Source organism: Zalophus californianus, chromosome 5, assembly GCF_009762305.2.
Source record: "Zalophus californianus isolate mZalCal1 chromosome 5, mZalCal1.pri.v2, whole genome shotgun sequence".
Classification (NCBI taxonomy): Eukaryota; Metazoa; Chordata; class Mammalia; order Carnivora; family Otariidae; genus Zalophus; species Zalophus californianus.
The window spans coordinates 59821099-59948529 of NC_045599.1; the positions used below are offsets into that span (position 1 = coordinate 59821099).

Sequence of the window (127431 nt, forward strand, 5' to 3'; positions counted from 1 at the left end):
GTAAATAAAAATATTTCCTATATATTCTTTTAGTGCTCATTCTTGGTATTCAAAGTTATCTATAACGTATTAGAAGAAGACAGCTAGTAATCATGTCATCACTTTTTATCAGAAAAACTTTTAGTGGTAGCTTTTTAGCAGAAAATACAGGCAAGTTTTCCATAAGATATCGTTTGCTTAGGGGGCGGAGCAAGATGGCGGAGGAGTAGGAGACCTAGATTTCGTCTGGTCTCAGGAATTCAGCTGAATAGGGATCAAACCATTCTGAACACCTATGAACTCAACAGGAGATGGAAGAGGAGGGTAGCAACAACTCTCTGAACAGAGAAGCGACCACTGACTGGAAGGTAGGACGTGCGGAGAAGTGAATCCGAGGTGATATTCGGGAGGATAGACGGCGGGGGAGGGGGCCTCCGTCAGCCGCTTCTGGCAAGTGATAGAGCCGCGGAGCACAAAATCGGAACTTTTACAAGTTGGCTCCGCTGAGGGATGTCGCTGCAGTGGCTAAGCAGGGGGTGGAATCCTCCCGGGACAGTGTGGTCTCAGGACCCTCGGGGTCACAGAAAGACCGGGGGTGCCTGAGTGCGGCAGAGCTCAGGGGTACCAGAGCGGGGAAGCCAGCTGCAGAGACGGAGCCGAGGCGCGGGCTCTCAGCTCGGGGTTGCCATAAACTGTGATCCGCGGCCCAGTCGGGCCACTGCTCCTCCAGCAGGGACCCAACAAGCGGCAGAGCCGGGGAGACTCCCCTTTCTCCCCTGGGAGGAGTGGCGCGGTAGCGCACCGCAGGGATCTGCTGGGTTTGGAGACTCCACACGGGGTCGGGTGCCAGAGATAGAAACGCTCTGTCACAGGCCGGGTGAGCACGGAGTGTGGCTGGAGACCAGGGAGATGGGAGTGACTGCTTTTCTCTGGGGGCACACTGAGGAGTGGGACCCCGAGTTCTCAGCTCCTCCGGGTGGAGATTGGGAGGCCACCATTTTCACCCTGGTCCTCCAAAGCTGTACCGAGAGCTTGCAGGGAACAAAAGCTCCTGAGAGCAAACCCGAGCAGCTTGCTTAGCCCGGACCCACAAGGGCGGGGCAATTCAGCCTCCAGCAAAGACATTTGGAAACCACGGCAACAGGCCCCTCCCTCAGAAGATCAGCATGAACAGCCAGCAAGCCAAGACCAAGTTTACCAATCAAGAAGAATGGGAGAACTCCAGTGCTAGGGGAATACTGCACATAGAATTCATGGCTTTTTTTTTTACCATGATTCATTAGTTCATCAAAGTTAATTTTTTTAACTGTTTTTTTTAATTTTTCTTTTTCCCTTTTTCAACCAACATCTTATCAATCCCTTTTTAAAAAAAAAATTTATTTTTCATTTTTAGAGTCATATTTTATCCCTTCATAGTAGTTACCCTTATTTTTGGCATATATATATATAAGTTGTTCTCTCTTTAAAATTTTGAGATACAGTTTCTTCTAACAGATCAAAATATACCCTAAATCACTAGTGTATGGCTTTGTTCTAGTCTCCTGCCTGATCACATTCTCTCCCTTTTTTATTTTTTTTTTAAATCTTCTTCTTTCTTTTTACAAACTTATCAATTCCTTTTATAAAATCTTTTATAATTTTCATCTTTACAGTCACCTTCCATCCCTTCATTGTATCAACCCTTATTTTGGACATATATGTCTTTCTTCCTTTAAAATTTTAGGAGGCACTTTTTTCTAACAGACCAAAATACGCCCAAAATCTAGTGTGTGGCACTGATCCATGCACTAGCCTGATCATATTTGATCATATTCTGCTTTTTTTGTATTGTTCTGTTTTTGTTTTTATCTTTTTTTTTTCCTCTTTCTTTCCCTTTCTTTTCCCCTGGTTTCAGGTCTTTTCTGATTTGTATAGAGTATATTTGCTGGGGACATTGTTAACCTGTTAGCATTTTGTTCTCTCATTCATCTATTCTCCTCTGGACAAAATGAAAAGACAAAAAAAAACACCTCAGCAAAAAGAACAAGAGGTAGTACCGTCAGCCAGGGACCTACTCAATACGGACATTAGTACGATGTCGGACCTCGAGTTCAGAATCATGACTTTAAAGATACTAGCTGGGCTTGAAAAAAGCGTGGAAGTTATTAGAGAAACCCTTTCTGGAGAAATAAAATAACTAAAATCTAACCAAGTCGAAATCAAAAAGGCTATTGATGAGGTGCAATCAAAAATGGGGGCACTAACTGCTAGGATAAATGAGGCAGAAGACAGAATCAGTGATATAGAAGACCAAATGATGGAAAATAAAGAGGCTGAGAAAAAGGGAGATAAACAACTACAGGATCACGAGGGCAGAATTCGAGAGATAAGTGATACCATAAGACGAAACAACATTAGAATAATTGGGATCCCAGAAGAAGAAGAAAGAGAGAGAGGGGCAGAAGGTATTATTGGAGCAAATAATAGCAGAGAACTTCCCTAATGTGGGGAAGGAAACAGGCATCAAAACCCAGGAGGCACAGAGAACCCCTGTCAAAATCAATAAAAACAGGTCAACACCCCGACATCTAATAGTAAAACTTACGAGTCTCAGAGACAAAGAGAAAATCCTGAAAGCAGCTCGGGAGAAGAGATATGTAACCTACAAGGGTAGAAACATTAGATTGGCAACAGACCTATCCACAGAGACCTGGCAGGCCAGAAAGGACTGGCATGATATCTTCAGAGCACTAAACGAGAAAAATATGCAGCCAAGAATACTATATCCAGCTAGGCTGTCACGGAAAATTGAAGGAGAGAGAAAAAGCTTCCAGGACAAACAAAAACTAAAGGAATTTGCAAACACGAAAGCAGACCTCCAAGAAATATTGAAAGGGGTCCTCTAAGCAAAGAGAGAGCCTAAAAGCAGCATAGATCAGAAAGGAACACAGACAATATACAGTAACAGTCACCTTAAAGGCAATACAATGGCACTAAATTCATACCTTTCAATAGTTACCCTGAATGTAAATGGGCTCAATGCCCCAATCAAAAGACACAGGCTATCAGATTGGATTAAAAAACAAGACCCATTAATATGCTGTCTGCAAGAGACTCATTTTAGACCCAAAGACACCCCCAGATTGAAAATGAGGGGGTGGAAAACAATTTACCATGCTAATGGACACCAAAAGAAAGCTGGGGTGGCAATCCTTATATCAGAGAAATTAGATTTTAAAACAAAGACTGTAATAAGAGATGAGGAAGGACACTATATCCTACTTAAAGGGTCTATCCAACAAGAAGATCTAACAATTGTAAATATCTATGCCCCTAACATGGGAGCAGCCAATTATATATGGCAATTAATAACAAAAGCGAAGAAACACATCGACAACAATACAATAATAGTGGGGGACTTTAACACCCCCCTGACAGAAATGGACAGATCATCTAAGCAAAAGATCAACAAGGAAATAAAGACTTTAAATGACACACTGGACCAAATGGACTTCACAGACATATTCAGAACATTCCATCCCAAAGCAACGGAATACATATACTTCTCTAGTGCCCATGGAACATTCTCCAGAATTGATCACATCCTAGGTCACAAATCAGGTCTCAACCGGTACCAAAAGACTGGGATTATTCCCTGCATATTTTCAGACCACAGTGCTTTGAAACTAGAACTCAAACACAAGAGGAAAGTCGGAAAGAACTCAAATACATGGAGGCTAAAGAGCATCCTACTAAAGAATGAATGGATCAACCAGGAAATTAAAGAATAATTTAAAAAATTCATGGAAACCAATGAAAATGAAAACACAACTGTTCAAAATCTTTGGGATACAGCAAAGGCAGTCCTGAGAGGAAAGTATATAGCAATACAAGCCTTTCTCAAGAAACAAGAAAGGTCTCAAATACACAACCTAACTCTACACCTAAAGGAGCTGGAGAAAGAACAGCAAATAAAGCCTAAACCCAGCAGGAGAAGAGAAATCATAAAGATCAGAGCAGAAATCAATGAAATAGAAACCAAAATAACAGTAAAACAGATCAACGAAACTAGGAGCTGGTTCTTTGAAAGAATTAACAAGATTGATAAACCCCTGGCCAGACTTCTCAAAAAGAAAAGAAAAATGACCCAAATCAACAAAATCATGAATGAAAGAGGAGAGATCACAACCAACACCAAAGAAATACAAACAATTATAAGAACAAAGTATGAGCAACTCTATGCCAGCAAATTAGATAACCTGGAAGAAATGGGTGCATTCTTACAGATGTATCAACTACCAAAATTGAACCAGGAAGAAATAGAAAACCTGAACAGACCTATAGCCACTAAGGAAATTGAAGCAGTCATCAAAAATCTCCCAAGAAACAAAAGCCCAGGGCCAGATGGCTTCCCAGGGGAATTCTATCGGACATTTATTTATTTATTTTTAAAGATTTTATTTATTTATTTGAGAGAGAGAGAATGAGAGAGAGAGAGAGCACGAGAGGGAAGAGGGTCAGAGGGAGAAGCAGACCCCCTGCCTAGCAGGGAGCCCGATGCGGGACTCGATCCCGGGACTCCAGGATCATGACCTGAGCCGAAGGCAGTCGCTTAACCAACTGAGCCACCCAGGCGCGCTCCATCAGACATTTAAAGAAGAATTAATACCTATTCTCCTGAAACTGTTCCAAAAAATAGAAATGGAAGGAAAACTTCCAAACTCATTTTATGAGGCCAGCATTACCTTGATGCCAAAACCAGACACAGACCCCATCAAAAAGAAGAATTACAGACCAATATCCTTGAATGAACATGGATGCAAAAATTCTCACCAAAATACTAGCCAATAGGATCCAACAGTACATTAAAAGGATTATTCACCACGACCAAGTGGGATTTATCCCTGGGCTGCAAGGCTGGTTCAACATCTGCAAATCAATCAACGTGATACAATACATTAACAAAACAAAGAACAAGAATCATATGATCCTCTCAATAGATGCAGAAAAAGCATTTGACAAAGTACAGCATCCTTTCCTGATCAAAACTCTTCAGAGTATAGGGATAGAGGGTACATACCTCAATATCATAAAAGCCATCTATGAAAAACCTACAGCGAATATCATTCTCAATGGGGAAAAGCTGAGAGCTTTTCCCCTAAGGTCAGGAACGCGGCAGGGATGTCCACTCTCACCACTGCTATTCAACATAGTATTAGAAGTACTAGCCACAGCAATCAGACAACAAAAAGAAATCAAAGGCATCCAAATCGGCAAAGAGGAAGTCAAACTCTCACTCTTTGCAGATGATATGATACTGTATGTGGAAAATCCAAAAGACTCCACCCCAAAACTGCTAGAACTTATACAGGAATTCAGTAAAGTAGCAGGCTATAAAATCAATGCACAGAAATCAGTGGCATTCCTATACACCAACAACAAGACAGAAGAGAGACAAATCAAGGAGTCAATCCCATTTACAATTGCCCCCCAAACCATAAGATACCTAGGAATAAATTTATCCAAAGAGGCAAAGGATCTATACTCAGAAAACTATAAAATACTCATGAAAGAAATTGAAGAAGACACAAAGAAATGGAAAAACGTTCCATGCTCACGGATTGGGAGAACCAACATTGTGAAGATGTCAATGCTACCTAGAGCAATCTACACATTCAATGCAATCCCCATCAAAATACTATCCACTTTTTTCCAAGAAATGGAACAAATAATTCTAAAATTTGTATGGAACCAGAAGAGACCCCGAATAGCCAGAGAAATATTGAAAAAGAAAAGCAAAGCTGGCAGCATTACAATTCCGGACTTCCAGCTCTATTACAAAGCTGTCATCATCAAGACAGTATGGTACTGGCACAAAAACAGACACATAGATCAATGGAACAGAATAGAGAGCCCAGAAATGGACCAGAAATGGCAAAAAGACAGTCTCTTCAACAAATGGTGTTGGGATAATTGGACAGCCACATGCAGAAGAATGAAACTGGACCATTTCCTTATAGCACACACAAAAATAGACTCCAAATGGTTGAAAGACCTAAACGCAAGACAGGAGTTCATCAAAACCCTAAAGGAGAACACAGGTAGCAACCTCTTCGACCTCAGCCGCAGCCACTTCTTCCTAGAAACACCGCCAAAGGCAGGGAAGCAAGGGCAAAAATGAACTACTGGGATTTCATCAAGATAAAAAGCTTTTGCACAGCAAAAGAAACAGTCCACAAAACAAAAAGACAACCAACAGAATGGGAGAAGATATTTGCAAATAACATATCAGATAAAGGGCTAGTATCCAAAATCTATAAAGAACTTATCGAACTCAACACCCAAAGAACAAATAATCCAATCAAGAAATGGGCAGAAGACATGAACATTTTTCCAAAGAAGACATCCAAATGGCCAACAGACACATGAAAAAGTGCTCAACATCGCTCGGCATCAGGGAAATCCAAATCAAAACCTCCATGAGATACCACCTCACACCCGTCAGAATGGCTAAAATTAACAAGTCAGGAAACGACAGATGTTGGCGGGGATGTGGAGAAAGCGGAACTCTCCTCCACTGTTGGTGGGAATGCAAGCTGGTGCAACCCCTCTGGAAAACAGTATGGAGGTTCCTCAAACAGTTGAAAATAGAGCTACCATACGATCCAGCAATTGCACTACTGGGTATTTACCACAAAGATACAAATGTAGGGATCCGAAAGGGTAGGTGCTCCCCAATGTTTATAGCAGCAATGTGCACAATAGCCAAACTGTGGAAAGAGCCAAGATGTCCATCGACAGATGAATGGATAAAGAAGATGTGGTATATATAGACAATGGAATATTATGCAGCCATCAAAAGGAGTGAGATCTTGCCACTTGCAATGACGTGGCTGGAAGTGGAGGGTGTTATGCTGAGTGAAATAAGTCAATCAGAGAAAGACATGTATCATATGACCTCACTGATATGAGGAATTCTTAATCTCAGGAAACAAACTGAGGTTTGCTGGAGTGGTGGGGGGTGGGAGGGATGGGGTGGCTGGGTGATAGACATTGGGGAGGGTGTGAGCGCTGTGAATTGTGCAAGACTGTTGAATCACAGATCTGTACTTCTGAAACAAACAATGCAACATATGTTAAGAAAAAAGAAAAAAGAAGATAGCAGGAGGGGAAGAATGAAGGGGAATAAGTCAGAGGGGGAGATAAACCATGAGAGAGGATGGACTCTGAAAAACAAACTCAGGGTTCTAGAGGGGAGGAGAGTAGGGGGATGGGTTAGCCTGGTGATGGGTATTAAAGAGGGCATGTTCTGCATGGAGCACTGGGTGTTATGAACAAACAATGAATCATGGAACACTACATCAAAAACTAATGATGTAATATATGGTGATTAACATAACTAAAAAAAATTTAAAAAAAGATATTGTTTGCTTAGCTGGTGGTCCAGATTTTGAAAGTTATATCTCTGATTTGCATTTGAGAGTTGGCACAAGTTCAGTTATATGCTTTGAAAATTTGTGATTTCACATAAAGAATTGTAAAAAAAAAAAATTAAAAACCTGTCCTTTTACCTTTTTGCTCATCCTGCCCAAAGTAATTTATTTTTTTTCTGGTCCAAGCAGATCTACAGTCTACAATGTCCATCTGAGCGACAGGGCAAAAATTTTTGGCTGTTCATTCCGATGTCAGTGTACTCAAGTAAGTGTAGCTGACAATGCACCTTTAATCCAAATGGTTTTGCATAATTTGAGAAATATGGACAAAAGTAAAAGAATAGGGGCACCTGGGTGTCTCAGCTGGTTAAGCGACTGCCTTTGGCTCAGGTCATGATCCCGGAGTCCCACATCAGGCTCCCAACTCAGCAGGGAGTCTGCTTCTCCCTCTGACCCTCTCCTCTCTCATACTACCTCTTTCTCCCTCTCAAATAAATAAATAGGTAAAATCTTTAAAAAAAAAATCCCTAAAACTAAAAGAATAATTCCCATTGTACTCTACTGTGGATGCAGAATACCTGCACTGTGAATTGGGAGCTAATAGGAAAGAGAATGCCAATAATATAAACTAGATTATAGAGCAATTTAAAAAATGTGTTTCATTATAGTTCAGTATAAATAACAGAATTCTTCAAATTTACATGATTTTTTTTCTATGTGCATTCTGGGATCTCTGATAATTGAATACAACTTCAAAAGGGCTTAAGCCAGTGACCTCAAAACGAAGTTCCCAGAACAGTACACAATGATGAAACCTGAAGCAATAAAGCGCCGCTGAACTGAAATGTAAACATTCATATTATTAGGACATGACTGAATTTTCACTTGATTTAATTTTGTTTTGGAGCCCTATTGGGTTGTCTTCGGACACCTCCCTTTCATATCTTAAATTGTGTCTCAAGGGTGTTAGAGAATTCAACAGTCTGGGGCACCCCAATAACGTTTAGCATATAGTTCGTGTTATGTTACAGAGCACTTTCTGAATATAGGCGTTACCTATACTGACTCCCCCGGGGCGAAAGGAGGCACATTTACATTTCAGGGTCCCTTTGATTGGCTGGAGTTGGTAAAATCTCAATTCCTACACTTTTTTCCCCCAGGAGGCTCAGAGGCCACTAGTCCTGCAAGACACACGTACCATGCTCACCGTCTTCGGAACCAGCAGTCTCCGGAGAGCCTGCCCCAGCTGCTGGGAAAGGAGACTGCGCGGAAGGAAGGAGTCCGATTCGCGGCCGCTCGCGGGCGGGGGACGGGGAACGGGGGACGGGGGACGGGGAGGGGCGGTGCCGGCGCGCGCGCGGGCGGGGTGTGCGCGCCGCCGCCGCCGCCGCGTCACCAGCGTGCGGCACGTGCCCGTGTTTACGTCCCTCGTGGAGCAACCTACGTCAGCAGCCAAATGGCAACATTGTGGCGATACTGAGGGTTACAGTTTAGGAGACGCGTCTATCCGTCAGGCCGGCTCCGGGCGGTCGGGAAGAGGAGGAGAAGGAGGAGGGGCGGGGAGATCGGCCTGGACGAGCGGCGGAGACGCACATATCGCCGGCCCCTACCGCCTACCGGCCTGCCCGGCCCCGCAGGACCCGCTCCTCACCTTCCGAGAGCCGCAGACGCAGCACCGCGGCCTCGCGCTGGGGGCGGCCGGGACGGGCGCGAGGCGCTGCCGCAGCACTGGGCTTGTAAACAGATCCAGCCGCACGTGACCATGTGAACTACCTGCTCCGGGGACGCGTATTGTCTTTCCCGCGAGCCGCCACAAAGGAACGCGGCGGGTTCAAGTGAGGAGGGCCGGGCGAGTAAGCGGGGAGAGCCGGCTGGCGCGCTAAGATGGCCGAAGGCGCTCAGCGAGGGTGAGCGGGGGGCGCGGTGCAGCCAGCCGGTGAGTCTTCGAGCGGGCAGGGCCAGCGGCGCCTCCCCCGCGGCCTGGCACCGGAGCCACCATGTCGTTCGCGCTGGAGGAGACGCTCGAGTCGGACTGGGTGGCCGTGCGGCCCCATGTGTTCGACGAGCGCGAGAAGCACAAGTTCGTCTTCATTGTGGCCTGGAACGAGATTGAGGGCAAGTTTGCCATAACCTGCCACAACCGGACCGCCCAGAGGCAGAGGAGCGGCTCCCGGGAGCAGGCGGGGGCACCCGCGTCCGACGGGACCCGCGGGCCAGGCAGCCCAGCGGGCAAGGGCCGGCCCGAGGCCACTGTCTCTGCGACTCTGGGTAGGAGCCCGGGGCCCCGGAGGAGCCCGGCCTGGGGGGAGGGCGGCTCTCCGCGGAGCGCGCGCAGCCTTCGGGGGGACCCGCTGCTGCGGTGTCCCGCCGGCAAAGGGGCGGAGAGCCCCCTCAGGAGCCCAGTGCGGGCCAAGACCAGCCCGGTCCGAAGGAGATCTGAAGGCAAAGATGTGGCGGGGGCCGCTACAGCAGCACCCCCGCCGGCGTCCAGGGAGGCCCCGGTGTCCTCCGTGCGAGTAGTGAGCACTTGTGGGGTGGTTTCCGAGGAGATAGAGGTGCTGGAAATGTTGAGGGAAGACGAGGTGGCCCCGGCGGCCCTGGCGCTCTCAGACGCAGAGCAGCCGCCTTCCACTATCGAGCTGGAGTCCCCGGCCGAGGAGTGTAGCTGGGCCGGGCTCTTCTCCTTCCAGGATCTGCGTGCTGTGCACCAGCAGCTGTGTTCTGTGAACTCGCAGCTGGAACAGTGCCTGCCCGTATTCCCCGAGGAGCCCTCTGGCATGTGGACCGTGCTGTTCGGGGGCGCTCCAGAGATGACCGAGCAGGAGATCGACACTCTGTGTTATCAGCTCCAAGTCTACCTGGGCCATGGCCTGGACACCTGCGGCTGGAAGATCCTCTCCCAGGTACTTTTCACTGAGACCGACGATCCCGAGGAGTATTACGAAAGTCTTAGCGAGCTGCGGCAGAAGGGCTACGAAGAAGTGCTTCAGCGGGCCAGGAAGCGCATCCAGGAGGTAAGAACCTAGTCTGGGCTCCAGTCGTTGCTTTTGGGTACTCACTGCCGGAGGCTGGAGCCTCAGTCCGGGCTGTGATCATTTGGGAGACTTTTTCTTCTGGACCGGAAAAGCGGAAGAAGATGGGTTCCTTACCAGTCAGCCCCTTAATTCCTTTCAGTAGTGGGAGAACCGTGGATTTTCTTAATTGGCCCTCTGAAGGAACTTTAAGTTTTTAGATTTCCTCTTCCCATTCATCAAATAGGTTCTGTATAATCAGTGGTGTGTTTACTACTCAGTGCTGCAAGTAAGATTAAAGCCACTCGGAAAAAAGGCGACCCAGCATTTCGTTTCTCTTTTGCCTTTCTTTCCACCAATAACTGCCCAGATATTAACCCTACTTTTCTGATGTCCTGTTCATTTATTTAAAATATATTTGTCACAGGGAATACAGTTGGTCTTTTTAATCTCCGTTTGCAGTTTGGCAACTTAGGCAAATTTTAAATTCATTTTACTTCAAATGAGTGGATTGTCCAAATCAAAAAGCACCAAATGAATGTATTTTTTAAAGGCTTATGCATAGTCTCGAGTCTTTATAGCTTACTGATGTTCAACTCCTGTTTTAGGGAGAAAAAAAGGTCTTGGGCAGGAATCTTTATTATACTTTCGTACTTGTAAAAGTAGTACAAAGCATTTTCAAACTACCTTACACAAAATTACAGGAAATAATGGAAGAGGTCTGCATGGGTATATATGAGGAGGTCCATGGTTTGTAGGATATACATAATTTGAGGTCACGCCTACCGAACAGCTTCTGCTGAAAGAACTGTACAAAAAAAAAAAAGTATTTTAAAATATACTTTAGTTTTTGGGTCACCTGGCTGGTTCAGTCAATAACCCCTGCAACTCTTGATCTTGGGGTTGTGGATTTGAGCCCCATGTTGGGTGTAGAGATTACTTAAAAAAGTCTTTAAAAATATATACATACTTTAGTTTTCCCAATGGGCACAAACAGATACTTTCTCAAAGCAATTATTTTTAGTATTAGTACCAGTTGAGGTTAGAGGTGGCTCAGGAAATGCCCCCTTTTATGGTGTTTATAATCCTGACATTGTGTTGTCATCTGTTAACTTTGCCTGTGTTTATAAAAGACTCGAATCCTGCTATTAAGGCTAGGAAGCTCGTACCTCCTTGTTTCTGCATGGAATTGTCTGTATTTTTCATTGCTAGATTTGGGGCATAAGGAATTTTTTTTTTCTTATTTAACCCACAGTGCTCTCCTACAACTTCCTGAATCCAGGTTTTCATTCTTTCCTGTTAGTTTACTTTGTGCTAAGCATTACCCACCTGGTAATGCTATCCTAGAATCCTAAGGATGTTTTTATTTCCCTCTTTTTTTAATTTTTTTTTAAGATTTTATTTATTAGAGAGCTCACGTGTTCGTGCATGAGTGGGGGGTGAGGGACAGGGGGAGAGAGAGAAGCAGACTCCCTACTGAGCCGGAAGTCCCACACGGGCTCCCAGAACTCTGGGATCGTGACCTGAGCGGAAGGCATACGCTTAACCAACTGAGCCACCCAGGTGCCCCTAATTCCCTCTTTATCATCTACTTCTGGGATGTGTTCTACCTTAATTCTTTTTGGAAGGAAGTGGTAAATTTTAAATGGTCACATATATTCTTTTTAGAGTTTTGTTAACATTGACCTGTATTTCTTTTAAACTGTGGACAAAATTAATATTTCTTTCTTATACTTTTTTGTTAAACTTTATATATATATACTTTTAAGGTTTTTATTTATTAGCAAGAGAGTGCACATGAGCTGGCGGGCTGTGGGCAGAGGCAGAAGCAGACTCTGCTGAGCAGGGAGCCTGACCGGGCTCAATCCCAGGACCCCGAGCCAAAGTCAGATGCTTAACCGACTGAGCCACCCAGGCGCCCATAAACTTTGTATTTCTTATATCTCTAAATGATGTAGACTTGTTTAGTTTTAATTTTATTGGTACTCGAGAAAGTAATTTTGTCTGGTTTCATTCAAATAGGGTCAAAAATGAGAGTTGCCAAAAAATATAATTACAGTTTTCTGGAACTCTTTTCATGGGAGTGGAGGGTTACAGTTTTTAAAAGAATATTTTTTTCCTAATTAAGGTTATGTTGACCGTGATGTTGTGTTCTCTTTAACCGAGAAATTTAAAGTTTTAAAGAGTATTTTGTGTTCTGGAAGGCAACTCAAATGAAGTTTATTATAAATTCATTGCACATTAAATATATAAATTTTTGGTGCTTCATTTAGTTGATTTGAACAGTATTTGAAAAATAATTACCATGACAACAAATAGACTCAGTTACAATGCTCACCCTGATATCTACTGGAAGTTTATATTGAAAGAAATGAAGTTTAGTAGGGAGATAGGGTGGTGTGATTAATTAGTGACTTCTGTGCGCTTGATAACGGGAGTGTAAGAGCATGGCAGACATGTTTTTTTTGTTTTTTCTTAGCTGCTTAAAATAGTTTGCAGTAACTTTCTTCAGGGAAAATAATTATAGAGATTGTGTCATTTTTGTATTATTGATTTTGTTAAATTTAGTAATTACATCTAATTTAATGATTTTGTTCCCAGTTGTGTGGGAGTGGTTATAAAGGTGTTCAAGCCAGGTATATCTGGTAAATCAAACACATTCTTAGGTATATGTTATTTAGAAAATTTACACTTTTGGGTTTGTTTGGGTTTTTTTCTTCTTTAATTTCTCTGGATCTGTTTTCTGCTCCTCCCCCCCCCAGTATTCCATTTTCTATCTATTTAAAGCCTTCAGCTTAAAGGCCACACCTGTTTTTGTTCAAAATGGTCAGTCAATTGTGAAAAGGAGGTGTTTTGTTTTGTTTTTTTGGGTTTTTTTTTTTTTTACTAGAACAGACTGTGCAACTAGACTGTAAACTTCTCAAGGTCACTGGCCTTGACAGTATCTTGGAATTCTCTTTGCCATCCCTAGTTCAGGGCCACACATCTTGTGAGCACTCTTAATATTTGTGGACCAAGGACACAAGAGGTGTTCTTGTTTTTGTTGTTGTTGTTGCTTTTTAGTATTACAAGAATTCAAAGGATTTGGAAGAAGGGTCTTTTTGAGTTAAAGCTCTGGGTAAATTAAAATTTTTATATTGATAAATGTAAATTCTACATAAGGGACCATGCTATTTAGAAACAGAGTAAAATCTTTTAAAACTGTAAATAACTTTCTAAATAAGAGGTCTTTATCTGGGGTTCGTGAATTCCCTCTAAATTGAGGGGAGCTATAAAGTAGCATGCTAAGTTTTATATGATCTGCATTTTTGGAGAGAGGCTTTTATCAAATTCTTTAAGGTGTTCTTCAGAAAGAGCTTTAAAACCATAATTGTAAATCATTTGCTTTTTAAGCTTTGGGCATACTTCTATTGGAGTTAAAGTTTTAGAATACACTTAGGATTTAATATGGGGTTATAAGAAGTACTTCTATATCTTTGTTTTGTGAAATATTGAAGAATAAAATACTAAGTTGTCTGCTAAACGTTTTTGTTAATTCACAAATTTGGTCAATTGACTGGAAATGATAGTTTGTGAGAAGCTATAATTTATATAATACTAATGAGAAATGTTTGTTTAGTTTTAAAGATTTATTTATTTATTTTGAGAGAGGAGGGAGGGGCAGGAGAGAATCTTGTAAGCGGATTTCCTGCTGAGCCAGGAGCCTGACACGGGGCTGGATCCCACAACCCATGAGATAATGACCTGAGCTAAAACCAAGAGTGAGATGCATAACTGACTGAGCCACCCAGGTGCCCCACTAATGAAACATTTTCGGATAACATAGGAATTGTAAGGTTGTGTGCTACTTAAGGCCTTAATCTTAAATGAAATTTGAAATTTATTACATGGTAGGCTTGTTTTTGACTTTTACAAGGGTTTGCTGTGTAAGGAGTGCTATTTATATAGAAGGCACCCAGTCTGTGAATGAATCAAGTGCCAGCAAGGCTCCTTGGGATGGTTTCAGCAATAGTCAGTTGTTGGTCAGAGCTGAGGATCATATTATAGTGTATGTGCATGGGTGACCCATACCATGGCTTACTTAACTTTGATGACCTGGATTTTGTAAATAGTGGTTTCTGTATAAGGACAACTATTGTTGAAATAGTTGTGGTCCTTTAGATAGTGAACCTTAACTATGATGGTAGGCTTGATTAGGATCTAAAATAGTGTTCTCTTTGGAGAAGAGATTATGTGTATACAATTGTTCAGCTAACTTCTTCCCAGTTGATTTTAACTTACTGCCAGTAAAACAAACAAAAGAGCAGCATGTGTTTTTGTAAGTGGCCATGTAAGGCATGCTATAGACAGAGCCTGCCTAGTGCTTGGAGTCAGAAAGACCTGGCTTCCAAATAGAACTCAGTAGAACTTCTGTGACCTGCTTAGTTAACCTTTTTAAAACAGGGAAATAGGGAAGATACTTAAAGGATATCTTAAGATTTAATATCCTTTGTATCTTAAAATGACTCAGCTGTAAATAACTCCTGACTTCTGAGGTTATTTAATTAACATAAGGGGCAGAGCGCTCTAGAAAGAATGCTTATCATCTCTCCAACCAATTATGACTTTTGTAATTTTTCTGAAAAACTAAGATTATTTATAAAACCCTGGAGCCACACTGATATCCCAACCAATCCCAACCATATATGTTAGAGAAATCATAGTCTTTTTGGAGCCCGAGGATGCTGGCCTTTCATTGGGATAGTGTGCCTTGACCCGTGATTAGGTATAAATAGTAGAAGCAGACTCAGGAAGGACGTAATGTAGTTGCATCTGAGAGAGCTGTTAGGGCTGTGTATGCCCATAAAAATAGTGCAGAGTTAAGGAATAATGAAGCTGAGTGAATTTTGTAGGATTCTTGGAAGTTAGGATGAAAGACTTGTAGAGGCCATGGAAACAATCACTTATATACTAATCATTTTCTTCTTTCCTGTGCCCAAATAAACTTGGCCATTTTCACGTCACTGAAAAGAGAGAAGTATAGAAAAAAGATGAACATATCCTTTTCGGTTAGGGCATCTATAGTGCAGAAACATGGAGCCTGGTGGCAGGATAGCAGCAGCCTTCGTCGTAGCTGATCTACGTGCTGCTTTCTCTGCTTGCTGTTTAACATCACATGATGCCCCGTCCGCCAGATAGTTCACAGACTTGAAATCAGGCATGTTTCCTCCTTGCTAAAACAAGGCCAACTTGGACAAACACTTGACAAATGTGATTTGGGGGGCGTAGAACAGAGAAGGTGAGTGGGTGGTTTGGTTTGTTAAACATAACAATTGTTATGTTTGAATTAGCAATCTTCACTCCCCAGATCTTCACATGTTACTTTAATCAGTCTCTCACTGTTCTCCATTGCTGCTTTATTTGACCTTTCATTGACTGTGGAATATTGCTGGAAGTGGGAATTGAAAGCAAAAGGTAGCCTTCCCTTCCAATGATGGTTAAATGCCTATGTGCTTACTTTTTTGTAATGGAAAGTTTCCGTGGCTCTTTTCACTCTTGAATAGGCCAGATCTGCTCCCCTTTAATCTGCCCAGTTTCCTCAGTTGTTAATGGGAAAAAATTTAAGTTGCAATACTGAGAGAATGTAATGAAGACTAATAGTTCTTTGTGCTATTTGTTTTCTGATAGGGGTGATGAAGTTTATTTGGCCTTTCAAACCTCTTGTAGTGGACTGTTAATACTAAGTAGCCTTAACACAGAGTAAGTTATTAAAGCTCCACAAAGGCAGAGAAGGATTCATTCGGCAAAAAGCTGGAAAATGTAATGAGTTTTCTTAAATGTGGAAAATTGCCCTTTTATATTTGTCCTTGGAAATTTTATTTTTTTATCTTTATTTTTTATTTTTTTTAAGATTTAAAGAGAGGGAGAGTGTGGGGGAGGAGCAGGGGGAGAGGAGGAGAATCCCAAGCAGACTCTGCTGAGCAACCACGCTGGCTGTGGGACTCCATCCCATGACTAATGACGAGGAACTGAGCCAACCGACTGAGACACCCAGGTGCCCCTATGCTTGTCCTTGAATTTTAAATTTTATATGTTTATAATTGCATATGCTAGACTCTTTTCGTACTGTAGTGAAGGTTTTGTAGTATAGGCTGTTAAATAAAAATAGGCCTGATGGTCCAGAGGAGAATGGTTTTAAGGATAAATGTATGAAGTTCACTTAATGATGTGGGGTTTTTATTTTTTTTTAGGGTTTGAGGGCGATGGCTAGAGGCTTAGTTTATTCCACAAATTATTAGTGCATCCAGGTAACATAAGCATAGGGAGACTACAGTGATAAACAAAAACGCTCATTTGCTCCAGAAGAAGTTTTAAGATTTTATTTATTTGGCAGAGAGACAGTGAGAGAGGGAACACAAGCAGGGGGAGTGGGAGAGGGAGAAGCAGGCTTCCTGCTGAGCAGAAAGCTCGGATGTGGGGCTCAATCCCAGGACCCTGGGATCATGAGCTGAGCTGAAAGCAGATGCTTAACCACTGAGCCACCCAGGTGCCCCTGCTCCAGAAGAAGTTTTAAATACAATTGGTTATCAAATTGGCCTGCTGCTAGGAATTAGTTGAGGCTGGGTTTTTGTTTGTTTTTTGAGGCATGGTATTTTTTTTTTCTTTTTCAAGAAGCTCTACATTGTCTATGGTAAGTGCTTAGGGGAAGAAAATTTATTGAATGTGGCTCAGTAAAATCTATTTTTGTCCCAATTCTGATACTAGTAGCTTGACCTCAAGGCTGTCACTTAAGGTCCTTGGTCCAAGGTAAGACCAAGGTAGGACGTTAAGGATCCCCAGGGTAGTTTACAGGCGCAGTATGGCAAGTGTTGGAACCTGAGCCACTTGTTTTATGTGCTTGTATCCAGGTTTAGGTCTCCCTACTGTAAGCTGTTCAGACTGTTCAAGTTGCAGCACTTCTAATTTTGCTAGAGTTTTTTAAGGCTTTGAAAAAGCCCTAAATCATTTTTGGCTGCAAAGGGCATTAGAAGAGGGCAGAAGTGTTTCTTCCTGTTCTTATATTTGTTTTCTTGTCCTCACTTTGTTCATTACTTGTTCTGAAGGTGTTTCCCCCCTCCAATCCCCCCAGGCTTTGGTACATTTCCCTATGGTTTCTAGTATTAAAACTGCTTTTCCATTTGATAACTTGAAGTTACATTTACAAAGCAAATGTTTAGTTACTAAAATTATTTTTTTAAGCCTTTCTCTTCACCTTCCTATCTAGGTGAGTCGGTCTTCTCTTTATTGACACCAATGGGGACATGACTAGAGGGACCTGTGTGTAGTGAAATATTCAAGGTTTTAAATTTTCAGTCGTTAGAGTAACCTTTATTGAATGCTTCCTGTGGCTCTACCACTGTGCTGAGGTCTTTAAATTTAATCTCAAGTAGCGTGTAGATAGGAGTTAAGAGGTAGTTTTTGAGTTTTGAGTCTTGGCTCCTCTGATAGCTTTGTGAATATGGGCCTGCCTAATTGTCTTATTTCTTTAGCTGCAACTTCTGTAAAGTGAGAGAATATTGCTGCCTTTTTTTATGTCAGTACTTAGAACAGTGCTGTGTACCCAGCAAACACTTGGTAAATATGAACTCTTAATGTTAATTTTCATATCAAACTAAAAGGTAGGGATTTTACAGTAGAGGAAACAGGTTCAAAGAGATCAGATAAATTTGCATAAGATAACATATCTGGCATATAAGTGAACCGGACTCAAATCCAAGCCTGATTCTATCCTGCTTTTTTTTTTTTTTAAAGATTTTATTTATTTATTTGCTCGAGAGAGAGAGCATAGGGGAGAGAGAGTGAGCAAGAGCACAAGCAGGGGGAGCTGCAGGCAGAGGGAGAAGCAGGCTCCCCGCTGAGCAAGGAGCCCAATGTGGGACTCAATCCCAGGACCCTGGGATCATGACCCGAGCCGAAGGCAGCCGCCTAACCCACTGAGCCACCCAGGCGTCCCTCTATCCTGCTTTCTTAACCATTGGGCCATCTTCTTTCCTGTAGACAGGGAGAGAAGCAAACTGATAAAACATTGGCAAACAAATACTTGGTCAGTGTCTCATCACCAGACAAAAAACTTTATTAACAGTGTTTGGCTGCTGATTGTTTTTGGAAAACTTTGATTATGTACGTATACTGTATTTACATATACTGTAATTAACAATGTTGTATGTAATTAGAGAACATGGTAATCCTAAAGGACGCTCATTTAAATTTGTACATCTATGATACATGAGGCTCTAGTGAGACAGAATTTGAGAGAGAGAGAGAAAGAAGGAACAGGGGGAGGGGCAGAGGGAGAGGGAGCAGCAGAATCCCCACTGAGCAGGGAGCCTAACTGCTGAGCAGGGAGCCTGATGTGAGGCTTGATCCTAGGATCCAGGGATCATGATCTGAGCTGAAGGCGGATGCTTAACTGACTGAGGCATCCAGGCACCCCTGCAAATGGCTTTTTTTCTGGAGATACTCCTAAACCTCTTTTCTAGTACAGCAGGGTGGATATACTGCAATACCTTTAGAATCAAGTAGCCATCTTGGAAAGCACAATGGAATAAATTGGTAAAGGGAGGATTACAGAACATCATTGTTATGTCATACAGATCAGGGTTTTTGGAGATAAAGTTTTTGAGTGTTCAAAAATGATCGATTTTTGTCAGTTTTTCATGTAGTGTGTGAATAGGTTGTTTTTAAAACTGGTGTTTTGTGCATGTTTGGGTGTGTGCCCTTGGAGTCTGAAGATGTCTTAAGATGTTAAGAGTTTTACTCTCCTTCTGCCCTGTGGTCGTCTCTCATCCTAGAGTTCTAAGTCCAGGATTTCCAACTTTCAGTTGCATCTGGATGCTCTGCCGAACTTGTGTTCATTCCATTTATCCAGAGTGCATCCTCCCACCTGCCGTCCCTGACTTGGTGTGTGGATCTCTGTGCAGCAGTGCCTTTAATCCAGTCTTTGCTATATCCCTGAAAATGCCTCACTCCCCTCAATTCCCAGAACTGTTATTCATTTCTTCCAAATCTGGTGTTTGTTGGTTTTAAGAAGCCATTGATTATGACATGTTTGATTTTAAGACAGGTGTTCCTTAGTGTAGAAAAAGAAACACTGTTATATGTACACATTGATTTGTAAATGCATACCGATTCAGAAATATTAAATATTGATTTTAGAACTAAAGAACTAAACACACACGCAGAACAAACTGTACTCTTCCATTGCTTACCGTTGTCCTGTAGACAGAGGCCAGATTCCTGGCATTCAAAGCCATCCATATTTTGGTTAGCGTGCAGTCTTAACTCTTTCTTCTCTACATGAACCTTTCATTATTGTAGCCAAGCTCTTTTACCCATAATTTGCTGAACTCACAGTACCCATGTTCCACTATACAGGAGACCACCCTCTAATGTCTTCCCTTTTTTGTCTAACTACCCTTCTTTCCAGGGCCAGATTAAATGCCTCCTCATAGAAAGTTATTTCTGACCTTTGTCAGAGGAATTTCTCTCAGAAATCCAGAGATCAGAGAAGCCTTATGATACATATGGCTGACATCATCCATAACTGCTGCCCTGTGTTTTACTCTTTGTGAACAACTCCTGCCCTTTAAAATGCATTATAGATCCTAGGAGACAAAGATGTCCTTTTTTTTTTAAAGATTATTTGTTTATTTATTTGAAAGAGAGAGAATGAGAGAAAGAGAGAGAGCGAGCACATGAGAGGGGGGAGGGTCAGAGGGAGAAGCCGACTCCCCGCTGAACAGGGAGCCCGATGCGGGACTTGATCCTGGGACTCCAGGATCATGACCTGAGCTGAAGGCAGTCGCTTAACCAACTGAGCCACTCAGGTGCCCTGAAAGATGGATTTTCTTGCTACTGTTTTCTAATGCCTCAGATTCCCTAGTGCCTCTGTATACAGTTGGTGCTCAGTAGATAGGTGTTCTTTGATCTTCAAAAAGTTGACTTCTTTACATGACATGTATGCATGTAGCTAACATTTTGATTAGAGGTATGTGTTTCCCCAGGAGTAAAATGAAATAAAATGTACCACTTCTCTATGGAGAAAAGAATCTAAAAATCAATGTTTAAAATTTCAGAATGAGTTATTACTGTCAGTAGCCCTTATACTTTGTAAAATTGTGTTTCAGCATTAACCAGTATTAACAGATAATCAGTGATAAACATACAAAATAATATAGAAATGATACAGCAGTTTTACAGAACAAGAATAGAATTGAGCAGTGTGCTTTGTGAGTGTGGAAAACATGTTTGGCTTTAGTCCTTACTTTCAGCTGAAGAAACAGATCTGATAGACCTAAAGGGAGTTCCAAGAGCCATAGATCCTGTTTCATTGCTGGGTTAGGCCTCCCCCATCTGAGCACCCTAGTGCTAGTCCTGAGTCACTCCTTTTCACAAGCAGGTAATTATTTGAATGTCTTAACAGTAACTTAATAGTGAAGCTATTTGTGGATTTTATTACGTTGCTTCTTAAACATCTTTCTAAATACGTAAAAAATATAAGGCACTCTGTCTTGGGTTTGACAGATTAGAGTAGGGAAGAAAGTTAAGAAACTATACATAGGAGAGTTTAGCTTCTAAATTTTATATCTACGGCCTTAAAAATTATTCTGTGATCTTCAAGGATAGTAGCAGTCCTATAAGCCTGCAGTGAGAATTGAGCTTGAACTAACTTGAACTAATTCTGGTTGGGAAGGTACAGGATGGGAACTCCAGAATGAAGCACAGGTGTCTTCTTGTCTCCTCCACCGGAATGATCACTGGCATAGAAACCAAGTTGAAGAGGATTGGGGAAAGAAGTGGTGCAGGGTTGTTGTTTTGTAGTTTTCTCTGTTGCAGTGATTATAGGGAGTCTTTAAAAAAGATTTATTTTTTATTTTTTTTATTTTTTATTTATTTGACAGAGAGAGACACAGCGAGAGAGGGAACACAAGCAGGGGGAGTGGGAGAGGGAGAAGCAGACTCCCCGTGGAGCAGGGAGCCCGACGCGGGGCTCAATCCCAGGACTCCGGGACCATGACCCAAGCAGACACTCGGCAGACGCTCAACGACTGAGCCACTCAGGCGCCCCTAAAAAAATTTTTTTTAACTGTTGTCACTGACTCCTTTAAGAACGCGATAGAAAGTCTCTCAGTCCTTGCCCTAGAAAAATTTTGCAAAAAGCAGAGTTTTGTTTCAGATAAGTGAGACCTCAGAGGTTAAGAGCCTATTTCTTATCACGATTAGATCAAGGGAGGCAAAAAAAAAAATATCCATTAGGGAAGTTTAGAAAGAAGGGAAAGAGAAGTGTTCTTATTAGGCTAATATGTTTAATTGATGCTTTATGCAATTGTGCTTCATTTCTTTTAAGTGAATCAATAGAGCAAAATAACTTTCTAAAATTGCAAGAGATGTGTCAGGTCTTTTTTTTTTTTTAAGATTTTATTTTTTTATTTGACAGAGACACAGCAAGAGAGGGAACACAAGCAGGGGGAGGGGGAGAGGGAGAAGCAGGCCTCCCGCTGAGCAGGAAGCCCGATGTGGGGCCCGATCCCAGGACCCTGGGATCCTGACCTGAGCCAAAGGCAGATGCTCAACCGCTGAGCCACCCAGGCGCCCCAATGTGTCAGATCTTGAAGCAGAAATAATTCAATTCAACTTGCTATTTCTAGGCCCCTTTCCCTGCCTGTTCTTTTTTTCCCCTGCTGCATTCTGCTATGAGCGTCTCCATATTGTGTTAGCTGTACCTCAGCCCTTGCATTCTTCTGTCATTCTTGCATTCTTCTGTGTTGTAATTCTCATTCAGATCCATCTACATTCTGACTCAGTTTGTGTCCATCAGTGAATCTTTTCATTTAGCAAACCTGCATTTTCCATATTTTAAATTCAGACCTTCCCTATACATGGCAAACATCCTTAATCCTAAATAATCCAGTTCTTTCCAATTTCTTTGTACTCTTTTTTGTGTGTGTGTGTGTGTGATTTAGAGCACCTTGCACATTTTGCAGTTGATAACCTACAAATGTCTGCATCTCCGCTTATTCCCTGGGTTTTGTCAGTTTTGGTTAGCAAAATAGAAACCTGTTACAATAGGTTAGTGATTATATTCTTTTATCAGTTAAGTTCTTTTTTTTAAAGATTTTATTTATTTATTAGAGAGAGAATGAGAGACAGAGAGCATGAGAGGGAAGAGGGTTAGAGGGAGAAGCAGACTCCCTGCTGAGCAGGGAGCCCGATGCGGGACTAGATCCCGGGACTCCAGGATCAGGACCTGAGCCGAAGGCAGTCGCTTAACCAACTGAGCCACCCAGGCACACTAAATTCTTTTTTTTTAATAAAGATTTTATTTATTTGACAGAGACACAGTGAGAGAGGAACACAAGCAGGGGGAGTGGGAGCGGGAGAAGCAGGCGTCTTTCTGAGCCGGGAGCCCGATGGGGGGCTCGATCCCAGGACCTTGGGATCATGACCTGAGCCGAAGGCAGACACTTAACGACTGAGCCACCCAGACGCCCCTCAGTTAAATTCTTTTATCATAGATTATAGGAAGTGGTTTAGACTAAGAAGTCTAATGCTTATAGTAAATTGCATCTTTTGTGAAGGTTTAAAATGCATTTACTTTAATATTATTTTCAGATATTTAGATTAAAATAGATGGCCAGTTGAAGTTATAATTGGTTTTAAGGTAATCTAATGTTGGAAAAACATGAAACTTTATAGCAAAGTGGACAAATCAATAAATTAGCAGTGTTAGGTGAGATGCCTTGGGCTTCTCTGCAAGAGTATTAAGTTTAGTTGCTGCATGATACCTTTGTAAAGTACCGTTCTGTTTCAGGATAAAGCATGTGGGAAATAATATATAAATATATTAAAACGTGAATAGAATAACATTTTCTGTCTTGTCAGCTGCACATATCTGCATAGAGTGGTATTATGATTTAATTAATAAGCATATCGTGACCTGATGTTTTTGTGTTGGCAGAAAATAGTATCTGTTTGGTGCATTACATTTACTTTAGTGTCTCTGTAAGAAGAGCTCAAAGAAGCCTAGTGTCTGAGGATTGTCTTACTGTTGAATGGTGGCATTTGATCATTGGTAAATGACTCCAGGACTTTATTATTGAGAGATGTTCTACAGTTTTGTTTTCTCATTCTTTTAATAGTTTTACTTTCCTAAAACTCGGTAGAAAATCATTATCTCAAGGAAAATTTTCCATTTTCTTTTTTTTTTTAAAGAGACAGGAAGAGCATGCGCATGCATGTGCAAGCCAGAGGGAAGGGGCGGGGGGGGGGGGGTGGAGAGAGAGAGAGAGAGAGAGAGGGAGAGAATCTTAAGCAGGCTCCATGGCTGGGGTGGAGCATGACTCAGGGCTCAACCTCATGACCCTGAGATCATGACTTGAGCCAAAATCAAGAGTCAGATGCTTAACCGACTGAGGCACCAAGGCGCCCCGAAAATCTCCCATTTTCAAGTGGAATAAAAGATAAAGGGCTGTGAATATACATTTTCTGGCGAGGAGAGAATTACTGCCTTTAAAACTATAAAGGTAGTTTATTGGGGCGCCTGCGTGGTTCAGTCATTGGGCATCTGCCTTCGGCTCAGGTCATGATCCCAGGGTCCTGGGATCAAGCCCCGCATCAGGCTCCCTGCTCAGTGGGAAGCCTGCTTCTCCCTCTGCCGCTCCCCCTGCTTGTGTTCCCTCTCTCGCTTTCTCTCTCTGTAAAATAATTAAATAAAATCTTTAATAAATAAAGGTAGTTTATAATTCATTGTAAAGATTCATTTTAATTCATTGTTGCTATTACATATTCACTCTTTTTTCCCTAGTTATCTTATCCTATCCTTCTTTAATCTCGTTATTACTAATATGCCTGCAGCCTTGAGGTGGTTAAGCCATGATGGAGGTGAGCACCTTTGCCACCAATTAGAACTGATTTTTCTGTGATTAGAAATTGATTAGCTGCTGTTACTTTCATAATCCTACTTGAAATAGATGGTTCAACACAGGATTTAGCTACTTCTGGATAATAGGTAGGCACAAGAAGAGAAACATGTATCATTTTCATATTTCTTACACCTCATCTTTTGGAAAAGTTATGTGTGCACATATTTTGGATATTGTGCCAAAGGGGATAATTTACTTTTCCTTTTTTTATGTATAAGCCAGAATACTTTAGAGGTTGGGAAGTGGAGAAGGAATAGAATATAAAACCTTCCTTTAGGGGCGCCTGGGTGACTCAGTTTTTTGTTTTTTTTTTTTTTAAAGATTTATTTATTTGAGAGAGCGAGAATGAGAGAGAGAGTACATGAGAGGGGAGAGGGTCAGAGGGAGAAGTAGGCTCCTCGCCGAGCAGGGAGCCCGATGCGGGACTCGATCCCGGGACTCCAGGATCATGACCTGAGCCGAAGGCAGTCGCTTAACCAACTGAGCCACGCCTGGGTGGCTCAGTTGGTTAAGCGACTGCCTTCGGCTCAGGTCACGATCCCAGGACCTTGGGATCGAGCCCCGCATTGGGCTCCCTGCTCAGTGGGAAGCCTGCTTCTCCCTCTCCCACTCCTCCTGCTTGTGTTCCCTTTCTTGCTGTGTCTCTCTCTGTCAAATAAATAAATAAATAAAAATCTTTAAAAAAAAAGTATATGGGGGCGCCTGGGTGGCCTCAGTTGGTTAAGCATCTGCCTTCAGCTCAGGTCATGATCCCAGCGTCCTGGGATCAAGTCCCGCATTAGGCTCCCTGCTCAGCAGGGTAGACAGCTTCTCCCTCCCCCCTCCCCTCACTCTCTGTGTCTCAAATAAATAAATAAAATATTTAAATAAAAAAGCATATGTATTTACTTGATAGATCAGAATTGAAAAAAAGTGTAAGTGGAATGTAAATCTACTCCCCACTCACTGCTGTTTCCCTGTCTGTGGTTCTTATTCTCAGAGGCAACCACTCTTGAGTTTGTGTGTCTTTCAGATTCAGTCACATATACAAAGAAACATAGGACATAGATATTCTCCACTTTTTTAACAACTCAAATGGTAGCATATTATATATTCTGTTCTATGTCTTAGATATTTATTTTCTTTTTTTATTTCAATTCTATTTATATTTAGTTAACACATGGTAGAATTGGTTTCAGGTGTAGAATTTAGTGATTCATCACTTAACACAACACGAAGTGCTCATCAGAACAAGTGCCTTCCTTAATGCCCATCACCCATTTAGCCCATCCCCCCACCACCTCCCTCCATCAACCCTGTTTGTTCTCTATAGTTGAGTATCTTATGACTTGCTTATATCTTTTTTCCCCTTCCCCTATGTTCATCTGTTTTGTTTCCTAAATTCCTCATTTGAGTAAAGTTATATGCTCTTTGTCTTTCTCTGACTAACTTACCTTGCTTAGCATAATGCATTCCAGCTCCATTCACGTTGATGCAAATGGCAAGATTTCATTCTTTTTTATGGCTGAGTGATACTCCATTTGTGTGTGTGTGTGTGTGTGTGTACACACACACACACACACACACATCTTCTTTATCCACTCATCAGTCAGTGGACATTTGGGCTCTTTCCTTAATTTGGCTATTGTTGATGCTGTTCTGAACATCAGAGTGCATGTGCTCCTTCAAATTAGTATTTTTGTATCATTTGGGTAAATACCTAGTAGTGCACTTGCTGGGTGGTAGGGCAGTTCTATTTTTAACTTTCTGAGGAATCTCCATACTGTTTTCCAGAGTGGCTGCACCAGTTTGCATTCCCACCAATAGTGTAAGAGAGGTTTCCCCTATGTTGACATCCTCGCTAACTTCTTGTTTCCTGCATTATGTTAGCCATTCTGACAGATGTGAGTGAGGTGGTGGCTCATTGTGGTTTTGGTTTGCATTTCCCTGATGCTGAGTGTTGTTGAGCATCTTTTCATGTGTCTGTTAGCCGTCTGTATATCTTTGGAAAAATGTTCATGTCTTCTGCCCATTTCTTAACTGGATTATTTATTTTTTTGAGTGTTGAGTTTGATAAGTTCTTTATAGATTTTAGATACTAACCCTTTATCAGACATGTCATTTGCCAATATCTTTTCCCTTTCTGTAGGTTGTCATTTAGTTTTGTTGATTGTTTCATTTGCTGTGCAGAAGCTTTTTATCTTGATGAAGTCCAAATAGTTGTTTTGCTTTTGTTTCCCTTGTCTCCAGAGACGGGTCTAGTTGGGTTTTTTTTCTCATAACAGGCTGCATTTCTTTTAATGGCTAAATAATACTACATTGAACGGATTTGTTATGGTACATAGCTCCCCCCTCCCCCCGATCTTATGCTGTTCCTGTTAAAATTGCATATCTTTTCCCACATGTGCAAGTATATGTATAGGATAAACTTCTATAAGGGAATTTTTGGGTCAAAGAGAATGTGCATTTTAACACAGTTGTTTTTACTGGCTCTCAAACCCAAGGAGGTTGCCTTTTGTTTCTACATCCTTTTCAACCCTAGATGATCCCCCCCCTTTTTTAAGATTTTATTTATTCATTTTACAGAGAGAGCACAAAGTAGGGGGAGTGGCAGGGGGAAAGGGAGAAGCAGGCTCCCTGTGGGGGAGCAGTTAGCCCATGTGGGGCTCCATTCCAGGACCCTGGGATCATGATCTGAGCCAAAGGCAGAGGCTTAACCGATTGAGCCACCTAGGCGCCCCCACAAGACTGTATTTTCAAAACCTTTTTTGTATTTTTTACAATCTTACCTGTGAAAAGTTTTAGTTTGTAATTTATTTTGGTAATCTTTTATGAGTGAATCTTCATTTGTTCAGCAATCATTTCTTTGAACCCCTTATATTCTTCATCTATATTTTTACTGTATTTGTGGAAATCGTCTGTGTTGAAAGTACTTTTCACTTTATAATTAGCTTCTTGATATTATTTTGTATGCCTTTTGCAGCAAAATTTATTAGTCTGTTTTGAGGTGGCTCCCGTGGCGCAATGGATAGCGCATTGGACTTCTCTTAGTCTGTTTTGATAGTTTTGGATTTTGATTCATGCTTTAAAAAAGTATCCCATGATGAGATTATTTAAAGCAAAAACAAAACCTTCACATCTTCTACTTTTATGATTTTGTTATTTGCATTTTAAATTTCTTTAAAAAAATTTCTTGATGGAGCTGGAATTTATTTTGGTATAGGGAGTAAGGTAGGACTCCAACTTGTTTTATTTCCTGATGAAATGACAGTTACCACATGATTTCTTGATTGATTCATACTGTGCAGTAAACTTCCATGTATCTAAGCTCTTTAATAATACGTTGTAGTTGATGCTTTGATCAAATATTTGTAATACCTGGTAAGACCATTGCCCCTCTCCACAATTACTCTTTATAAAAGGTTTTCTTTTTCTATTTTTGTCCTCTTATTTTTCCATGTGGACTTTATTTTTATTTTTTAAGATTTATTTATTTGACAGAGAGAGAGAGACAGCGAGAGCAGGAACACAAGCAGGGGGAGTGGGAGAGGGAGAAGCAGGCTTCCCGCTGAGCAGGGAGCCCGATGTGGGACTCAATCCCAGGACCTTGGGATCATGACCTGAGCCGAAGGCAGATGCTTAACGACTGAGCCACCCAGGCACCCTCCATGTGAACTTTAAAATTAGCCTTTTCTTATGCCATAAAGATGTCAAGAAACTATTACCATGTGAAATTTATAGATTAATTTATTAAGAATTGATATTTTTATTATTAGTTTTCCGTTTATTTACTTCACCTTTGGTACTTTTTTTTTTTTTTAAGATTTTATTTATTTATTTGACAGAGAGATAGAGCCGGAGAGCACAAGCAGGGGGAATGGCAGAGAGAGAGGGAGAAGCAGGTTCCTTTTGAGCAGGGAGCCGGAGGCAGGGCTCAGTCCCAGGCCTCTGGGATTATAACCTGAGCTGAAGGCAGAGGTTTAACCGACTGAGCCACCCAGGCGCCCTCTTTTGGTACTTTTAAACATTTTAGTTAACATGGCTCTTAATAGATGTAAATTTAATACTAAGTATTTTTCTTTTTGTTGCTGTTGTAAATGGAATCCTTGCCAGTTGTTTTTACTATAACAGGGCTGTTGGTTTCTGCATATAAATTATAACTAAGCTTATTGAATTCTTTTTCTATTGCAATTTTATTTATTTAATTTTTTTATTTGACAGAGAGAGAGAGAGACAGCGAGAGAGGGAACACAAGCAGGGGGAGTGGGAGAGGGAGAAGCAGGCTTCCCGTTGAGCAGGGAGCCCGATGTGGGGCTTGATCCCAGGATTCTGGGATCATGACCTGAGCCAAAGGCAGATGCTTAACGACTGAGCCACCCAGGTGCCCCAGAACCAGAATATCTTTATGATCATTTTATTGTGTCTTTGTAGGAATAAAAAGGCCAAATTACAATTTTTTTTTAAAGTAAGCATCTCATCAGAACAAAAAGAGTTATTAATTTGATGATTTCAAATCAGTGGCCATTGCCTTTATTTTTTTTTATTTTTTTAAAGATTTATTTATTTGAGAGCACGAGCATGTGTGGGCACCACTGTGTGAGTCGGGGGAGGGACAGAGGGAGAAATCTTCAAGCACACTCCCCGCTGAGTGTGGGAGCTGGACATGGCTCAATCTCATGACCCATGAGATCATGACCGGAGCCAAAACCAAGAGTCAGATGCTCAACTTGACTGAGCCACCCAGGCACCTCAGCGGCCATTGCCTTTAAACATCCACTTTCATGGAATGGCTTACATACTGTAGATACCATCCTGGCAGGTGCTGGAGATAAGACGAGGTTGATTTTGTCACTCTGTACCTGTCTTACTAAAGATCAATCTGTGATTGACTTCAGTAATAACTATTTTTTTTCCTTAGAATAGCTAAAAATGTCCTTCCACCCCACCTCCATCCACTGAAAGTACTTTAATAGAGAACTGAACCATGAGAAATGGGAGGTTTGGCTCATTTTAGTTTAAACAGGGGCGTACTTTAGAGATATTGTGGGTTTGATTTCAGACCACCACAATAAAGCAAATGTCACAATAAAACAAGTTAAATGAATATTTTGGTTTTCCAGCACATATAAATGTTGTTTCCACTATACTGTAGTCTATTGGGTGTACAGTAGTGTTATATCTAAAAAACAAAAACAAAAACACAATGTACAGTACTTAATTTAAAAATAGTTTAAGGGTGTGGGGTGGCACAGTCAGTCAAGTGTCTGACTCTTGATTTCGGCTCAGGTCATGATCTCAGGGTTGTGAGATCGAGCCCCATGTCAGGCTCCGCACTCTGCGGACACTACTTAAGATTCTCTCTCCCTCTCTCTCTGCCCCCCCTCAAATAAATAACTAAATCTTTTTTTTTTTTAATAACTAAATCTTTAAAAAAAAACCTTACTGCTGAAAAATGGTAATCTTCTGAGCTTTCTGTGAGTTGTAATCTTCTTGAAGAGAAGGGTCTTACCTCAGTGCTGATGGCTGCAGATTGGTCAGGGTGACGGTTGCCTAAGGTTGAGGTGGCTGTGGCAATTTTTAAAAATGAGACAACAGTGAAGTTTGCTGCATTGATTGACTCTTCCTTTCATGAACAGTATCTCTGGAGCATGTGATGCTGATTGACAGCATTTTACCCACAGTAGAACTTCTAGCTTAATTGGGAGTCTGTCCTCTCAAACCCTGCCCCTACTTTATCAACTAAGTTTATGTGATATTCTGAATCTTCTGTTGTCATTTCAGTAGTCATCACAGCATCTTCAGGATTAAGTTCTGTCTCAAGAAACCACTTTATTTGCTCATCCATAAGAATCAACTCCTCATCTGTTCAAGTTTTATCATGAGATTGCCGCAGTTCAGTCACATCTTCAGGCTCCACTTCTCATTCTAGTTCTCTTGCTGTTTCTACCACATCTGCAGTTACTTCCTCCACTAAAGTCTTGAATCCCTCAGAATCATTCATGAGGTTCGGAATCAACTTCTTCGAAATTCCTGTGCATGTTGATATTTTGATATTTTCCCATGAATACTGAGTGTTCTTAATAGTGAATCCTTTCCAGAGGTTTTCAGTTGACTTTGCCCAGATCCATCAGAGGAATCACTACCTATGGCAGATATAGCCTTATGAAATATATTTCCTAAAGAATAAGACTTGAGAGTCAAAATTACTCCTTGATCCATGGGCTGTGGAATGGTTATAGTGTTAGCAGGCATGAAAAAACCACATTCATCTCACTGTTCATCTCTATGAGAGCTCTTGGGTGACTAGGTGCATTGTCAGTGTACAGTAATACTTTGATATGAATTGTTTTTTTCTGATCAGTAGGTATTTTAAGCAGTGAGGTTAAAATATTCAGTAAACCATATTGTAAAGAGATGTGCTGTCATCCAGGCTTTGCTTTGGCATTTGTAGAGCATAAGCAGAGTAGATTTAGCATAATTCTTAAGGGCCCTAGGATTTTGGGAATGGTAAATGAGCATTGGCTTCAGTTTAGTGACAACTGTATTAGCCCCTACCAAGGGTGTTAGTCTCTATTCTTTGAAGCTAGGCACTAGGTTCTCTTCTCTAGCTTGGAAAATCCTAGATGGCATCTTCTTCAGCTATAACAATGTAAGGCTGTTTTGTCTGCATTGGAAATCTGTTGTTTAGTGTAGCCACCTTCATGAATTGCTTGAGCTGGATCTTCTGGGCAACTTACTGTAGTTTCTACATCAGCACTTTCTGCTTCACCTTGCACTTCTGGAGACGTCTTCTCTCCTTAAACCTCTTGAACCAACCTCTCCTGGCTTCAGGCTTGTGTTCTGTAGCTTCTTCACCTCTTTCAGCCTTCATAGAATTGAAAAGAGTTAGGGCCTTGCTCTGGATTTAGGCCTTGGCTTAAGGGAATATTGCAGCTGGTTTGAACTATTCAGGCCACTAAAAACTTTCTGTGTATCAGCAGTAAGGCTCTGTCACTTTATCATTTGTGTGTTCATTGGAGTAGCACTTTTAATTACCTTTATGAAGTCTTCCTTTACATTTACAATTTGCCTAACTGGTGCAGGATTCCTCCCTCAGCTTTTGATATGCCTTCACCAAGCTTAATCATTTCTAGTATTTGATTTAAAGTTCACTTTAACTTAAACACTTTGAGGCCACTGTAGGGTTATTAATTAGGCTAATCTTCATATTGATGTGTTTCAGGGAGTGGGAAGGCCACAGGAGAGGCAGAGAGATGGGGGATTGGCCAGTTGGTTGAGCACTCAGAACATACAACATACAACATTTATCTGTTGAGTTCACCATCTTATATGGGCATGGTCCATGTGCCCCAAAACTATTAGAATAGCAACATCAGAGTACTGATCACAGATCACCTAACAAAGATAATAATGAAAAAGCTAGAAATACTGTGAAAATTACCAAAACGTGACACAGATATGGTGTGAGCAAATTCTGTTTTAAAAATGGCACTGATAGACTTGCTTGACACAGGATTTCCACAAACCTTCAATTTGTTAAAAACAAAAACAGTATCTGAAGTACAGTAAAGTGAAGCACAATAAAATGAGGTATGCCGGGAGCCTGGGTGGCTCAGTTGGTTAAGCGACTGCCTTCGGCTCAGGTCATGATCCTGGAGTCCCTGGATCGAGTCCCACATCAGGCTCCCTGCTCAGCGGGGAGTCTGCTTCTCCCTCTGACCCTCCCCCTTCTCATGCTCGCTCTCTCTCTCAAATAAATAAATAAATAAATAAATAAATAAATAAAATCTTAAAAAAAAAATAAAACGAGGTATGCCTATAGTGCTAATTAATAGTAAATGTAGTGAGAGAGTGAGAGGGAAAAATTGTTTTTGATTGAAGAAAAGTCACCTGCCATAATTTATATAACTTTAGAGAGACTTTTGCCTCACATCACTGTTAATATGGGTATATTAAGGAAGTATGGTTAGTTAATATGGGTATATTACATTATATGGGTATATTACATTATAATATGGTTAGTTAATATGGGTATATTAGTGAAGTAGAGTTTCTCAAACCTTGGCATGCATGCTTATCACATGGCAGTCTTAACTAAAATTCAGATTTTGATTCTGTGGGTCTGGAGTGGGCCCTCAGGTTCTATATTAATAACAGGTTCCCACATGATGCTGGTGTTGCTAGTCACAGACCATATTTTGAGTAACCAGGTACTAAATGACCATCTGTTTCATTTGGTTATTTAGCTGAGTTGAACACAGCCAACTACATTAAAGAGGGCAGGTTGATCACATACATCGTTATTTTTTCCTACTCCATAGGTGGTTTTACTGCTTATTAGAATGTGCTGCATTTACAGACTCAGTGTGATGCCCTGTTCCTAGTGTGAACCCTCCCGACTTCAGGGAACATGATACTTTGCTACCCCTCATCCCACCCAGATTCTTTATCCAAGATGCTTTTATTCATGTGATTTCTCAAGTCTGGCTTGCCCTCCTTTACCTACACAGCACTTCTCATCCTTCAAGTCCCAGTTCAAATCCTAGTTGTAGAATATTTTTTCCAACTGCATTAGCCTACTCTGATCCATCTTTTGTCTAACATTTTACTGTCTTTTATAATCAGTATTTTACTTTTATGTCTGTTAGCTTGCTTCCCTAGTTAGATTGTAGATCTCTTAAGGATAAGGTCTTTCTTGGACATTTTGTATCCCCTACATGACTCTCCTGTTGGGTATCTAAAAAGCAATTTAGACAGTGTCTCTGAATCTGTTAATCTTTGCCACTAAAAAGCAGTCTCTATTCCTTTGTTCTTTCTCTCAATTAGTGCCAGACCCCTAGTAGTCATCCTTAATTTCTCTGTGCTAAAATCTGGTCTTTCACCAAGTACCACTGATTTTATCTCCAGAGCATTTCTTGAATCTTTGTTCTTCTCTCCCCCAGTGTAAAAACTTCCAACTTTCATGGACTCACCCAGGAGCCTGTGAACTGATCTCTCTGCATGCACTCTGATGCCCCTTCCAAGGTTTTCTCACCACTGTAGCATATAACTCAGGGCCAGCAGTGTCTCTTAGTATCTCCAGAATTGTCTTTGTGCCTGCTGCTCCCCCTGCTTGTGTGCTCTCTCTGTCAAATACATAAATAAATTAAATAAAAAACAAAAAAAAACAAAAACCACTTGTTAACACAGCAGAAAGACATTGATCTGATCACCGGGCTTAGCAGAGACAAAAATCAGTGTTAATTGGTTATTATGAATTTATTTTTATCTTTTTTTGTTTTACTTTAAAAATAAGCATACATGGGACTCCTGGGTGACTCGGTCGGTTAAGCATCTGCCTTCGGCTCAGGTTATGATCCCAGGGTCCTGGGATCGAGCCCCTCATCGGGCTCCTGCTCCGCGGGAAACCTGCTTCTCCCTCTGCCTGCTTGCTCAGTGGGGAGCCTGCTTCTCCCTCCATCTGCCGCTACCCCTGTTGGTGCTCTCTGACAAATAAATCAGATCTTTAAAAAAATAAATTAAAAATAAGCACATGTACAGTGAAATACAATGTTGTCTTTAAGTAGGTTTGTATTATCATATAAAAATTAATTGACTTTGTTTTATTTATGCGTTCATTCATTCATTCATTCATTCAGTAGACTCCACGCCAGTGGGGAGCCCGGGGCCGGACTTGAACTCAGGACCCTGAGATCAAGACCTGAGCTGAGATCAAGAATCAGATGCTTGGGCGCCTGGGTGGCTCAGTTGGTTAAGCGACTGCCTTCGGCTCAGGTCATGATCCTGGAGTCCTGGGATCGAGTCCCGCATCGGGCTCCCTGCTCAGCAGGGAGTCTGCTTCTCCCTCTGACCCTCTTCCCTCTTGTGCTCTCTATCTCTCATTCTCTCTCTCTCTCTCTCTCAAATAAATAAATAAAATCTTAAAAAAAAAATCTGATGCTTAACTGACTGAGCTACCTAGGCACCCCAGTAGACTTTGTTTTATATGAATTTTAGGATTACAGAAAAATTGAGTAGAAAATACATAGAGTTCCCATTTATTCCCCTCTTTCCCACAGTCTCCCCTAATATTAAAGAGCATAGTTTACATTAGGGGTCATTCTTTGGGTTGTGCAGTTCTCTGACAGACAAATGGGGAATGTCTGTATCCATCATTACAGTATCATACAGAATAGTTTCACTGCTCTAAAAATCACGTTTCCTTTATTCATTGGAGTGTACCACCTTTCTCCAACTGCTGCCAACTAGTGATTTTTTTTTTTTAACCTGTCTTCATATTTTGCTTTTTCCAGAATCGGTATCATAAAATATGTAGCCTTTTCAGATTGGCTTCTTTTCACCTTTGAATATGTATCTAAGGTTCCTCCCTATGTTTTTTGGGTTTTTTTTTGTTGATTGACAGCTCTTTTTTTTTTTTTTTTTTTTTTTTTAGTGCTGAATGAATATTCTGTTGTGTGGATGTACCACAGTTTGTTTATTCATTATTGGATAATGAATATTATCCAATCCATTATTGGAGGACATCTCTGTTGCTTCCAAGTCTTGGCATTTATGAATAAAGCTCCTATAACTTTTATGTGTAGGTTTTGTTTGGATTTAGGTTTTCACCTCATTTGGGTAAATATCAAGGAACATGAATGCTGGATTATATGGTGACAATATATTTAGTTTTTTAAGAAAGAGATACCATGCTAACACTAATCAAAAGAAAGTTGGAGTAGCTATATTAATTTGAGATAAAGCAGACTTTAGACCAAGGGAAATTACCAAGGACAAAGGATAATAAAAGGGTTAATATAATAAAATAATATAATAAAAGGATTAATGCTCTAGGAAGACCTAATAATCCATGATGTGCATGTGCCTAACAACAGATCATAAGAATACATTACCACTGACAATGAATGGGAATTCTGGTTGTTCCATATCTTTGTCAGCATTTGGTATTGTCAAGTGTGTAGTGGCATCTCATTGTTTTAATTTGCAGTTCTCAGATGACAGTATGATGTTGAATATCTCATATGCTTACTTGGCATCTGTATATCTTATCTGATGGGTCTCTTCAGATCTTTTGCCCATTTTTAAATTGTGTTGTTTTCTTAATGTTGAGTGTTGGGAGGTTTTTGTATATTTTGCATAAGTCTTTTTTTTGGAAATGTATTTTCCAAGTGTTTTCTCTATAGCTTGTCTCTTCTTTTTTTTTGGAAGGTTTTATTTGAGAGAGAGAGCATGAGCGAGGGGAGAGGAGCAGAGGGAGAGCCAGACTCCACACTGAGCAGGGAGCCCAAATCAGGGCTCGATCCCAGGATGGATCGCGACCTGAGCCAAAGGCAGACACTTAACTGACTAAGCCACCCACCACCCTGTAGCCGTCTTTTCATTCTTTTGAGTGTCTTTTGTATAAGTTCTTAATTGTAACAAAATCCAGCTTATAAGTTTTTTTTCCCACGGATTGTGCTTTGGGTGTTGTGTCTAAAACATCTGTCAAACCCATGGTCATGAAGGTTTTCTCCTAGGTTATTTTCTAGGAGTTTTATAGTTTTGCATTTTATATGTGGGTCCATGATCAATTTTGAGTTAATTTTTGTGAAAGGTATATAATAACGTCTGTCTAGATAGATCCCTCCTCCCCTCCCCCCTCCCCCCTCCCCCCTCCCTCCCTCCCTTCCTGCATATGGATGCCCATTTGTTGAAAAGACTATTCATTGAATCACCTTTACTCCTATGTCAAAAGATTACTGGATTGTATTTGCGTGGGTTTGTTTTGGACTCTATTCTGTTGATCTGTTCTTTTATCAGTACCCCGCTGTCTTGACTACTGTAGTTTTCTAGTGACTAATGAAGTTGGATAGTGTCAATCCTCTGACTTCGTTTTTCAATATTGTGTTGGCTAATCTGAGACTTGCATTCCCATATAAACTTTATTTATTTTTTTTAAAAGATTTTATTCATTGATTTGTTAGAGAGAGAGAGGGAGAGAGCATAAGCAGGGAGGGTGGTAGAGGGAGAAGCAGACTCCCCACTGAGCAGGGAGCCCAGTGCGGGACTCGATCCCAGAACCCTGGGATCATGACCTGAGCCAAAGGCAGACGATTAACCGACTGAACCACCCAGGCGTCCCCCCATATAAACTTCAGAAGTGGTTTATTGATATCTACAAAATAACTTGCTGATACTTTGATTGGCATTGTGTTGAGTATCAAGACGTATCAAGATGGAGAGAACTGACATCTTGACAGTAGTTAAGTCTTCCAGTCCATATATATGGAGTATGTCTCCATTTGTTTATTAGATCTTTGATGTCTTTCATCAACAGTTGTGTAATTTCATTTAGATCTTGTGCATAGATTTATACCAAAGTATTTCAATTTTTGTGTGCTAACATAAGTTATATTTGGAGGGGTTTCTTCTCTCCCCTCCCCTCCCCTCCGTTCTCCTCCTTTGGATTTTGTACAGAGTGATGTCATCTGTGTAAAGACAGTTCTGTTTCTTCCTAGTCTGTATACCTTTTATTTATTTATTTTATTCTATTTTATTTTATTTTTTAAAAAGATTTTATTTATTTGAGAGAGAGAGATACAGTGAGAGAGGGAACACAAGCAGGGGGAGTGGGAGAGGGCAGAGAGCCCAACACAGGGCTTGATCCCAGGACCCCGGGACCATGACCTGAGCCAAAGGCAGATGCTTAACCAACTGAGCCACCCAGGCGCCTCACCTTTTATTTCTTAATTGCATTAGCTAAGACTTCCAGTATGATGTTAAATAGGAATGATGAGAGGGGACCTCCTTGTCTTGTCCCCTTGTCTTATGGGAAAGCATCTAATTTATCACAATTATATATGATGTCAGCTCTAGGTTTTTTGTTCTTTATCAAGTTGAGGAAATTTCCCTGTATTCCTAGTATGCTGATAGTTTTTTTTTTCATGAATGGCGTTGGGTTTTGTCAGATGCTTTTCTTGCATCTATTAATACCATGATTTTTCTTTAGACTGTAATGTGATAGATTACACTGATTTTTTTTTTTTTAATATTGAACCGGTCTTGCATACCTGGAATAAATCATATTTGGTCATAATATATGATTCTTTTTATACAGTGTTGGATGTACTTCCTAATATTTTGTTGAGAATTTTTGTGTCTACATTCATGAGAGATGTTGATCTGTAGTTTTCTTGTAATATCATTGTTTTTGGTATTAGGCACATGCTGACCTCTTAGAATAAGGAAGTATGCCCTCTATGTTTGTATTCTTTTTTTTTTTTTAATTTATTTATTTGAGAGAGAGAATGAGATAGAGCATGAGAGGGGGGAGGGTCAGAGGGAGAAGCAGACTCCCTGCTGAGCAAGGAGCCCGATGCGGGACTCGATCCTGGGACTCCAGGATCATGACCTGAGCCGAAGGCAGTCGCTTAACCAACTGAGCCACCCAGGCACCCTATGTTTGTATTCTTGAGAGATTGTAGAGAATTGGCAAAATTTCTTCCTTAAATTGTTGGTAGAGTTCACTAGTGAGCCCATCTGGGCTTGGTGTTCCCTGTGTTGCAAGGTTATTAATTATGAATTCAATTTCTTGAATAAAGGCCTGTTCAGATGATCTATTCTTGTGTTTCATTAGAGTGTGTCTTTTAAGGAATTCATTTCACCTAGTTTTTTGAATTTGTGGGCATAGAGATGTTCTTATTCCTCTTAATGTCCATGGGATCAGTAATGATGTCTTTTTGTCATTTCTGATATTAGTTATTTGTGTCTTCTCTTTTTCTTTGTTAACCTTGATAGAGGTTTATCAATTTTATTGATGTTTTCAAAGAACCACAGTTTTTTGTTCCAATGATTTTTCTCAGTTGATTCTTTTTCAATTTCATTGATTTATACTCTAAATTTTCTTTTTTTCCAGCAGTCTTTGAAATTAATTTGCTCTTTTCTAAGGTAAAGGTTTAGATTATTGATTTCAGACTTTTGTAATGTGCATTCAGTGCTGCAGATTTTCCTCTAAGCACTTTTACTGCAACCCCAAAATTTTGCTAAGTGTTTTTATTTTTCTTCAGTTGAAAATATTTTAAAATTTCTCTTGACTTTTTCTTTGACCCATGCACTATTTAAAATTGTGTTGTTTAATCTTCCAAGGATTTTGGGGATTTCCAGAAATATTTCTGTTACTGATTTCTAGTTTAATTCCATTGTAGTCTAAGAGCATACTTTGTATGATTTCTTTTCTTTTAAATTTATTATGATGTGTTTTAGGCCCAGAATGTGATCTGTCTTGGTGAATGTTCCATGTGAGCTCAAAAAGAATAATGTATTTCGCTGCAGTTGGGTGAAGTAGTTGAGATAGATGTCAATTATGTCCCATTGATGGTGCTGTTGAGTTCAGCTATATCTTTGTTGATTTTCTGCCTGTTGGATCTGTTACTGATAAGGGATCTTGATGTCCCCAACTGTCATAGTGGACTCCTTTTCTCCTTGTAGTTGTATCCATTTTTAACTTGGGTATTTTGGTGTTATGTTTTTGGGCATATACACATTAAGGATTATTATGTCTTGGAGAATTAACTATTTTATAATTTTCTCTGATAATTTTTGTTGTTCTGAAGTCTGCTTTTGAAAGTAATATAGCTACTGCAGCTTTCTTTTGATCTAGTGTTAGCATGGTATGTCTTTACCACTTTAACCCACTTTAACCCATCTGTGTCTGTATTTAAAGTGAGTTTCTTTTAGACAACATACAGTGGGATCTTGTTTTTATGTTCACCCTGACAGTCTCTTTTAATAGGTGTATTTCCGCCGTTGATGTCTAAAGTGATAATTGGTACAGTTGGAGTAATACCTACTATATCTGTTACTATTTTCTTTTGATTGTCCTCTTTGCTTTCCACTCTTTGGCCTTCTGGTATTAATTGAGCATCTTATATTCTGTTTTTTCTCAGTATAACATCCTCATTTAGCAAGTCTGTGATACTTTTAAAACTTTTTTTTAGTGGTTGCACTCAAGTTTGTGCTAACAGGTTTGCGATACTAACCAACCTTTCTTTCAAATCATGCTGTTCTACTTTACATGTAGTACAAGTACCTTATAACAAGGTATTCCCAGTACTTCCCTCCTGTCCCTTGTAACCTTGCTGTCATTTACTTTACTAATCTGTAAGGTGTAATCACTGGATGTATTGTGACTCCTATTTTGAGTAAACTAGTAGCTGTTAGATCTGTTAAGAATAATAGGAAAAGATGTTATTTTACTTTTATTCTTGTCTAACATTCCTCCTTTCTTTATCTAGATCCAAGTTTCTGACCTATATAATTTTCCTTCTTTCTGACAATCTTTTAATATTTCTTGCAAGACAGGTTCCCTCAATTTATGTTTGCTGAGGATCTCTTTTATTTCTCATTCAGTTTTCAAGGTAATTTCACTGAATACAGAATTCTAGGTATATGGATTTTTAACTTTTTTTTAAGGTTTTTTTTTTTTTTTTTTTTTTTTTTTTGGTAGTAATCTTTACACCCAGTGTGGGACTTGTACTCACAACTTCAAGATCACAACTTCTGACTTAGCCAACCAGGGACCCCTGAACTCTTAATTATTTCACTCTACTTCTCTTGTTTGCATGGTTCCTGAAGAGAAGTCTGATATAAATTATAAAATAATGATTTATAAATTTATAAAATACAAATTACAAATTTTTCCTTACACATTGTCCCATGCTTCTTGGATATCTTGTTTTTTTCAAGTATTTGTTTTGTTTTTGCCTTTCAGTTTTGGAAGTTTCTACTGACATTTCTTCAAGCTCATTTGCTGGTTTGTTTTGTTTTGTCCAGCCTAATAATAAGCCTATTGAAGGCATTTTTGCATTTTAGTGGTTTTGATTTATAGCATTTCCTTTTGACTCTGCTTATGTTATATACATTCGTTCTTGCATGTTGTCTGCTTTTTCCATTAGAGTCCTTAGCATAATTTAAAAAAGATTTATTTGTGTATTTGAGAGAGAGAGAGAGTGAGTGTGTGTGTGTGTGTGTGTGTGTGTGTGAGAGAGAGAGAGAGAGGTGCGAGCAGGAGTGGGGGGAGGGGCAGAGGGAGAGAGCCTTCATGCTGACTCCCCTGCTGAGCATGGAGCTTGATACCACCACCCATGAGATACCATGACCCATGAGATCATGGTATGAGCCAAAACCAAGAGTTGGTCACTCAACCTGTTGAGGCACCCAGGCACCCAAAGATCACTTACTGTATTAAATTCCTGGTCTGATAATTCCCATATCCCTGCTTTACCTGAGTATGGTTCTGATGCTTGCTGTCTCTTCAAACTGTGCTTTTAATATGCCTTGTAATTTTTTTTGAAAGCTGGACATGATGGTACTAGGCAAAAGGAGCTGAGAGAAATATGCCTTTAGACTGAGGTTGTTATCCACCTAGAGGAAACTCATCTGTGTTACTCTAGGCAATTGCTATAGGTGGCAGAGTCTGGGATTTCCTCTGGTGTCTTTGGTTTTGTCTCCCGTGGTGTTTTGGGTTTTCCTAGTTACTTCTTAAAATCTTAAAAAAATGAAGTTTTTTTCAGTTTCTTTTATACAGGAGCTCTACTGATGCAACAGCAAGGAAGTAGGGGAATCGGAAGTGCTAATCATAGACTTAAGATGACTTTTTAAATTTTTTAACCTCTTAGTGTGTCTGTGCCCTAGGACTATTTTAGACACTATATTTTTTAGTTCTAGAATGTCCTTTAGGGGTGCCTGGGTGGTTCAGTCGGTTAAGCAGCTGACTTTGGCTCCGGTCAAGATCTTGGGGCCATGGAATCAAGCCCCTAAGCACCCCCCTCATGCTCACTTGCTCTCTCTCAAATAAATAAAATATTTTTAAAAATTATTTCTCCTTTGAGATTTTTATTCTTCATGAGCAAATTGCATCCATTAGCATTTTATAATAATGGCTTTAAAATCTTCGCTAAATTGAGGGGCTCTTGGGTGGCTCAGTCAGTTGAGTGTCTGCCTTCAGCTCAGGTCATGATCCCACGGTCCTGGGATCGAGCCCCACAGCGGGCTCCCTGCTCAGCGAAGAGCCTGCTTCTCTTGCTCCCTCTGCTGCTCCCCCTGCTTGTGTGCTCGTTCTCTCTCTCTATCAAATAAATAAATAAAATCGTTAAAAAAATTTAGAATTAAAATAAAATCTGTGCTAAATCGAAAGTATCACATCTTACAGTTCTCCATTTAATTGCTTTTTGAGCATTGTTTTGTTTTCCTGTTTCTTTATAGGTCTGCTAAATTTGGATTGTATTCTGGACATTTTAAATGGTACCTTGCAGAGCCTCTGTTGTGTGTTATATTCCTCCAGAGAATGTTGATTTTTTTTTGTTAGTAGATTTGTTTTAGCAGATACTTAATTTAATTGGTTCAACTGCAAACTCTACTCATCTTTCAAAGAAGTGCAGCTAAAATATTGCATTTTTTTCTTTAGCTGCTTTGCCCACAGCCTATCTTGTACATACATAGTTCTGGTAATCAGCCTGAAATTTGAGTAGAGTTTATTTATTTATTTATTTTTAATATTTGAGAGAGAGAGTGAGCACACAAGTCTGGGGGGGGCGGAGCAGAGGGAGAGTCAGACTCCCTGCTGAGCATGGAGCCCAACTGGGGGCTCCATCCCAGGACCCTGACATCATGACCTGAGCCGAAGGCAGCTGCTTAAGACCAACTGAGCCACCCAGGTGCCCCTTGAGTAGAGTTTATATACCAATTTGGGATTTCCTCCTTTGGCTTTCTCCATTTCAGCATTTATCCCCCTTTTCTAGGTGCTATGGTTGTCTTGAACTCTGTCCTCTGATTCTTCAAGCACCAAAACTGTAGTTTTCTGTTTCAGCCAAACTTCTCTCCTCTGGCAGCCACTGGGGCCTCCCCTCAGGCCAAATGCTGTGAATAAAAACTCACTTAGGGTTTTCCTATCTTCTAAGTATTGATGTTCTCTCCAGTTTTTCTTTATTTCTGGTCACTTTACCGTGCCTTCAGGTAGTAGTGTTGTAATATTTTGCCCAGGGTTTATAGTCACCATCAATGGGAGAATTGGTCTAAGAGGAACTATTCAGCTGATACTGGATAGTGGAAATTCTCCATGTTAGCAGTGAAAGTTGGAATTACAATATTAGAATAACAAGTATTTATATAGTACTTCTTTGTCATAAAAACACTTTAGATTATCTGATCCATCATGATTGTTAATGGTATAGTAGGCAAAAGACTAATGCGTAGATGTTGCTACATTTAGTGGTAAGAATCTGGTCCGGAAGTGAATTTGGACTCTAAATTGAGTATAGTATGTATAGCGCAACGTGGTAACTAAAGCAAAAAGTTGGGGAGGAAGATAGTAGTGAAAACTTTAGGTATGGAATGAAAAGCAGAATTTTGTGCCTTTGAGATGAGACTGTCACAGTTTGTAATTTTTATTTTTTTATTTTTATTTTTTAAAGATTTTATTTATTTGAGAGAGAGAATGAGAGAGAGAGAGAGCATGAGAGGAGGGAGGGTCAGAGGGAGAAGCAGACCCCCTGTGAGCAGGGAGCCCGATGCGGGACTCGATCCTGGGACTCCAGGATCATGACCTGAGCTGAAGGCAGTCGCTGAACCAACTGAGCCACCCAGGTGCCCCAGTTTGTAATTTTTTAAAAACTTAATTAGTTTTAGTTATTTAGTTTGTTTATTTACTACACTGTAAGCTTCTGAAGAGAGCAACCATGTTTTTGTATGCCCAGCTTTTAGCCCAGTGTCCAACATGTGTTAGATGTCCATATTTGTTGAGGAATGAATGAAAACATACACGAGTACCAAGGAGTGCAAGTAATAGTTATAAAAATCTATTATAGTCAGTCTTAAACTCTTTAGTACAGTTGAGGTTTTTATTAACCTAGATTTTGAGGGATGTGATAAGTGGGAGTTGAAAGTTAATGTGGGAATGTTCCAAACTGGGAGGAGGAGGGGAGTGGCAAGAAGATTTGGGAAAATTAGTAAAATAATATTGGTAAGAGTTGTTAACTACTTTGTATATTAGCAATGAAAAAAATTTTTTATAAATACGGAGAAAGCTACAAGATACTTGGGAAAATATATTTAAGGACTTAAGTCTAGGCAGATAGATAGTATGGAGTCCCAGAAAATACACAGAAAAAGAATAATACGATGAGAGCAGTTTGAAAGGGATGATTCAAGCAGGTCTTGAATAGTAAGACATCTCAGCATGGAGGTGAATGATGAAAAGCATTCAGTGATTTTCATTCCTTCTGTGTTTCAGTATTCTAACATCCGAAGAGGATAAGGGAGGGAGTTAAAAGGAAGTATTTATAGGCTATTATAATCAGATTCTTTGTAATAAAATTTTCTTGTTCCATAGCTTTTGGATAAGCACAAGAATACAGAAAGCATGGTTGAGCTTCTGGACTTGTATCAGATGGAGGATGAAGCCTATAGCAGCCTTGCAGAAGCCACAACTGAACTGTATCAGTATTTACTACAGCCATTCCGAGACATGAGAGAACTTGCCATGCTACGGAGACAACAGATCAAGGTATTTTTTTTTTTTTTTAAACTTTTATAGTTCCCTGCCTGTTTCATAGTTCTCAGCCTGGCTGGCCGTAGAGGAGCTTTATGCCCATAGAGGAGCTTTTTAAAAATGCAGATACCTGGTCCTTTCTCCCCAAAGATTCTATTTTGGTCGATTAAGATTGCATAGAGCCTGAGCACCTCATTTTAGAGTATCTCAAAGGGGATTCTGTTGAGTAGGCAGGGATAGGAAGAGCCTAGAAAGGTAAGTTGTAGATGCATTGAGAAATCTACAGGCTGCAGGGAGCCTGATAACGGGGCTTGACCCCAGGGTCATGACCTGAACCAAAGGCAGACCCTTAACCACCTGAGCAACCCAAGTGCCCCTATCCTAAGGGATCTTAAAAAAACCTGTTGAAAATAATATGTGAATTAGGTACAAGGTTAATGTTAAAAATTCAGTTGCATTTTCTGTCTTTTAGAAATGAAAATTATAGAAACTTTAAAATACCATTATAAGTATCTCTGAACATGAACTGTTTAGAAATAAATTTTACAAAGTATATGAAAGTTCTGTGTACTGAAAATTATAAAACGTTGCTGAGAGACAGTAAGTGTACCTTAAGAAATGGGGAGATCATGATAATAGCTTGGAAGACTCAGTAATGTTTAGATGTCAGTTTTCAGTTGATCTGTAGATTCAAATTAAAACTCTAGTAGGTTTTTCCCCCCAGAAACTGACAAGCGAATTATAAATTTTTATGGAAAGGCAAAGGAGGGCTTTAACAATTTTGAAAAAGATAAAATTTGAAGTCAGGTAATAAGTCCTCCTTACTAAAAAACTAGAGAAATCCAGACATTGTACTATTGGCCTAGGATAGAATTGTAAATCAACAGAATAGATAGAATCCAGAAGTACATGAGTGGTTATATAAGTTTTTCACGAAGGTGACAGAACAGTTCAGTGGGAGAAAGAATTTCCAAGAAATGGTACCAGAACAACTGCAGACCCACATTAAAAAAATTGATCTCATATGTGCTTGGCTGAGGAGCCAATGGGACGAAGCTACCATCTGTGGGATTATGACTGAATGCCTCTAAGTCAGAATCCTGCCTAGGCAGACTGATAAGGCAGCGCCACAGAGCCTTGGTTGGCCTCGGATAGTGGGTCCCCTGCCTCCCTGCCGGCGGGCCTCCGTGTGTCGTGACTGGGGTCTGGTGTGGAGAGCCCCTGTCCCAGGAAAGGGGGCTGCCTCGTCGCCTGTGACGCAACACACGTTCATGGGGAACCTGGTGCCAAACCATTCGTAGACGACCTGCTTCTGGGTTGGGGTTTGTATGTAGCAGAGCAGCTCCCTTGCTGCAATCTATTGAAATTCAGCCTTCGACACAAGGGTTTGTTAAAAAACAAAGAATTTTTAAAAATTTTAAAAAAGGAAAATTAAGGGGGAAAAACACAACAAACCATGTACAAAAATTAACTTGAAATCCATCTTAGACCTCAACAGGATCTCATGTTCTAAAACGTGCATAAGAGGGGCGCCTGGGTGGCTCAGTAGGTTAAGCGTCAACCTCTTGATTTTGACTCGGGTCATGAGATCGAGCCCTGCATTGGCTCGGTGCTGGGTGTGGAGCTTGCTTAAGATCTTTCCCTCTCCCCACCACCACTCCCCCAGTTCCCTCTTAAAACAAAATGGAAAACTTATATAAGAAAACATAGGAAGTTTTCACAATTTTGGGAAAGAAAAGGTAAAGGCTTTTTAGGTAGGATGCAGAAAACTTGAGCCATAAACTTTAAAAAATTTTTTTGATAAGTTGGACTTGACCAAAATTAAACACTTAATTTTTGAAAGATTGTTAAGAAATAGAAGGCAAGCGCACAGACTGGGAAAAAAAATACTTCTAATACATCTGAAAAAGGAACTCTACATACAGCTCAGTAAGACAACCAAAAAAATTTAAAAATCAGCTAAATATTTATTTGTTTATTTACTTAAAGGATTTTATTTATTTGTCAGAGAGAGAGCGAGAGAGTGCACAAGCAGGGGGAGCAGCAGGCTGAGAGAGAAGCAGGTTCACTGCTGAGCAAGGAGCATGATGTGGGGCTCCATCCCAGGACCCTGAGATCATGACCTGAGCCGAAGGCAGATGCTTAACATGCTGAGCCACCCAGAAGTCCCTAAAAATCAGCTAAATATTTAAAAGACAAATAAATGGCTAATGAGCACACACAGAGAAGCTTAAAATTGTCATCATGGAAATTCAAATTAAAACTATAATGAGATACACACCCATTAGAGTGAATATAATTTAAATTTCTGGCACTTGGGCACCTGGGTAGATTAGTCGATTAAGTGGCTGCCTTTGTCTCAGGTCATGATCCCAGGGTCCTGGGATTGAGCCCTGCTCAGTGGGGAGCCCGTTTCTCCCCACCCCCCACCTGTGCTCTCTCTCCATCAAATGAATAAATAAAATCTTAAAAAAATATTGTGGTGCTCCCAAGGGCTGGTAAGGATATGGAGTAACTGGAATTCTCAGATATTCCTAGCATATTTTATAGTGGTGTAACCACTTTGGTAAACTGTTTGGCTGTTTCTTAAGGAGTTTTATATATTTACATACCTTACTACTCAGCTATTCAAATCCTAGTTATTTATAAAAGAGAAATGAAAACATCTACCCCTAAGACTGATACACTAATACTCATGCCACCTTTCTTCCCAGTAGCCCCTAACTGGAACAGCCCCAATAACCATCAATGGGTGAATGGATAAGCAAAATGTGGTAGTTCCATATTACAGAATAAATACTCAGTAGTGCAAAGGAATTTACTCTTGATAGGCACAACAACATGGATAAATTTGAAATCTTGCTAAGTCACAGAAGCCAAATACAAAAGTGTATATTCATGTGTGAAAGGATGGATGGCATGAGGAATCTTCTGGAGGTGATAAAAATGTTTTATGTCTTGATTGTAGTGGTTGTTGCTTGGGTGTATACAGCTGTTAAAACTCATCAAATTGAGCACTTTAAATGGATTAATTTATATATAAATTAAGCTTAATAAAACAGTTTACAAAAAAATATGCTGAACAAAAGGCAGCAGACACAGTGTAAACTGTATGAATCCACTTATGTGAAATTCTGGAGATGATGGTTCTGATCTATATTGACAGAAAGCTTAGCACTTGTTGCCTGCGGTTAGGCAATGGAGATTGACTAAGAGGGAACAGGTGTAACAGAATCCTTTGGGTGATTGATAGGCTCTAAATTTTTATTATAGTGGTTTTTACATGAATATATAAACTTGTCAAAATTCATCAAAATTTACACTTACATCGGGAACATTCTGTTGTATGTAAATTATAATTTAATAAGGATGATTTTTTTTAAAAAGGGAAAAAGTGTCATGTAAAAGTTGATGTAGAGGCACACAAATTGGAGTGATCAACACTGCCTAAAGATACATGGAAAAAGAGGGATTATTGAGCACTTCACCATTGAAAGAATCAGCAGTTCAGTAGGAAGTGGGTACCTATGTCTGCACTGGAGATTGGAATAGAGAATTGTCCAGATACAGATAAAAACAGGAATGGTACAGTGAATAGGCATGTATGTCCTTGTGCTTTTAGTCAAAATGAATTATTGAATAAATTACCAAATCTTCACTCCTGCCTGGCACCATTGGTCAATGCTGGTAAATAGCATGGCTAGGATTGAGACACATGTCTGTTGAACTGCAAAGCTTGCTGTTTTAGTTATCCTACCGGGTGTAAATTGTTTGGTATGTCTCGGGTCTAAGGATTTGTAGGAAATGAGAGGAAAGGTGGTCCAGGGCTAGAACTCTGTAGCATCCTGTGGAGTTTGACCTGTACTCTAGATTCTTTAGAAAGAACTTAATTTCCAGTGCTTTTAACCTAGATATCAAAGCATGATAGAAAAGACGTTAACTTGGTACCCTGAATGTATATTTGTATTATATATTATATAATATTTATAAAATATTCATATGCTTGTACTTAATATATTTTGATATTTTATAAAATATATTAACATTTTATAATATAGTTACTCTATATTTTATATTAAGTATACTTTAGTCTTTTTTTTTTTTTAAGATTTATTTTTTTTGACAGAGACACAGCAAGAGAGGGAACACAAGCAGGGGGAGTGGGAGAGGGAGAACAGGCTTCCTGAAGAGCAGGGAGCCTGATGCGGGGCTCGATCCCAGGACCCTGGGATCATGACCTGAGCCGAAGGCAGACACTTAACAAATGAACCACCCAGGAGCCCCCAGTATAGTCTTAATTATATTTATATAAATGGTATTTAAAGTTTTTGTTTATTTTGTATTCTTTTTTTTTAAGTTTTATTTTGTTAGTCACCATACGTTACCTCATTAGTCTTTGATGTAGTGTTCCATGATTCATTGTTTGCATATAACACTCAGTACTCCATTCAATACGTGCCCTCCTTAATACCCATCACCAGGCTAACCCATCCCCCCACCACCCTCCCCTCTAGAACCCCTCAGTTTGTTTCTCGGAGTCCATAGTCTCTCATGGTTCATCTTCCTCTCCGATTCCCCCCCTTCATTTTTCACTTCCTGCTCTTTATTTTGTATTCTTAAAAGCATTCTTTATTATTCATAGAAGGCCTTTGAGCATAAAACACCACTTTACTAATTGTTCAGATCTAGGAGCTTTATCTCAAGGCAGAAAGTAATATTTGGCTCTGTCTGCTAGTTCTATGCCTCACACAAGTATCTGGTTCTTTTTTTTTTTTTTAATTTTATTTATTTGCGAGAGAGGGGGGCAGAGGGAGAGGGAGAAGCAGACTCCCTGCTGAGCAGGAAGCCCGATGTGGGGCTCAACCCCAGAATCACCACCTTAACCACAGGCAGATGACTCTTAACCCACTGAGCCACCCAGGCACCCCTGTAAGTGGTAATTAATAAAGGTTTTTCACTAATCCTCTGTCTCATCTATAAGCATTAAGCATCTCCTCCCCAGAATTTTTGGCCTAAAAGTCGTTCTGAGACACACACCCCTTGACGGAGCTACCAGAGTCTATGTCTAATACATTGGCCCTCAAAAATGTAACCCCCGGACTAGTAGCATTAGTATCACCTGGAACCTTGTTACAAATACAGATTCCTGGTCCTTACCGCAGATCTCTACTGAAACTAGGGAGAGGGGCTCAGCAGTCTTTGTTTTAAAAAGCCTTCCAGGTGATTATGATACATACTTAAGTGTGAGAACCACAAGTTTAAAAAGAACTTGAAACTACTAAGGGATGGAACACACTGAACTCAAAGTTACAATCTGTCTGGGACTGTTTTTGCATCCACAGGATGAGATTCGAACTAGATGATTCTATCTAGATTTTTAAACCCAGCATATTAATGAGTCAGGGTTAGTACTGAGTTGGTCTGCTGATTTGTCTTTGTGTATTAGCTAAAAGCACTTCAAACACATTGGCCGACTTTTTTTAATACTTGCTGAAAGAAATAAGCTAGAATCTAGAAGGCATCCTCAGCTCTTTTCTCCCCTTTGTAGCCAGGCACGTCATTTTGCCAATTATCACCTCAGTGTATCTTAAATGTGCTCTTCCCCCCTTCCTCTCCCCCAAGACCAAGCAAATCTGTAGGTATCATTGTGTGAGATAGAAAGAGAGACACTACCTAGCCCCTATTCCAGTGGACACATTAGAAAAGGGCCTTCTTCTGGGCAGGTGCAGCAGTATCCATGGCTTGGCAAAAGATGGGCTGCTTTTTAGTCTCCACACTCTGCCCCCTTGATGGAGCACTTTTGTGCAGGGTGGTTTTTACACTGTTGGATTACTGTATACTATGGCATGCCAGCTGTGAAATATATAGTGCCATCAGTATACATTAAGGTACTTACCTCTTGGGGTGCCTGAGTGACTCAGTCGTTAAGTGTCTGCCTTCGGCTCAGGTCATGATCCCAGGGTCCTGGAATTGAGCCCCACGTCTGGCTTCCTGCTCGGCGGGAAGCCTGCTTCTCCCTCTCCCTCTCCCACTACCCCTGCTTGTGTTCCCTCTCTCTCTGTGTCTCTCTGTGTCAGATAAATAAATAAAATCTTTAAAAAAAAAACTTATTTCTTACCTGAGCTGTTTTTTCTTTGGTTTCCTTGCCTTTAGATTTCTCTCACCTTTTTTTTTTTTTTTTAAGATTTATTTATTTTTAGAGAGCATGCACAAGAGCAATGGGGAGGGGCAGAAGGTGAGAATCTCAAGCAGACTCCCTGGTGGAGCCTGACGCGGGGCTTGATTTTTCATGACCCTGAAATCATGACTGGAGCTGAAATCAAGAGTCAGACCCCCAACCCACTGAGCCACCCAGGCGCCCCAGATTTCTCTCATCTTTAAAAAAAATTTATCATTTCACACTTTTTCTCAAGAATATTGATTTACTCTGAATACAAAAAATGCATGAGTAGATACTTCCAAATCTGATCATGTCATTTTGTTAATCTTGGTCACCTTCAGGTGATTCCTGGGCCTGGAAAATTTACATTAAAGGCACTACTACATTAGTATATATACAGATTTATCTTGGCGTCTTTCACATGAGAATTGGAGGTTTTGTTTTGTTGTATTTTTCTCTTCTTCACCCACTAACCCAACAATAGACAGGAATAACACTTAAGTTTCTCATATAAAACCAGTATCCAAGGAAGTGATGTACTTCATAATAAGTAATTGATGCCAAGAAATTTGTATTTATAAATTGGTCTCACTATAGCTACCTAAACTGACACATAGTTTTTTCCATCCTAAAAACAGGCACTGTGTTCTTTCTAGCCCTGAAATTGAAAACAGAGATGTCATTGTTTTTAAGCACATGATCCAGCTGACCAATGCTGTACATTTTCAGACTTGCCAAGTTAGGAAAAGAACTTAGTATCCTGGCTTAATGTCTTAAGTACAGTAAACTATATTAACATTTTTTTAAAAAGTTGGCTGCAGTATTAACTCCTTTGTTTCAGAAGTCATTTAAATGACATTTAAAAAGCATGGAGAGATGTTTATATTTGAATATACCTGTACAGTGAAGGTAAAGATAATCCAACAACAAAGTACAAATTATCTTCAGATACCAGATTTTAAAAAATTTTTTTCTCTTTAAAAAGCCAGAATGTGGGGTGCCTGGGTGGCTCAGTCGGTTAAGAGTCTGCCTTTGGCTCAGGTCATGATCCCAGGGTCCTGGGATCGAGCCCCGCATCGGGCTCCCTGCTCAGCAGGGAGCCTGCTTCTCCCTCTTCCACTCCCCCTGCTTGTATTCCCTCTCTCACTGTGTCTCTCTCTGTCAAATAAATAAATAAAATCTTTTAAAAAAAAAATAAAAAGCCAGAATGTAAGTTTCCTCACTTCTGTACAGTGGTTAGCCATGCAAGTGAAAAAGATTTCTATTTAATGATCAGAGTTAAGATTTTTGAATTTTGAACACTGCTTGTTCTGTTTATTAAATTTCTGTTCCATAGTTGCCTGTAGGGATTTGATTGGAAAAATAAACTGGTTATTTCAGTAGGGGAGAATTTAATACAAAGAATTGTTAACTTGGCTTAAAGTTGTTAACCAGATAGTTAAGAAGGCAACTAAGATATCAGAGCTAACAATTGTAAAAACAGCCACCACTCCTGGATTGGTGGCACACAGGAAAGAGATGGTACTTGTTAATGCTTTACATGGAGAATGAACTGTGTGTGGAGCTGAAGTCTGGGGAAGGCAATATAGCTCGTCAAGGGCTGGTATGTCTCAGCTCAAAGGAGAGACCCAGATATCTGGGAATAGAGCAGGCTGGTGTTGGTTCCCCATGGGGGGAGGGTGGGCAGAAAGGCTAGTTCTAAGGCTGACAGATTGAAAACTGGATTCTGTGAACTGCTTCAGGTAGGAACTGCGGATGCTGGGAGGAAGAGGTGAATCTGTGATGATGCTCATAGGAACAGCAAACAGGAAAGTCAAGTGATATACAGAGGAAGAAGCAAATCTCTTCGTGGTTCACAGAGCCCCACCTCTAGCATCACAAAGCATAAGGATGAACCTGGGAACCGATGGACAAGAATTTACATAGCTTTATTCTTTCAAAGTTAGGAAAAAAACCTAGTTATCTAGCTTATGGTTTTAGGTACAACATACCAAGTCCTTGAAAGGGTATAAAGTTTAATCATGTCATCGAAAAGAAGTTCTATCATAACGTACTGAGTAAGAGTTTAATATTTGGCTGCAGTGTTAAATTTACTAAATCTTTGGTCCACACTTATGAATATTAATCTTATACCTTTTAACTTGAGTGTTTAAAAATCAACGGTAATCACAACAAAGCACAAACCTTGATGATTTTGTTAGATAGCAAACACATCTTCTGAGTCCTTCTATCTGAGCTGAAGTCTAAGTATGCCACTTTTTGCTAAGAATCCCACAGTGGTTTCCCGGTGCCTCTCAAGCTAAGTATGATTTCAGTCTGACATTTTAAGCTCTCCTAATAATGACCACAACCTCCTTTTCTAGTCTTATCTCCCATTGCCTTTATCTGTTTTACCTAAACTCTGCCATGCTGGACTGTTCTCTGTTAACACACTGAACCTAACTGCCTCTAGGCTAGCCTTTTGCTCAGGTCATTTCTTGCCTCCAGCAGGTCTTTTGAGTGGTTCTCTTTCCCCATATACCATATGTATCTGTCAAAATCATACCCTTCCTTTAGAGCCCTCTGCAGTATGAAACCTCAGTAAAGTATATCCTGATCTAAACAGCTAAATGAATTCTCTTCCTGCCAAACATTTCATTTACTTTAAGGGTCTTAAAATACCTTTTTTTTTTTTTTTAAAGATTTTATTTATTCATTTGAGATAGAGAGAGAGAGCATGAGCAGGGAGAGAGGCAGAGGGAGAGGGAGAAGCAGGCTCCCTGCTGAGCCAGGAGCCCGACGTGGGGCCCGATCCCAGGACCCTGGGATCATGACCTGAGCCGAAGGCAGACGCTTAACTATCTGAGCCACCCAGGCGCCCCTTAAAATACATTTATTCTTTTTTACACAGAGACACCCTTCACCATTTTTAATACCTGGATAAAGTTCTACTTGTTCTTTTTTTTTTCTAAAGGTTTTATTTATTTGAGAGAGAGCGAGCGAGCATGGGCGGGGTGGGCGAGCATGGGCGGGGTGGGGGGGAGGAAGTGGCAGAGGGAGAAGCAGACTCCCCCAAGGCCTGAGATCATGGCCTGAGCCAAAGGCAGACACTAAACCGATTGAGCCACCCAGGCGCCCCAAAATTCTACTTGTTCTTTCAGAATTTACTTACTCATCATTCCCATTAGAAATTTTCTTTCCAGACTTGGTACTGCAACCTCCATAGCTGGTGTTTCCCGTAGTATCTTAGGCATACTCTCTCTTTGATATATTTTCATACTCTTATTTTAATTCTTATTTTGTTGTCTGTGTCTTCCACTAGGCTGAGTATCTTTCTATGCCTACTGCCTAGTACTGTACTGATGCTGAGAAAATGCTGATAATACATCATCATTTTGAGTGAATAATCGAATGTTAAGTGATTGTGTCAAACAAAGCTCTCATAGTTACTGCGTAGCGCGGCCAGGTCTAGATTTCTGCAGCACAGATATCTTTGCTTACCCCACCCTCCAATTAGATTGTAAGTTTTTTAGAAGGAGAATGTGTATCTTATGTTACATCCCCTGAAGCACCCAGTACAATGGGCTCTTTGTTCAAAATATATAATTGAATGATTCCAAATATTAGCCATGGTAAAGTCTAAAAGGGAGAAAGAAAACAACCATATCCAGTAGCATCATGTAAGTTTGACTCCTGCAGTATGTGACTGGAGATATAGTAATTATCTTCTGAGAATTAAAAAATTCCAGTCTTGGTAAGTAGGGAATGTGATACCAAGAATCTAAGCTTCTACTGAGTTAATTGTCCTTACTTGGCACTATTTTTGTAGTCCCAGAAATGGAGCTCACATAATTCTGTTTTCCAACTATTAAGGAAGACATTTAGGTTCTGATCATATCTCCACTTCCCCTCCCTCCCACACACACTGGAAAAAAAAAAGTAAGTCTCATAATTTTGCCTCTTGCTGGTCCTCCTATATGGAAACAGGAGCTCATTGTTTGCTTAACTAGAAACAGGAAACCTCTGGGATAATGTGTCTTCATCTTGTCTGGTTGGTATGGTTTGTGAACCAAAGAAGAGATAAAACATTTTTTTTGTTCATGATTATAAAAGCAATACATACACAATAAAGAAGATTTGGAAAGTACAGATTTTAAACAGAAAAGAAAAATAGTCACCCATAATCTAATGACCTCAGTAATACATTCTACATATTTTTTCCTTTTTTCTGGACATTATGTAGTTGAAATTATGTCTATGATTTGATCTGTCTTTACTATTATAACAATCATTTTCCTTTCTTACTGGAAACCTCATAAACATTTTTGTATAGAATTGTATTTTATAGGTGTATCATCTATAATATTCTCTATTAGATATTTGTGAGACAGTTTTTCTTTTATTTCGAACAGCATTGTAGTGAACATCTTTGGTTATTTTTCTTAAATAAGTAAGAAAATAGGTATTTAAGAAAAGAATGTGGTATCATAAAATCATTGCCAGAAAAGGTTTTCATCAATTTGTAGTTCTAACAGCAGTATATGAGTTTGTGCCTGTTTTACCATGACCACAATAACCCTGGTTTCTTTTTAAAAAAATTTGCTTCATGAGTTTTTCTAAATGGTTTGTCATCCTACTATCTAAAAACAGCTATTTTGTGTCTTCTCCATTCTCCTGTACCAACCTTTTCTTATCTGGACTCTTTTTTTCACAGGGGAAAATGGAGATCATCAAAGAGAAATTCCCCTCATCCTTCTACAAATCCAAAACTTCACTTTCTTTATGCTCACGGAAGAACTTTCCCTACATTTACCAAGAGCAAATTCCCTATACCAGTACTCTGAATCCTGTTCCTTCCCATGTTGTTCTTAAGGACTTTTCTACTATAATTAGCCCCATTTTCCCCTGGCATCTTTATGTTTTCCCTTTGCTAGATACTGCTTATCACTTCTCAGCCTGTTGCATGATCTCCCATTAAAATAAAACCAAAAGCAAAAGGCTTACCCTTAAGCTTTGTCCTCTCCTAGCACCACCCTTTTTTCCTCTATTCACTCAGATCTCTCAAGAGAGTATTTATTTATACACATGTCTACATCTCTCTCCTCATTAAAAACAGGTGCAGAGTGAATTTTTAATTTACTTACTCATTTAGGAAATATTTTAGATTGCCTATTTCATGCCAGGCAGTATGCTAGTGAGAAGCAGAAAAATAAAAACCAAAAGAAAACAAGCAAACCACACACTCAAAAAAAGCCTATGCATTCTCTGCCCTCATAGAACTTTCAAAGGGAGAAGCAGTTAATAGTTAAAGGTCAGGAAATCTTATAAAGTATGATTATGGTAAGTGCTTTGAAGGAAAGTTACATGTGTTGCACTGAAGAGGTTATAATGGGAAGTTGGGAAGACTTTCATGATCTAGTAGTTGAACTGAGATCTGAAGTTGTCATGGGAGTTAATAGGCAAAGGAAATTTGCTTATACTCTAGAACTAAATTGTTGCTAAGTTCAGTGATGTTAATACTGTTAGATCTGTGGGTACTAGGTGTCATCCTACATCCAACAAGCAGTGTTGGACAGGGTCAATTTCTCCTCCTCTGAATCTTGCTCCTTATGTGATTCCACACTTGCCTGGTGTCCCCACTTCCTCTAGCTTTGTTTCTGTAGGCTGTTGACCCAGCTTCACAGTCAGAATTCCTTAGGGCTCGATCATGAGCCTTTTTCTCATGACTTCCTTAGATAACCTCTTTCACTGTGATGGCTGTAAATGTCATCTGTATGTCAAGGCTACCTAAATTTATATCTCTAGCCATGACCTTTGCAAAATCAAACTTAACGTATATAAAATGAAATCCTTGATCCTCGCCCCTTTGAAACCAGCAACTCCTTCATTGTTTACTTTTTGAGGAAATGGCAGTTCTATATACAGATTTTTTTTTTTTTTTGAAGATTTTGTATATTTTTTTAAGTAATCTCTACACCCGATGTGGGGCTTGAACTTCCAACCCGGAGATGAAGAGTCTCATGCTCCATCAACTGAGCCAGCCAGGCACCCCCCAATTTTTTCTAGTCATTCTTTTTTATTAGAAAGAGTGCACACACACACAAGCAGGGGGAGGGGGAGAGGGAGAAGCAGATTCCCCACTAAACGCGGAGCCCCATGTGAGACTCTATCCCAGGACCCTCAGGTCATGACCTGAGCTGAAGTCAGATGCTTAACCTGCTGAGCCACCCAGGTTCCCCTCTAGTCATTCTTGATCCCTCCTTATGCCTTGCTATTGTCCATTCATAACACTGCTTATTATAAATTGCTCATTGTGTGCTGGGTTCTGTACTAAGTGCTCTTGCATATATTTCCCCCTCTATCTGGAAGCCTCTTCATTTGCTTAAGGAGCAGTATATTGTTTTTTCAAGATTAAAACCAAATATTATCTTCCTTTAGGTTACATTTCCTGGTGATTAAATTTTTTTTAAATATGGTAATGCAGTATTTTATTTATTCTCTTAATAACTAATACTCAGGAACTTTTATAATATTAATATAACTTAATCTAAAAGAATCAACTTACTTGTTTACATTTCAATATTGGGTACGAGAGAGAGTCAAAATAATTATGGCCAAAATTATTATATAAAAAATTACAGTAAATGCTTGGTGTTAGTCTACATACAATTTAGTTTTTGGCATAAAGTTATTTAGTTTCCGGGAGAACATTTGGTTTACTTCACTAATAGGAATATCTCTTAATGCTGGAATGGCCTCTTCTTGGTATTTCTTTTGCTGTTGATTTTTAGCATAGTTATCTGTGATTGTATGAATGGAGTTGAGTGGAGAGGTACTCATTATGTTTATTCCAAGTAAGAGTACGTAACCAGTTACTCTAGTGATGAGGAAGTAGATGGGCAATGCAACTGCCCAGTATTTTTGAGGCCAGTAGGTTAATCCTAAGGAGTTTAGCCAAGATTCGGGAATAAATGCCCACACAAGATACAGGATGAAGCCAAATTGGGAGCTTGAGAAAAGAACAAAGCCATAAATCGCTCTTCCTGGCAATGGCGACGGTGAATTTTCCACCATTTTCCCTGTGGCTTTAGACAATCTTGGGTCCTCAAAGCGCCCACTCAGGCCCTTCCCGACAGCTTGGCCACTTCAGCGCCAAGTCCCCTGTGCAGGCCCCTTCTGGAAAGCCTCCGCGGGGGCAAGAAAGGGCTCCTGGTGATTAAAATTTTATTTTGGGTTCAGGCTGTTCTTTTAATTTGTTCATTGCACCATTTAGTGAATACAGCCTGTATTTCTAGTTCTGAAATTTGTTTTACAACTTTTTTGGTGGCTCATGATGGTCGATTAGTTTTTCAGAAATATGCCAGGGATGAGTTAATACCTTTCTCTGGTTTTTTTTTTCATCATTCGAATAAGATGTTAACTTCTCATTTAATTTTTAGGCAGTCTTTTCTCACTATATGATAAAGCAGGATAGAGTGCACAAAGGGTCCATTGCTAGTCTTGGTGGATTTCACCTTTCTTCCATGTTAAACATACCCGTGTAGTGATTTTATGTACTTTTATATTAATACTGTCACTTCTGTGAATTTTACTTTAGCATTCAGCTGGTACATCCCTGTCCATCATTTGATTTTTCAACTCTCTTTTGTTCTGTTTGTAACTCTTGCAAATAATATTTAATTTTTGTCTTTTACTTTTGTCCAGAGATCTTTAGTAAATAGACGGGCTGGTTTTTATAAATTATCAGTCCTAAAAATCTGAGTTTCAATTATTTATGTCCAGTTATAAAATAAGTATTTAGTGGCACAAATAATTCTTAACCTGAAAATATAATTATCATAAAGGAGGAAATATATTTCTTGTTATCTCAACACCCAAAAATAACATCTTAACATTTTGCTGTATGTCCTTTTTTATATGTGAAGGAGGGGAAGGGTGAAAAAGAAGAGAGGAATAGGGAACAGATTTCTGTGTCAGATGTCTTTAATGTTACTGTTAATTTGTTTTGTAAATTAATAGCTTGTACTCTAGTACAAGTTATTGTAGTTATTTAGTACAATAACTAAACATTCAGTAAATGTTTAAGGAATGAATAAAGAAGGAGAGAAATGGGCTTCTTAATTTTTCTTTTTTTCTGAAGATTTCCATGGAGAATGATTATCTGGGTCCCCGAAGAATTGAAAGTCTACAAAAAGAAGATGCTGATTGGCAGCGAAAAGCTCACATGGCTGTGCTGTCTATTCAGGATCTTACTGTCAAATACTTTGAAATAACAGCGAAAGCACAGAAAGGTAAGTTTCCTAGTAAAGTTATCCTTGTTAGATGTTTTTGAAAATGAGTGGTTTAAATATTTCATATTTGCAGGAGTTCTGGGGAATAATGTATAAAGACTACTCATAGTCTTAGTAGTTAAAAAAGATCACTATTTGCAAATTATAGTAGATCCTTTCAGTCTTTTCTGGGCATGTGTTTATACATACTCCACCTTTAAAAAATAGTAATTGGGTGTTAGTGTAGCATAATTCAGTTCTGACACTAACCTTTTACAGACCCCACAGCTTAAAGGCACGGTTCGCATTGAGACTGCCCACATTTAAGACACTACTTGGAAATTTAGAGGGTCCCCAGGCCTTCTGCACTTCTCACCAACTGATGATAAATTTGGGGGTTCACACAGCCTTTTTAGGTTTGATCATTTGCTACAATGATTCACAGAACTCAGGAAAGTACATACTTAGGATTATGGTTTATAAATGCTAAAAATCAAGACAAGCCAAATGAAGAGATTCATGGGCAAGGTTTCTGAAGGTCCATTCCTTCCGACTTCCTTCCATAGGTGACCATGGAAATCCTTCAGTTGCAGTTTAAAATCCCTGCTATTCATTATTTTCATTATCTACCTGGCATTAACACAGTTTAGCATTCAGGTTATTCCTTTAGGAAACCCTCATTTCCCTAAAAGTTGTACTTGAAGAAGTTTATTCCTTCAGAATGCCAGTGTGCTAAAGGAGAATGCTCCCTTTGATTCTTTAGCATCATTTGGCATCGTCATTAAAAAAAATAAAAACAGGAGTTTGATAGGTGAAAACTAGTATCGTGTTTTTAAATTTTGCATTTCCTTGGTTATTACGGAGTACTGTACTTTTTGTTTTTTATGTAATTGGTATTTGCATATCCTTTCTTTCCAGTTATAATACCTTTTGCCTATTTTTGTATGGTGGATTTTTTTCTGTTGATGAATAAAAGCTCCTTATATATGTTGATATTTTTATTATATTATAGTTATATTAACACTTGGACATCTTTTGCAAATACCCATTCCTAAATTTTAACTTTTACAAATTTTACTTGTAAAAACTATGAGCTTTTAAGAATGATTTTTAAAAAAATCTTTGAATTGTTACTTATATTTTCTAAAGTTAGTTTCTGTATTCCTCCGAATAGTTAAAACCTAGTAAAATTCTTTTATATACTTGGGTTTCTTTCCGGACTCTCTTTTCCAATGATAAGTCTTTTCTTATGCTTTGATTAATGATAATAGCTTCATAATGAAATTTATTACTTAGCTTATCAATTAACCCCTCCTCATTATTATTCAATAATTTTTTGGGTGTTTAGTCAATTATTCTTCTCGAAGATAGTACTATAATCCTTTTTAAGAAATTACTTCTCCTCAAACTAATGTAGTTTTTTTTTTTTTTTTTTTTTAAGATTTTATTTATTTAGGGGCATCTGGGTGGCCCAGTTGGTTAAGCGACTGCCTTCGGCTCAGGTCATGATCCTGGAGTCCCGGGATGGAGTCCCGCATCAGGCTCCCTGCTGAGCAGGAAGTCTGCTTCTCCCTCTGACCCTCCCCCCTCTCATGCTCTCTCTCAAATAAATAAAATCTTCAAAAAAAGATTTTATTTATTTAATTGACACAGAGAGAGAGACAGCGAGAGAGGGAACACAAGCAGGGGGAGTGGGCGAGGGAGAAACAGGCTTCTCGTGGAGCAGGGAGCCCAGTGCGGGGCTCGGTCCCAGGACCCTGGGATCATGACCTGAGCCGAAGGCAGACGCTTAAGGACTGAGTCACCCAGGCGCCCACAGCAGTGGTTTTTTACTAAAGGTGATTGTGCCACACAAAAGGACATTTAACAGTCTCTGGAGACATTTTGGTTGTTGCAACTACTGAGAGTGTTACTAGTATCAGTAGAGGCCATGGATTATGTTAAACATCCTGTGTTACATAGGACAATCCACCCTACGACGAAGAATTTTCTGGCTGATAATATCTAAAGTGCTGAGTCAGCTTTAGTCTTTAAAAAAAAAATGCATGGTCAATCATATCAGTAGATGCTGAAAAAGCATTTGATGAAATACAACATGCTGTGTGTGATGAAAACACTCAGGAAACTAGGAATAGAAAAGAACTTCTTTAAATTTGATAAAGGACATCTGCAAGAACTCTATAGCCAATATCACATTTAAAGGTGGAAGACTAAATGCTTCCCCCCGAGAATTAAGGTAAAAAGTCTAGGGTGTTTATTCTTAAGCCCTCTTATTCAACATAATAAAATAAATCTTAGTTGTAATAAGGCAAGAAAAAGAAAGAAAACTTACAGTTGGAAAGGAAGAAATAAATTGATTCCCATTTTAGATAATATTGTTTAGGTTGAAAATTGTATGTAATCTATTTTTTAAAAACTTAAACTACCAAGTGACTTTCTCAGGATAACAGGAAATATGGTCAGCACCCAAAAATGAATCCTCTTTATCTATATAAGCAATGAATAGTTGGAAATAGAAAAATTTTTTAAAATTCCATTTATAATAAGTCTGACAAAACATGTACAGGATTTGTAATGCTTACGATTAACAAGATGAAGAAACCACAAACCTAAGTAAATGGATAGACATGTTGTGTTCACGTATTGGAACGTCCAACATAGTAATGATGTCTGTTCTCTCCAAAGTGATCTATAGATTTAACACAGTACCTACCAAAAAGCAGGACTTTTTCCTATAAACGTAAACAGGCTGATTCTAATTTTACATGGAAGGGCAAAGGAACTAAGATACCTAAAAAACAGTTTAGAAAAAAAAACAATCACGTTACCTGACTTTACAAATTATAGAGCTATTGTGGCATGGTATTATGGAAGGGATAGACATGTGAACCAGTGGGATAGAATGGAGAATAAGAAACTCACAATACATGGCCATTTACTCTGAAATTAGCACTGTAAAAGATGTTCAAGACCATCGGTCATTAGTATGCACATTAAAACTACAATGAGTTAGCAATATATGCCTATTAGAATGGCTAAAAGAAAAAATACTAACAATATTAAGGGCAGACAAGGTTGTAGAGTAACTAGAACCCTCCCTGTATTGCTGGTGGTAATGCAAAATTGTACAGTCTCGTGAAAATGCAATTTCTTTTTTTTTTTTTTAAGATTTTATTTATTTGAGGGAGAGTGAGAGAGAGAGCACATGCAGAGGGCAGAGGGAGAGAGAGAGAAGCCAAATCTCTGAGCTGAGCAGGGAGCTTGACATGGGCCTTGATCCCAGGACTCTTGAGATCATGACCTGAGCCAAAGGCAGACACTTAACTGAGCCACCCATCCGCCCCTGAATGCCATTTCTTATGTAAGTTAAAGATGTGCTTACCGTCTGACCTAGCAGTCCTACTTGAGTGTGTTTGCCTTAGAGCATTATGACAATTTTAAAAAATAAATTAAAAAACAGTACATTGTTAGTAGTAGTTCCTTTTAACATTTAAAGATGTCTTTTCCTGGGCGCCTGGGTGGCTCAGTTGGTTAAGCGACTGCCTTCTGCTCAGGTCATGATCCTGGAGTCCCTGGATCGAGTCCCGCATCAGGCTCCCTGCTCGGCAGGGAGTCTGCTTCTCCCTCTGATCCTCCCCCGCCATGTGCTTTCTCTCTCTCATTCTCTCTGAAATAAATAAATAAAATCGTAAAAAAAAAAGTCTTTTCCTACTGTAAATTATTTTTATGAAATAGATTTCTGTAAATTATTTGGTTTAGAGTCTGCTTTCTGTGCTCTCTAGGTGCATTCTTTAATGTTTTAAAGTTTGTATTATGGTTAAAAATACATAACCATTATGGGGTGCCTGGGTGGTTCAGTCGGTTAAGCATCTGACTCTTAATTTGGGCCCAGGTCATGATCTCAGGTTCCTGGGATCGAGCCCCATGTTGGGCTCTTTGTTCAGTGGAAGTCTGTTTAAGATTCTCTCCCTCTCTTTCTGCCCCTCCCCTTGTTCTCTCTTTCTCAAATAAATAAATTTAGAAATACATAACCATTATAGAAAATTTAGAATATTAGAGGGGAGAACCCTACATACATCTATAATCCTACTGCCTATGCAACCACTTTGTGTTTCTATAAATTTTTTTCTATTTATGGCTTATTATAGAATTGCGGTGATTCTGTATATATTTTTATATATGGTTCATAATTCTGGCTCTATATAATTTTGATGATTGCTCTTTATACTTCTCCAATTTTAAGCAAAATATTTTTGTATATGATAGGCATCATTATAGGGTTCCAAATTCTTCATTAGAGTCACTGTAGACTTCTTTATATCTCACTTCTGGTGACTTTATCCCAGTAGGAAGCTTTTGAACCCAAACAGAGATATTTGCTTGGCCATTCAATTTTCCTTTTCTGAGTATGTTTCCTTCCTCCGACGTCAGGGAAACAGAATGAACTCTCTGTCGCTTTATGCTGCTGATAGTAATAGCTCTCCTTTATGTTTCCAGCTAGAAGGTAACTTTCTGATTTCTTTTTTTTAGAGGAAGAATAAAAGACGCCCTTCTATTTTTTTTTTTCATTTACTGAGCCAGATGTAACCTAATTTTGATATATTATTGCTTAGCTTTTATTTTAAAGATTTGATTATTTTAGAGAGAGATTGAGAGGGAGGGAGGGAGGAAGGAAGGGAGTGAGCGCATGAGCAGGAAGGGCAGAGGGAGAAGGAGAGAGAATCTCAAGCAGACTCTGTGCTGAGCACAGAGCTGGATGTGGGGCTGGATCTCAGGACCCTGAGATCACTACCTGGGCTGAAACCAAGAGTCAGATGCGTAACTGACTGTGCCACCCAGGCGCCCCTATTATTGCTTAGCTTTTTTTTTTTTTTTTTAAAGATTTTATTTATTTATTTGACAGAGAGAGCACAAACAGGGGAGCAGCAGGCAGAGAGAGAGGGAGAAGCAGGCTCCCCTCTGAGCAGGGAGCCCGACATGAGGTTCAATTGCAGGACCCCGGGACCATGACCTGAGCCGAAGGCAGACACTTAACTGACTGAACCACCCAGCCGCCCCTATTCCTTAACTTTAAAAAATCTTAAATAGGCTCATTTCTGAGAGGTATATATGTTAGCATATTAAACTTTTTTTAAAAAAAATTTTATTGTTATGTTAATCACCATACATTACATCATTAGTTCTTGATGTAGTGTTCCATGATTCATTGTTTGTGCATAACACCCAGTGCTCCCCGCAGAATGTGCCCTCTTTAATACCCATCACCGGGCTAACCCATCCCCCCACCCGCATATTAAACTTTTTAAAAATAGATTGAACATGATATTTTTTGAACACCAGAACTATATTGCACTCAGCTTTTTTTTTTTTTTACATATACGGATCATCATACACTATTACTATAGAGTTGTTACTCTGAAAATGTGAAAGGTCCCTTAGCAAGAATATTTATTCTTGCTAGCAGAGGGAGAGAAGAATCTGTTTTAGAGATACCCCAAGGGTATTCCAAGTATTTTACATTCACAAACAATTTTCTGTGTCGCTGTCATATTTCTGAGCTGTTGGGGAAAATAATTCCACTTGAAGAGAGTAACAGTGAGATGTAAGAATATGTTCTAGCCAAGGTATTAGAAGACAAAGTATGGATTTACTGAGATATACTTCATTGCAAAAGATGGTTAGGACATAGTAGTAGTATAGTATAGTAGAATTATCACCTACATATAAAAGATACTGCTAGTGAATGTATAGTGACTTAAAGAGCCGGACTAGTTCAGTGCTAAACAGATAGCTATCTTTTTTGTGATGTGTGTCTCTGACCTGTTAAAGCGCTTGGGCATAATGATGGTTGGTTTAATTGTATAGGACCCAGGATCTCAGTGATGAGCTTCTTTAACTGGAAAAGGTACTAGCTGTTTGATTGTCAAGAAGTATCTCTTGAAATAGGGCTCTCTTGTGGCAAATGAAAAGTTACTTTTTTCTTTTCCTTTTTGGGGCGTGTGGGAGAGGAAGTTGGGTGTTTTCCTCGGGACTTGGTTGTACTGCTCCAACTCTAACTTCAGAATAAGCTCCATGCTAACATCTAGGATTTTTTTCCCTTCATCAGATGATTATAGTATTTTTGGAGGAACTCAAAATGATAAGATTAACACATGGATTTAAATAAATAATTTCAAAGAATCTTGAATAGTTAGGACTCTCATTTCAATTAATGTACCCAAGAAAAAGTGTAACCCTTTATAAAGTATGTATAAAACCTTTGAGGGATGCCTGGGTGGCTCAGTTGGTTAAGCGTCTGCCTTCGGCTCAGATCATGATCTCAGGGTCCTGGGATTGAGCCCCACATTGGGCTCATTGCTCAGCGGGGAGTCTGCTCCCTCTCCCTCTGCCTGCCCGCTCCCCCTGCTTGTGTCTGTCAAATAAATAAGTAAAATCTTTTTAAAAAAAATAAAAGTTTTAAAATCTGACAACTCAGTTTTTATTTCACAAAGTTATTTCTGATGATGATTATTTAGGATTCTTATTGAAGATAATAGAATCTAAGATATGTTGAGTTATATTTTAGAGCTGCTAAGAGGTAACTTAAGGGAGTAGGATTTATTTGTTCATCATCATGTGTGTGGTCAGCGAGATCTAAAACTTTGAAATTCTTTAGTATCAAGTTGTCTTGTGTCTTAATGTCTCTACAAAATTATTATTAATAGCTGTGTACGATCGAATGAGAGCAGATCAGAAGAAATTTGGTAAAGCATCATGGGCAGCAGCTGCAGAACGTATGGAAAAACTCCAGTATGCAGTTTCTAAGGAGACTCTGCAGATGATGAGAGCAAAAGAGATCTGTTTGGAACAGAGGAAACATGCACTGAAAGAAGAGGTAACAAAAACCATCAAAAATATATATAAAATTTAAAAAGATGATTTGTGATTTGTTTTTTATCTTTGTACAAGACTGGCATTTTTCTGACACTGCAGGCTGTTGTTAATTTTGCATTGTCTCCGTGAGATAATAACAGTCATGATGGAGCCTGTCCTTGGAGTTGCCGGTAAGAGAGGAGGGAGAGATAGAGGAGGGGGAGATAGAGGGGAGGGGGAGAGAGGGGAGGGGGAGATAGAGGGGAGGGAGAGAGAGAGGGAAAGGAGAGAGAGAGAGGAGGGGGAGAGAGAGGGGAGGGAGACATACGAGGTGCTCTCGCAGCATCACAGGGTGGCTGTAGGCAGTAGTGCACTCTTATAAAGGAGGTTGACATTAGAATTTCCTTGTTGTCTTTAAACTTTTTTGTACTGTAAGGTTCATAGCTTTGTTAAGAAAGTTTCAGTGCCCAGAGAAATAGAGAAAAATCTTAAGGCTGTAGAATTTTGTTAGAATTGATTATATTATACTCAAACCATTACCTTTGGAGCTTCCCTTTTTATTCCTACTGGAACACAAAACAGGAGAGATCCTCAGCAGAGGTCCCGTTTTCTTGACTGTGCATCATTAAAACCTCTTCATGAATACCCCTCCAGAAAAGAATAGTTTTAGAAATCCTTGAAGAGGTTGCTGATAAACTTACGTAAAATATATCTAAAATGATCTTTTAAAAATTAACCATGTTTCGAGTGTCTGGATAGCTCAGTCAGTTGAGCATCCAGCTCTTGGTTTTGGCTGGTGGTCTTGTGGTCATGGAATTGAGCACCACGTTGAGCTCAGTATGGAGTCTGCATGGGATTCTCCCTCTCCCTCCCCCCACTCATGTGTGTGAGTGCTCTCTTTCTCATAAATAAAATCTTCAAAAAGGGGGGTGGTGCTTGGGTGGCTCAGTTGTTAAGTGTCTGCCTAGGGCTCAGGTCATGATTCCGAGGTCCTGGGATTGAGCCCCACATCGGGCTCCCTGCTCCGCGGGAGGCCTGCTTCTCCCCCTCCCACTCCCCCTGCTTGTGTTTCCTCTCTCACTGTGTCTCTCTCTATCAAATAAATAAAATCTTTTTTTAAAAAAAAATCTTAAAGAAAAACCTAACCACTTTTTTTTCATGGTCATCCTGTTCTTCAGTGGTTTTAGTATTCATACTCATACTGCCCAGTGCAACATGGAATATACCATTGATGCCCATGTCTTGGTGAAAATAGTGAAACCATTAGATGTATACTATTTTTCATTACCTCCCAGGCCATTATTTTTTAAATGCTATTAAACATTTTATGTTTTATTATTAGATTGGGCCAGAACAGATTGCTTTTCATGAAAGGGTACTCAGATATCTACATTGGTCTTTGCTGATAGTTTTCCTAAGTATTAGAAGCAGCAAATCTCCATGTTGTTCAAGGGTCTCAACTCTAGTTTTAAAAGTGAATGAAGATTAAAGCTGGTGTTAGGGATGAACCTAAGAGGGTGTTCTAGATTGTATATAGTAGGACTTTATGGTTTAGGCACAATTATTCAGTTTGTGCCTTTTGTACAAAAAGAGTTAAAAATATTTCAGAGATGAAAAATATTTGAATCATTATATAAATTTTGGATTGTTTCCCCTTGTTTTCATTTGAGATAATTAACTATTGTATCATTATTAAGGCATTTTTGAAAAGATAAAGTCACTTTTTTGGGCTGATACAGTATGCACAAAATATTTCTTTTTTCTTTAAGATTTTATTTATTTGACAGAGAGAAAGGAGAGCACAAGCAGTGAGAGCGGCAGAAGGAGAGGGAGAAGCAGGCCCCCTGCCCAGCAGGGAGCCCCATGTGGGGCTCGATCCCAGGACCCTGGGATCATGACCCGAGCCGAAGGCAGTCGCTTAACCAACTGAGCCACCCAGGCACCCTGCATGAAATATTTCCAAAACCAAACTACTTCATTTCCTTTTACTAGATCTTCTTAAATCTTCTTTCTGTTAAAGCCTCAGTTCTTCAAGATACTCCAGGCTCAAAACTTTAACTCTTCCCTTTCATTTGTTGGCTTTTTCTGCCTTTTGGAATTCTCCACAATTCAAATGTCCTTCCTCAGTTACTGATTCAACAAACGTTTATTAAGTGGGTTGTTTTTTTGTGTTTTTTTTTTTGCCAACAATTTTAATGGGTGATTGAGATAAAGAGATGATTAATACCCCTTGTCTCCCTATCTCCCCCCAACACTTTTTAAAGCCTAAATAAGATGCAGCCACAGTGTTTAGAGTTCTTTGTGGTGGGGCAAGACATGTACAGTGTAAAAATAAGCTGTGAGATAAGCAGGTATCATTATATACAAGGTGGACCATTGCAGTACTCAGCTTTGAACCGAGGGTCCTAGGTGAAGAGAATTATATGTTCCAGGAGCCCCAGGGGCAAGGAGGAAGAGTCGACCTAGTTTTCTGGACCAAGAGTCATGAGAGATGAGGTTGAAAAAGTAAGCAAAATTTGGGGCTGGCCTTCTACATCCTACCAAGGAGTTTGAATTTTGTCCTAAAAGCAGTATGGAGCCACTCTAAGGTTTTCATCAAGGTGTAACACAATCAAATTTATTTTTATGAAATAATGACTCTGACCAGTTCATAGAGAATTGACTGGAAAGTCATTCTTCAATCTTGAGCCATTTTCCTCATATGCTTTTCTGTTTGTTGATAGTGGAAAGCAAGGCATTTCTCAAAAATGAGTGTAAATACCAGGAATGTAGATCCTTCACTCAATAACAGAAGAGATTTAAGTTGAAGGCAATAGGGAATTGGGAAAAGTTAAATCTGTGTTATGTTTTGGAAATCTGAAATTGCTCCTTTAAAAGCTACTCAGGTTGGCACAGCATTCTTGGGTAGTTAAGAACTGAGTAAAGGCAGGTTGGTGATGGTCAGATCCAGACTGCACACGCCCAGGCTCCTGAGTATACTTGGGCTGTGCCTTTGTTCAAATAGTACTGAAGTCATCTTGTAACGGCTGGTTAAAGGAGGCAAGAAGTGTGGTGTTTTATTGGGCAGAGGAGAATGAACTGGGTGAGACAACTGAATTTGTGTTAGTTATTTTTAAAAAAGCAATTATACCTCAGAAGGATTAGAATAAAATTATTTGTTTGATTAGATTTGTTGTACAGTTCCCCTTTATGCACACTTTTGCTTTCTACAGTCAACCATCGTCCTGAAGCAAATGATCCTCCTCCTGATACATTGCCAGAAGCTCAGTACTAGCTAATGCTGCATCACAGTGCCTACGTCATTCACCTCACAGGTGAATGGGTGAAGAGTGAGCACAGTACAAGAAGATAATTTGAGAGAGAGACCACATTCCACATAACTTTTATTATGATATATCGTTATATATTATAATTGTTTTATTGTTGTTCTTAATCTCTTACTGTGCCTAATTTGTCAAATATCTTTCATCATAGGTATGCATGTATATATAGGTTTCAGTACTATCTGTGATTTCAGGCATCCACTGGGGGTCTTGGAATGTATCCGATGTTGTACTTTGTAGTCCACAGTGGTTTGTTAAAACCACATTAAGACATAATTTGTGTACACCTGAAACTAATGTAACATTGCCAACTATATTTCCACTAAAAAAAATTCACTATACAATTAGAAAATTTCACTAAACTATACTTCAATTAAAATACCATACCGTTCACTCATTTAAAGTATATAGATTCAGTGCTGTTTAGTATACTAACAGAATTATGCACATCACCACAATCAACTTTAGAACATTTTCATCACCCTGGAAATAAACCTGACCCCATTAGCAGTGATTCCCCATCTCCTCTCTAAACTTTCCTAGCTGACCATTAATCTTTCTATAAATTTGCTATCCTGGATATTTCATATAAATGGAATCATAAAACGTGGGTTTTTTTTTTTTAAACATACTTAACATAATGTTTTCACAGTTCATGTTGTAACATGCATGAGTGTTTAAGTTAATTTTTTTATAGAATGATACTGTATTCTATGATTAATACCACATTTTGTGCATTCATCATGAACATTTGGGCTCTTTCTCCTTTGGGAGTATTAAGCACAATGCTGCTGTAAACTTTCATGCTCAGGATTTTCATTTATCTTGGTATATACATAGGAGTCAAACTGCTGTTAACTTTTTGAGGAACTGCCAGACTGTTTTCCTGAGCAGCTGTACATTGACATTTACATTCCCACCAGCCGTGTACAACAGTTAGAATTTCTCCACATCTTTCATCTCATCATTAATACTTAAAATTTGTCTCTTTTACATTACAGCATGCTGGGGAGTAAAAAGTGGTTATCTGATTTGCATTTTCGTCACGGTATTGAGTATCTTTCTGTATGCTTATTGGCCACTTATACTAGATACAGCTCTTATATGGGATACATGATTTGAAAATATTTGGTTCCATTGTATGGATTGACCATATTGGTTTTTAGAACACTGGCTATATCTGAGAGTACTGTATTTTAGTTTCTAGGGGAAAACAAATTGCCTCCACTTTTTTACTGTATGAAGTTTTTCTTGCCTTAGAAGGTAGACTTGGATAGTCCTTACTGACATTTTAAAAGTGCATATGCTTATCAACTCTTGCTTAAAAAATAGTATGAGATAACATAGTTATGGCTTTGATCTAGAAAGAAGTCTTCTGTTAATAATTTTAAATTGTGATTTTTACCCTTAGGTTTTATTTGCTACTAGTGTTGGTAAAATTGTAACTTGTCTTGTCCTAGAACTTTTTCACACTATATTCAGCATCTCTTTGCAAGGATTTCATTCCCACTTGTGTTTCCCTGTAGCATTTCTACTGCAGTCTCCTTTTCCTGATTAGCTTTCTCCTTTATGTGACTAGCTGTGTGATATTTAAGTTCCAGAACTTTTAAAACTTAAAATCATAGCATTTTTGTTAGGTTTTTGTTTTTAAATCTTAGCATTTTTTTGCCTGTGAAGTAGAGAGCCGTTCTTTGTCTTCCTCACATGTACTAGCTTTGTTGTTCTAGCCAGCTGACACTGAGTTACGGGTACCTAAAAGAACTGCTTGAGGGTAAGATTTCTGGTTATTAGCTATTGTAAGAACATTGTTCTTACTGGAATTGGTCTAGGGTGGTAGAAGAAGGGCTGGGCTAAAATGGTCTCCAAGAGTCTGGGATGATTATCTGTGGGGTCATTTTCCCTGGGGCCACCCCATTACCTTAATAGTCTGCTTCTTAATGTTCTGGATTGTGTTTGAATTCTTCAAAGGGTTTGGTAAACCTGTCAGTCATTCTTACCAGGTTTATGCTTGAGTGTATATAATGTACGTATTGTGTTTTATGTATATCTGTGATGTACTGCCCCAGTTTTATTAGCATTAATATAAGGTGACCACATTACTCATGAGAAACACAGCAAAAATGCATTATTATGCCCATCCCAAACAAACGATTTCCCAGTGAAGGCTTTATAGTACAGTACTACTCTGTGATTTAAATTATGGGGAAACTTGTTCTTTAAAAAATGTCAGTATGTTATGTCTTGGGTTTTTTAAAAACAAAACTTTTTTGTGGTGTGACAATATAAAATACTTTAAAAATTAAAAATATTGAGTAATATTTGCCATCAGTATAGTGCTGAACTTGAAACACAACTTTCAAGTTAACTGACAAATCTTACCTACATAAGCAAAATTCTCTTTGCCTTTTAAATTCTTTAATTTCTATGGGCCACCTGGGTGGCACAGTTGGTTAAGTGTCTGACTCTTGGTTTCAACTCAGATCGTGATTTCAGGGTCGTGAGATTGAGCCCTACATGGGGCTCCACACTCAGTGCAGGGTCTGCTTAAGATTCTTTCTCCCTTTCCCTCTGCCCCTCCCCACTACACACACACACACACACACACACACACACACACACACACACACACACACACACACACACACACACGGGTGCACTTTCTCAAATAAATAAATCTTAAAAAATAAATTCTTCTTTAAATATTCTTTAAGAGTATGTACCATTCCTTTTAATCTGTCTTCTTTTTAAATGTTCCTGGGTCTTGATTGTAGTCCTTCTTTTACCCTTTTTAGGTCATAGACTCGTACCCCATTAAGAATTTGAAAAGTAGGGGTGCTCAGTCGTTAAGCGTCTGCCTTCGGCTCAGGTCATGATCCCAGGGTCCTGAGATCAAGCCCCACATTGGGCTCCCTGCTCGGTGGGAAGCCTGCTTCTCCCTCTCCTACTCTCCCTGCTTGTGTTCCCTCTCTCGCTGTGTCTCTGTCAAATAAATAAATAAAATCTTTGTACTAAGAGAAATATGCATGTACACACAGCTCTGCACACACATTTTGTAGGTTCCCAAATTATCTATACCTGAACCTCTGATCCCAGACTGCCACTGGTGTTGAAATTTCCCCATCAAAAACTCCTGAAAATATCAGTGTCTTTTTGGCTCAATACCTTTGAAAGAACCCAGGGTAAGTTTAATCAGTTGCAGCTACCCCACTCTTTGAATAGTATACTCCCTCCCCTCCAATCCATATACAAAAGTAATAGCGCAATCTGGCTATGTGAGTACAGTTTGACTTTCAAATCTGTATTATTTACAGGTTATATCAGATATTTTAAAACATTGAACAAGATGAGAATATATAAAATCACATGGTTAGAAGTAGCATATATGTTAGAAGTGTTGTTAAAATAAGGATTATTAATTGAATAAGGGGATTTTGTTTAGGTGCTAGCATGAAACAAATCAGAAAATACAATCACATCTCATTTAATGTTTGCTGTTATCTTCTGATTAACCATGTTCTCTGGCTAACTGAGAATTAACCAGGAAACTCTCTTGGATGACAGTCCTTCTGAAGGTTCTAAAAAGTAGTCTCCACACCTAGTATGGAGCTCAACTTGGGGCTTGAACTCACGACCCTGAGATTAAGACGTGAACTGAGATCAAGAGTCAGACATTTAACTGATTGATCCACTCAGGCACTCCACGCCCCCCCTTTAAAAACTGTTTGATTCCTTGAGGTCATCTTTATGAACATATATGAGCTGAATATGTAACAATCCTAAGGCTACTTACTTATAATCCATACTTTTGTCTTTTTCCTTTTTTTTTTTTTAAGATTTTTTTTATTTATTTGTCAGAGAGAGAGACAGCAAGAAAGGGAACACAAGCAGGAGGAGTGGGAGCACAAGCAGTGGGGGTGGCAGGCAGAGGCAGAAGGAGAAGGATTCTTCCAGCTGAGCAAGGAGCCCGATGTGGCCCTCGATCCCAGGACCCTGGGATTATGATCTGAGCCAAAGGCAGACGCTTAACCAACTGAGCCACCCAGGTGTCACTTTTGTCTTCTCCTAAAAGCATATAGCTAAAGTATGATTAAGGTTATATTACCCCATGTCAGCTTTACATAAGTCATCAAGTATATATTGAACATTTATGGTATCTAGACGGTGCTATTCAACAGAACTTCCTACAACAATGGAAATGTTTTATATTTGCACTTTCTTGTAGTATACCTACTAGCCAGATAATCTATTGAGCTTTTGAAATGTGATTTATGTGACAGAGGAACAGAATTTTAATCTATATTTAAATAGCCATATGCAGCTTGTGGCTACTATATTAGACAGAATAATGTAGATCCTGATTCTGCAAACTCTAACTTACATAACCTTGGGTAAATTAGTTAACCTCTCTATAAAATATGATTAGTATAGATCTTTTAGGAAAGTTATGTTTCCATTAGTTAATGCCTGTAAAGCATTTAACATAATGCCTTGCATGTCGAGTAAGAACGCAATAAATACTAGACATTATTATGCAACTATCAAGGAAGGGACTACAAAGATAGGAAAAATGTAATTCCCATGCATAAGACAGTTAGTTGCATTTCAAATGGGCCTTGCCAAGAAGTTTCAACAGTAAGGAGCTTTGATGTGGTGGACACGGTCTGAACAGAGGCAGGGCAGCTGGGGTGCTTGTCCAGGCAGAGAGGCTGCTTTTTTATTTTTAATTTATTAATAAATAGAGTCTGTTCCATATCTGCATGCCAGAAATTTCAAAGTCTCCTAAGTACAAGAAGCTAGGTTCCACTCTAAAAGTTGTTTTTTTTTTTTTTTTTAAGATTTTATTTATTCATTTGACACACACACAGAGAGAGACAAACACAGTGAAAGAGGGAACACAAGCAGGGGCAGAGGGAGAGGGAGAAGCAGGCTTCCCGCTGAGCAGGGAGCCCAATGTGTGGGGCTCGATCCCAGGACCCTAGGATCATGACCTGAGCCGAAGGCAGACGTTTAACGACTGAGCCACCCAGGCGCCCCAAAAGTTTTAATTTATATTACTTATCAAATTCTGTTTTAGCCATCTAAATATACTTTGATATTGGTTACAGAAAAATAAATAGGAAAGTTTTAAATGTTTTAGGCCCTATACTTAGTGCTTTATATATTGTCTCATTTAATTTTCGAACATAACCCTTTATATTCCAAGCTTATAAGCCATTATCTGAAACCCCTGAGGCCAGATCTATTTTATTTATTTTTAAGATTTCATTTATTTGAGAGAGAGAGAGCATGAGTCGGGGGGGAGGGAGAAGTAGGCTCCCTGCTCAGCAGGACCGTGAGATCATGATCTGATCATGCCGGCAGGACCCTGGGATCATGACCCTAGCCAAAGGCAGATGCTTAACCAACTGAACCATCCAGGCGTCCCCAGATCTCTTTTAGAATTCTAAGTTCTTCATATTTTAGATAATTTAGGGTATATAATTTCTAGACAAGTGTTACTTTTCCAATAATGAAACATTATATTAAATGGAATAAATAGGGCTTCACATCAGTTCAGATCATATCTTCCTACAAATGGATTGTAATATTAGGTTTTGACATCAAAGAAATTAAGGCTGTTTTTAGTTTTCTAGGATTTCTAAAATGTGGAATTTCAGATAATTCCTTCTGTTTATATGTATTCTCCATATTTGTGTAGCTGTTATTGGTGGAAACTCTATACTCAGGTTTATCTGGTACCATTTCTCATGTACTATCTTTGCCACGTAATAAAAGGGCTAGTCTTGATTGAGAGCTTGCTGAGCTTTCCTTTAATGTTATTTCTCTTGTTCTGTGTGTGGTTTTCATGACGACTCTTTGACCCCTCACTTCATTTATTACTCACTGCCATACTCTGTGTAACTCAGACAGTACCAGGTGCCCAGTGAGTATTTCTTGGATGAATGACTCCACCCACAGATACGCTGAAAGCTTTATTTTTTCGTAGCCCCTCACATGTCATGAGGTTTTTACCTAGCACAGTAGGGTGAAAGGCAGGACAGGGGCATTAACTGCTTTATGTCTGGTTTCATGATTTTCTATAGTCACAATAGGTACACAAGAAAACCATTACTGTTAATGTGCCTGGTGGGAATGATCAGTGGGGTCAGTAGTGTATGATGTACTTATGTGGATGTATGGATATTGATTTATACTTAATTTTCTTGCTAGATTTACTGTAAAAAACATTTTGCTTTATTTCCTTTTTTATACTTAATAGAATGCTCCTCCCTACTTCTGTCTGGTGGAAAGGCCATAATTGTAGGAATTGGGAGAATTGGGTCAGGTTCCAACGTTGCTGGTATTATCGCAGGGTCACATTGGGAAGGCAGTTTGTTTTGGGGTCTTGATATCCTGATAGCAAAAGTTTGTTTATTCAGGGGGCGCCTGGGTCACTCAGTCAGTTGAGTGTCCAACTTTTGGTTTTGGCTTGGGTTGTGATCTTGGTTTTGTGGGACCAAGCCTCTTGTCAGGCTTGCACTCAGTGGGGAGTCTGCCTGGGATTCTCTCTCTTGCTCTCCCCCTCTGCCCCTCCCCTGGCTCATGTGCTCTCACCCTCTCTTGTGCCCATGCACGCTGTCTCTCAAATAATAAATAGATCTTGTTTTTTTTAAGTTTTTTCAGAAGGTAAAAGTTGAGCTGAGTAAAATTTCAGGGTAGCAAAGTTTTCATTGGCATTCTGTTGTCTTCCTTTGAGCGCTTAACCTACTTTCTAGGCTTCCTTCTTGCCCAGGGAAGCAGTGACCTCAGGCATAAAAAAGGTGCCCCAACTGTGGCACCTACTTTCTCTGCACTGCTCCATTGTCCAGAAATAGTAGTCCTTTCACTCTGGATCCCCATTCCCTTAGTTCTGTGGCTGTCAGCTGAAGTAGGTGCCAGGAAAAAATCAGTCTGGAAATTACAGCTAATAGGGGAAGAGATTTGGTGCAGCATAGCCTTCCCATATCTCTGCATGTCTTTCACTGAGGATTTTGCCTCACTGTTAAAGTTTAAATAACCTCAGAGGACAGTTTTGCCCTTCCAGATTTCCCTGATTTGTCTCTTAATCCCTTTCTCTTTAGCTTATCCCATAAAAGTCCTCTCTCCTGAGTCCTTACAACCCTTTTACTTGCCCTGATGCCCACTGCTGCCCGATTGTTTGTTTTCTCCGAGGCTGGGATTCAACAGATCCTTAGTCTGCATTTCTGCCTCTGATGAGGTTTTGTCCTTTTTGAACCTCGCCATGGCAGATCCACTTCTGGAATCCCTTGCTTTGAATAGAACTCAGTAAACCAGAAAGGTGGGGGTGAGGTCACTTCTTGTAAGGAAACACCCCGTCCTTTCTCAGTTTGATATGTGATACTGACTGACTGTGTAAAGGTATGTCAACAGGGGGCTCTCAACTTTTTTCCTTAGCCTAAGTATTAGACAAGAGAGTCAAACTTAGAGAGTGCTAGGGGAAGCTTTAGCACAGTGTTATGAACATGGCACATAAATGGTTCTTTCCAGCTGGAGAGAACTAAAGATAGTGAAGGTGGAACTAACAGCCTGGATTTCTACCTGAACATTGTCACTGGAACTGATCTTACGAGAAGGTTTTTAGACCAATGCATATTAAGGTTTTATCTTAACTGATTATAATTCCCTAGAAAATAAAGCTTCTAAAATTACATATTTCACGTGTTTGTATGCTGTGCACAAAGAAAGTGTGGTGTGGATAACAGGATTATGGATTCTGGAGCTACAGTCTCCAAAGCTGGATAAGAGACCCAAGACAGTATGCAAAGGGTTGTTAATAATTTAAAGTGAGACTGGGGGTCTGAGGAAAGAAATCACACCTTAGATTCCTATTTTCAAAAACAGCAGGATTTCATTTTGTCAACATTCTCTACAAGCCACTATAATGTGAAACCCTTTTGTGGTTCTATATTTATTGTTGGTCAGTCATAAAATACTTCCTAATGCAACAGAATCTCTGGCTTCTAATTCATTAAATATTTATACTATTTTTATAACATTTATTAAATAACATTGTATTTAATTTACCTGGTTATTTTTAAATGTGTACCATTGGACATTTAGATCACAGTCCAACTATTGCTTTGCAGGTTTTTTTTTTTTTTAAGATTTTATTTACTTATTAGAGCGTCGTGTGCACGCATGACTGGGGGGAGGAGCAGAGGGAGAGGGAGAAGCAGCCTCCCTGCTGAGTGGAGAGCCTGATTCAGGGCTCAGTCTCAGGACCCCAAGATCATGATGAGCCGAAGGCAGATGTTTAACCTACTGAGCCACCCAGGCACCCCATGTTGCTTTGCAGTTTAAAAGGAACTTGAAATTATGTGCTAATATGTATATGTATATGTATGTGTATATATATATATATATATGTATATGTGTGTGTGTGTGTGTGTATATATATATATATTCTAGTCTTTAGGTAAGACTGTGTTGAGTAGAATGTAAAGGAAAGGCTGGACTCTTGTTTAAAACATTCTCTATGTGCTACCATGTTTTGCCAGCCTCACTAGACAGAAAGGATTATTTTGCAGCAATAAGAACGGTCTTTGCTGTCACAGCTGTCCCAAGAGTACCAGCCAACTATCTCCTTAGTATTCTGGGAGCCCCAGATGACCCCTCATATGAGCTCCCAAAACATTTCCCTTTTTCCTCTGTTCCTCCTCCACCCTTTTGGTAGTCACTTACTGGGGTGCCAGTTGAGGCCACGGCCTCCTCACCAATGTTGCTAGTTCCCCCAGGGCACACTGGTACCTGTGCCAGTGGGCTCCTGGAGTTTCTAAGCATGAATCTTTAAACTGCCAAAGTGGTAGCACTATATTCTTAGAAGAAATGTTCTGGGAGAATGCTTTACTCTCTCACATGCTTGTACTTCACAGACTGCTGGCCATTCTGTCAGCTCCTTCTTACTGCCACCTTTCTCCATAGAGCCAAGTAGGAATTCATGGAAATAATGGGGTTGGGGACTAATGCCTGAAGCATACTTTGCTGATAGTAATTTCCTTCTAATGCCTGGCAAAATCTCTTCTCCCTGTCTTTTCAGGACCAAAACCCAATTGAGCAACCAAGCAAACCTCATGCATGACCAACTACCACTTCATGAGACATGCTTAGAAATCTTGAGTTCCACCTTAGGGTGGATATAGGATCCTGAGTGCATTACTTAAAGATAATAATAGTTATCATTATCAGTAGACTGCAGGGATTTCTAGAAAATCAGTTTTGTCATGTTCTCGTCACACCCACTCACTTTGCTCCCCACTCACCAGATTCCAGAACCTAGCCAGGCTGTGACCATGGAGCACAAAACATCTCTGGATGTGTAGGGAAACCAGACTTTTATCCCTTGGTTGTAACTATCCCAGTATAGCTTAATCTTACTCATCCATATATAATCTCTTTCGTATATGGAAAAGAAAACTGAATAACTTAGCATATCTACTTTTGAGAGGAAAGGACACTTTTAATATTTGTATCATAATAATTAGAATAATAGATTCTAAACATGATCTGTAATAATAAGTTAATTTTTCATGTTTGTCTAGTTATTTCCAAAATTGTGTTATGTCTCGATTATTACTATTTTTCTTTTAAAACATCTTTACTTCTTGCCTCTAAGTTTTTTTCTTGGCACAGTTGATTCATGGATTTATGCTGTATGATTAGTATTCATTTCTAATCCTAACTTGATTTTTTTTTTTCCTGTCCCCACCAGCTAGAAACATTTTTATTTTATTTTCACACAGATGCAGAGTTTGCAGGGTGGTACAGAAGCCATAGCCCGATTGGATCAGTTAGAAGCTGATTATTATGATCTGCAACTTCAGTTGTATGAAGTACAGTTTGAAATCCTGAAGTGTGAAGAGTTATTATTGACAGCCCAACTGGAAAGCATCAAAAGACTTATATCGGGTATGGTGTGCATTCAACCACATAAATCCAGAAAAAATTGAAAACATAGAGAAAATATATGTATTTGTCAGCTGTGTTTCTTGAAATTTTGAGACTAAAAAAGTCTTAACATAAAACCTTTTAGAGGAGCTCTTAAATTCAAGTCATTAAGTAGAGTCAGCAATGCAACTATGTATTACTTATGTAAAATGCTTACTTTTGTTAGGTTGTTTCAGCCAGAAAATTTTTGAGTTTTGGGGATGATACTTAACATTTGTTGAGCACTTAACTGCATGCCAGACACTGCTAAGCACTTCCTACACACACTCACCCTAGAAGGTGTATTTCCCAATAATCACTGTTTTACAAAGAAGCTCAAGAGGTCATGAATACAAGCCCCATGCTTGGCTGTAGAGCTTACTGAAAGAAAAAAAAAAAAAGAAAATTAAAGACATACAGGATTAAACGGAGTCTTAATGAAAAACTAAGGGGGGTGGTGTTGCCTGAGGTTACAGAACCAATAAGTGGATTAGAACCATGTTCTGTCTGGCTCCATAGCCCATGCTCTTAACTACTACCCCTTGTTGCTGTTTTGTTCTAGAAAAGAGAGATGAAGTGGTATACTATGACACTTACGAAAGCATGGAGGCCATGCTGGAGAAGGAAGAAATGGCAGCATCTGTGCACTTACAGAGAGAAGAGCTACAGAAACTTCAGCAGAAAGCACGCCAGCTAGAAGCAAGACGTGGACGGGTTTCAGCCAAGAAAGCCTACCTCAGAAATAAAAAGGTATAATAGGTATTTATTGAATAGACAGCCTTAATTTTAAATCCTGCTTTTAGTCATTACTTAGTCCTTGACCCATATCTAATTCTAACCTGGTTTGTCACTAATACTTGTTTTAAAACTAAGTGAGAGTTACCTCTTTCCAATACTTGAGCCATTATATTAACATTTTATAGTTCTCCGAGAGCTGCCCTGTTAACATTAGAACAGCCAGTGATGATGTCCTGTTTACCTGTGGCACCCTGAAGGTGACTCTGCTAAAGGGCATGACTGCAGGATCCCATGTAATGCAGTTCCTGGCTCCTCATTATTTAAGGAGGCCAGTGCTGTTCTAAATGAAGTCTTGCTTCTGACCTCAGTCTTGAAGGAATTATATATATATTAATCTAATTCTGAGGTAGGGAAAGGCACCCCCAGAGAATCTGCCTGTTTATACCAGCAGCCTCAGATCTGCTGCAACCCATCACATCACACAGAGTCAGGGGCCCTCGATGGTCGTGTCCTCTCCCATCCTTACCCCTGTCCCTCCAAGCCTACCATCTGGGGTGGCAGGTCTGCAGGGGGAGGAAGTAGTGACAAAAGATGGCTGGAAAGAGAGAAAACTAGAAACACTAAGTCGTAAAAAGAAAGACAACGAGAAGATCAACTGTATGATACAAAAGATAAAAACACACCTCTCCATGTAACGTCGTCTTATAATCCTTGTCTCCATGTCATCATGCCCACAGTCCCAGGGTGCTTGGTTTATCCAATATCCATAGTAGAATTGCATACCCAAGGGTAGTTCTAAGAAAATCATGTCCTGCTTCTCCTCTTGAAAAAACAAAGATGGTCTCTGGCTATGCCATGAGGGCTTGAAATCTGCGCTTTGTGATTGGACTTTTTAAGAAAAATAATAAAAACAACATGATTCTTTATGCATTTTTTATCTTCTTTAATGATACCACTAGTCAAATGAGATAATAATCTTTTGCCTAAAGCCGAGAAAGCTCCAAAAACCAAAAGCATTCTCATACTTGGTTTGGTGACAAGACCAGACCTGAGCTGAGAGGAAGTTGTCCATCTCATAGTCCCACTTAATTTGACTATTCATATATTTCACGGCAAAAATGTTAGTATTACTTTTAGGGCGCTCTTTCAGATCCTGCTGGAGTTACTGGGTAGTGTGTATGCAACATACCACCTTTCTAAAATCTGAAAATAAGGGACTTGGGACCTATATTCTCATTTTGTAATCAAGGGAACTAAGGCTCCTGATAGTTAAATAAATCACCCAGAGAAAAGCAGCTAGTTACTGTGCAATGATAGGATTCTGTCTTAGGTCTGTGTGATTTAGAAGCCTGAGTCATTGTACCACCATATCATGTTACTTATATATAATACTACCTTTGTTATCCCCCTGGAGACTGCCCTGAACAGTTTAATTTCAGGATCTGTACTTGTTAGGCAATAGAGTCAACCCAGTGTTGGTGAAAAAGACAACACAGTTGCTTTACAGTGTAGTTCATGGGCTTAAAAGGTCATTCATTATATCACTTTCTCTGGTTAGAAGATTGATCTTTTGGTATAGTTTTGAGAGTGTTGGAAACTAATGGTCATCTTTTTATCTGGAGGACTTCTCTAGGAAGACCGAGGGAAAAAGACGTAGCGTGGTGCCATTAAATGTTGCCAGATGATAGTGCGTTATTTTGTAAAGAGGCATGTATTTCCTAGTTTATTACTATGTTTTTATTTTCATGTGATTAGAATAAGCATTCATATATATATATATATATTTTTTTTTGTCATTCTGACTTTTTTTTATCTTTAAGGTTCCTTTTCACTCAATCTCTGACCATAAGGTACAGATTTCATAATACCATTTAAGCCACTCCAAGCCAAATCATGTTCTTTAACCCATCAGAGTTTAGAATACAGACTTTCAGCCAAGGGTTGTATATCCTTTTTTACTCAAACTAGTTTAAAGAATACAATAAGACTTAGAATCTTTTGGCCACAGACTTCAGAGCTTAAAGAGAGCTTTGAGATTATCTAAGGATACCCTTGTCCACTCTATCTTGCTGTATCCCTCCCCGTCCAAAAAAAAAAAATTTAGAAAAGAGTTGTTCTAGAGAAGTTAATATTTTTCTTAGATCCTAATGATTTGGTTTCTGCTGCTTCAGTACTCGAGATGAGAAACCAAACGTGGCCTACTTGAGTAGTGTTTTGCTATTGTAGGTACATGTTTTTTGTTTTAAGTTTTTTTTAAAGATTTTTATTTATTTAACAGAGAGAGAGAGTGAAAGAGGGAACACAAGCAGGCGGAGTGGGAGAGGGAGAAGCAGGCTTCCCGCCGAGCAGGGAGCCCGATGCAGGGCTTGATCCCAGGGTCCTGGGATCATGACCTGAGCTGAAGGCAAATGCTTAACAACTGAGCCACCCAGGTGCCCTATGTAGGTACATGTTAAGATTAAAACTAAAACCCAATTAAATAAACTCTGGTGTGGTGTCCGAGTCTTTCAGGTTTCACTTACATTAAAACACATTTTATGTATTTATAGGAAATTTGTATTGCAAAACACAATGAAAAGTTCCAACAGCGCCTTCGGAGTGAAGATGAATATAGAACCCATCACACAGTACAACTAGTAAGTTTGGACTTGTGGAGACTTAGAAGAAAACTTTGATTTTTACATGTCTCAAAGTGAATAGAGAATAAGAAAATGTGAATAACTAGATGTTAGCATTAATTCCATATATATGTATGTAGGAATGTATGTAGTTCAATATGTATGCATATATATGCATACATTATTATTTAGAACAGTTTTAGACAAATTGACTAGACAATTTGTTCCTATATACTTCCTATATACAAGTTCCTATATACTTCCACACATGCACAGCTTCTCCTTCCAACCAGAGTGTTGTACCTTTGTTACAGTCAGTGAATCAACATTGATACATCGGTATCACCCGAAGTCCATAATGGAGTTTAGAGTTCATTCTTGGTGATGTGTGTTCTATTGGTTTTGACAAATGTATAGTGATAGGATATGAATCCACCATTATAATATCATACAGAACATTTTCACCACCCTGAGAATGTTCTGTGTTCTATGTATTCATCCCCCTCTCTCTTCACACCCCTGGCAACCATTGATCTTTTTACTGTCTCTACAGTCTTGCCTTTTCTAGAATGTTTAATTGGAATCATACAGTATGTAGCCTTTTCTGATGGACATAACTCAGTAATATGCATTTAATATTCCTCCATTCATTTTCTATCTTTTTTTTTTTTTCTCCATGCATTTTCATGGCTTGATAGTTTATTTCTTTTTAGTGCCAGATAATATTCCATTGTCTGGGTACACCACAGTTTATCGATTCACCTATTGAGACATGTTGGTTGCTCCTATGTTTTGGCACTTATAAATAAAGTTGCTATAAGCATTCATACAGGTTTTTGTGTGCACGTAAGTTTTCATCTCTTGAGTAAATACCAAGGAGCACGATTGCTGGATTATAAAGGTAAGAGTTGATTTAATTTTGTAGCAAACTGCGAAACTGTCTACTACAGTGGCTATAGCACTTTGCATTGCTACCAACAATGAGAGTTCCTATCGCTCCATATCCTTACCAGCATTTGGTATTGTCAGTGTTTTGTATTTTAGCCATTCTAATTAGGAATGTGGTGGTATCTGATGAATGTTTAGTTTGCAGTTCCCTAGTGGTGTATGATAATGAGCATCTTTTCACAGTGCTTTCTTGTCATCTGTATATCTTCTTTGCTGAGGTTATATACAGATCTTTTTCTGGTTTTTTAATTGGGTTGTTTTCTTTTTATTGAGTTTTAAGAATTCTTTATTCTGGATAAAGTCCTTTATCAGACAGGGTTTTTTAAAAAGCAGATATTCTCCAAATTTGTGGCTTGTCTTTTCATTCTCTTGACAGCATCTCTTGCAGAACAGGATATTTTTTATTTTAATTTTAATGTTAATGAAGTCCAGCTTATCACTTCTTTCTTTCATGAGTTGTACTTTTGGTGCTGTATCTAAAAAGTCCTCTCCAAACCCAGGGTCATCTGTATTTTCTCAAAACTGTGTTATATTTTGGGAGCTTTATAGTTTATTTTACATTTAAGTCTGTGATCTGTTTTGAGTTAATGTATGTGAAGGGTGTAGGGTCTGTAGCTAAACTTCTTTTTAAATGTGAGTGTGTAGTTGTTCCAACACCATTTCTTTAAAAAAAAAAACACAAAAACTGTCATTTCTCCATTGGATTGCCTTTGCTCTTCTGTTAAAGATCAGTTGATTAAATATATTTGGGTCTACTTTGTACTCTGTGTTGTTATATTGATCTAGGTCTTCTGCTGCTCCAAAGCTAGTCAGTAACCACAAAATAAGCAACTGACATTTTGACTAGGATTACATCATATGTATAGGTTAAGTTTCAGAATAATGGACACCTTAATATTGTGTCTTCCTGTCTATAAACAAGGAATTAGCTATTCATTAAGATCTTTTTTGATTTCTTTTATAAGTTTTATAGTTGGCCTCATATAGATCTTATTCATATTTTATTAGATTTGTACCTAAATCTTTCTTTTTTTGATGGTAATGTAGTTTTGTTTTGTTTTTTTTTAAAGATTTTATTTATTTATTTGACAGAGAGAGACACAGTGAGAGAGGGAACACAAGCAGGGGAGTGGGAGAGGGAGAAGCAGGCCTCCTGCCAAGCAGGGAGCCCGAGGCGGGGCTCGATCCCAGGACCCCGGGATCATGGCCCGAGCCGAAGGCAGACGCTTAACCGACTGAGCCACCCAGGCGCCCCTGTAAATAGTTTTTAATATTAAACTTTGAGATGTTCGTTGCTGGTACATTAGAAAGCATTTGGCTTTTCTATGTCAACCTTGTATCCTGTAGCCGAGCTATAATCCACTCATTAGTCCAGGAGCTTTCTTTTTCTGTTGGTTCTTTTAGGTTTTCTACATGAACGGTCTTGTCATCTGCAAATGAAGAGAGGTGTATTTCTTCTATCCCAATCTGTACACCTTTTACTTAACTCCACTTTTTCCAGTAGCTAGGGCTTTCAGTATGATGCTCACCAAGAAGGAATGGTGAGAGGGGACAGCTTTGTCTTCTCCTGATCTTAACAAGAAGACGTCTTGTTTCTGACCATTAACTACCATGCTTAGCTATAGGGTTTTCTGTAGATATTCCTTATCAAGGTGAGGAACTTACTCTCTGTGATTTACTGAGATCATTAGTTCACTTTTTTAAAAAATTGCATTAGAAATCTTCTACTCCCAGCATCGCTCCACCTCATTATGTCTGTAGTGTATTACCCTGATAGTAGTCTTTTCAGACACCGTGTCTTAGATTACTCAACCAATAATTTTAAATTTCATTGAATAGTAGAAATGCTGACATGACCATATCACTGTATGTGCTTATATAGTGTTTGTCACCCTAAAGGCCAAATGGCTTAAATTTTTCTGTATTAATCCCTTAAGCTCATTTTGGCACATATTAGTTAAAGTTGCCCGTTACTCTTGATTTTAAACACATAAAAGTAGCCAAACTACCCATAAACTGTAAAATTCATCATTCTCCAAGAAACTAGAAATAGCAAAATTAATTCTTGCACTTTTATTTTTCATTGTGCTTTTCATAGATCAGAAACTGCCTTGTAAACGGTAGATAATGGACCAAACAGGCAAATAAGAACGCCTCCTATCAGCCTCCGTATCTGTGCCGTCAGAGTGCTCTTGAGATCCCATGCTTAAACATTACTCTATGAAGATTTTGCCACTACTTTGGTAGATGTAGTAACTAAATTTTTTTTTTTTTAGAATTTTATTTATTTGACAGCACAAATGGGGAGTGGCAGGTAGAGGGAGTGGGAGAAGCAGGTTCCCCACAGAGCAGGGAGCCCAATGCTCCTGGGATCATGACCTGAGCCAAAGGCAGACACAACTGAAGGAGCTACGAGGCGCCCCTAATTAGTTTTTTAGAATGACTATCAAATCCTTTCTCCAAGAGTTTCTTAGGGCAAAGAAGAGTAAAAATGAGGAAACTGATACTTGAGGAGATCTCAAAGATAAATGTCATCTGCCTTTTAATTCTGCCGAATACCAGCTTTGGGTGGAATGCTAAGTATGGGAGATGAGCCCACTAACCATCTCCTTTTCCTTAACATGCATAACTGTAGGAAAAGGCAAGTTGGCTTACATTAAAATAAATCATTGTTTTTCTTTTCTCCTTTTTAAAGATTTTATTTATTTATTTGGCAGAGAGAGAGAGAATACAAGCAGTGGGGAGCAGCAGGCAGAGGGAGAGGGAGATCCCTGCTGAGCAGCGAGCCCGATGCGGGGCTCGATCCCAGGACCCTGGGAACATGACCTGAGCCGAAGGCAGGTGCTTAACTGACTAAGCCACCCAGGCGCCCCAAATCATTGTTTTTCAAAGCTAGTTTTAAACCACCTTTATTAAAATCTCTTGGGTGGTTTAAAATGCGCATTCCTAGATACTAACATTATTGTCTCAAAAATTTATTCTGGAAATCCTTGCAAATTAAATAAGACTAAGGAAGTTTATTTTAATATTTGATAGTAAGCCTCTGAAACAATAAAGAAAATGTAAAGCTACTTTTTTTTTTTTAAGCTCAGAGACAAATTGAGTAAGAGAAGGAAATGGTGGTGGGGACACAAGTCAGTTTTCCCATTAAAAAGTGAATTCTTGTTTTATTAACCACATTCATAACTGATGGGTTTCACTTCAAGAAAGTACAAACAGGGGCGCTTGGGTGGCTCAGTCGGTTAAGCGTCTGCCTTCGGCTCAGGTGATGATCCCAGGGTCCTGGGATCGAGTCCCACATCAGGATCCCTGCTCAGCGGGAAGCCTCCTTCTCCCTCTCCCACTCCCCCTGCTTGTGTTCCCTGTCTCACTGTGTCTCTCTCTGTCAAAAAAAAAAAGTACAAACAATAATTTTAAGGTGTAGTTTATGAAAACTGATCAGAAGTTTTAAGATTATTTTGGTTACAGTGGTTTTTTTAAAAACCATTTTTTGACAGTTTTTTTAATTCATGTATTTCCATACAACATTGTGCAAATTTAAGATGTAGCATATTGATTTGATGCATTCCATTTGCAGTATGATTGCCATTGCTAACATCTCTATGGTATCACATAAGTACAATCTCTTGTAGTGTTGAACAGTTAAGATGTAGTCTCTTATCTAGTTTGTTGTTCATAATACTTTCTTTTCTAACAGAAGATATTTTAAAATTGAAATGTAGTTGACACACAACGGTATGTTAGTTTCAGTTTCGGGTGTACAGATACTGATGTGACAGTTCTCTACATCATGCTGTCTTCACTGCCAGTGCAGCTCCCGCCTGTCACCGCACAGCACTGTGACAGTACCACTGACTGCATTCCCTGCGCTGCATCTTTTATCCCTGTGAGTTACTCATTGCATAGCTGGAAGCTAGTACCTTCCATTGCCCTCCAAGCACCTTTTCCCACCTGCCCATCTCTCTTCCCTCTGGAAACCACAAGTTTGTTCTTTGTACTGATGGGTCTGTTTCTGCTTTTTTGTTGTTGTTTATTTTGTTTTTTAAATGCCACATGTAAGTGAGATCATAAAACATTTGTCTGATTTACTTCACTTAGCATAATACCCCCTAGGTCCATCCATGTTGTTACAGATGGCAAGATCTCATTCTTTTTATGGCTGAATAATATTCCATTGTACATACCCATCTCCATCCACCCATCTTTTGATGGACACTTTGGTTGCTTACATATTTTGGCTATTGTGAATAATGCTGCAACAAACATAGGGGTGCATATAGCCTTTTGAATTAAAGTTTTCGTATTCTTTGGGTAAATACCCAAAAGTGGAATTACTATATCATGGGATATTTCTATTTTTAGTTTTTTTGAGGAGCCTCCATACTGTTGTCCACAGTGGCTGCCCCAGTTTATCCTCCTACCAACAGTGCACGAGGCTTCCTTTTGTCCACGTCCTTGCCAACACTTGTTAATTTCTTGTCTTTTTCATTCTAGCCATTCTGACAGGTGTAAGGTGATATGTCACTGTGGTTTTGATTTTCATTTCCCCAATTATTAGTGATGTTGAGCATTTTTTCATGTGTCTGTTGGCCATTTGAATATCTTTTGAAAAATCCTCTGCCCATTTTAAAGTAGATTATTATTTTTTCTCTGGTATTGTTGTATAAGTTCTTTATATATTTCAGATTTAATGCCTTTCTGGACATATTTGCAAATATCTTCTTTCATTCAGCAGGTTGTCTTTTCATTCTGCTGATGGTTTCCTTCACTGTGCCAAAATTTTTTATATTGGTGTAGTCCCAGTACTTGATTTTTGCTTTTGTTTCCTTTGCCTGAGGAGACCTATCTAGAAAAATGTTGCTAAGGCTGTTGTCCAAGAGATTACTGCCTGTGCTCTCTTCTTTTTCCTCTTTTTCACCACCTGCACCTCCAGCAGGGTCCGTTTCTTACTTGGTGCTTGACAGCTAAACCTCCAGGTCTATTTAATGCCTATTCTTCCTCAGCACCATGTACACATCCCTTCTGCTTTCCTAGGGCTTACGATAGGGCCTGGCTGACAGGCAATTGATGTGTTTGATGGAAGAATGGAATTTCTTTATCTTCAGCTGCTTTTCCCCTAACATATTACTCTCTTAGATGGTATTTTAACGTGCCATCCTTTTTTATTACACGATCTTAAAAAAGTTTCCTTGCTCTTAATATTTTCTAATTTTATTTTACTATCTATAAGCAAGGTGGTTTTTTTCCTGAATAATTGAGTATCCTGATGTGTATAAATTTTGATCACTTACCAGATTTAAAAAAGCATATTCTAAACTTTTTCTTTACTGCTACTTTAAAAATTCTTCTATTAAAAGCAATTTTAATTAGTGGCTTGCAAAAATGCTTCTCAACCATTCTTACTCATTTTTAAAAACCTTACTGTGTTTATAAAAAGACATTAATGATTGTTATAAAAGAATAAAGCAATACAGAAAAAAAACTATGAAGAAAAAAACCACCAAAATAGATTATCACAACTCCTCTTCCTGAGTTTATTTTGATTCATCTTAGAGCTAGATTTCATTGAGGTACCATTTCAGGAAAGTTTTATGGTTACCATATATTCTATGTTCTGGCATTTCCTAAGAGACAATTTGTCTAGGTCATACTGTCATATTTTCTCTCCACCAAATTTGGAGACATTGTTAAACACTTTCTTGTAGCTTTGAATGTTGCAGTGAGAGGCCTGAGGTTTCCCCTCCCTCCACCCATCCTCCATGAGACTTGAGTTTTCTGCGTGGATACTCATAAAGAGTCTTTGTTTGTTGTGGAAGTCTAGTAACTTTACCAGGTGATCATTGTGCATCAGTGTTTCCTGAAACTGGATGCTCACTTTCAGCCTAAAGATTCAAATCATCCTTTAGATTTCAGTATAATCATCCAAGACAAATGAAGTAGTAACTCTCACTAGAAATTGTCCAGGGAAAAGCTGGTGGGAAACAAGAGAGGTAATAGAGTAAGATAATAATGGAAAATTGAATTTGAAAAGGACAAATGGAAGAGAGACAAGTTAATGACACACTGGAGACCACGGTCCTCTTCACACGAAATTAATTGATCTTGTAGGAGGTATCTCCTAGTTTTTAAAACAAAGCAGGAAATAAAATCATTGCCTTTTCATTTAATTCTTGTTCTGTGAAATCAGATTTAATTCGATACCTTTTAGGTGATTCAGCAGCATAAGGAATTTTATTTTTTAATTCCAGTATAGTTAACATACAGTGTTGTGTTTGTTTCATGTGTATAATATAATCGTTTAACAATTCTTTACATTACTCAGTGCATATCATGAAACGTGTACTCTTAATCCCCATCACATCTTTCACCCTTTCCTCCCACCCACCTCTCCTCTGGCAGTGATCTATTCTCTATAGTTAAGAATCTGTTTCTTGGTTTGTCTCTTTTTTCCTTTACTCATTTGTTTCTTAAATTCCACATGTGAGTGAAATCATATGGTATTTGTCTTTCTCTTATTTCACTTAGCATTATACTCCTAGGTCCATCCATGTTGTTGCACATGGCAAGTTTTCATTATTTTTATGGCTGAGCAATATTGTTTTATATATGCCAAAGCTTCTTTATTCATTTATCTATAGGTGGACACTTGGGCTGCTTCCATAATTTGGCTATGGTAAATAGTGCTGCAGTAGACATAGGAGTGCATATATCTTTTCCAATTAGTGTTTGCATATTCTTTAGGTAAATACCTAGTAGTGGAATTACTGGATCATAAGGTAATTCTATTTTTAATTTTTTGAGGAGCCTCCATACTCCAGACATATAAACTGTTTTCCACAGTTACTACCAGTTAGCATTAACATAGGGAAATTTTTAAATTTCTGTGCAGATAACTCAGTTTCAAGGTGTGATACTAATCCAGATGATTCATGAATACTGAGAGAAATACTTTTTTTTCCTAACTGCTGGTTATATTGTTTGAATGATGGTGCAGTATCTAAACTATTGGCCAGGTGGCTGCTGATTTTATTTTTAAGGTGAACTGTTTGATTTTGCAAAATAGAGCAGCTACAGGTATTTTATATTTAAACTCTTTAAGCCAGAACCTCAAAGATGGAACATTTTTTAATCTAGAGAAGATATTTTACTTTTCAGAGTAAACATCTTTAATTGTGGGTAAATGCAAAAAAAGAAACAGTATTTTTTTTGTCAGCATATCATTGTGAATTTTAAAACTATGATTTCTATTAAAAACTAGTAGTTTCATGCTATGAAACACTTTGTTTAATGAATCATTCTTTGGAGTTACCCATTTTACTTATTGGGAGAACTCCTCCCCCCCACTCCTACCCCCTAGTTAATAATAAAAATGAATGGGACACATCATAATGGAATTACTATTAATTTTTTACCAGAAGAGAGAAAAATTGCATGACGAAGAAGAAAGAAAAAGTGCTTGGGTTAGCCAGGAGAGACAAAGAACACTGGATAGACTTCGAACTTTTAAACAGGTAATAAATGTATGATCAATTTATTTTTCATTGCTTTTTTAAACAGCTTCATATATAGTCCTATTGGAAGATTATGAGAAAAACTTAGGTTTTCCTTTATAATTTAGAAAATAAAATTATTGGGGGGATGGGCTGATGGGTTGATGGACAATAAGGTAATGAGCAATGTGTGTTCTATGCAACTGATGAATCACAGTTCTACCCTAAAAATAATATACTATTTGTTAACGACCTTGAATTTAAATAAAGCTAAAAAAAAAAAAAGAATTATTTTAGGGGTACCTGGGTAGCTAAGTTGGTTAAGTGTCTGACTCTTGATTTTCTCTCAGGTCATGATCTCAGGATTGAGAGATCAAGCCCCGTGTCCGGCTCTGCGCTTGGCAGAGTATACTCTAGATTCGCTCCTCTCTCTTCTCTCAAATAAACAAATAAATAAAATACTAAAATAATTTTTTAAATTAATGTTTGATTACAGGGCTACCTTTCTTCTGTGTGTGTGTGTGTTTGTTTTAAAGATATCATTAGAGAGAGAGAGAGAGTGGGGGCAGGAGGAGGAGGAGAGTCTTTTTTTTTTTTAAATAAAAATTTTTTTTTTTTTAATTTTATTTATTTGACAGAGAGAGACACAGTGAGAGAGGGAACACAAGCAGGGGAGTGAGAGAGGGAGAAGCATACTCCCCGTGGAGCAGGGAGCCCGATGCGGGGCTCGATCCCAGGACGCTGGAATCTTGACCTGAGCCGAAGGCAGACACTTAACGACTGAGCCACCCAGGCGCCCTGAGGAAGAGAGTCTCAAGCAGACTCTGTGCATTGAGTGTGGAGCCTGACACGGGGCTTGATTTCACGACCCTGAGATCATGAGATCATGACCTGAGCTGAAACCAAGAGTCGGTCACTTAACTGACTGCACCACCCAGGCACCCCATACCTTTCTTCCATTTGTGTACCACATTAATACCCTCGTGCCGTTGGTCTACCACTTCAGTAGGATAAGAGGAATGGTCAGGGCCTCTGGCAAACCTGGATTTTTAAAAATTTTTATGTATGTATGTATGTATTTTAGTTTTATAAAGTTAATTAGTTCACAACTGACTATAGAGTCCATTTCAGGCATCAACTTGTTATTAATAGCACATACAATAATAACCTGTGGGAACAATCTATGGAAGTGATCCTGCCAGAATTAGCGAGTGGATCAAGCTACATGAGAAATATTTTGGCAGTTCTCTTGCGAGGCTAACAACCCATGAACTGGATGCCAGTATCACAGCAGCCAGACATTTCCTTGGAACTGTGTTTAAGCTGAATGGTTCTAGTTGCAGAAGTGCTCAGGAGTCTTACTTCATGGTCTGTGCTGACAAGGATAAACCCTGTGTTAAGTAAATATTGTTCACCAGATCCATTAATGCTAGGTTTTACTGTAGTAAAAGATAGAAAAAGTTGTGTATACTAGTACTAAAAATTTTATTCCCTCTCTTTCCCTCATAAAAATGTATATATTGTTTATTTTTTTTTAATTTTTAAAGAAGATTTTATTTATTTGACAGAGTTGATAGAGAAGCAGATCCCCCGCTGAGGGGGGAGCCCAACGTGGGGCTTGATCCCAGGACACCTGGGATCATAACCTGAGCCAAAAGGCAGCCACTTAACCAACTGAGCCACCTAGGCACCCCCCCAAGAAACATTTTTAAAAAGAACATTAATTTTTAATTTTTTATCTGTAAGCATGTGAAAATACATGTGAAGCTAATAGTTTCATAGCTTTCTGTGTACCAATATCATTTATGTTTCGTATTTTGTCTCGCTATTTTGTCATTAAAATTAGTAATTTCAGCCATTAAAAATCTTTAAATCCTATGGTAATTCTGAACAGTTGGCTTCTTAAGTGGATAAGAGAGGACCAGGGCCTTGATAAAGGATTTGATAAGCAAATAGAGTTCAGTGATAATTGTCGAAAGGTATTATGCTGTGGTATTATGCTTTGGTATTGTAGTCTTCTGTTTTAACTTTATTAAAGAACTTTCCCTGAAAAATCAAAAAAGGTCCAAAATAACATCTTGCATCTGAAGGAGAAAATAGCCATTTGTTGATAAATTGTTTTAATGTAATTTGACCAGTTACGATACCTTCTGATTTTTTAGAGGTACCCTGGCCAAGTCATACTTAAATCAACCAGATTGCGCCTGGCTCATTCAAGAAGAAGAAGCACAGCCAGTCCCGTGCCCTGTGAGGACCAGTGTGACTCTCTGCCAGGAGCGCCCCAGGTAGAAGAGAAAAATGAAATGGTGGAGGAAGGAAGAGGGAAGCTCACATCATTGCAGAAAACAGAAGCCCAGAGCCTCGCACAGCTTGAAGATAGTTCATTAGCACAACTTGAAGCCCCTTCATTACCTCTCAGTGGTGTTACCTCTGAACTGCCGCCCGCGGTTTCTCTTCCACTTTTGAATAATACTGACCTCGAACCGGGTTCTGTTACCATAGCGCCACTCCCCCCACCTCTTCCTCCAACACCCCCTCCGCCCCCACCCCCTCCTCCCCCTCCCCCACCGCCGCCCCCTCTGCCTCTTGCCAAGGACCACTCCTTGGAGACCCTGGAGAAAGGTCAGCTTGGTAGAGAGGGGAGCGAGATGAGGACCGCGGAGCCTGCTAGCGCACCACCCGCACAGCTGTTTGACAGCAGCCAGCTGGTCAGTGCCCGGAAGCGGCTCAGAAAGACTGCTGAAGCTTTGCAGAGGAGGAGAGGTAAGTTCGACAGACACATTCACGTTCCTCTGCTGAATAGAGTGAGACGTAAGCACAGGACTTTCTATTTCATAGCACCCTACAGAGCTTAAAACATTTCATTTTCGGACATTATTCGACAGCAGATAGGTTTTCATGGTCCCAGCTTGGCGGAAATCCTACCAACCCACATCGGCAAATGTGTATAGACACAGGAATGTGTACCTTCTTGAGCTCTTAGAGATGTTTTAAAAACTATATATTTTGAAGTGATACTTGGTCTCTCTGGTAATACATAGGAAGTGGTTCCTTCTGTGTTTAAAATAAAATCTGATTTAACCTAGGAAATACAAGGAAGGTATTCACATCAGAGAAAGTAAGCCAGCTGGGCAGGACTGTCACACTAGGATGACGTTGGCAGGACCATGTAACATTTGGTCACATATTTATTGAGGGCCTTGGTATTCTCTGTACGAAAAAGCAAGGAAGGGGACGCCTGGCTGGCTCAGTCGTTAAGCATCTGCCTTCGGCTCAGGTCATGGTCCCGGGGTCCTGGGATCGAGCCCGGCATCGGGCTCCCTGCTCAGCGGGGAGTCTGCTTCTCCCTCTCCCTCTGCCTGCCACTCCCCCTGCTTGTGTTCCCTTTCTCTCTCTCTCTCTCTCTCTCTGTCAGGTAAATAAATAAAATCTTAAAATAAAAAATAAAGGAAGAATGGGGAGTAACATATACAATTTACTGCATGTCAGATAAGCCTTAATAAAGCTGTTCTTGGAAAGAACAGAATAATCCTGGTCTGTAGATTTCATTGGTAGAATATTATATAAAACAATGTGCATGTTAAATTTTAATCTGAGAGACCATACTGTAAAATATTTCTTACCATAACTGGAGTAGAATTTTATATGTAGAACAACTAAATGGAAAAAAACAGAACAGTCACTGTAGTCAGGGCACCTGGCTGGCTCAGTCATTAGAACATGCAACTCTTGATCCTCAGGGGCAGGAGTTTGAGCCCCCATTGGGCATAGAGTTTACTTAATGATAAAAAAAAAAAACCTCTTTAAAAGAAAAATAAAAAATCACCATAGTGAATCAAAACTTAGTTCTTTAAAATTACATTTGTAACTCAATTGCTGTCTGAATTTAGATTGAGCTGGTGCATTATGGAAATCCTTTGGGAGTCTCACCCATTATATTCCCAAAGAGCACCTTCTAGCTCCCAATCTGCTTGCTTCTCTCACATGGGAAATGATAGAAATAATAACTTGGACTTGGAGTCTGGGTGTTGTGGCTTTGTTTGTTTCTTTGTCCAAGCATAATTGGGATCCCATGTGTTCCTGGGAAACCTTCAGTCCAAACTTCATGGTCCATATTGTTTTCCATGTCCTTGGCTAACACAGTCCTAAAGTCTAGAGGTTGCCAGTTGGACTCTTAATCATGATCCTAACTGTCGTTGTTCTCTTTCATTTGTAAAGTGAGCTCACCCATGGATGAGGTGCTAGCTTCCTTGAAGCGTGGTAGTTTTCATCTGAAAAAGGTTGAACAGCGAACTCTACCTCCTTTTCCTGATGAAGATGATAGTAATAATATCTTGGCACAAATCAGGAAAGGGGTAAAATTGAAGAAGGTACAGAAGGAAGTTCTGAGAGAATCCTTCACACTTCTGCCTGACACAGACCCTCTAACACGAAGCATCCATGAAGCTCTTAGAAGAATCAAAGAAGCGTCCCCTGAGTCAGAGGATGAAGAGGAAGCTTTGCCTTGCACAGACTGGGAAAACTAACAAGTAAATGGTCCTATTTTCTTTCGTAGCATCAGTAATACAGCTTTTCTATTGGATGAGGAGGTCTGTTAGATTTTATTGATGAGATTTATTATTTATTATACAGCTCAGTTATAGCATGGACCACAGATTTATGAACTTCAGGTTTTGTGTAGTTTCTAGAAACTTAACAGTAAAGCACTTTTCAAAAATACTGTAAATGCTGTGTTTATATCCTGCTCATGAAAAATTTCTACAATATAGCTGTAGCCCAAATAAAGAGGTAGTCTTATCTCAGTAAAGTGACAGTCGTATTTCTTGTTTTTAAAAACAGAAAAGGCGGGACGTCTGGGTGGCTGGGTTACGCGTCTGCCTTCGGCTCTGGTCATGATCCCGGGGTCCTGGGATCAAGTCCCGCTTGGGCTCCCTGCTCGGCAGGGAGCCTGCTTCTCCCTCTCCCGCTGCTGCTCCCCCTGCTTTTGTGCTCTCTCTCTGACACGTAACATCTTTAAAAATAAATACAGAAAAGGCTTTTTCTGACTAAAGTATTTCAGGTACAAACTTAATGTGTATTGAATTTTGGTGTCTTCTTAGCTGCCTACAAAGGAATTTTCTGAGATCAGTTTAGAAAAATGATTGCATTGTCTGATTATTCAGCTTTCTAAGCTTATAAAATGTAGGTTTATCATTTTAAGGCTTATCATAGTCACTGCATGATACAGATAAAATTGCAGCTAATATAAATATGTAGTAAGTGTATGCATATCTTTCTGAGTACACCTGTGGGTACTGGTAACACATTTGGGGTTCTCCTAAAGTAATAGAGGTTTTTACTTTACCACATTTTAGTAATAAGCTAATTATATAGTTCTATGGCACAAATTATGCTAAATACAGTCATTAAAGATAGCATATGCTATAAATAGTATATATAGAATTGATAGTAGTCCTAACTGAAATGTTACAACTTGTGCAAACTGTAATGCAAATATGCACATATATTCTAGTAAGTATCTTATACTCTCTTGATGGACTGTTTCTATGGGCTTTACAACATTCACCAAAAGTTGGGGGGGCGGGAGGGAGACTGATAGCCCTGGGAAGGAAGTAGGTAAAAATAATAAACTTACTTGTTAGCAAAGTGATTCTTAAACATGCCTGATCATAGAATTACCTGGAGAGCTTATTAAAAATGCAGATTCTTGGCTTTCACTTCCATGGATTCTGACTGAGTAGATCTGATGTATATGCAGGCATACATCTAGATTTTGAAGACATAATACAAAAAAAGGTAAACTGTGTCATTAATTTTTTTATATTACTAACATGTTGAAAGATACTGTTTGGGATATATCAAATAAAATACTACTAAAAGCAGTTTTACCTGCTCCTTTTGGGCATGGATCCATCAGGAAAATGTAGATGTTCTTCTACAGTGCTCTCATCCCTACCTCTCTGCATCAGCATCTGCACTAATCAGTAGCTTTAACAAAAAGCGGGGGGTGAAAAATCGCGTTCCCCCCGATAAGTGGTTATATATTACCTTTTTTAGTGCGCTCCAGCTAGCGTTCAGTAGCACCACTGTCCTGCCTTGGGCACTGGGCTGTTGGTATCCCTTTTTCCTCTATTTATAGAGGCCCTAATTACCACTTTGTAGGACCCCAGTGTTTTTGGATCCCAAATTAATTTCAAACCATTTGTGCTTATACCTTTGTACACTATGCTTTGTAGAAGATACGAATATATTATTGTGTCTACTCAGTATGCGACTATGTCTAGGGATTCAGCATATCTGCCTGGGAATCTTCCACACTGTCTGCCACTTCACAGTGCTTGTTACCTATCCCCTTGTCTCTTGCTTGGAGCTTCTCGGTGAGCTGCTAAGCCTATGCCTAAAACTACCATCTTAGGCACTGATTAGTTAACCCCACAGTTGGGCCTTCAATAAATGAGTGTTTCCGTCTTTTGGTTACAGCTGCCTGCAGTAGCCCAGTTAGGTACATGGCCCACCAGCACTTGCTCAGACCAGCCCATCATCTCCGTTTGTTTTCACCCATCCCACCAGATCCTGCCCAACATGTAGACATGGCAGCAGCAGTTCGTATGTTCAAGTGCTTGGGTGGTTATTTTTAGCTTTTGGCTGCTAATTTACCCTTAGAGCTATGTTAAGAATATGTCCACAGTGAATACCATTTTGAAAATTGCCTAAAAAAATTTTTTTGGCTGATTATTACTTATGGCTGGCATATGTTTTAATGTTGAGAGAAAAGTGAAATACTCCCAGAAAACACATGAGCTCAGATATCTGCAAAGTTACTTATAAAAGAATAATGTATCCTGTACCAGAAGCAAACCATAGACTAGTTGTAATCCCCACCAATTTGAGCAGGCATTGATAAAGGAGCTATTCTTACTGCCTTGTATGTGGTCTTGGGAAATTGTTTTTAAGACTGAACTTTTAGATGCTTCTCTACAGATGGCTAACAGGTCTATAATTTTATTTCCTATTACAAATCTGTTTCTTGAGGGTTTTAAATCATTAATTAGCTCTTCAGAAAAAAATAATTTCTCAAAACTTCATGAAATAAAAAGTGAGTATCTCCTGTTCTGCCTTGTCTTCCTTTAAAACTCTTCTCAGTGGGGCACCCAGGTGGCTCAGCCAGTGAAGCCTCTGCCTTCAGCTTAGGTCATGATCTTGGGTCCTGGGATCAAGCCCCACATCTGGCTCCCTGCTCAGCGGGGAGTCTGCTTCTCCCTCTCCCTCTGCTGCCCCCCCCACCACTTGGGTTCTCTCTCTGTCTCAAATAAATAAAATCTTTCAAAATAATAATAAAACTCTTTTCAGAAACAGCCATAGGTAATAGTGTCCTGGAAGGAAATTTCTAAACATAAGTAAATACATATAATTATATAGACTTTATATTTAGTTTCTAATTTCTTTTCTGTGGGTTCCTCCTTTAAGAAGTAACTATGATGACACTGTCTGAAAGAAATACAGTATGATCCACAGACGTAATTAAAACAGTTCTCACAGTCACACTGAAAAGGTAGAAAGGAACATACAAAATTGATTTAACTTTATTTTATATGATGTATCCAAAATAGTATATTAACCATCCTATCAATATAAAAAATTCACAATGTAGTTTATTTTTTTTTTTTACTGAGTCAGTCCAGTTTGTATTTTATACTTAATAGCACATCTCAATTTGGATGCTAAGTATTCAGTGGTTAAAGTTGAAATGTCCTAGCAAAACAATAAAATTGCATTTAATGGAGAAAGATTTTATACTGCTTCAGATTTTAATTTAAATCAAATTAAAAATTCACTTTCTCAATCACATTGGCCACATTGCAGGTTCTCCAAAGCCACACGTAGCTACGGTATTAGGTAATGCAGAACTATAAAAATAAGTTAGGACTTGATTTATGTACATGTTCCTTTTTATCTGCCAAGTGGGTTTTTCATATAAGTGCTCCTGTGCAGTGTGTAAGCAATAGATGTCGAATACAACTATTCTGGAACTTAGCTAAAACATCTCTCTGAAGACCGGTACTAATCCTGTCCTCTACATGTCAGTATAACAAAAAACTCACTTTCTCGTGAATTTTTAAAATATCATTAGACTGGCAGTTTATGAGGCTGGCATTTTAGGTTGTATTTGGTCCTTTTTATTGTGTAGTTCTGACAAAATTGAATAAAAGTGAATCTAACATACAACCTTCTAAGTGTTCAAAGTTGTATTCTAATTATTTTGTTTCCATTTTTATTGCTTTAAGAATACAAACGCATTTTTTTATTTTTTTAAAATTTTTTAAGATTTATTATTTATTTTGAGAGAGTGAGAATGAGAGAGAGAGAGAGAGAGTGTACATGAGAGGGGGGAGGGTCAGAGGGAGAGGCAGACTCCCTGCTGAGCCGGGAGCCCGATGCGGGACTCGATCCCAGGACTCCAGGATCATGACCTGAGCCTAAGGCAGTCGCTTAACCAACTGAGCCACCCAGGCGCCCAACGCATTTTTTTTAAAACATGTCTCTTATATACTGTCTTTACAAATGGCCATTTATAAGAAATATCAGTGCCAGATACTGCAAAAGTTGTGTGGGAACATATATGTGTTTACAACAACATGATACATTTAACATGGCATATTTTTAAAAGACCACAGTCTTTAGTAAGTAAATATTTTTTAATACACTGTATATTTTTGTTTGTAAACAGGTGACTCAACAGAAAGAAAAAAACACCTACAGTTGAAGATCAAAGATTTTTTTGGAAAACAAAATTTTAAATGTGTGATTTCCCAACTGGATTCCATTAGATGCAAAGTGTGTTGGCTCAGTGCTATGAAAAAATGGAAGCACAATTGGCAAGTTAACGCTTTTCCAGTCATTCCAATATTGGTGGTTAACATGAGTTTTAGATGTGCAGTGTTCCTGATGCAATGAAGAAAAGGCCTTCCAGAGATGCCTGGTTTTTTAAGCACCTTCCCTTCCTGTCCACCCACGTACATCTTCGTAGTGGCCAGTCAAGCTAGGGGGTTGCTCTGAGTTTGAAGAACACTGGGTTGACAGAGACCTACTGTGAGCTGTATCGGGACTGCTTTGAAATCCATCTTTAAGTGCACTGAATAGTCCTCTGCTTGAAAACACAGAGCTTCTTCTGTATCAGCTCGTATAAATAGTCGGGACACTCTGAAAAAGAAGTTTATCATGATAGCTATAGGACAGGAATTGGAAAGAATCAGATGGAAATGCACTGAAAATTTCCACATTACTCATCTCCAAAGGAATTTTCATAAAGATGTTCAACATCTGAAAAGATATATAACCATGGAGATACACTTAATGTGTTTACCACAACATGATACATTTAACATGGCATATTTTTAAAAGACCACATACTCTCACACTTTGTAAGGTTTTGAAGTAAAAATTTCCATGCTTTTAAATAGCTCTTCATAATTGTGAATTTATAATAGTTTGAATTTCATGTGCAGCTTTGTTTATGAAAAGCAATACTTTGTAACTTGATAATATTTCAGATTATTTTTAGTCCTTTTGTTTGAACGATTGCTTGATTAGTGTAATTCAACATGACTTTCCTATTGAGAATCAAAAATGAGGATTCAATAATAGGGATGCAGATCTTAAGTCTGTTTAACATGCACCATTTAAGTTTTTCTTTTTATGCTCCACAGTGAAGTGTGCTCTACAAGTATGCAGAAAGTAGACAGGCAGAAAAGCCTCCTTGGATAGCATTTCACTATCTTCACATGTTTTGAGTGGAATTTGGGGAGAGCGCCTTTATTACTGTTAGGAGACCTTTTAAAACATACGTATGTAGTTCCAGGTGCTGAGTTTGCCATAATGGCACCCCGAAGGGCACATTTATATGAATGGAGCCATTATGAATTCTCAGCAGGAGTGTTGTGGGCTTGAATGAAGGTATATATGGCAGACTCGGTCTGTAGTATTCTGTAGAGTGTAATTCTGCATCAGAGAGATGTTGGCCTTTATATGAAGGGAGTTAAGTAAGGACTGATGTACCAAAAAGAACTTTATTTCTTCCGAGGCATTTCTCTGGCCTAGACCCAGAAAGCAGTCCCAGAGTAAAAGTCCTCCAATGCATATGAATTGGTTTTTCAGAAGAGAGAAAACATGCTTACACCTTTGGTCACTTTAAGATGTATTTCCTTTAAAATGATTATGGAGAAAATTTTCTGTTTATTGATGAGAGTAGGAGCTTTTGCACAGTTTTTACACAATACGTTAGTTTTCTTGTATTATTTCTATATCTTACCTTGGAAGGTTAAAATATATATCTAGTATAGAGACTTAATCTTTATCGCACAGTGGGGGAGGTGGGTGTGGAATTTTCCCCGTTTGCTTCAGTAAAGCATTGAAGCGTGCTTTTCAACCAAAATAATGATTGGTTTGATTAATATAATTTGGCAAAAAAGTTTAAGCAAATTTGCAAACCTTAAAAAAAATCATGTATCAGTTTTAAGCCTTTGGATGCTTATGAATAAGTTTGGTGTTTCATTCATTGATATTTAGAAAAATACAGGAGAACTTAACATTAAATTAACAGCAAAAGCACTAGAACTTTTATATGTCAGGAATTTGCTCCCTATTTAGTGTTACAGCTGGGATTCCATTAAAAAACAGGCTCACTTAGAAATGGGTACTGTGATTTGTCTTCCAGAACCATGTTCTAGTAAGTCTGTAGTACTCTGGAGGGGGTACAGACCCCTGTGAATCCTTTTGGGGGTGCATCCACAACTCTGAGTACATCCCACTGTGGCACTTCATGAAGATTATCTCACTTGATGAGTAGGTTAAAGCAAACCCTTGTTTACAACCAGCTGTACTTATTCTCTGCTAAATAAACTTTCTCCACCACACCTATTTTCCATCCTTAAGATTCAGATTCCTACTTGCACAGAATTACAAGTTACTGCAGATCATCCACCTTTGGAGTTCTCACAGTGTTAAAATTTCAAATAAGTACAGTCCACTTGTCCAGGATGAGATTACTGGTTGAATCCTCAAGTTAATTTTTTTCCTTATGTTTAAGATTTTATTTGAGAGAGAAAGAGCATGGGATCAGAAGAAGCAGGCTCCCCGCTGAGCAGGGAGCCCAATGTGGGACTCAATCCCGGGACTCCAGGATCATGACCTGAGCCGCGAAGGCAGTCGCTTAACCAACTGAGCCACCCAGGTGCCCTCCTCATGTTAATTTTAATGCAGTTTGGAACCCAACAATTCTGTAAGCATGGTTATTCCCCCTTCCTCCCCCCCCCCACCGCCCTTAAAAAAAAAAAAGTGTCTTTGCTCTTATTAAATTCTAATATATTTAATTAGGATGGTAGTTACAGATGATCACATATTTCAAGTTCCACACTTGCCCATACTATTTATATGGCTTAAAATATTTGAGAGTTACATCTCAATGTGTCATTTCTGTCATAAGAATACACAAACAACTCCTTGTTTGTGCTGAATCACTTTAGAAGTTCATTTACCAATCTAGTCTCGACTAATAAATTTTAAATAGGGAAAGAGATAACTTGAGGATATTTTAAGGTTAAGATTACTGCTCACTTGAATGCCATTTTTAAACAGTTCTCCCACTTACAGTCAAAATGCTGTGTATATAACCAATGTGGTACATATAGAAAAGGTATTCCTAATCTCAAATCTGGGTGGTACTATGGTGGGGCAGTGTGGTGAAATTCCTGGCTAAAGAGGATTTTTAAAAGATGAGCAATTGTCTTGCTTACTTGATACATGTTTTATAGGTTTTGAGTTTGTGAGCAGCATAAAAACAATCATTCCCTAGTTGTTCATTGAGGAACTGAAAGATCTCTTAATGTGTATTTTTAAACAAATTTAGATTCAGCCGTAAATGTTGACCAGGTATATCGTATTTTCCACAGTGGGAAAGTGGGGTTTTCCTCATTACATGAAACCGTAGGGAATTTTCTGCACTTTGATTTACTGTGTAAAATGAGGGGGCAAAAATCCTCGTTTCTAAAAGCTGAACTGTGTAGCAATTTTTGGTAACATATGGCATGGCCACTTTGCCATAAAATGTGTTAAATTCTGAGGCGTACTTAGGCCATAGCAGGCACTAAGAATTAAACCTATCAGTGGAACAAAAATGAACAGGCAGCATCCTCTGTTTGGAATGGGACCAGTGTACAATTAACACAATTTAATTTTACACATTCCTTAAGATTCCATTTTTTAATTGCATTCATTGAGTTTGTGTATAAATTTAAGTCAATGCCTAAGTCAGTTTAGTCTTAGCATAAGGAAAGTTTTTTTCTTCCACTAAATACAAAGTTTTGGGGTTTTGGTTGTTTTTTTTTAACCTTTATAATTTATTTTAGTATGCACATCGTATCAGATACCAACCTGTAAAGTACTATAGTAAGGGGTCCTTTAAAGGCCTTATCAGGGAGTTCAGATTTCATATACATTATTACCAGGTTATTTGTAAGAAATCGTTTTGAACAGCTGTAAAACATTTAAAAACCGTGGCAGATGCATTAACCATTTGATAATGAGAGCAGAAACCTTAACAAGTTTTACCTAATTCTTGCACTGAATTTAAATGATAATATAAAGTTAAATGTGCATTTTAAACAGATTTTATTTCACATTTATAGCTTAGCATACAAGAAGAGCTATGCTTAGTGTTAGAGGATTGACCAGCAAGATATATTCCAGATGGAAGTGGTAAGAGAGTAGAAGCACCTTACTGTTGGAGCATATTGCATTTATTTAGTGCTCCTGAACAATTCAGTAGTTACTTCTGAACTTTGCTGCAAAGTGCTCTTTATTTTAAGCACATAAAGAGGGATCTCTGCCTAATTGCTTTGTAAGTTGAAGCAATGGTATTTTTCATCCTATAGTCTAATTTAAAAGTTTTTCCTACAAAATGAGTTCATATTGCTGCCTAAACTATCATGTATGTAAACAGAGGAGTTTTTTTTTTTAAGGGTGAGAGGGAATCGGGGTCCTGTGTGTGTGCGCGCGTGTGTGACATGTTTGCCCATTGGGTTATTTGGAAGATACGGTCACTCTAAAACATTGTTTTACCCACAAATATAAATGTACAGCTTGGTATTTGAGGGGTTTGATTGAATTCAAATTCATAAATGTTTTTCCCCTTCCCCACTTTTATTATGCCACTGTTAAGGTGCATGTACAGAAGATACCTCAGAGGTTGACATATAATAAATATTTCATCAATGCTATTTCACATTGAATCTCAAAGCAGTCATTTGTTTTGAGAGTTAAGGGAAAGTTTTTTGTTGGTTTTTTTAAAAGTCAGGTATAACTAAGGGTGGCTCAATTTGGGGGAGTTAAGGGTGGAGAGGAAAGACCGTGGAAAGTCATTTTTAGATGTATACACAAAGGTATGGGTGTTGGTTATAGAGGTGAATTTTAACAAGGGAAGTTTTGGGTTTTTTTTCTTAAACTTGCATGTTCTATGGTTAACTATCCAAGAGTGTAACAAGTTATTCTAGCTTTTCCCAGTACTAATTATATTGGTTTTAAGAAGTCTTCATGGTCACAAGATGGCATTTTCCCTTCAATTGTGAACCAAGAGGGATAGACAATACCACCCAGACAGTGACTTCTGACTTCTTTAACTTGGACAGAATCCCCACTGTCTCGTTGAGTTTCTCGTACTGTATGTCTTGCCAAGTGTGAAACCATAATATATAGTTTGTGAAAAATGGAAGGCTACAGATCATTTTGCATGATTAAAGCCCATTAGGGCTACTGAAACTGACATGTTTTTTAGCCTTTCTGGTTAAGTGAAAATTACAATGGCAAACCAATTCACCATTTACTAGCTTTGTGCAATATTATAATGGTAGAAGCAAAACACTAGCACATTGTGCTTGGCTTTTAAAGAGGCTTTAACACCGTACATTAAATGGAAGTGTGCACAGTGTATTGTAAATGCCAACTCTTTGCAAATTTACAATACTTAAATATGCTCCATTAATATTCTAAAGTATTAAAAGTACAAAGAAAAAACTAAGCAGGCATTTATAGCAATACTCTGAAATCTCCAATAATTGTTTTGACTGTTGCCTTTTGCTCCTTAGTGCAACTTTTCTGCGTTGTAATTATTGTATTGCTTTGTATTTTCATGTTTTTTACACTCATGACTTCAGAGTTAAGTACTTGTACAGCAAGTATTGCAATCACTTTCTCTTCTTGTACATGCAGTGTAACAACATACAGTTTTGGTGCTTAACAATATTCCTTTTTTTCTTTAATAAAAGGTATTTATTGAGTTAACTTCATTTTGTTTGTTTAAAATAGCACTGGTAGATATTGTCACTTCATTTCAAATAGAAGGAGCACAGCAAGTTGTGAATTTGCTGTGACATTATGAACAGGCTTTGGAGACTCTCTACCCTTGTACTTCTGCCTCTTCCTGACTACTATTTATAATGAAGTATTTTAACAGTTGCCGAATTTATGCTAATAAAAGCCTTACTCATGTTGTTTGTGTAGCTATCCACATAGTTTGGCGATGTTGACTTCCAGAATTTGGAAGATCTTTAAATGCCTTTCATTTTAGCAAGCCATCATCTGTGACTATTTAAATTTGAGATTATTGGCTTTACACTTAAACATAGGACCAGCTTAACCGGAACCCAGCAGCTCCCCTTATCTGATGCTGACTTGATACAGCCCCCATCATACAAGAGGCACACGTTTAAGGGCGGGTCCCTGGTGCTGCTCAGTCCCCAGGTAAGGGCTCCAGTTCCATCTCTCCCTGGGCAGTTCAAATCACTTTTGCTCCCTTAGATAACAGAATTCTTGTTTCTGATTTTTTATTACTGGGGCTATCTAGTTCCTATGTGAGAAAGTTCACAGCCTGGTATTAAATAATTTATTTCTGCCTTCCCCAAGCCATCATTTATAAAACGATGGGCTGAACACAGTGGGCTTTGGTACTTTGCCAATTTCAGGATTCTGTAGTAAGAAGTGAGAAATTTCTCCCAAGGGAGAAATTAATTCTATGTATTCCCTCTGCAAATAAATCTGAAACTAGCCAGAAGGCTTTGATTTACTGGATGGTTTTTCTACGATAATGTAGAGAATGGATTTAATAAGAGGAGATCTAGCCAAACTGGCAGAATATCATCTCTGAATTAAACTTAGATACATTAATACAACTCTCAACACAGTACTTCAGAAGAATCCTAGTACCTAGTTCACCCTTATGAAGTCAGGGTGTGGCTGGCTTAGGATAGCCTCCCTGGGTAACCTCTCTGTTGGACTAGCCATCTTTACTAAGGTAAAAAAAAAAAAAATCTCTTGGAAATCTAGGCCTGATAGAATTCCTCAGTCCTTTACAACTGTCATTCATCCTGACCTTGCTGAATTCCATAAGCTGGATGAAAACCTCATGAGTTCTTTGCTACAGGAAGCTGTTTGGGAGAGGTTTAGAATTCTTCGGTGCAAAAATACCAACAGTCCATCACATTCTGACAGTGAAGTTTGATCTTATTTCCCAAGCACTCTGCCTCTCTGCCAAGTTACTACATTCATACCCTTTTCAGAGAGACCCTACAACTTTGTTGCTCATCAAAAACTTTGTTCCTTGCTGTTGGCATTTTCTCCAGATCTCTCCACCAATAATCTTGCCCATTCACAAGATCCTCTTGCTTACCAGTTGTGCGCTCTCCTAGTTCTCTGAAGTTGGCAGTCAACTGCTTAACGTCTAACAGGCTGATGACCCATTCACTCTCCCTGAGTTCATCCTGGGTCTGTCCTCTACTCACAGCCGCCTCCTACTTCGTGCCTCCCTTCCTCCCTCGTGCCTCCCTCTGTCCACTCTCGGCTGTTGCTGGGAATGACTCCATAGAGTCAGGCCATCAAGCATCTTTCCGATCTCATATTCGTCCCTGTCATTAATTCCAATGGCCAGGCTTGCAGTGCAGTCAGTATGGTCCTAGATTCCCTGCCTCCATACTGGCTAGGGTAAACATGCACCAATGTACAAGGGTTTCCGTGAGCAGACTCCGGTCTCCTTTCTGAGCCCTTAGCTGTAGCATCTCCATTTCACATGCTCATCTCGTGCCTTTCCACCTGCACACGTGTCTGCCTAAAATGCTTTTCTGTTGACACCATCTAAATTCCATCCATTGAATGTTAATTTGGAAAGCACATGGGCAAGCATGACCCCTCTGGTGTGTCAACATCCTTAGAACACTGGAAGTAGGGGAATAAGAAAGTTAAGATGTAAGAGGAGTTACAAAATCTGATCTATTCTTCATGATTCTATAAATGTTACTCATCACATCAAAAACTAATGATGTAATGTACAGTGATGAACATAATAAAAAATTTAAAAAATGTTACTCATCATTTGAGGCAGAGCGAGAAATAAAAGGGTTTAGGTATTAAATTGTCCACAGTGACTGCTACTACATTTGCAGCTTCGGTTTAACCCCTCCATCATTTCCCACAGCAACTTCAACTTCACTCTCAACCCTGTAAGGTCCAAGTGCTCAGCTTTTAATTTTAGACTGTCTTGAAAAGAGCTCATTCTAGGCTATAACTAGACCCGAGTCTCCTGTGTTGAGATGTGCTAGAGAAACTCAATAAAAATTTTCAAGAAGTATAAAAATAAAGTATGAAAGACATCAAGATGTAAATTCAAATAAAGTCAGTTACAGACGGTAATTATGGTTAGTCACAGGGCTAACAGGTGGTGTAGATGGAGGAAACTTGGTCCCCACACCACAGTTTCTGCAGGGGGAGTCAGGAACATCTTTATCCCCACACAATATATGCCTACACAGTTACCTGTCTCACAGTGATGTCTCCAAGCTGCAGAAGCTGGGACTCTTACTCAGCCTCAGCAACCTTTTTTATTTTTTAAAGATTAATTAGAGCACACACAAGTTGGGGGAGGAGCAGAGGGAGAAAGAATCTGCACGCTGACGTCCCCCCTGAGCACAGGGCTCTGTCCCAGGACCCCTAGATCACAACCTGAGCTGAAATCGAGTTGGACGCTCGACTGACTGAGCCACCCAGGTACCCCTTCAGCAACTTCTTTCTATTCAGATGCTTCTGGAGCTACAACATTCCCAGTGACTGGCCAGTTCAAGTTCTTTCAACCCTCAGTAAATGTCTTGCTATATCGACCTTATCTGGAGGCCCTTTATATTGAAATAATATTAAAAATTGCTTTAATCTAATTAATTAATATTGCTTTAATCAAGTCATTGCAAGTCTATGAATATGGATTTTGAAGAAAAGCCTTAAGAGCAATTAAACCCACTGGCCAATTTCTGTTGGAATAGTTTACTACCACGAACAATTAGTTATCCCCAAGGGTGCTCAATACCTCCCATCAACAGACGCTTTGTATATGTCATCAATGATGATGAAAGACTGGCAAACTACAAGAAACCTTATGTTGTTCGTAATCCTTTTTTAATGTAAAGAGTGAAGTCTGGCAGGAATCACTCATATAGTTACTCCTAAAACTTCTTATGAAAGATTTAGAATAATATAAACCCTACTCTGAATTTTTAATTTTGTGCGTGTGGTACAGTGTGTGGATATACACTTAAGCTAGAGGAATAAATTAACATCATTAAGTGACTTGGGAGAAAAGACAGGCAGAAACTTAACGCCTGTAGCCATCATGGGCATATCGTGACATAATCTTACTCAAAATTACATTATGAAAAAGCCATACTATGGTTCTATGGTGTAAGTAGTCCAGTTGGCATCAATATCCCAGACATGTTGTAGGCCAAAATAATCTTTTTCATGCTTAAAGAAAGACCAAAACCTGTGGGATATTTGAGTAAACGTACAAGTTTCCTAGGAATTCAGATCTACTTAAAATTATTTGGTCTTGGGGCGCCTAGGTGGCTCAGTCGGTTAAGCGTCTGCCTTCAGCTCAGGTCAAGATCCCAGGGTCCTGGGATCGAGCCCTACATAGGGAATCCCTGCTCAGCAGGGAGTCTGCTTCTCCCTCTTCCTCCCCCTGCTTGTTCTCTCTCTCTCTCAAATAAAATCTTAAAAAAAAAAAATTATTTGGTCTTCCCGGTAGGCCACTTTGTGACCTACCTCTTTTCAGAAATAGGGTGGCCTTCCTGGGCAAGTATACAGTCAATTCCACAATTTTTGAAACAATGTTAACTCTATTGCCTCTTCTGTCAGCACTTCCGAGGACCATCATAAAGTGCAACCATAAGTTTACTGTGACCCAGCACTTGCTCTAAAAGGTTTTCTAATGTCAACTATGAATTTCTCTGATGTTACCTAAGCTTTGGTATTACATTATGTTGAATCATCAGAAGGCAACACCTCGACATATTACCTCACCAACTCCAGCAATACATTCACTGCATTAGCTACAAGCATGATGACTTTATACTTCAGCTTTCATGGATGGGTGAGGTGTAGAAATAAATACCTATTTCTAGTCTTCATGACTCTTTTCTTAGTTAGTCTCACTCTTTTCCATGGCTTTAAATGACATCTGTTATGATGATTCCCAATTAGGATTTTTTCTGGCCTATATACCTCTTCTCAGGACACTAGATCTTTATGTATTCAACTGCCTGATGGTCTCTTCATTTGGATGCCCCACGCATATCTCTAACATAACATGTCCAAAATGGTGCCCTGGACCCACCCATCTAAACCTAAGCCTAGCCTTTCCCAGGTTTGCCCATCTTCCACAGTTCATCCTGTTCTGCAGTTAGGAACCTGCAAGTTCTCCTTGCTGCCTTTCTCACCCTCACCCTCCACATCCGATTCTCCAAGTTCCTTGAAGCCTAGGTCCACTTTATATCTGGCATCCTTCCATTGCTTTCTCTGTCCCTTACTACCTTTATCTATCAGACAACCATCTCTCGACTAGACTACTGCACTGGCCTCCTAAATGATCCTTCCATTGCCACTCTTGTCTCTTTCCAACTTACTCTCCACCCACAAAGTGGTGAGGTCATATCTCTCTCCTGCACAAAACCCTCCAGTTGCTTTCCATTACACTTAGAATGAAATCTCAAATCTTCTTATGGTCTGCCTCCAAGGCTGGACGTGGTTTGACCCTTCCTACCAGGCCCATGGCTTACTGAGCTCTAGCCATATGTATAATCTCTTATCTTAGGACCTATGCGAACTGTCCTCTTTCTAGAATTGTTCTCCCTCTCTTTTTTAGTATGATCAACTTATCTGTCTCCTCCAAGTTCTTATATTGAAGTCCTAACCCTCAGAATGTGGAGATGTTCTTTACAGCAGTAGTCAAGTTAAAGTAAAGTATTAGAGTGGGCCTAATCCACTATGACTAGTATCTTTATAAATGGGATGATATGAACATGCATAGAGGGAAGGTAATGTGCAGAGACATACAGTAAAGGTGCCCATCTACAAGCCGAGGAGAGAGGCCTGGACAGATCCCTCAAGGTCCTCAGAAGGAACCCTGCTGACACCTTGATTTTGGACTTCTAGCATCCAAAGATTGTGACACAATAAATTTCTTTTGGTTAAGCCCCCTGTCTGTAGTACTTTGTTACAGCGGTCCTAGGAAACGATACATCATCCTTCAGGTTCCCACTTGAGGTATCATCTCCTCAGGAGGACTTCCCACCCTTCCTTGAGTAGATCCCACCTTATGCCCCATCAGAGTCACACTAATCAGATAATTCACTGATTCCCCCTACATCTGCTAGCACCCATAGCAGTGAGAAGAGTTACATAACTAGTTCTGACCAATGAAATGGAAGAAGCAGTAATAAGCATCACTTTCAGCCTGATGCAGTGAAAAGTCCATAAAAATTGCTCCAATATTTCTCTTTTCTAGTGGCAAACAGAGAAGTCTCATACACTACAAGAAAACGGAACCTCCTTTGAGACTGAAGAAGACAAGGATTCCCTCTGTCACAACTTCCTTTTGCTACTGTATCAGAGGTACTAACATTGCAGTTAGGCAGGAAAAAGAAAAGATGAAGGATGGAAAGAGAAAAAAATGACATTGTTTGGCAGGTATTACAGTTATGTATGTAGAAAACCCAAAAATATCCATTGAATTAAAACAGCTTTCGTAAGAAGTGCTTGATGACATTCGGTATTTTAGTATCAACAGAATTTCTATATACTAGTATGAAACAGCTAAAAATTAAGCCTATAAAAACTATCGTTTAAAAACTTGAGAAGTCAAGGAAAAGAAGACAATGCAGTAGAAAACTGGGCATGAGACCTGAGTAGGCAGTTAATTCACAGAAGAGATTCAAATGGTTGATGTGGTCTACCTCAATAGCAATAAGGAGAACACTACACCAAAATAAGATACCAGTGCACCCTCAAGAATGGTTACAATTTGAAAGACTGACAGTTTCCAGTGTTCACAAAAATACAGAAAAGAACTTTCAGAAACTACTAGTAGTGGTATACCAGTTGTACAACTATTTTGGAAGCTTGCTAAGCGTCATCTACAAAAGTTGGGTCTGTGCTCACCCTGTGACACTCGGCTAAAATATGCACACTTCAGTCCAGAGACCTACACAAGAATGCTTAGAGCAGCATTCTCCATCATAGCCAACAACCAGAATAACCCAAATGTCCATCTATGGATGAATGGACAAACTGTGGTATATTCCTAAAATGTGGTAAAGTGCAGGAGAACAGTAACAGTGAATACAGCTCTACAGACCAGTCTGCATGAATCTCACTGACAAAGCTGAGCAACAGAGGCCAAAAAGAATATGTGATTCCAGTCATATTAAGTTAAAAAACAGGCAAAACTAAACCATAGTGTTTAGGATATTTAGGTAATAGAACTAAAAAAAAAATAAGCAAAGTGATGATTGCCATAAAAATGATGATAATGGTAATGTTTGTGTTCCTTGGGGCTGTGAAGCTTCTGTTTCTTGACAAGGGTGTGGTTAGGCGGGGCTCTCTTTACAATAATTCAGTGAGCTATACATTTATATTTATGTATTTTTCTAAGTATTACATTTAACCATAAAAAAAGATTTTTTAAAAATGCTAATATAGAGTTCTTTTATTAGAATTCTAGAAATTGCTTCTAGAATTCAGTTGCCAAAAACTTTTCTCTGCAAAGTAATTTGCATGCTTGCTCTACAAAACAATGAGAACAATATAATCTAACATTTCAATTTTTTTCATTAGTTGCCAGGAAATCAGAGCAAATTTAGTGCTCCAATGGAAGAAAAAACTGATCTCAAACTTCTGGTCTACACTGTACTTTGCTCCTTTTAATTTGCTGTGTGTGTCTGTGTATGTGTGAAACTCTCCTTGGTGTTTTAATACTGTGAGTTTCCTTTGAGGAAGTAGATGGGAAGAGCTTTAAAATGTTCATTAAATAAAAAGATGTTGCAACAAAGCATGGCATAGTGGTTAACTGCAAGGAGTCTAGACATCTGGTAGAGCTGTGTGAATTTGGACAGATTACTTCTCTGTGCTTCAGTTTATTCAGTCTGTAAAATGGAGACAATGTCTACTTCATATGGTTGTTACATGGATTAAATAGAAGAGTGCCTGGCACATATGTACATGTTAGCTATTATTATTCTCCCGAAATATGTTGCCAAAATTTCTCAGAAAGAACCACAAAGATTTGAGTCATTTAGAAGCAAGAACATCTGAGATTAGAATAGATTGCTCCTGGACAATCTAAAAAGCAGCAATGATCATATTTATTTCCTTCATTAATAGAACATAATTTCATTCACATGTCAAAATGAATATGCAATAGGCAACATTTTATATTAACAATGAAAAAAAACCTTACCTTCATGTTTACTTTTTGTAGAGAGAATTGGTGCAACTGAAAAAATGCAGAATTTCTATTTTCTGACGTTCTGCAGAAATGCAATCCTGAAGAATCAAAATATCCAAAAATATAAAGAATGCCAACAAAGACCTTTCAGTTAAATACGGTGGTTTGAAACATACTTTTATTGCCAAATCCTCCTAAATCCCTAACATGGCAGTAAAGGAATAAGAAACAAAAGAAAATTATGGACAAAAAATGTCAGTGACTGCAGGATACACAGGAAGTAATGATTTAACAGTGGAGGGAGCTGACCTAAGAGTCTGCAGTGAGTACTGACAAGTGTGCCAAGGGCTGAGGGGCCTGGCACTTGGAGGTACTGTGTTCCCTGCAAGGTGGGGATGAGGTATAAGGGTGCAAAGGAGAGTGGTGAAAAGTCTCCCAACAGAAACAACAGATCCCCCACCTCCCTGGCCCTTCCTTTCCCATTCCAAGACACTAGAGGTTTATTCTCTGGAATAAACAAGCCAGAGAAGATCTGGACACTAAAAGCAGGTACAAGAGGAAGGCAGGGGGCATGGTGAACCCTGTAGGGTTAAGTTACAATCTATCTTCGAAACCCAGAGGCCCCTGGCTGCTTTCTCCTTCTTGGTTCTGAGATGGGCCTTGGCTGGTCATCTACACCTCCCAGAGGAGTCTGAAAGATCCCTCTCTGGAGAAACTAAATGGCCGCAGAGAAAAGACCATCCCACGTTGATATTTGTATGTGGGGAGGGATGGAGAGTTACCAAATGACAAAGCAGGCCTCCCACCCAATCAACATACCCGCAAAGCCACCAGCCAGCCAGGCTTCCTCCCTCCCTTACCCCAGAGCCTCCAGGGTTTCACTGTAGGATGTGAACAGACTGCTTAGAATCACAATGAAGTCTCCACACAATGAAGAAAGACCAAAAAACAAACTAAAGAAGGTAATTCTTGGAAAAGAGACAAGAGACTAGGAGGGAAAAATTACTTCTATCAGAAAAAAGAAGGTGAAATACTGTATCTATAAAACAAGAATGTATCACAATAAAAAGGAATATTCTGAGAACAGTGAATGACACTTAGACCCAAAAACCATGACAGCTGACACTACAAATTCAATGCATGGTTTAAAAGATAGAGGCCAGGAACTCTGAGTCAAATAAACGGCTAAGGAGATGAACAATAGAAAATATAATTAGAGGATTAATTCAGCTAATCCAATATCTGATTGATGCTGGGAGTAGAAAGAAGTGGAGAGGAGCAAATTATTAAAAAAAAAAATACAAGAAACTTACTCCTTTGTTTACTACGGTTTGAGCTGGGTTTTCTTTCATGTACAAGAGAAGGATTGGTCCTGTGAGGAGAGTGCCAGCCAGATGAGGACTCAGAAACGCTCCCAGCATGGGTGACATGGAGGTTACTGGTTAGCTTGGAGAGCGCAATTCTGGTGGAGCAGGCAGGGCTTCATCTGAAGAGCAAACAGAAAGTTAGGAAGTGGAGCTAATTTGTGAGTACACAATTTTTTCAGAGTTTTTTGGTGAAAAAGAAATAGCTCTGAGGATTAAAGGTGAACTTGTTTGTTTTTGCTTTTTTAAAGATTTTATTTATTTGACAGAGAGAGACACAGCGAGAGAGGGAACACAAGCAGGGGGAGTGGGAGAGGGAGAAGCAGGCTTCCTGCGGAGCAGGGAGCCCGATGCGGGGCTCGATCCCAGGACCCTGAGATCACGACCTGAGCCGAAGGCAGACACCTAACGACTGAGCCACCCAGGTGCTCCTATAGGTGAACTTCTTTAAAGGTAAGAGACACTAGAGGCACCTGGGTGGCTCAGTCGGTCAGGCATCTGACTCTTGGTATTGACTCAGGTTATGATCTCAGGGTTGTGAGATCGAGCCCCATGTCGGGCTCTGCGCTGGGTGTTGAGCCTGCTTGAGACTCTCTCTCTCTGTCTCCCTCTACCCCTACCCCTGTCCAAAAAAGAGAGTGAGAGAGAGAGAGAGAAAAAGAAAACAAAGGGAAAGGGAGGGGAAGGGAGGGGAGGGGACACACTAGAGCATGCTGGCATGCTAATTAAAGAATAGTAAATAAATGGGGCACCCGGGTGGCTCAGCTGGTTAAGCATTTGATTCTCAATCTCAGCTCAAGTCATGATCTCAGGGTCCTGAGTTCAAGCCCTGCACTGGGCTTCATGCTGGGTGTGGAGACTGCTTAAAAGTTAAAAAATAGTAAATAAAAAATAAAAGTGACTTGAAATAACAGTCCTATCCACCTGATTCTTAGGTAAGCAAAAGACTACCTTTATAACTAATAAAGAGAAAATGGAGGAGAAAATTAATTATCCAGTTCAGATGCCCCAAACACCTTTGACCTCAATGATAGGAATGATTTCAAATCAAAGGATTAGAGGAGGTGAAGCAGAGAATATTCGTTCAAGGACCCACGTCAATTGTGCATGGTTATCTAATACACGTGAAAAAAGTGACATCTATTCTGATCATTACTGAGTTTTCTAGAAAACGTTTCCGTTCTTCTCCCACAGTGTTTTCAGTGATTTCTTGCATCATTAGTACAATGATCTGCATAGTCCACATTTAAGGTGAGTTACTTTCATTATCCACTTGCTCAACAAGTCATTTTGTCATTTAGCAGGATTTACTACATGCTGATGATGTGTCCTTGTGGACATACAGGTATCTGCAATTTGAGGGGGTTGCAAGAAGACCAAGTCTCTGCCCTCACAGTGCTCAGGAATGGGAGGTGTTGGACACCAGTGTGGCTCGTCCACGCTGCCCAGCATGTCTGAAACACACCAGGTTTTCGCTGCAGTCACGATACAGCATGACCCCCCGGGCAAGACAAAGTGGCACAGAAAATAATACCATTGGGAAGGGCGATCTCACCACCGTCGCCACCTCTGGGAAGTGTATCATGTGGTCATCTGGGAGTCCCCTCACAGAGGCGGGGAATGCTGATGCGGCTTCTTCAGCTCAGGGGGATTCTAACAACCTGAGGTCTTCTTCCTGAAGTTCCCATCCCAGCCATTCTGTCAAATTCTGCCATTTCTATTCTGGGGAATCTGTGTGAAGAACAAAACCTGTCTCCAGCACAGCAAGCGATCCAAACCAAGACCACTGCTAAGTTACACAGCTGACACATCTCTGTCTCCCCCAAAGCGGTGCCAGCATCAAGGGCACTGTCCGGATGGCACTGGGACTCTCAGCCCCCCGCACCCCACTGCTGCCCAGGCACTGACGGGCACGATGCAAGAGGAGAAGGCTGGGCCTGCCCAACTGGAGTATCGAGCTGTGCCGGACTGTTCATGGAGCTTCCAGAAAGGTCTAGTTGACTCCCAGGCAGGGGCTGCTTCATTGGAAGAATCCGATTCAACTTCAAGAACCTGCTGTTGTAGAGGAAAAAATGAAACAGGATGAAACCAGAGAGGGAGACAAATCATAAAGGACTCTTAATCTCAGGAAACAAACTAAAGGTTGCTGGAGGGGCGGGGGTGAGAAGAGGGGGTAACTGGGGGATGGACATGGGGGAGGGTATGTGCTATGGTGAGCGCTGTGAAGTGTGTAAGACTGATGAATCACAGACCTGTACCCCTGAAACTAATAGTACAGTATGTGTTTAAAAAAATCTAAAAAATTAAAACAAATTTAACTACTTTCCAAAAAAACAATCTGCTGTTGTGATGAATGTTCTCTCTCTATAAAATATCTGCTATTTAAATAGCCATCAAGGAAAAATATATGAAGAGTGAAAGGAGCAATAATGACCAAGACGTATTTTCCAGTCACAATGTTCCTACCCAAGAAACAATTTTATTTTACTTTTATAAATGCAAATAAGAATGGAAATTTAACACGGTCATTTCCACCATGGAACAGCCTTTTGTTACTGCTGCCAAGTTCTACAATAATCATAAATGCCTCTCATTCATTCCCAAGCTGAGGTCTGATCCTTACGTTTCCTCACATTAGGTCAGAAGTGACATTCTGCTGCCTTTCTTAGAGCTACAACCCAACTATTTTACAGCTTTCATTTTTAAAAACAGTGCAGCAAGCTACATGCTTGGGTTTAGGACCTAGCTTTTGACAGCCAGAGATCTTGAGCTGCACTTTCTCAGCGAGTCCTGAGCTGGCAAAATATGAAACTGAGAGAACTTGGAAGACAGTGGCTGGTAGCCCCGCTCTGGCTATGTTAGCTTGTACCAGTCACTTACCTTCTCTGGGCTGAAGCTTCTTCCTTTGGGAAGTGGGCCAGGACAGTCTCTGAGGTTCTTCACAAATCTCATATCCCATGACTCTGTATGTAGAGCCAACTAAAATAGGTCGCTCCTAGTGGCCTATAAAGGAAGAATGAAGCCTACAGCTTTCTAGTTTCAAAAAGTAGAGTGGAATCTCCCCACTTCAGGCAGAGTGAAGGAAAATTGGTTTTCAGACGCCTGACATGCAAAAAGACAGGAGACTGCCTGCCACCAAGCCCTTGCTTGCCTTTGTTTCCTGAGCCAGCTATTCTCAGGAACCCACAGAAAGCTGGAGAAAGAGTGAGCAAACCTCAACCAGCCCGGGACCCCGCTTAGTCCCCAAGGCAGTCCTTTTTCTGTTTTTTTTTGTTTGTTTTTAAGATTTATTTGAGAGAGAGAGAATGAGAGAGAGAGTACATGAGACGGGGGAGGGCCAGAGGGAGAAGCAGGCTCCCTGCTAAGCAGGGAGCCTGATGTGGGACTCAATTCTGGGACCCCGGGATCATGATCTGAGCCGAAGGCAGTCTCTTAACCAACTGAGCCACCCAGGCGCCCTCTGGGGTTTAACTGAAACCAGAAGATAAAAATTTTCCCTACAAATTCATATCTGCTGCCCAGAAATTAAAGGGTTTTCCAGGATATTTTAAGATTATTAACCCTTTTGGGGCGCCTGGGTGGCTCAGTTGGTTAAGCGACTGCCTTCGGCTCAGGTCATGATCCTGGAGTCCTGGGATCGAGTCCCGCATCAGTCTTCCTGCTCAGCGGGGAGTCTGCTTCTCCCTCTGACCCTCTTCCCTCTCGTGCTTTCTATCTCTCATTCTCTCTCTCTCTCAAATAAATAAAATCTTTTAAAAAAAGATTATTAACCCTTTTTTTGATAGCATAGCCCCATAAAACTTACCTGTTGACCATTATGTATTTTCTTTTAAGCTAAAGAGCTTACAAAAAATTTCCCCTAGTACCTATGAGAAATGATTTACATATAAGTTCTGTCCATTTAAAGTGTACAAGTTGATGAATGTTGGTAGTTGCATATGCCCATGAAACTAACATCACAGTCAAAACACAATATTTCCTTCACCACCAAAAGAGCCCTTGTTCCCTTCTGCAGTCCACAGGCAACAAGGGAAATGTTTTTTGTCACTACAATAGTTTGCATTCTCTAGAATTTTACATACATGGAATCATACACCATGTACTCTTATGTCTGGTTTCTTTCATTCAGGCTAATGAGATTCATTCATGTTGCATATATCAGTAGCTTGTTCCTTTTTATTGCTAAATAGTAATACATTGATTGTATGGATATACTATATTTTATTCATTCACTCATCTGTTAACGGGCATTTAGGTTATTTCCAGTTTGGGGCTATTGTGAGTAAATATTCATGTGCAAGTTCAGCAAAGGAAACCATCAACAACATGAAAAGGTAACCTACTGAATGGGAGAAGATATTTGCAAATGACATATCCGATAAAGGATTAAAAATCCAAAAAATATAAAGAACTTATACAACTCAACATCAAAAAACCCCTAAACAATCCAATTAAAAATGGGCAAAGGATCTAAATAGATATTTTTTCTAGAGAAGATATACAGATGGCTAATAGACACATGACAAAAACGCCTAACATCAGTAATTATCAGGGAGATGCAAATGAAAACCACAAGGAGGTATCACCTCACACTTGTCAGAATGGCTAAAATAAAAAAACACAAGAAACAGTAAGTGTTGACAAGGATGAGGAGAAAAAGGAACACTTGTGTACTGCTGGCGAGAATGTAAGTTGGTGTAGCCACTATGGAAAACAGTATGGAGGTTCCTCAAGAAATTAAAAATAGAAGAACATGATCCAGTAATTCCACTATGAAGTATTCAAAGACTAAAACAACACTAATTTGAAAAGATATATGCGCCCTATGATTATTTCAACATTATTTCCAGTGGCCAAGATAGGGAAGGGAGCCAAGTGTCCATTGATAGAGGAATGGATAAAGATATGGCATGTATGTGTACACACACACACACACACACACACACACACACACACACACACACACACACACACACACACACACACACACACACACACACACACACACACACTAGAACGCAGCCACAGCAAAGGATGAGATCTTGCCATTTGCAACAACATGGATGGAACTAGAGGGTATCCTGCTAAGTGAAATAAGACAGAGAAAGACAAATACCATATGATTTCACTTAAATGTGCAATCTCAAAAACGAACAAAAAGGAGAAACAAATCCGTACACCGATGGTTGCCAGACCGGAGGATGTGGGGGATGGGCAAAATGGATGAAGGGAAGTGGGAGGTACAGGCTTCGGGTTATGGGCTGAGTCACAGAGATAAACAGTACCGCACAGGGACTAGAGTCAGTGATACGGTAAAGCATGGGGACAGATGGCAGAGACACTTGTGGTGAGCAAAGCATTAACCTATAGACTTGTAGAATCACTGTGCTGTCCACCTGAAACTAATGTAACTGTGTTAAGTGTACTTCACTAAAAAAGTGAATAATATTAGCATAAAAAAGATGCATGTGTTAAGTCTTTGTGTGGATATGTTTTTATTTCTCTCGTGTCAATAGAAGAATGGCTGGAACATATGGTAGGTGTATGTTTAAAGAAAGTTTGCAGAATTTTGAGACAACAGTGATTGTCAGGTACATCTTGGCCCTCAGATGAGAGAAACTTTAGAGTTTCTTTAGGGGCATTAATTCTTTAAAAATTTATTTAAATTTTAGTTAACATACAGTGCAATGTTCGTTTCTGGAATAGAATTGAGTGATTCATTACTTACATACAACACCCAGTGCTCATCACGAGTGCTAGAGGAACTGATTCTTAACCCGGTCCTTCTCTTTTTTTTTGAAGACTTTATTTATTTGAGAGAGAGAGAAAGAGAGAGAGACAGAGCACAAGTGGAGAGGAGGGGCAGAGGGAGAGGGAGAAGCAGACCACCCCTCCCCCATGCTGAGCAGGGAGCCCGACACGGGACTCGATCCCAGGACCCTGGAATCCTGACCTGAGCCAAAGGCAGATGCTTAACCAACTGAGCCACCCAGGCGCCCCAACTCAGTCCTTCTCTTAATGTATTGGATATTCTAGAGATGGAAGAAGAGGTTGGAACAAGTTATAGATCATCTTCCTCATTTGCAGAGGGGGAACTTGGGGCCTAGGGAGATAAAGGGACCATCCAAAAACAGAGCTCTGAGGCATGCTATCGATTTTGGCAGGTCACAAGTGCCAAGAACAGTACATGGCAAACACAAGTGCACCGGGTTTTTCACGGAAGGAAATGTCAAGAAGAGCTGCACAGCTCTGGGGGCTGCTCACATTGTTATGCTTATGGACTGTCAATTAGAAACGATCTAGTCATCATTTACATTGGATGACATATTTTCTCTACTTAGAATCTAGTGGGGGAAAAACAGTGTTTAGCATAAACTTCTGTCAAAACCCCTGAAGTGGGGCACCTGGGTAGCCCAGTCGGTTAAGCGTCTGCCTTCGGCTCAGGTAATGATCCTGGAGTCTGGGGATCAAGCTTCGAGTTGGGTTCCCTGCTCAGTGGGGAGTCTACTTCTCCCTCTCCCTCTGCCCTTCCCCCAACAGTTCTCTCTCTCTCACTCACTCACTCTCAAAATTCTTTAAAAAAAAAAAAAAATCTTTAAAAACAAAAACCCCTGAAGTCCCTGGGACTTAAGAGACACGAGCAGATACTTCTGCTGGGACCAACACTGCCCGCTCAAAATGACCGGTCTTTTTGGAGGAGGAGCAAATCAGCACCTGTATGGGCACAGTCTCACACCTTTGCCAAATATAAAACTACTAGTAACAAAGTTTGCTTGAATTCATTCATGAATCCAGTGTGGAAATATTTGCTCCCTTTTTCATTCTTGTTTGCAATAAAAGTGGAATAAAGTCATTGACCACATTTCTTTCTTAATCTAAAACATAATCCCAACAAAATTCTAATTAAAAAATCAATTCATGTTTGTTTTTTATTGTCAATACTATTATGCACGATTCTTAGAAGGAGTTTTATAAAATCATCTCTAGCAGTAACAGCCAATCTTATTTTAGATGGAACAGTACTAGATGCAGGACATTTTAAGCGTTACAGTCAGGTAGGTCGGAAATTGCATATTTAAAGGAAAAATGTCACTGGAAAGAACGTGACCATAACCCAAAAATAAATAAAATTATTTCTATTCATCTCAGAAAAAACAGCTTGAGAAGAGAATTTGTTATACGAAAAGAATATATTGGTCAAGTGTTTCTTGGTGACTGTTTTTCATAAAGTAAAAAGAATTGGAGTGAAATTTTAAAATTCTTTGAACCAAATAATAAAGAAGAAATAAAAGCTTATTGCAAATGTTATCTTTACCACATTTACAAATTTTTCAGTTTTCTCAAAGCAAGCCTAGGCTCTTCTGAGAAAACAAAAGTCCCACCATTATTGCTATTGGTTTTACAGCTTGAAGATTAAGGGGAATCTCAGAAGCAGTTCGGGAGTTTTCCTACCTGCTCCACATGGCATGTTTTTAAGGAATCCATCCGTGTTCTGGCCCTCAAGTTAGGCTGCCAGCTCCCAGACTGCAACAAAAACTCTCTCAGTCCTGAGACGGGATAGACCCAAAATCTTCATTTTGAAATCTGGGGATCCCAGCAAAGCCAAAGTGGAAGGGAGTTCTTTACAGGAGAATGTGTATAGGGAAGGCTGAGAAGGTTCTCTAGGGGGAGGAATGGGGGTGTGTCATCACCGTTATCACTAATGACCCCATCTTTATGTGATCTGATTCCAGCAAATCTGGGACTCCTTCCAGAGACAGGAATGGGAGTACTCCGGAACAGGAGTATCAAGTACTTTCATTACTGCCAACACTTTTAGCTTCCAGAACCCCAGGGTCTGGTGTTCTAAAACCTCTCCCTGAGGTTCCTGAGTCCACGTGAATTAGCCTACCTTGGCACTGTGGGAGATTGTACTCCCAATGTGGTTCGATGATTACATGCAACTTTCTTGCAGGTATTTCCCCCATTATGTGTGAAGTAGGCATCTCAGGAATCAGAGGTGTGACTATTGCATGGGCTCAGCTCTTTTTTTTTTTATCCCAAAAGTTATAGCAGTCTTGGGACCAGATAATAAGCCAGGCAACAGAAAGGAATGAATGAATCATGGTCTCCAGCAACAGCCCTGTGGCTCCAATCTTGTTACAGCCTTTTAAGTGAGCAGTCAACTATTTTTTCCATGATATTTCTGTCTCTCATGGCTGAGGTTGGCCCAGAAAAATATGCCTCTTAGAGAAAAATAGGAGCTAAGCCCATTTGACTTCAAACTGGATTCCATCTTTTATTAGTTATATGGCGTCGGGTAACCACTGGTTTCCTGGAGTCTCTGGGAGCTTATCCATTTTCTCTAGGACTGTTGTGAGGACCAACACTGGACCTTATACATGCTTTGTGGTTAATAAAAGTTCCTGTTCTTCTCCCCTGTAGCTATTGCTCTTCCAAGTAGGATGAAATCAACTGGGAAATCAAAACTAGAATTATAGGTTTGAGACATTTTGGTTTGATGAACAAATCATCACACGGAGAGTTTAGACTTTATTTTTTATTTTTTTGGAATCCAAGTGAGTATTTAGCAGGCATGGGCTGAAGACAGAAGGCCACATTAAATACTGCAATGAAAGTTTTATTTAAAGGAGAGTTTCATCCAACTTTCAAATCAGGTGGCACAGGGCCATCTAAATTGTGAGAATTAAAGCAATGGTGATTGGTAACTCCATTCTAACCTGGTTAAGTGTGGCTCTATGATTAGTTTTGTAGCCAGGTGAGGAAAGGAAGATCACATGGTGTGTGCTTCACTCTCTGAGGGAGGCTACCTCTGGCCCAGGGAGCAATCTCTGGCAGAGCTCTTGGGGGATATTTTTGTTCTGAACGAAGTCCAATTCAGTAGTTCACTCTACCTTGAAGGGAAGACTTGTGTCTTCCTGGCTGATGATGGCAAAAGTTGATCTTGGCTCCTAAAGAAGATGTGATAGTCCCAAAGATGTGGCTAGTAAAATCATGTCCAAAGTCATAAACCAAGTACAGTACAGGGGAACACATCATTTATTTATTTTTTAAAGATTTTATTTATTTTACAGGGAGAGAGAGAGAGAGAGAGACAGTGAGAGAGGGAACAAAGCAGGGGGAGTGGGAGGGGGAGAAGCAGGCTTACCGCTGAGCAGGGAGCCCGATGCGGGGCTCGATCCCAGGACCCTGGGATCATGACCTGAGCTGAAGGCAGACGCTTAACGACTGAGCCACCCAGGCGCCCCTATTATTTATTTTTGTTGAGTTCTTGCCCATGATACTTCAGCAGGCAGAGTAAGAAGCTTGTTATCAGCTCTCACATGGGATTTGGAGAAGGCAAATTTTATACTAATGACTTAAAAGATTACTGGCCACATTTCTAACCAACATGGCATGATAGATAAGCAGAGCTAAGAGATGAAGAAGGGGAAAGCTTGCTGATGTCACTTCACTAGGGTTCCCTTGTTTCCTTAAATGCCCTGTATCATCAAGCAATCAAATGTTTCATTTTTGCTACTGTTGTTGATATATGGGTTGACTACTGGGGTGTGGTGTGGGGGAAGCTTCTCTGAATTATTCATCAGAATGAACTCTATAACTAAAATGACAACAGCAGTTACTACCATAGACCAACGACCAGCTTTAGAGATACAGGTTTAAAAAAACTATAAAATGATGACATATCCTTTGTTTTTTAATTAGTTATTCTGTTCCTTGCCAAACTCACAAGAGTTGAGGTAACTTATTATAAAAATATAGGTACCATCAGACCAGTACAAGACCAAACTACTGACCAAAAAATAGGAACAGGAGGGGTGCCCTGGGTTGCTCAGTCGGTTGTTTGCCTTTGGCTCAGGTCATGATCTCAGGTCCTGGGATCGAGCCCTGCATCAGGATCCCTGCTCACAGGGAGTCTGCTTCTCCCTCTCCCCATGCTTGTGCTCTCTCTCTCTCAAATATATTTCTAAAAAAGTCAGAAGAGGAAAAAAAATAAGGACCAAAAGGAAGGGAAAAAAACCTAGAATTCTAAGAACTCCTAGCTGAGGAACACAATAGCAGTTAAGCCTAAAACTTGGTCTTGAGCTTCCTAGAAGCCAGGGTGATAAGGGAATGATGGATTTACGTAGTTGTTATTGCCCAGAAATAAGCAGCACAGGCCCGAAAAAACAAATTTATTTAGTCTTAATCTCTGAAAACAATTTGTGATGGAGATCTTTTCTTGAAAAAGTGGGTTATATAGCTAAAAACAAAACAAAACCAAAAGCAGAAAAAAAAAAACCCAACCAACAACAAAAACCCCCCCAAGACCCCAGTAGCACATTGACATAACCTGCAGCAGTGTTCCCTGTGCACATGAACTTCCATCTACCTTGCAGGAACACTATGGAGCTAAGTAAGGTTAAATTGGGCCCTGGTAGTCAGAATCCCAAAATCCTCAGGCAACCAGAACATGGCCTCAAGTCTGGAGATGAGGCAGATGTCCTGGTCAATAAGGAGAAGAGATGTCACAAAGAATTTTAGTTTACAACCGGGAACTATGTTAGGGCTGGATCCCATTCAGTATAAAATTAAATAGCTATCAATTTGATTATCCGGTGTCACCTGCTAGTTCTTCTCTAGGTCACTTTGGACAATTCTTCATAGGCTCTTCCCTAACTTTGTTTTCTCTGCATACCCTTCTAAATGTCAGGGCTTTCTAGACCTCCGGGCCTGTTCTCTTTACCCTCTATTGAGTTCATTTGCCTATGGCTTCACCAACAGCCTGTTTTCTGGTAACTTCCAGATTTATTTCTCCAGCCTACATGCTGGGGAAGTACTTCCAACTCACTATGTCCAAAACAGAACTTATCCTTCTTACACCAAATCTGGAAACCTAGCAGCCCTCCAGACACTTGCCAAATCCTGCAGTGTCTGCTGGTAATGGGTCTGTGTTCCCAGGCCACAAGTAGGATGTGCAAAGAAATTTGTTCTCAATTTTGTTCTAAAATACATTCTGCCTGGCAGCAGAAGCATTGTTCTTGTCATCTCCAGATAAAAGCAGCCAATGAAGGTTTCCCTTCTACCACCTCCTTCCTCAGATTACAAGTAAGTGCCACAGAGTGTCCAAGTATGGAGGGGGCTGGGAAGACGGCTGGGTTCTGAGTGTTGATCCACTACTGAGTGTTGATCTACTGAGGCTGGCATGTACTCAGAGAGCTTTCTGCACCAGCATCCACGGTGATGTCCACCTGGTCTTTGGTCCCAGATCCAGAGATGACCCTCTATCCCAATTCACTGGCTTGTCAGCTGCTTCTGCACCTGCTGAGGGTGGGCCAGGGAAGATTTTCAGATGTTTCCCTATGTATGCCCTTTGGGGCACCAAAAAAATTGTTGGGGACCCTCCTAGCTGCCACACCACACCATTATTTCTTCTCAGCGGCTGCTCCATCATCCTGGCCCAGGGGAATTCTTCTGTAGGCAAAGCCTGGAAACTGAGGCATGGGTCTTCAATCCTCCATCCTGTCTGGGGGTCATTTAGTTGTCCCCCAACTTCTAATCTAAGGCCAGTGTGTTGGAGGGAGGGAACAGCCCTCAGGGCCCCTTCTTAGTGATGCTTGCCACCCTCTTGTTATCTTGTTTCCCTTCCATTCCTCTTCCTAGTCACATGAGAGAGCTCTTTTTCCTTTTAATCTCATTGGAGTGGAGAAATTCAAAAGTAGAGAACGGACTCTCATTACTGCAGTACCAACCCAATCCTGAGGGCCAGGGAATAGAAGGTTTTTGCTGTTGCCTGAATTGGGGGTGGGAGGAGGGGAAAGGAAGCAATAAATACCACAGAAGAAGCAGAAATTTAGAATTTCAAAATATCTTGCCATCAGATACCTCTGGAGTCTCTCTCATATTCAGTTCAGCGTTTTCTGGCATCATTTCCAGTTTTTATTTGTCTCTTACCTGGATTGCTACAATTAAAAAAAAAAAAGTCCTCTCGAATTCTGAATCTGGTCTTGCAGAACCTTTCTTTAATCCATTTCCCCAGCTTTATTGACATATAATTACATATAACATTGTGTAAGTTCAAGGTGTGCAATGTGATGATTTGATACATGTATTTATTATGAAATGATGACCACAATGAGGTTAGTTAACACCTCCATCACTCACATGGTCTTTTATTTATTCTTGACACTGTGGCCAGAGTGATTTACTTGCTCTCAAGGTGTAAATCTAGTCATGATTCTTCCCCCCTCCAAGGTTTCAGCAGCTGTCCACTGCCTTGAGGGAAAGTCAGAACAGCCAAGGACCCGAGACAAAGTCGCAGTCTGGAATCCGCCCACCTCGTCTGCTCTGGACCCCAGCTAAGCCACGGATGGGTCCGCCAGGGTGTCAGACAGAATTTGAGCGTGTGGCTCTTTGTGATGTACCCTTGCCCCTAGGCTTTCCACCATCCACCTGAATCTTCGTCAAAGTGGACATCTCATCTTTTCCGTCTTCACTCAGACGCCACCTCCTCAGTGACACTGGCTAACTCCCTCCTCCGCCTTGTTCACCAGAAGCTATGACTCTGTTCAGAGTGTCACTGTCTTACTGTTCCTACTAGTTAATGTGCCTGCCTCCTTCACCAGACTATGAGCTTCTTGGGGGTAGGGACTGTGTATCATCACCTTTCCATTCTCAGGGCTTAGCTCAGTCCCTTGTGATATTGTAGGTGCTCACAAAATGTTTGAATCAACAGCCAACTGGCAGGGGATGCTACCAGAAGCTAAGCCACCATTAAGAGGGCAAAAGGCTACTGGTCTAAGAGGGAGGCATTGTCTGGAAATACCACAGTTTAAGTATCTTCCTATTTGTCTTTTCCTTTTTAGTCCTGTCTCCTTCCTGACCACTTTGAGGGCCACAAAGCACAGCACTTTTGCATTTTAAACTGCCATACACCCCTGCTGGTCCTCAGGCAGACGCAGATGGTGGTACTGTGTAACATTTGGTGGCCCAAGTCACTCAGCAGAGGTTACAGTTTACATCAGGCATCCTCTCTTTTCTACGGCAGTAAGCCAGTCGGTCATTCCACACATTTATTGAGTGACTACTACGTTCAAAGCACGTTGCTAGGTGTTGCTTGTAGTTATTTAGAAAGAATTTATCAAGACCAGTTAAAACATTTTTTTTTTTGAGTTTTAAGTTTTCACAGAAATTTATTCATCTAGAGTTCATTTTCATTGGGGATATAAAAGGCCTTGTGGGGGCCTTTGGCAACTGGGTACTAATCAATCTTGAATATCCCTAATACTGTGCTTAACAAAGTAGCCTCAAGGTCAGAAGAGAGTAGCATGAAAAAGGAAAGAAACAATACAGAAATGCTTAAACTAAGTGTAATACATCCATAGAATGGAACACTCTGAAGGAGTTAAAAACTATGTACTGACTTGGACAGAGCTTCCCAAGAGATTAAGTAAAAAAACAGCAAATTATAGAACAAGACACACTGATAATAGAATTTATGTACTCCCTCCTCCCAAAACAATTAGATATTTCTATAAAGCACATAAATATTAAGTATAAATGCATATAAATATGCCAAAAGGACATAAATTCTAGGGATGGAACTGCAAGATCAAGGGTGACTTTTCTATCCGTACTATTAAGAATGTTTGCAAAAGGAAAGCACCTATGAATGAGTAGCATAAAGTTTTTTTTTTTTCTAAAAAAGAGCAGGGAGATAAATATTCAAAGATGTTATACCATTGTGAAATGGAAAACGAACAAATTTTCTCACTAAGTGACAGGTTGTTAAATATTGGGAACTGATAAACTTTTGTACCTGTCTTATTAAAAAAGGTCTGCAGTTCGCAGTTCAGGCATGATGGAGTGGGAAGGGCACAGGATTAGCAGGCACGGGGCCTGTCTTCTTGGCGGCCTCTGTCTTGGTCGATCACTTAATCTTGCTGAATCTCAGACTCTATAAAATCTATAAAATGGGGATAACAATAACATTTAAGTCATGGCACTGTTGTGAAAATTTGTTGTGAACTGTTGAGATGGCCATGAGCCCATGAAATTCTGTATTTTCTATTTTTACATATAATACA

At 39.6% G+C, this 127431-nt stretch overlaps 2 protein-coding genes across 8 annotated transcripts; one reads left to right on the forward strand and one right to left on the reverse strand.

Annotated features, from left to right (window-relative positions):
• The first annotated feature begins 8802 nt into the window (after window positions 1-8802).
• On the forward strand, window positions 8803-115512 carry JMY (junction mediating and regulatory protein, p53 cofactor). 7 transcript variants are annotated; one of them, XR_003521966.2, is made up of 13 exons: window positions 8803-10405; window positions 43688-43861; window positions 58126-58276; window positions 64960-65129; window positions 78210-78375; window positions 78956-79143; window positions 81681-81767; window positions 90113-90208; window positions 92350-92950; window positions 98916-104980; window positions 110064-110245; window positions 114560-114616; window positions 114711-115512. XR_003521966.2 is itself a non-coding variant. In XM_027604818.1 (11 exons), exons 1-10 carry the CDS (start codon window positions 9389-9391, stop codon window positions 94711-94713), a joined length of 2958 nt encoding a protein of 985 aa, XP_027460619.1. In that variant the 5' UTR covers window positions 8803-9388; the 3' UTR covers window positions 94714-94716; window positions 98916-99049. The 7 variants fall into 7 exon arrangements, 3 of the variants coding, with proteins under 3 accessions (XP_027460619.1, XP_027460620.1, XP_027460621.1); XR_003521965.2 differs by having other exon boundaries at window positions 110064-110170; XR_003521964.2 differs by having other exon boundaries at window positions 110064-110170; window positions 114560-115512.
• Window positions 56640-57059, reverse strand: LOC113929182 (phosphatidylinositol N-acetylglucosaminyltransferase subunit P-like). The gene has a single exon (XM_035727684.1). It carries the CDS (start codon window positions 57057-57059, stop codon window positions 56640-56642), a length of 420 nt encoding a protein of 139 aa, XP_035583577.1.
• Window positions 115513-127431: the final 11919 nt, after the last annotated feature.

Bases quoted from the DNA above. Each gene is read 5' to 3' on its own strand.
- LOC113929182 (XM_035727684.1), bottom strand. From the start codon at position 57,059: ATGGTGGAAAATTCACCGTCGCCATTGCCAGGAAGAGCGATTTATGGC.
- JMY (XM_027604818.1), top strand. From the start codon at position 9,389: ATGTCGTTCGCGCTGGAGGAGACGCTCGAGTCGGACTGGGTGGCCGTG. The intron at 58,277-64,959 runs GTAAGTTTCCTA...TATTATTAATAG, and splicing joins AACAGCGAAAGCACAGAAAG to CTGTGTACGATCGAATGAGA. The intron at 90,209-92,349 runs GTAATAAATGTA...CTGATTTTTTAG, and splicing joins GACTTCGAACTTTTAAACAG to AGGTACCCTGGCCAAGTCAT.